At 34.7% G+C, this 115,729-nt stretch overlaps 2 protein-coding genes across 2 annotated transcripts; one reads left to right on the forward strand and one right to left on the reverse strand.

Moving 5' to 3' along the window:
* Nucleotides 1-25,970: 25,970 nt before the first annotated feature.
* Nucleotides 25,971-27,460, forward strand: LOC120352646. Its single transcript, XM_039434131.1, has 2 exons — nt 25,971-26,972; nt 27,266-27,460. The coding sequence occupies exons 1-2, from the start codon at nt 26,645-26,647 to the stop codon at nt 27,268-27,270; spliced, it is 333 nt and encodes a 110-aa protein (XP_039290065.1). The 5' UTR covers nt 25,971-26,644; the 3' UTR covers nt 27,271-27,460.
* Nucleotides 27,461-44,667: 17,207 nt separating this feature from the next.
* LOC111058711 lies at nt 44,668-114,321 on the reverse strand. The gene is made up of 11 exons (XM_039426663.1): nt 113,976-114,321; nt 112,808-112,936; nt 106,119-106,412; nt 101,808-102,106; nt 72,044-72,386; nt 71,703-71,912; nt 70,850-71,068; nt 68,221-68,380; nt 61,220-61,468; nt 58,920-59,149; nt 44,668-44,811 (listed from the first exon to the last, which is right to left on the reverse strand). Exons 1-11 carry the CDS (start codon nt 114,159-114,161, stop codon nt 44,668-44,670), a joined length of 2,463 nt encoding a protein of 820 aa, XP_039282597.1. The 5' UTR covers nt 114,162-114,321.
* Nucleotides 114,322-115,729: the final 1,408 nt, after the last annotated feature.

Consider the following 115,729-nt stretch of genomic DNA (forward strand, 5'->3'; position numbering starts at 1 on the left):
CTTGGGGCTACCATAAACAATTGTGCAACATTTCAAATTTGTAGGCTCAGTAGTTTGGGCTGTGTGTAATTTCAGTTATTCGGTACTCAGCCTTTCAAAGATATACTCATAGATTAATCATTAATGGGATGAATTGAGTGAATGGCCCTATATACCTACGGATTTGGCTCGCGGATTTGGCCTGTCTTGGCTCGGCTCGGGAGAAATCCGTGAGTGTGTCTAGCGGGATATGTGAATGTAACATTGAGATATAGAAAGCTCCTTGTGGATGAATTTAATTTCTAAGAATAGCTGTACTATAATAATACTTGTGGATTATAGAAAATAAATATGTCATTGTAAAATTATATTGTTCCCAAACCGAAAACTGTACATATAGCTCTGAATATGTATGATTGAGTTCATCGGTTTATTATTGAAGATGATTATTTATTGTTCAAATTATCATTGTATCACTTCATTTCATAAAGAATTATTTGTATGTTCGATTAATAAGTAAGAATAATCTACTTTGTATCAATGTGTAGTACATCTCTATGATAATGATTCAGGTTTCTCAAATGAACTGAAAATGATAAGATTCCAAGCATAGACGGACTAATGTGCTATGAGTGACTGATATTTAGTGCCAACTTCCCAGTTGCCTTATAAAGTTTATTGAGTGCTATCGCATGACATTGTGTAGCCCGTTCACTCTGTACTGTGAGAACTTCGACAAAAACTAGAAGATAAGGATGAGATATAGATAAAATAACGATCAACTCCGGCTGACGGCTTCGGCTATGCCTAAGAATTTTCGGATTATTATGAACTATGGTATTGATTGGTGACAAATGATATTGTATTTAATTTGATCTTATTTTGTATTGTTTTTTGAATGAAAAATAAATTCTTTATCTATCTATCTATCTATCTATCTATCTATCCGTGAGTGTGTAGGCGATTTTATTGCGAGCCGAGCCAGGCCGAGCCGAGCTAGGCCAAATCCGTCAGGGCTACTGGCGCGGCTCGGCTCGGCTCGGCTCTGGCGAAATCCGTGAGTGTGTAGGCTCTCCCGGCCGGGCACGTGTAATTATCAAAAATTGAAATCGCCTGAAAATCGAGATAGCAAAATTTTGATTTCAGATTCGGATTCAGTGCCCTCGAATTAGTTAAATAGTTTGTGGGAACTCTAAAATAGTCAAAAATAAAAACTCTGTGAGCACTTAATGTTATTAATGAAGAATTTGGTTGAACCTATAGCAAGAAAGTACTACTACTGTACAATAATAATACCAGTGTTTCCCTAAAATTTCTATTAGCTGTAGAATAAACATATTTCAATTTTTTATTCAATAAAAATGAACTTATTTTTGTCTACTTGTGTGAAATTTTATTGAGGAAGCTGAAATTGAATCACAATCTTTTTGTCTCTATTTTTAGAGGATAATATTGAGTATGACAACGTTTTTCAATCAATGAATTTTTCATAGTATTTCAATTATTATCTTACATAAGATGTAGAGTTCTATACCGTACTTATTGGGAGATGGTTGAGGCTTTGCAGTATTAAACGTTCAATTCTCTATCTACTGCTATGCTTTGTGAATTAAAAGTTGGTGTGTGTCTGTGTGAGAAACAGAGAGAGAGATTGATTGCTTGATTGATTTTATTGATAGTGTGCTAGGTCTCGACAGACCCATTGCACAAAAACAGCATTGCAAATATATCCAGATAATTAAACAAAATGAACGATAGTATCATGAACAAAATAGTACAGTATTATTAATGCAATAAAGAAAAAGAAAAATTAGTAGATAATTGGAGAATGACAGATTAATTTTTATAATTATTATAAGATATCAGAAAGCTCTGTCCTGGAGGAAGAGAGAATAGAGAAAAATAAGGGGACAGGGAGAAGAGATGAAGAAGAAAAGTAAAACATATATATATATATATATTTATTTATTTATTTATTTATTAAAAAGAAACTACAAATAAAGCACAATTACTTTAAAGTGGCGTTGAAAGATCTGATAATGAAACTGCACTTCAGCTGACCTCAAAAAGCTTACTGAATTCACATCCGTCAGAGATTGATTGATTGATTGATTGAGTACTTTATTTATGTAGATTACAATATATACTGGCTTATACACTTATATACAATAGCTCACAATACAGCAAAATTATAGATGAATTTACATGATATAGACTAAGAAAATAATTATTGAACTGTATATGATATGAAAAAGCAATTTGTAATATAATAACTATAGATAATAATTACCTATATTGTTATGCATCTGCATAAATTGGCGGAGCTTTGGACATATCAATGTCCATTCTTCGGAAAGAATATTAAAAATATCCTCCCCACTAACTCTCTACCAAAACGTCAATTTCATTATTTAAACTAAGGATTTATTTATTAATGGAAATATTGTAAAAGTTTTAATCAATATGAATATTTAAGAAAAAAAACAGAAAATTCATAAAGTAAAATAATTATATAGATAGATAAGATCAAATAATTGATTAATAAAATGAAGTAGGCTGAAAGTAGATCAGGGTAATCAACTTTCATTAATATACAACAGTATACAGTGGATAATTGAAATAACATGAGTTTATATATAATATATATATATATATATATATATATAATATATATATATATATATACAATTCGTTCTCTAACAGGTTTAAAGTTTTGTATTTGTGGGATGGGTGGGGGATGGTTGTCATGTGATCGTTCTAGGGCCGGACAGTTTCAGTCATTTGTTCCAAAAGATGTTTTTTAAAGTCAGGATGAAGCTCGCTCGGCTCTCGATGGACCTGATAGAAACTCGAAGTGCATTCCATGCATAACAGGCACTGACTAAGAAGGATTTTGTGAAAATAGTAGTTCGATGATTGGGTATCCTTAAAGTACTTTCTCCAGTTCTAGTATGTGAAGCATCTATCCTCCTACCTTCAGAGACAAATTTGAAATCATCTTTAAAATAGTTCGGATTACCATATTTCAAGATATCTCTAACAAGCTTGACTATTCGAAAAAGCCTTTGATTGGGAAGCTTTAATGTTGAACTAGCAATGTGGGCTGGGGTGATATGATCATGGCGTTGGAGAGAGTAGACGAAACGTAGACAATAATTTTGGCAACGCTGTAGTTTATCATTCAGAGTGACTTGCATATCGTTAAGAACAGAATTACAATACATCAAATGTGGAAAGATGAGAGATTGAACCAATAATAATTTAATGTTTCTAGGGAGAATATCTTGCATTTTCTTCAATGCATGCATGGCTGAGAATACCTTTTTACAAGTTTTGTTCACTTGTTCTGACCAGTCAAGAGTATTATTCATAATAATGCCTAAATTTTTAACTGAGCTACAGTAAGGAATGTCATTACCATCTACACTAATTTTGTGAATCGACTCAAGGTCAATATTGTTTATAAGACGAGAATATCCAATTATAATGGGTTGTGTTTTGATGGGATTAAGCTTAAGGCCATTTTTCTTTGTCCATTCCACTATCGAATTGATATCCTGATTCATTCCAACTGTTTCATTAATTTTTGTTATGGGACAGCTTAAATAGATTTGAAGGTCGTCTGCATAAGTATGGAAACTGGAGAATTTGATAATGGAAGAAAGGTCATTAGCATACAAAGTGAAGAGGAAAGGGCCTAAAATTGAACCTTGTGGTACTCCATGCATAACGTTTTTCCAAGTAGACTTTTTGTCACCGACAGATATACATTGTTTCATTCTCTCAGAGAGAGAGAGAGAATGAGAGAGAGAGAGATTGATTGATTAAACAAAATGAATTGAGAGAGAGAGTGAGAACGAGAGAGAATGTGTGTGTGTGTAGAGAGACAGATAACATAACAATAAGGAGGAAATGGAAGTGAGAATGGTCAGAGTTGAATTCATATTCAACTCTTTTCATATTCATAGTTGATTTTCTGATTTCATATTTGGATTCATCTTTTCAAAGTTTAAAAAAAAAGTTTTAGAAATATTCATGTTTAGACCTAATTTTTTAAGTGTTCAAACACTTCTATAAACCTTTGCCTGTCACTTTGTGAGCAAAAAAATATTATCTTATTAACCTAGTACGTTTTTACAACGATAATAGAAAGCTATATTAAAAACAGCCATAACTCCCTTTTTTTGCGTATTTTCGAAAATGAGACTTACTTATTAAAGAATTTGGGGTCGCTGAATTCAAATCTGAAATCAAAATTCCTCTATCACTATTATTGGACGATTTAGATTTTGGTGGTTTGGATAGCGTTGAAAAGTAGGGCAGGACGGGCTCGCGTTGCTTACTACTAGTGTGTAGTGATTTTGCTCCGAGTCGTTCAAGGACACGAGCCAACACAGGCCAAATCCGCGAGTCAAATCTGTAGGTGTGTAGGGTCCTTAACAGCTGTGTACACTCAGTGGGAAAATGAAGTCAATTTGAGAGACTTGGCAACGTCGTTTTCCTATCTTCCTTCACTGCTATTATAACATGGACCTCACTAAAGCAATTTTTGCATTTTCTTTATGAAATTTCCATTTTTTGCTGACAGTCTTCATTCAAGTGTTCATGCTGTTTGAAGTGCTCACAAATTTCACATTCTTCATGTCCTAATTTAACAAAGGATATATTCAGCTTATTCACCGCTCCCGTGTACCATCCATAAGAACATGACTCATTTGGATTTGTTTTTTGTAATCTTCATACATTTTTGTAATTGTCAAATCACTGGGCAGGTGCAATCTGTTGGGAGCATGTTCACAGTGATAGTGAGAAATTGATGGCTCAAATGACTTTATATGACCTATGACTGGTGTTTTGTCTATCTTGTTATAAGGCACTTTCCCTTTATTTCTCCCATCAGGTTGTGATGAGATACTATCCATTTTGCACATATCTTGGATGATTCTGTCGTTTGTTTTTTATACCCCAAAGCTGTTAGATTTTTTTTACATACTTTTTGGGTGAATCCTTCATCATTAACAAAAGAATACTCGAGAAACTCATTTCTCCTACTCTCTGTACATTTAGAAAATGGTCTCTTGACTGGGTTTTTAACTATTGCACCCAGTACAAAAGTGTTTTGTCCCTTTTTGGACATACTCTAGTACTCATTATTAATTTTCTCTCGTTGTTATTTTGAAAAATGACCTTTCAGTGTAATTTACAGTGGCATGAATCTTGTATTCTATCTAATTCTTTAATTTCTTTAAGTTTGATTTGTTTCCCTTTCCTGGGGGAATAGACAAACTCATGCCTCTTATGGAGCTCTTTGTCTAAGCTCTTGTATCCTATGTAGGTCTGCAAATTTTTCAAGTTTGATTTGTTTCCTTTTTCTGGGGGAATAGACAGATTTACGCCTTTTATGGAGCTCTTTGTATGAGCTCCTTTTATGGAGCTTTTTGTATGTGTGCTTCCATCAAGTAGCTCATTCACTCTATTAGTTCCAGTGGACTGATCTATTTCAATTCCAACTTCATTGATTTCTTCTTGAAACACTATTACCTCCAAACTATTCACATTAAGATAATCATCTAAAGAATTTTTGAGTATGCTTTCAGAATATAGATTGATCTCACTTGCCTGGTCTTTCTGAGTGATATTTTCTTCAGCCAAAAAGTTTTTCATTCCTTCTTCCTCAATATCAATGAGAGTCTTCATCAAGAAAAGTTTGCTCTTCATTATTTGACTGGATGTCCGTTACAGCAATAATACTAATAATATGAGAATCCCTTGAAAAAGTAACATTTGGGGTTGAACTATTACTGTTCTGTAATCTGTTGTCTTGATTGAGATCTTCAATAATGTGTTTAGAAGAATGACTTGAGAAATTATCATTGTGGTTGTGTCAATGTTGCTGTCCTGTATTCCAGTGACTTAGATCAGTTCTGCAATAATGAAGTCAGAAGAATGGCATGAGAAATTATCATTTGTGGTTGTGTCAATGTTGCTGTCCTGTATTCCAGTGACTTAGATCAGTTCTGCAATAATGAAGTCAGAAGAATGGCATGAGAAATTATCATTTGTGGTTGTGTCAATGTTGCTGTCCTGTATTCCAGTGACTTAGATCAGTTCTGCAATAATGAAGTCAGAAGATGGCATGAGAAATTATCATTTGTGGTTGTGTCAATGTTGCTGTCCTGTATTCCAGTGTCTTAGATCAGTTCTGCAATAATGAAGTCAGAAGAATGGCATGAGAAATTATCATTTGTGGTTGTGTCAATGTAGCTGTCCTGTATTCCAGTGTCTTAGATCAGTTCTGTAATAATGAAGTCAGAAGAATGGCATGAGAAATTATCATTTGTGGTTGTGTCAATGTAGCTGTCCTGTATTCCAGTGTCTTAGATCAGTTCTGCAATAATGAAGTCAGAAGAATGGCATGAGAAATTATCATTTGTGGTTGTATCAATGTTGCTGTCCTGTATTCCAGTGTCTAGAATCATTCCTGCAGTAATATTTTTTGCTGGTACAAGATCCTCAGCAGAATAAATAAGTGAGGCCAAAAGCGAAAAGGGACCTCTTGTCGGCATATTTTGATTTTGAGTTACATATTTATTAAAATTCTGCATTAAATTCTGAACAACTGTATGTAATTTTTATGTCAGTACGATTTTTTTCTGTTTTTATTACAAATGTTTTAATTTCGATGACTGGAAAAGGACTTTCTGTAGAAATCACATTCAAAAAGTATAAAATGAAACAGAAGCTTTATTTTTTGTATTTAAGCAATAACTTTGGTATGAATGGAAAGCTTATAGTTTCCTCTTTAAAATGAATTGTTGAACTTTCCTTAAGTAGCCTATTGATAGATTTAAGACATATGTTAGTTTTATTGGAACATGTAGGACACAAGTGCACTTTCTGAAAAGGGACCTCTTGTTGGCTCATGTTATTTTTCCATTACAAAAGAGGTAGGTTCCCTTTTCAAAGTCTCATTAATGCTATTTCAGTGCCCAGTGTGTTGTGTTGTAACTAACATACACATACAGAAGTAGAGTAAGCCTATTTTATAAAAAAAATTTAATTCAAAAACTTAGGAAGAAACTGATAATCTATTACAAAAAGAAACTACTCTTGCATTAACAAAAATTGTAGGACTATAAATTTATTCATAAAACATGGAACATAAAGAACTTTTTACATGGAAAATACAAAAACAAACTTCAACTCACAGTGTGTTGTGTTGTAACTAACATACACATACAAAAGTAGATTAGCAATGAGGATGCCGTAATGAAAAAATATGAGCAAACGCTTGCAGATTTTATAACAGAATTTATAAGAAGATTTATAAACAGCAGAGTGATCCTCCACTTAATAGTTGCATGTCCTACAAGTAGTGTGTATTCAACATTGCTATGGCTTAGCAATGATGCAGGTAGATACCTCTGTGCTGCCTCGGTGTCCTTCTGTTTCTGATTGGATTGCCAAAACATTCTGTTGTTCATTTGCATATTCCTTGTCCTTGTCTCTGATTTTTTCGTGCTTCTTTTTTATGTTCACAGTGCTCAATATAAATACTATTATCATAACAAGTATCATGTATTTGTACTTCATGAGCTATACATTTCTCACATTGATCTTCTTTGGGTTTATGAAATTTGAGTTTGTACTCACGAAATATCTGTGTATACTTCTCAAATATCTATACCTCTCATTTTTTTAATGGTATAAATGATACTTTATTCTTGTTTTGTGCAATTCACACTTCTTTGTATCAGTTGTGCATAATTGTTACATTTAATGCACTGTATAGATGTTGCTATTGAAAATTAACTCTATAGAATTTGAAGTCAATATAAATTGAGGCCGAAACTACTTGTGAAACGACAAATATCCCTTATGGTGTAATGGTTAGTGGTTCTGCTCCATATTCCAAAGGTTCCAGGTTCAAAACTTGTAGGTACCATTACACCATAATGAAGTTCTATTGTTTTTTAAAAGATTTGATAGAATTGATAGATTATTTTGCACCATGTTGATGATCTCAACTCTTCAACCTGGTCTAATGTTTGTTTAACTACGAAGTGGTCTGGGTTGTCTACCGAATAATGTATCCCAGTCTATTGGGGGTGACATTTCCTCACTATCTGGTCTCTGATTTGGTTGTTGTTTACTCCCCAGGACAGGTTTGACATGAGCTACTTGTACAATATATTTCCTCGAAAACCTGTTTTTGTTCCGATCCAACCAATACTCTGGTATCAAAAGAAGGAAAAGACGTTCATTCACAAAATTAGACCGAGTATCCTTTTTTCCATTTCTGAAAAAATGATATAATTAGTACTATGTCTATAGAATCATCTTTCTAACTACTATTATACTGTATTAGTCAATGCATACTACCACCATGAGGAATAATAATCATATGGTTCAGTTGAACATTCTAATTTTGATGTGTGAGCTAATTATTTTCTTATAAAAAGAGGATTCTATCCAAAAATTCTATCATTTCGAAACAAAGCTTTCTCAAAGAAAGTGTGAACAATGAAATTCATTGTGTTCTTATTTTTTTCATATTATATGAAACATTATCATATACATTCAAGGTTCCGTTCATTCTTTCCCATTCACCATTGCTAAGAAGGCTGTAGCTCATGGTATTATTCTAGTTTGATTCCTTTCATTTTTGCAAAGATTTTGAAAAAATGAAGAAAACTCACCACCATTATCACATCTTACTCGTTTTACAAGTATTCCATGCTGTCTCTCCAATTCAGTGATGTATTCCATTTAATTATTCTGAGCTTCATTTTTTGTTCTCAGAAGACCAATAACTACAAAATTTGAATAATCATCCATGATTACCTGAAAGTATCTCTCACCATCTTGTGTTGAGGGATTTACTGGTCTTTAATATATGAATGAATTAATTCTCCAATTTTCTTTGTTGATTTCTTCTTCTCCTTAAATGGTAGTCGAGTTGATTTTTCTTCAATACACACTTCGCACTGTTCATTTTTCAATGAACAATGTTTATGAACTGTTTAATTTTAAGTCCCAATTCACATAGACTATCATGATTAAAATGGCATAAATGATGATGCCAAATATTATCAACATTAGACAATGTGCTTATGAAACATCCATTTTCAACTGTCTTCACAATGCCTGCATGCAAAACATTAAGTCATCTCACATATTCACAGAATATTTTAAAATCTTTACTGTTTATAGATTGCTTATCAAAAATCACTCTGTAGTTCTTTTCCTACATTTTACTTAATGTCAATACAAAAAATCCGACCAGGAGCAGGGAGGGGTCCAGGAGAGGGATTTTTTTGAACATTTTCATGTAAAATCACACTACAGCTCAAACTAATTGGCCTACAGACTTAAAACTCTGCACAAATATTCTTCAAACATGCTAGACGCGCACTAAGAACAGAATTTGAGATATTTTGCCTCTAAGGGTTTCAAAGGATGAAAAAGGATCCTATTTAGTAAGGTGAATTCCATATGGAACTGAGATAATTGACACATGATATTCTAACATATGTTGTAATCATTGGAAAGCTTAAAATAATTTTATCAATCAGCTGATCAAATTTAATTTTCTTTGGATCGAAAGCGCAAGCTTGCCACGTGTTTGTTCCATTGTTACATTCCGATTAAAACAGAGCACAGAGATTTTCTTTGGTTAGGGGTGTGTTGATAATTCTTTTTTCAAATTCAAATTTTATTTCAAACAAAGATCACATTGAAAAATTCCTCAATAGACAACAAGATTACAAAATGAGATGTCAAACATAAACCTACATCTATTTGTAGCATGGCCAGAAAAAGACAAACTTGAGTATGGTACTAGCCGTGAGTTCACTCAATATAAATTACATTTTTGTGTTAATATTTTGTGAACAAAAAGTACGAGTTGATGAGAGATGTGAGTAATTTCTTATATTTGATCTAAATGTTTATTCATATTGTAGTAATCGGGGTCACTTCAATCAAAGTTTTTTATTTTGTAGCTAATAAATTTCATACGTATTGATTGTCCATAGGTGATGTATTCAGTGTCCATAATGGAAGTGATTGAACTACTCAAAATTAATGGCTTACTGGTCCTTCATAGAATTTATAGTATTCCTGGTGATTGAGCCTGTCTTTTTTCAGTGATGACTATTAATAATAAAGCTTTAATACAACTAGCTTACCTGGTGAACTTCGTACCGCCAAAAAGTCAATGTATCTCATGTCACACTTGATCTGACAATCAATATTTTCATTTAGATCTGAATACGGAATTCCTATGTGCTTAGTCATGCAGCATCCATTATTCCCAAAACATATTTTCCTTAATCAATTGATAGTAATATCTATCAGTAAAGTGTTGAATTAAAAAAAATAGATAGGTTAAATCAGTGTTTCAAAGATGAATTCAATGTTTTCATAGTTGTTGATTGTCAAAAGATGGTTCAGGAAATATGCGATGTACAATGTATCACACAGAGTTACATATTCTTTCCATCTTCCATTTTAAGATGAATATAAGCTAAGCTAAATTAAAAAAAATTGTAAATTATTCTGTCATTTATGAATGCAATATGAACAACTCTCTTCCATGAGGTGAATAATTTTTTTCCAACATTTTCCGGTTACTCATTGATAGGGGAGTGATAATTATTTGTATAGGTCTTCTAAGGAACCATTATCTACAGCTGGTATCAATCAACTATACTTCAACTCCAAACTACCGTTGTAATACCAGTAGCCTATACAATTTATCATAGGGTGACGTGTTTATTACAGCTGGTAACTTTAGATGCTAAATCATAGGCCTATTATCCCAATATGATCTTGAATCATGATCATCTTTCCGTTCTTTGGAAGCCGCTAGGCCGACAATTTCGAAAACATAGGTCTGTGGAATGGATTAATAAATAAGCATTATTAGCCACCCTATTAAAATTTCTGGTCAGAAACCATCCCCAATATCCACTCAACATATTCCCAAAGTTTCATGGCGTTATGTCAAGTATTTTTCAAGTCATAGGGAACAAACACACAAACAGACATTCATTTATATATATAGAAGATAGAAGATTTCATTCGGCTGAAACAAAAGCTTCTCTAAATGGAGGTGAAATGATAAGGTTGAAAACTTTCAGTTCTGTTGTTTTAACATTTTGTTTTCAAATCACTTTCAAAACGTTCATGTATTACCTACTATTGTGTTTGAGACACTTCTGGCGCTATCATAGTTTCACAACTATTCTGTTCCACACTCCTATCTCTTGCATTTAATGTTAACCATATCTATAATAAAATAAAGAGTTGGCTTATACACGTAAAGGATAGGAAAATTATGTTTGACCGCATCATCACGTCTGAACTATAGGACTAATTAACTTGAAATTTTGCATATAGGCTAGATTCTTAATTAACCAAGGATGGTTATAGGCCTATTTTCAATTCTTCAAGATTTCATTACATCAAGTTGTCAGATTATAAAGTTTGAAAATAGATCCTTGCGAAGCACGGGCTCCTGCTAGTGAGATTATGCTCTATGAGAATCATCTGTTAAGGGCCCTACACATCTACGGATTTGGCTCGGCTCGGCTCGGCTCGGGAGAAATCCGTGAGTGAGTAGGCGATTTAATTGCAAGCCGAGCCAGGCTGAGCCGAGCCGTGCCAAATCCGTCCAGGGCTACTGGCGCGGCTCGGCTCGGCTCGGCCCGGGCGAAATCCGTGAGTGTGTAGGCTCTCCCGGCCGGGCGCGTGTAGTTACCAAAAATCTAAATCGCCTAAAAATCGAGATAGCAAAATTTTGATTTCAGATTCGGATTCAGCGCCCTTGAATGAGTAGAATGGTTCGCGGGAACTCTAAAATAGTCGAAAATAAAAACTCTGTGAGCACTTTAATGTTATTAATGAAGACTTCTATTTCTATGAAGAATTTGGTTGAACTGATAGCAAGAAAGTACTAGTACTGTAAGATAATAATACCAGTGTTTCCCAAAAACTTTTATAAGCTGTAGAATAAACATATTTCAATTATTTATTCAATAAAACTGATAGCAAGAAAGTACTAGTACTGTAAAATAATAATACCAGTGTTTCTCAAAAACTTTTATAAGCTGTAGAATAAACATATTTCAATTATTTATTCAATAAAAATGTATTTATTTCTAAATTATTTTTGTCCACTTGTGTGAAATTTTAATGAGGAAGCTGAAATTGAATCACTATTTTTTGTCTATTTTTACAGGATAATCGAGTATGACAACCTTTTCCAATCAATGAACTGTCATAGTATTTTGAATACTATATTACACAAGATGTAAAAAGTTTTATACTGTACTTATTGGGAGCTGGTTGAGGCTTTACAGTATTAAGTATAAAGGTTCAATTCTTTATCTACTGCTACACTGTGAGAATTAAGAGTTGGTGTGTGTCTGTGAGAGATATTTGATATTTGATATTTTTGAGAGAGAGAGAGAGAGAGAGAGAGAGAGAGAGAGAGAGAGAGATTGATAGATTGATGGAATTAAATAGAGAATGCATTTATTCAAATGCATTATACTGCATTTTTGGATAGTAATTCTCATCGAATTTCCATCTAGCTGTTACCCCTGTTGTCAATGTCTGCAGTAGCAGAAGTCTTCGGGGTGATTTACAGCATTTATTTAGGATTTTCGTTAAATAATAATTATTGATTTTATTGATAGTGTGCTAGGTCTCGAACGACCCATTGAACAGAAACAACATTACAAAATATATGTCCAGATAATTAAACTAAATAAACGATAGTATCACGAACAAAATAGTATTAATGCAATTAAGAAAAAGAGAAATTAGTAGATAATTTGAGAATGACAGATTAATTGTTATAATTATAAGATCTATCCAGAAAGCTCCATCCAGGAGGAAGAGAGAATAGAGAAAAATAAGGGGACAGGAAGAAGAGATGGAGAAGAAAAGTAAAACTAAGAATAGAGCACAATTACTTCTAAGTGACGTTGAAAGATCTGATAATGAACCTGCACTTCAGCGGATCTCAAGAAGCCTACTGAATTCACATCCATAAGAGAGATTGATTGATTGATTGATTGAGAGTGTGTGTAGAGAGACAGATAACATAACAATAAGGAGGAAATGGAAGTGAAAATGGTCAGAGTTGAATTCATATTCAACTCTTTTCATATTCATAGTTGATTTCCTGATTTCCTATTTGGATTCATCTTTTCAAAGTTTAGAATTTAAAAAAAAGTTTTAAAAATGTTCATGTTTAGGCCTAAACTCTTAAGTCTTCAATCACTTCTAGGGAAACCTTTCCCTTTGTGAGCAACAAATTATTATCTAATCAACTCTTTGAAGGGCATCAAAATTCATCACTTAATGTGCTAGAGGGGCACAGTACAAAAGTATCAAATTACATTAAAAAAGTGAAATCACCTAAATTATATGGCATTCAATATCATTGAAAAAATATTAAAAAAATTAGCCTAATATTAATTTCCAAATGAGTTAATTCCTTATCAAAAGTGGTTACTGACACTAACCACCGCCCCATATACTTATACTTGAAACATGGTTACTTACACTGACCACATATTGTATCAAGTCTGATAGAGCTGAAGCCAAACATTTAGGTGGTTTTGTCAGTGGCTTGTGCTCTAAAACAGCTGATATAGACTATTAGAGTTATAATTCATGCCCAGCTGATGATTTTAAAATCGAATGAAACCATTGATGCTTTATATCAGCTGTTGTCTGTGAGAAAATCACCTTAATTTTTGGCACCAGCTCTACTGGACATTGAGTGACTGAGTGACTGAGTGAATGGGAATTTAGAATATGAAATGAAAATTCTGAATTATTAAAAAATAATAGTATAATAAAAAAATTATCACTTACATATAAAATTACTTTGAATGCCAGTCATCAAAGCATGGGTTGTCCTTTCTCTGACACAATGGCACATTGCAAGTTATACAAAACCAGATGGTGCGCACAGGTTTTTTCAATGTGCTGCATTTTGCACATCTTCTTGAAGATCCTCTTCTTGCCCGATGTTTATTTTCTTCCAAACGGATATTTGCAGGAACAAAAGGCTTATGTTGTCGACGTTCCACAACTGACAGCACTGGCTTTGGCAACGGTTTCTCAGCTCCAATTTTCTCCCTCAGTTTACTGGAGAACATGTCCATATAAATATTCCTCCTGAAATCTCTATTGGAAAGCTGCTGCATGTTTAATTCCTTGTGCATTATAAACGCATTTATAACTCAGCAATCAAGAAAATGATAGAATAATCTTGGCCACCACTTTTTACTTTTTCTGTCGATGCAATAGTCACCTTTCAACCTATCAAAATTGTCCACAAAATTCATATTTCCATTGTAGTCAGGGAGAATTTTTGGGCAAGGTACACTGATTTTTGTTCCATCCTTTTCTCTTCTTTGCACAGATAATGTATCATTTGGGTTATGGTAATTCGACATCAAGTTCACACACTTATTGTCTTTCCACTTGTACACAGAAATACCATGGTTGCTAACACTCCAATCAAATTCTCCTCTTTTCAGAAGTTTGTCATCTGTGAGCTTTGGCAAATGCTTTCTTGCTTGATTTACCGTTCCACAAGCTGAAATACTATTTTCTTTCAATATCAAAAAAGTGGATACGATGTGAAAAAGTTGTCCATCACCACAATATGGTTTTTTCCAGCAAGACTTGAACAGAATTGAGAGACAACACGCTCACCTAATCCCATTTCTACTGAGTCCTTCAGTTTTCCTGTGTAGATTTCAAATTTGAGATTATATCCTGAGCTATCGCACATCATCCATATTTTATAACCTCGTTTTATTGGTTTATCTCACATGAATTGTTTCATGAAGCATCTTCCTTTAAATTTTACCATGGATTCATCTGCAGCAACACATTCATGAGGGTTATAAGAGACTGAAAATGTCTTTGACAAGATGTCCAACATTGGCCGAATTTTGTACAATTTATCATAGTCTGATGATCCTCCTCGATTTGCCGTGTTAACGTCCTGCTTTCCTCTGCTGCTTCCTTCAACCTTTGTTCCGGTTTTTCAAAACCTTGTTCACTTGCTATCCGCATCTGTCGGACTTCTTCAATTATTTCTTCATTTGCTCGTATATTTCCTTCCCATGCATTTTTTACTACTTCCAGGATGATGTTCGCCCAATATAGTGGGATGGATGTGTGGTCTTCGGTCAGCGGTGGGGATTCTGTAGTGTGAGGTACAGACGTCTGGACCTCTGGGACGGCGGTGCATGGGCATTTCTCCTGCGCGACATCTTCCGTCCTTGAAGTCGCCGATGTGGGCTCCAGGATGCGGTGTGGTTCTTCCATAATTTATTGGATGATATAAAGATGCAAGTGCGTTGAAACGACCGTGAACATGTGATGTTATGTGAATGATTACGAATGAATGATCAAAAATTGGAATAGTGTGAAAAATTCGTTCAATGGAGAAATACAAAAGTGTGATTCAATAATATGTTCAGTGATGAAGTGAATCAAATCAGCAATATCGTTAACATAAAATGATAACAACATACAGGATACACAATGGATAATGCAGTGACAAAGGTACTCCTCTTACAATTTATTATTATTATTATTATAAATATTTTACTCTTATAATTTCTTGCCGCAATTATATATAGGGCTAGTATTCTTTGCAAAATTTTATATAAAAGCTGCAGTGTTCTACTTGAATTATTCCGCAATATATCCGTGATTTAATTTTACTTCCCTCTTTATGCTTTAAAAATTTAAAAAATATAAATGACTTCAATCCTCTTTTCCATAAATTTTTTATAAATTGTTTTGGTGTAGACCTAGTACTCTTAAATAGTATGACTTCTCTTATGGTATTTCTTATACCTATGACTTATAATATGACCAATCTTCGAATAACACAATACCGTAATAAAATTCTGAGTTCGATTTTTCCTCTAAAAATTCATCAATCGATAAATTTCTTTTCTGTTCAAAAATTGTGTATGGCACGTCTTGCTGTTTTATATAACAGTGAACAGTTAATATTAAATTTGAAGAAATTCACAACCATGAATTTTTCAAAAATTTTCCCGTTGTCAGCGCTATAGTATACTGAGCAACTAAATAATCCTCGTAGTCGATTATCCACCTCTTCAATGCCTATCACTGTTGGGCGCCAAATTGTGTAGTGCTGTATTTTACTTGCCTCACATACGTAGAGAGATTTGCCAAATCATGTAGTGTTGTATCTAAATGCCTCACGTTGGGCCGGCAAATCATGTAAAGCGTTTTTTAACGGCTTCACATATGTAGGTGAATCTTGTACTAAATCAACGGTGTTGAGGTTATAAATTTTGCAATTGCATGCGTGGACTCTGAGTGTACACCAGACTGATTGATTCACTACAAGATTCAATGCAATTGTCGGAATCGCGGGAGGCCTAAACGCTCGCTCACCCTTGATTCTTCTAATGACAGATTGTATAGTGATGAAATTTTTATAAGCAGTGTAGCGATCGCTAAACACTGAAGACGGATATCTTAAAACTATTACCTGTGAAGAATGAGCATACAAAATCATACAGGTCGAGCAAAAATCCCGATGTAGATAATTTACGGGACTGCGTCTCTAATAAGTTCCGAAGGATTAATATACGGTATTTGAACCAAATATCGTTCGGAATATACTTCGAGAACAGAGTCTTGTCGGGTTTTAAGCTCTATTGTAGGAAATTATAGGATCTCTGGCTGCATCTGCTGTACTGTTGATGTATTCGCTCCTAAGTCGAGGTTGGTAACAGACAAAAGCTGATATATGAGCAGGTAAGGACAAAGAACAAATATCTCGAACTGACCCCACTCACTACATCCACTTAGACCTGTTCCAATATTCAGCTTAATTCAATTATTTCAACGATCGTATTCGATCGGTTCTTGATGAGATAGAACGTATCAGACACAATAATTGACAGGCTTAAGAAATAATCGAACTCAGAAAACGAATTAACAAAATTGGAATATATTATAATAAAATATATGATCTCACAGTGCAGATTCAGAATATAAATTTACAGATTGAAAGTGGTTTAACATTAACAAAAATGATTAGCAATTTTCTTGTACTTGCATGATACCATGCGTGATTCGACAGAATTTTACAATTGATAAAATTTAACAGTTTTGAAAAAATAGTGAAAAATGAATTATAAAATATTTTTAAAATGCTCGGGGATCGTGGTTCTGGCAGCGGAGGATAGTCAATCAACTACAAGTTCGTATAAATTAAATATTGAACAAATTCTAGGCTCTTAATAGCTAATAAGCGCTTGTCGGTGTGGCCAATAATTTAATGAAGAAAAAATTTATGTTTTCTGCACTGTAATATTTTTCGAAGCGTAGATTGGGGCCCCTTTAAACTTATAACTCACGTGAAATTCCTTGGCGGTCGTGGTTTTCTTCTTTAGATCAAAAATTGTTTGATCGGCAGCAGATCCAGGCTTCGGTTTCAGCACGTGGGGAATTTTAATTTAATATTTCCTTCACCAAATTAATTAAGGGATGATTTAATTTTAAACTTTTAATTTATCGATTGCTGAACATAGATATACGAATAACAAATAGAATAGCCTAAAATATTGGCTCACAAATAAAATATATAAAATCGAACAAGAATTTTTTACAAATAGGTCTTGGTAACTATAAAGAGATCTGAACGGTGAGGATTTCAAAAGGGAAGTGAAGTCTTTTTCTCTAAGCTTCTTGGCTAGACCTTTCTTCTGAGAATCTCGGTGTAGTAAATTTGCATAAAAATTTGCCATTGGTAGAACGATTGTGACGTAGACGTGACGTCAGTGGCAGGCAGTAGAATATAATTCCTCTAATTATGATAATAATTCAATTTATATAATTCTTAAATCCACTTAAGCTCCTTGACATAGTTCCTCTTATACAATGCATATGTGCTAGCGTATATGATAAGGCAGGTTTGTTGTCTGATAGTAGATTAACATGTGTTGCTTTCAAACGATCACCTTTTTGGTGCTATTTCTATGCACTATGATTGGCTTAGGCTTGCCAAAGAGATTTAATTACCATGTGGTTCAGTTGAAGTAATAATTAATAAATTAATATTCTTATACAATTCTTATTATGTTTGAGACTTTTATAATTAATTTCTGCTGTTTTTATCAATAATATGCTGTTCATGATATGACCTAGTTAGTTACAATAAGACCTGACATATAATATAATTTCTTGAGTAATAAATAATTTCAACAATAATACATACATTTTTATTTTTTATTCGAAATTCTTGGTCCTTTTATTGGTAGTTTTTATAATTTTTAGAAATGATATTATACTTGGCATGAAACCGGCATGACATTTGACAATACTTTGAATCAGTCAGCTGCGTTCGAACTGCTTTAAAAACATCTGATCGATAGTAAACAAAGTGTAACCTCAAAATTCAATGAGCAATTCATAAATAATTCGTGCTTTATTTGCAGAATAATTATAATTTTATTGAATAATTTTCTAGAAAATATTCGGTATAGAACGGTACTCTTATCTAATATACAGTTACTGATAAATAAGCGTTATCGCTCGGTCGCTAACCATTCCTTTAGCAAATTCTTTCATTTTAAAAGGTAATCACAATTTTTCTCTCTTCTCATGAGGTCTATTTAAAAAATTCATCACACAAAAGCCCCCAGGATATTTTAAATAGGTAATTGGGAGACGAGTCGAAACAATGACTATTTGAAAAATCCGATATTGTGATGAATACACCATTTCATCTCCTTACTTCTACAAAAACTCCTCACTTAACACTAAAAACGATATATCGTGCACTTTTGGCTACGAGGAAAATAACTAATTGATTGTTCCTTCCATTGGATACAATCGAAATACAATAATTAATGAGGTCTCTTTGGATCCTTCATTAAAACAACTCCACAACTTCCATTCACGGGTGGCTTATGAGCAGACCCACTACTATAACAAATATACAAAATTCAACATATTATCCTCTTAGGATTCAAACAGTATTTGCAACAATATAGATTTTCATCATTTTTCATGGTTATTACAGGTTTCGACTCTTTTTTCTGGCTTTTACATAAATTGGGTGAGAGTGTGATTTAACTTCGGTGACTTGACAATTGTCTACCGTTTGATTCGAGCAATTCCTTTTTCACGCTTAGTACGTTGTGTACAAACAGGGTTACACTTGAAGTGATTTTTTGATTTTTATCACTGCTTGTTACAAATATTATGCTTTCAAGATTATATTTATCAATTTGAATTACAATTCATGATCTTTTGATGCAACAATAATAAATTTCACATTTGAAGGTAAGAATTTCATTTTCTTTTAAGCTTTTTAGAGATACATTTATATAACATAGAACATGCACATTTCGTGCAATTTAACATAAATATATATTTTTGGTTGCGTTTTTTACTTATAATTTCACATTAAATAATAGGTTACAATAATTAATAACGATATTGCTTTGATTCCATTAAAATTGACTCTATGATCTCGCACACATTGGTTGGTGTGACAAAGAAAATTATCGAACAGGCTTTGGCTCTGAATAGATTTTTCTATCGATTCTGTATTTCGAGGTTAGATTTACACATTTTTTCAAATAAACTTTGTTTATTTTCTTTTTTCCTATTCACTACTAACTTCATCTGATTTCTAATTTACAAATATTTTCTGTTGATAATACAATTTTTGTTTTTGTTTTCCAGTTGGGCGGATATAACTAGGCAATTGTTTCTGTGATGACTATGACATGAGGTGGATGGCTTGATTAGGTTGGTAAATTTTTAAAGTTGTCTCGTAGTTTTAATTTCTTCTGTTATTAAAGTTGATTTCGATTTCTTCATTTGAAGTAAATTAATAATATTTCCTTATTAGCTGAGATGCGGCGAAGTTTAGGTTATGTTGATTAGGCTGCAGTAGAAAGGTGCTAGTCTGCAAAGTGATGATTCAATGGGTAGGCTGTGATTATGAAGAAGTTCGATAATTGATGTAATTCACAACATAGCTTCCATTTGATTCAAAATTATTCCTTAAGCCCCCATCTAAATTTGATTTCTGATTTATTTCAAGTTTTCATTCCAATTTGCAACTATCTGTTTTATCAAACTTGGCTTAAAACGAATGTGCCGGTGGTGTAGATCATTTCCTACAAACTCATTTCCTCTTGGTCGGCCGGTAACATGCAGTTTGCTATTCTTAAACCTTACATGCCGGTGGTGTCTGTGTGTTTTTCCGAATAATATTTTTCTTTTCGGCATGCTGGTGTACAGTCGGCTTGATTTTAACCGGACATGACTGCGGTGATTGTAGGTCTTTCTTGATACGGTCTTCCTTTTTCCTTGCATGCTAGTAGAAAGCTTGGTGTAAGATTTGAGCCTTATATGATGGCGGTGTGGATAAACTCCATTAATGCTTCTTCTTCTCCGTGGAGCTGCTATTTTGCTTGTGTGTTGTTTTGATTTGTAGGTTTTTACTTTCAATTGTGATTTCGATTTGTTGTGGGTTTCCATTTTACTTCTATTGTTTTGTGGGTTATCTTCATGCGTACTGGGTTTATATGTTGCAGGCGCTGTCCTCGGTGGATGGGAGATACGTGCGGTCGGCGGTCCGGGCTGCTCTTCAACGTGACGGGCAACGTCCTTGGACTCCTGATGTCCGACGCGCGGGGGTACGAGCTGTCCCTCTATGCCATGAATGACGTCCTCAGCTTGGCGGGCAATGTCGTCCGGCTCCTCTTGGCGTTCTGCGCGCGGTGGTACAGGCTGTCCCTCTATGCCATGGATGATGTCCTCGGCTTGGCTGGTGATGTCGTCCGGTCCCTCTCGGCATTGTGCAGGGTGCGGTGCAACTTCAGTCTTGACATTCTCGGTAGGTTGGTCTTCCATACATGTGTCACGTTCGCTTGCTTGTTTGACTTCCTCCCCGAGTGTGTCTGCCTTCGCATGCATGGGCTCAGTCTCTGGTCCAATATTGATTTTTATTGTCTGATGATCCTCCTCGATTTGCCGTGTTAACGTCCTGCTTTCCTCTGCTGCTTCCTTCAACCTTTGTTCCGGTTTTTCAAAACCTTGTTCACTTGCTATCCGCATCTGTCGGACTTCTTCAATTATTTCTTCATTTGCTCGTATATTTCCTTCCCATGCATTTTTTACTACTTCCAGGATGATGTTCGCCCAATATAGTGGGATGGATGTGTGGTCTTCGGTCAGCGGTGGGGATTCTGTAGTGTGAGGTACAGACGTCTGGACCTCTGGACGGCGGTGCATGGGCATTTCTCCTGCGCGACATCTTCCGTCCTTGAAGTCGCCGATGTGGGCTCCAGGATGTGGTGTGGTTCTTCCATAATTTATTGGATGATATAAAGATGCAAGTGCGTTGAAACGACCGTGAACATGTGATGTTATGTGAATGATTACGAATGAATGATCAAAAATTGGAATAGTGTGAAAAATTCGTTCAATGGAGAAATACAAAAGTGTGATTCAATAATATGTTCAGTGATGAAGTGAATCAAATCAGCAATATCGTTAACATAAAATGATAACAACATACAGGATACACAATGGATAATGCAGTGACAAAGGTACTCCTCTTACAATTTATTATTATTATTATTATAAATATTTTACTCTTATAATTTCTTGCCGCAATTATATATAGGGCTAGTATTCTTTGCAAAATTTTATATAAAAGCTGCAGTGTTCTACTTGAATTATTCCGCAATATATCCGTGATTTAATTTTACTTCCCTCTTTATGCTTTAAAAATTTAAAAAATATAAATGACTTCAATCCTCTTTTCCATAAATTTTTTATAAATTGTTTTGGTGTAGACCTAGTACTCTTAAATAGTATGACTTCTCTTATGGTATTTCTTATACCTATGACTTATAATATGACCAATCTTCGAATAACACAATACCGTAATAAAATTCTGAGTTCGATTTTTCCTCTAAAAATTCATCAATCGATAAATTTCTTTTCTGTTCAAAAATTGTGTATGGCACGTCTTGCTGTTTTATATAACAGTGAACAGTTAATATTAAATTTGAAGAAATTCACAACCATGAATTTTTCAAAAATTTTCCCGTTGTCAGCGCTATAGTATACTGAGCAACTAAATAATCCTCGTAGTCGATTATCCACCTCTTCAATGCCTATCACTGTTGGGCGCCAAATTGTGTAGTGCTGTATTTTACTTGCCTCACATACGTAGAGAGATTTGCCAAATCATGTAGTGTTGTATCTAAATGCCTCACGTTGGGCCGGCAAATCATGTAAAGCGTTTTTTAACGGCTTCACATATGTAGGGTGAATCTTGTACTAAATCAACGGTGTTGAGGTTATAAATTTTGCAATTGCATGCGTGGACTCTGAGTGTACACCAGACTGATTGATTCACTACAAGATTCAATGCAATTGTCGGAATCGCGGGAGGCCTAAACGCTCGCTCACCCTTGATTCTTCTAATGACAGATTGTATAGTGATGAAATTTTTATAAGCAGTGTAGCAATCGCTAAACACTGAAGACGGATATCTTAAAACTATTACCTGTGAAGAATGAGCATACAAAATCATACAGGTCGAGCAAAAATCCCGATTTAGATAATTTACGGGACTGCGTCTCTAATAAGTTCCGAAGGATTAATATACAGTATTTGAACCAAATATCGTTCAGAATATACTTTGAGAACAGAGTCTTGTCGGGTTTTAAGCTCTATTGTAGGAAATTATAGGATCTCTGGCTGCATCTGCTGTACTGTTGATGTATTCGCTCCTAAGTCAAGGTTGGTAACAGACAAAAGCTGATATATGAGCAGGTAAGGACAAAGAACAAATATCTCGATCTGACCCCACTCACTACATCCACTTAGACCTGTTCCAATATTCAGCTTAATTCAATTATTTCAATGATCGTATTCGATCGGTTCTTGATGAGATAGAACGTATCAGACACAATAATTGACAGGCTTAAGAAATAATTGAACTCAGAAAACGAATTAACAAAATTGGAATATATTATAATAAAATATATGATCTCACAGTGCAGATTCAGAATATAATTTACAGATTGAAAGTGGTTTAACATTAACAAAAATGATTAGCAATTTTCTTGTACTTGCATGATACCATGCATGATTCGACAGAATTTTACAATTGATAAAATTTAACAGTTTTGAAAAAATAGTGAAAAATGAATTATAAAATATTTTTAAAATGCTCGGGGATCGTGGTTCTGGCAGCGGAGGATAGTCAATCAACTACAAGTTCGTATAAATTAAATATTGAACAAATTCTAGGCTCTTAATAACTAATAAGCGCTTGTCGGCGTGGCCAATAATTTAACAAAGAAAAAATTTATGTTTTCTGCACTGTAATATTTTTCGAAGCGTAGATTGGGGCCCCTTTAAACTTATAACTCACGTGAAATTCCTTGGCGGTCGTGGTTTTCTTCTTTAGATCAAAAATTGTTTGATCGGCAGCAGATCCAGGCTTCGGTTTCAGCACGTGGGGAATTTTAATTTAATATTTCCTTCACCAAATTAATTAAGGGATGATTTAATTTTAAACTTTTAATTTATCGATTGCTGAACATAGATATACGAATAACAAATAGAATAGCCTAAAATATTGGCTCACAAATAAAATATATAAAATCGAACAAGAATTTTTTACAAATAGGTCTTGGTAACTATAAAGAGATCTGAATGGTGAGGATTTCAAAAGGGAAGTGAAGTCTTTTTCTCTAAGCTTCTTGGCTAGACCTTTCTTCTAAGAATCTCGGTGTAGTAAATTTGCATAAAAATTTGCCATTGGTAGAACGATTGTGACGTAGACGTGACGTCAGTGGCAGGCAGTAGAATATAATTCCTTTAATTACGATAATAATTCAATTTATATAATTCTTAAAACCACTTAAGCTCCTCGACATAGTTCCTCTTATACAATGCATATGTGCGAGCGTATATGATAAGGCAGGTTTGTTGTCTGATAGTAGATTAACATGTGTTGCTTTCAAACGATCACCTTTTTGGTGCTATTTCTATGCACTATGATTGGCTTAGGCTTGCCAAAGAGATTTAATTACCATGTGGTTCAGTTGAAGTAATAATTAATAAATTAATATTCTTATACAATTCTTATTATGTTTGAGACTGTTATAATTAATTTCTGCTGTTTTTATCAATAATATGCTGTTCATGATATGACCTAGTTAGTTACAATAAGACCTGACATATAATATAATTTCTTGAGTAATAAATAATTTCAACAATAATACATACATTTTTATTTTTTATTCGAAATTCTTGGTCCTTTTATTGGTAGTTTTTATAATTTTTAGAAATGATATTATACTTGGCATGAAACCGGCATGACATTTGACAATACTTTGAATCAGTCAGCTGCGTTCGAACTGCTTTAAAAACATCTGATCGATAGTAAACAAAGTGTAACCTCAAAATTCAATGAGCAATTCATAAATAATTCGTGCTTTATTTGCAGAATAATTATAATTTTATTGAATAATTTTCTAGAAAATATTCGGTATAGAACGGTACTCTTATCTAATATACAGTTACTGATAAATAAGCGTTATCGCTCGGTCGCTAACCATTCCTTTAGCAAATTCTTTCATTTTAAAAGGTAATCACAATTTTTCTCTCTTCTCATGAGGTCTATTTAAAAAATTCATCACACAAAAGCCCCCAGGATATTTTAAATAGGTAATTGGGAGACGAGTCGAAACAATGACTATTTGAAAAATCCGATATTGTGATGAATACACCATTTCATCTCCTTACTTCTACAAAAACTCCTCACTTAACACTAAAAACGATATATCGTGCACTTTTGGCTACGAGGAAAATAACTAATTGATTGTTCCTTCCATTGGATACAATCGAAATACAATAATTAATGAGGTCTCTTTGGATCCTTCATTAAAACAACTCCACAACTTCCATTCACGGGTGGCTTATGAGCAGACCCACTACTATAACAAATATACAAAATTCAACATATTATCCTCTTAGGATTCAAACAGTATTTGCAACAATATAGATTTTCATCATTTTTCATGGTTATTACAGGTTTCGACTCTTTTTTCTGGCTTTTACATAAATTGGGTGAGAGTGTGATTTAACTTCGGTGACTTGACAATTGTCTACCGTTTGATTCGAGCAATTCCTTTTTCACGCTTAGTACGTTGTGTACAAACAGGGTTACACTTGAAGTGATTTTTTGATTTTTATCACTGCTTGTTACAAATATTATGCTTTCAAGATTATATTTATCAATTTGAATTACAATTCATGATCTTTTGATGCAACAATAATAAATTTCACATTTGAAGGTAAGAATTTCATTTTCTTTTAAGCTTTTTAGAGATACATTATATAACATAGAACATGCACATTTCGTGCAATTTAACATAAATATATATTTTTGGTTGCGTTTTTTACTTATAATTTCACATTAAATAATAGGTTACAATAATTAATAACGATATTGCTTTGATTCCATTAAAATTGACTCTATGATCTCGCACACATTGGTTGGTGTGACAAAGAAAATTATCGAACAGGCTTTGGCTCTGAATAGATTTTTCTATCGATTCTGTATTTCGAGGTTAGATTTACACATTTTTTCAAATAAACTTTGTTTATTTTCTTTTTTCCTATTCACTACTAACTTCATCTGATTTCTAATTTACAAATATTTTCTGTTGATAATACAATTTTTGTTTTTGTTTTCCAGTTGGGCGGATATAACTAGGCAATTGTTTCTGTGATGACTATGACATGAGGTGGATGGCTTGATTAGGTTGGTAAATTTTTAAAGTTGTCTCGTAGTTTTAATTTCTTCTGTTATTAAAGTTGATTTCGATTTCTTCATTTGAAGTAAATTAATAATATTTCCTTATTAGCTGAGATGCGGCGAAGTTTAGGTTATGTTGATTAGGCTGCAGTAGAAAGGTGCTAGTCTGCAAAGTGATGATTCAATGGGTAGGCTGTGATTATGAAGAAGTTCGATAATTGATGTAATTCACAACATAGCTTCCATTTGATTCAAAATTATTCCTTAAGCCCCCATCTAAATTTGATTTCTGATTTATTTCAAGTTTTCATTCCAATTTGCAACTATCTGTTTTATCAAACTTGGCTTAAAACGAATGTGCCGGTGGTGTAGATCATTTCCTACAAACTCATTTCCTCTTGGTCGGCCGGTAACATGCAGTTTGCTATTCTTAAACCTTACATGCCGGTGGTGTCTGTGTGTTTTTCCGAATAATATTTTTCTTTTCGGCATGCTGGTGTACAGTCGGCTTGATTTTAACCGGACATGACTGCGGTGATTGTAGGTCTTTCTTGATACGGTCTTCCTTTTTCCTTGCATGCTAGTAGAAAGCTTGGTGTAAGATTTGAGCCTTATATGATGGCGGTGTGGATAAACTCCATTAATGCTTCTTCTTCTCCGTGGAGCTGCTATTTTGCTTGTGTGTTGTTTTGATTTGTAGGTTTTTACTTTCAATTGTGATTTCGATTTGTTGTGGGTTTCCATTTTACTTCTATTGTTTTGTGGGTTATCTTCATGCGTACTGGGTTTATATGTTGCAGGCGCTGTCCTCGGTGGATGGGAGATACGTGCGGTCGGCGGTCCGGGCTGCTCTTCAACGTGACGGGCAACGTCCTTGGACTCCTGATGTCCGACGCGCGGGGGTACGAGCTGTCCCTCTATGCCATGAATGACGTCCTCAGCTTGGCGGGCAATGTCGTCCGGCTCCTCTTGGCGTTCTGCGCGCGGTGGTACAGGCTGTCCCTCTATGCCATGGATGATGTCCTCGGCTTGGCTGGTGATGTCGTCCGGTCCCTCTCGGCATTGTGCAGGGTGCGGTGCAACTTCAGTCTTGACATTCTCGGTAGGTTGGTCTTCCATACATGTGTCACGTTCGCTTGCTTGTTTGACTTCCTCCCCGAGTGTGTCTGCCTTCGCATGCATGGGCTCAGTCTCTGGTCCAATATTGATTTTTATTGTCTGATGATCCTCCTCGATTTGCCGTGTTAACGTCCTGCTTTCCTCTGCTGCTTCCTTCAACCTTTGTTCCGGTTTTTCAAAACCTTGTTCACTTGCTATCCGCATCTGTCGGACTTCTTCAATTATTTCTTCATTTGCTCGTATATTTCCTTCCCATGCATTTTTTACTACTTCCAGGATGATGTTCGCCCAATATAGTGGGATGGATGTGTGGTCTTCGGTCAGCGGTGGGGATTCTGTAGTGTGAGGTACAGACGTCTGGACCTCTGGGACGGCGGTGCATGGGCATTTCTCCTGCGCGACATCTTCCGTCCTTGAAGTCGCCGATGTGGGCTCCAGGATGCGGTGTGGTTCTTCCATAATTTATTGGATGATATAAAGATGCAAGTACTGACTTAGTCGGCCCGTTACCCCGTTCCAAGTTAGGACACCGTTACATAGTCGTGTTTCAAGATCAGTTCACTAAGTGGACGGAAGTGGCCGCCCTATCTAAGGCAGATAGCGCAGGAGTCACGAAAGCTTTCCGTGAATTGATTGTCACACGGTATGGAGCACCTAGGATGCTCATTTGTGACAATGGAACCCAATACACTAGCAAGTATTTTCGCTCGTATTGTGAGGATAATGGCGTGAATGTGTTTTTCACCCCCCCATATTCTCCTAGTTGTAATCCTACTGAAAGAGTAAACCATGTACTCAAAACTATGATACAAATCTTTGTAGGAGAGAACCACTCGGATTGGGACCGATATTTAAGAGAATTTTGTTTTGCGATGAATACAACTATTCATCAAGGCACCCAATATACTCCAGCTTATCTCAACTTCGGTAGGGAATTGAGAGCTCCAGGGGAGTCCGCATTCGAGGCTCAAGACGATCCACGTACTATACGCAGGGTTTTGAAAGTAGTCAGGCCACGCTACAGAAAAATATTAAGATATTAATTCAAACCAGGAAAATTGTAGTGGATAATTTGGATAAAGCATATAGGGATGCTAGCCGTTATTATAATCTTCGGAGGCGAGATGTTAAGCTATCCCCAGGTCAGTTGATATATAAGAGAGAACATTATTTATCTTCGGGGGTTGATCAGTTTGCCGCGAAGCTCGCTCCAAAGTTCTCAGGCCCCTGGAAGGTAGTTGAGATATTGAGTCCTACAGTAGTGAAGGTTAAAGTAGCAGAGAATAAATTAGTGACTGTTCATGTGAAAGACATTAAGTTGTTGCCCCCATGTGTAGAGGAGGCGGAGGAGGAATCTAGCTCCGAAGAACAGGCGAACGCAAATTGCGTTGGTGGAGTGAAGTGCGGGTTGCCTATGCTAGCCTTAGACGGCGCAAGGTACGGGAGAAGCACTTTATTCAACTAGTTATTACGTTTCCCGTTAGATGCCGCGACAGGGTTGATTCACTGGTTTCTCGCTCCTTCTCTCGTTGTCGCATCGCATAAGACGTTCGAACCTTTTCTTTCAGGATATTTTTGTTATCTGTTTATTGTAGGGTTGCTTTTATCGCGTTCCCGATAATGATAATCTTGTCTTTCTACACTGTCGTTACCTGAATATTTTTGTATAAGCCCATCTAGTCGTCTTTCTATTGCTTCAGTAGTGCTTCGTCTCTCTTAGCAGTATGGCGCCTCGTCTTGGTCTACTTGATCGCTTTTTATCCATCGCTGGAATGCGTTCACGTAATGTGAAAAGTAGGGCAGGCCGGGCTCGTGTTGCTTACTACTAGTGTGTAGTGATTTTGCTCGGAGTCGTTCAAGGACACAGGCCAAGACAGGCCAAATCCGCGAGCCAAATCCCTAGGTGTGTAGGGCTCTTTAGATGCACTTCATTCCAGTATTTCCTAGTGAAGAGGCGCGCTCAAGCAAGGACACCTAAAGGATCAAAATTTCAAACACTTATAACTTTTGACACAATGCTCACATTTCATCGTACTACACTTCATTCTTCTCGGCACGTCAAGGCGGTTCAAAATCATCCATCATAAGTCAAATTTGGTCGACAAATGGTAAATTTATTGTTGAGTGTAGGTACTTAAGTTATTCCAATACACAAAAAATAGCCAATTTCTATATTCTATAGCTAAAAAATGGAAAATGAGCCGAAAATACGAGGTTTTGAGCCACTCTGTATCTAGCACAAGGAGATTTTGCATGAAGAAACTGGTTCTGGACTTCTCTTATGTACCCAAATAATATATTAAAAAATCAGAACTACAACATAGCAAAAGTGTGTATCTTTATCTCATCTGTTGAAGGTGTGGAACCGCTGAGTTGACACTTGTTGCAATATTGAAAATTACACACCCTGCATTGAAGCTGCTCTAACAATGAAAGGAAAACTTGGAATAGTGAAATAATACATCATTTCAAAGAGAATTCAATTCTCTACAAACCTACGATAATCACCAGTTTTTATGATGCATTGTTGGAGGGTTATACGCCCTGAAAGAGCAAACAATTGGATAAAAACCTGTTATTTCAACAATTACACAACTTTAAGAGCGAATATCGCGGAAACTATTCGAAATATCACAAGATTCCACTGAACAAAAAGTGTAGATAATTTATCAAGCTTTATTTAGGAATTGTTAGCTATGTCAGCTCAACGCATTGTTCTCAAGATATGAGCGTGGAAGCAGAAAGCTGAAAAATTCAACTTTTATACCACCCTCATCCCCTTAGCACATGAGGGGACTTTCAATATATTCTCCTCCTAACTAGCCTCAACAAAACTGCAAAGTCAAAAATTGTGTTCAAAACATTCCCTTCAAATTCCTTTGTCAATATTGGTCTATTGTTGCAATACTGGAGATTTCACACTCAACACACACTCAACACACACACACACACACACACCACACACACACACACACAACACACACACACACACACACACACACACACTCACACTCACATTCAACACTAAAGCTGCTGCAATAATTGTAGGGAAATGCGTAAAAGTGAAATTATACATCAAATTGAAGAGAATTCAATGCTCTATAAGCTCATAATCAGCATGGATTTTTCCAATCGATTTTAAAAAAGTTATAAGAGCAAAAAAATGAAAAAAATTGGAGGCAAACGTGTTTTTTTTCACAAATGTCACACTTTGAGCGGATATCTCGAAACCTAGAGGAGATATATAGAAAGTTGAGAGATGAATCTTGTAGGAAATTATGTAAGCTTCAATTTTGTATATGATAGTTATGTCTATAAGATACATAGTTTTCGTATACCATAAAATTGTATCTTGGAACCACCCCCACCCCCTTAGCACAAGGGGTACGGGTGAGGACTTTTGATATGTTCACCTCTTTACTACCCTAAATGAAACTGCGGGGTCAAAAATTGTCTTCCAAAATTTTGCTTCTATAACTCTTCCTTGACTGGACTATATAGTGACTGGACTATTATATTCAGGAGTGTCGGCTCTACAAGTTGTCACTCTTCCAAAGAGAGTGGCAAGCACATGAATCTTAATTAATCTAATCGATAGTTTATCAGTGCGACCATATAGTTTTTTCATCATCAATCTCCCTCCACTCACCACCATATACCATCACCCCTCCACAGATTGTAAATAATGGTGTGCTGATATCCATAATTTAAAACACAAAACACAGTTTTAAACTTTTTGGCCCAAAAAAGTTTTATTCTCTTTGATTAAGTTCTTCAATGATTGACTTTCTCTGGAGATTATTGATTGTCTCATAGAGATTTTCAACTTGTAATGAGCACTCTCCAGTACATGTGAAAAAACTTGTGTTTCTCAATATATTCTTCAAGGATTTATAAGCTTCATTTAGATTATCAGTGTGGACCTGGATGTAAACAATCAAGTAAACCATGTTATGAAATTGTTGTTCATTAGATTAAAAATAAGTTTTGAAGTAGTGTATTGAAATTGAACAATTGATCCAGTCATTGAAACTTCAGTATAAAAAAACTTCGTGATCATATAACTTCACGCGAAATACTTTGCTACCACATATAATAATCTTAGAGAGCCTGTGTTCGATTAAATACTTTAATTAGTTTTGAGCTTCTAATTGATATAGTGCCTATCGTTTCAAAATGGATGATCAATATTGATTAACAAAAATAATAAGAGTATCCAAATTGAATAATTTTATCTAATCATGTTTAGAAAAACAATCATCCAAAATTCACACTATGAACAGAGATATTGTGGAATTTTCTAATAAAGCAAAAATACTACTGATCATGTGCCATATAGTCCAGGCAATGAATGCTCAAAAAAGGGTATAGAGGGAAATGTTTGGAAGACAATATTTGACCCCACAGTTCTGTTCAGGGTAGTAAGGAGGTAAACATATCAAAAGTCCCCACCCCTACCCACTGTGCTAAGGGGGTGGGGGTGGCTCAAAGGTACCTTTTTTTTGGTTTCTCGCATAAAACTCGAAAACTATGAATGCTAACGACTTGACTGTCATAATAACAAATTTAATCTTACATAATTTCCTACAATATTCATCTCACAACTTTTTTTATACCTCCTATAGTTTTTGAGATATCCGCTCTTGAAGTTGTGACATTTTTGAAAAAACACGTTTTCCACCAATTTTTTCTATTTTTGCTCTTTTAACTTTTTAAAAATATATAGGGAAAATCCATGTTGATTATAAACCCATAGAGCATTGGATTCTCTTCAATTTGATGTATAATTTCACACTTTTTTTCACATTTCCCTACACCTTTTGCAGCAGCTTCAGTGTTGATTGTGAAATCTCCATTTTTGCAACAATAGACCTATTAACAAAGGAATTTGGAGGGAATGTTCTGAATAAAATTTTTGACTTTGCAGCTTTGTTGAGACTAGTTAGGAGGAGAACATATCAAAAGTCCCCATTCCTAACTCGTGTGCTAAGGGGATAAGGGTGGTTTGAAAGTCGCATTTTTCAGCGTTTTGCTTCCACGCTCATATCTCGAGAACAATGCGTTCAACCGGCATAATTTAGCATTAGAAATGAAGCTTGATAAATTCTCTACACTTTTTGCTCAGTGGAATATTGTGATATTTCCAACAGTTCCAGAGATATTCTCTCTTTAAGATGTGTAATTGTTAAAATAACAGGTTTTTATAAAATGTTTTGTTCTTTCAGGGCTTATAACTTTTCAACAATGCATCGTAAAAACTGATGCTTATTGTAGGTTTGTAGAGCATTAAATTCTCTTTGAATATAACACCTTATATTGAAGGTGCTAGAACAATATAAGGAAAACTTGAATAGTAGAATAATACATCATTTTCAAGAGCATTCAATGCTCCACAAACCTAGGGTAAGCATTAATTTTTACGATGCAATATTAAATAGTTATAAGCTCTGAAAGATAAAAAAGTTGCGTAAAGTCCTGTTATTTTAACAATTGCATACCTTCAACAGCAAATATCTCAGGAACTGTCGTTCATATCACAATATTCCACTGAGCAAAGAGTGTAGAGAATTTATCAAGCTTCATTTTTGAATGATTAGTTATGTCGGTTGAACGCATTGTTCTCAAGATATGAGCGCGGAAGAAAAATATGAAAAACGCAACTATTAAACCAACCTTATCCCCCTTAGCACATGAGTTGGAGATCGGGACTCTTGATATGTTCTCCACCCAACTAGTCGTAGCAGAGCTGCAAAGTCAAAAATTGTGTACAAAACATTCTCTCCAAATTCCTTTGTCAATTGGTCTATTGTTGAAAAACTGGAGATTTCACTCTAAAGCTAAAGCTGCTGCAACAGTTGTAGGGAAATGCGTAAAAGTGTGAAATTGTACATCAAATTGAAGAGAATTCTATGCTTTATGAGCACATGATCAGCATGGATTTTTCCCATCAATTTTTGAAAAGTTATAGGAGCATAAATGGATTAAAATTAGAGGCAATTGTGTTTTTTTTTCAAAAATGTCACACCTTCAAGAACGGATATCTCGAAAACTGGAACAGATATAGAAAACGTTGTAAGATGAATATTGTAGGAGATTATGTAAACTTCAATTTTGCATAGAACAGTTATGTCCGTAAGTACATAAGTACATTTTGAGTTATCTGCGAGAAACCAAAGAGTGGTACCATTGAACCACCCCCACCCTCTTAGCACAAGGGGTAGGGGTGGGGACTTTTGATATGTTTACCTCCTCAATAGACTTAACAGAACTGCGGGGTCAGAAATTGTCTCCCAAACTTTTCCCTCTATAACTTTTCCTTGACTGGACTAATAAGCGCATTGAAACTATAGTTTAGCTTGACTAAATTACTAGCCCAGTCAATAAAGGTTTTTTCGATCCGAAAATCAAATGAAAGCTGAATCTCTCACCATCGATAGAACCCTCGCAGAGGGTCACTCTCCCCAAAGTCCCAGAAAATCCCCTTGGAGCTTTCCCCCCCAGCCACCCTCAAAGTTGAAAAATGCAGGTAATCACGGGAAATCAATTATCTCTTTAACCATTGATTGGAAACAGTTCTATTATACGTCATTCGAGTCGTTATGGACTACAATATTAGTTACATTCATTTTTCCAATAAAATTAATAGTTCTCTTGATAAAATAATATATATGTGAAAATTCAGGGGGTTTGCGATTTGATTTTTCTGTTTTCTTCGATTAACTTCGAAGAAAGTAATTTTAAAGAAATATGAGTCAAGTAATTAATGTAGCCACTCTCATTGCGAACCCATTGATGTATATTGTTAATTATTTGCGATTCGATTTGACGCTTTGGAAGGGGAAACAGCCGACGCGGCTGACTCCCTTCACCATAGTAAACAGAATAGTAATGCTTTTTACGAGTACATTGCTTCTCATTTACACTATGGCACTCGAAACAATTAATTTTGTCTATTGTTTTGACATGCGCTGAATCTAGATTTTCACTTTTCAATGTTCTAAAAAATTATCATGATTTTCTCGATTTAACCACGCTGATGATAAAAATCAGGATTTCGTTGTCCGCTCACAGAATTTATTATATTAATTTGAAGTGTGCCTTGTCAATACGAGTCAGTGGTATCACAATATTATTTGATAACTCTTGTTTCAGATATTCTTTTTTTTCAATGAAGTTTGATCATATATTATGTGTTCAACTCCTTCATCTCATCCTTATTTTGTGAAAAAAATTTTAAACACTTGATTATGGAATGAATATCATCAGATCATGTGAACAAAGAAAATAAAAGGGAAGATGAAAAGGTAAATAAAAGGGTAAATAGAATGTGATACTATATGATAACACTGTATTCCTGATAAGTTGAAAATTTTCAAGCTGAAAGTTGATTAATTTTTTGCTCATTCGGTTTAAATATTAACAAATATTACCAATATTATCACATACAGTGAGAACAAAGTATTCTGATGATTTCTCTCTCACTGAACATGAAGAGGCAATTCCAAGCCAGAATTGCAGTTCCGTTCAAAATTATTATTATCAGAGCATTCAAATTGCTAATTAAATTTAACTATGGGATTATCCCTATCTCACAATTTCCCTATTTATCCTTATCGTGATTTAGAATAAGTAGTTAATGTCTATAATCAAAAAAAGGAGTGTACAGTACCTATAATAAATATTACAAATAACAAAATTTCCAGTAATAAAGCAGCTTTTTCTAGGTACGAATTTCAAGGCTCTCAAATGACATTTCTCAATCAAAGGCAGAAATTCCAATGTTTATCATAATAATAATTTAATGAAAATTGTTTATATTGTACATTGTTCGACTTAAGATAAACTAAATAAATATTACAAATAACAAAATTTCCAGTAATAAAGCAGCTTTTTCTAGGTACGAATTTCAAGGCTCTCAAAATGACATTTCTCAATCAAAGGCAGAAATACCAATGATTATCATAATAATAATTCAATGAAAATTGTTTATATTGTACATTGTTCGACTTAAGATAAACTACATCCTTAAGGTGATCAAATTATTTAGGATTCTCATGTTTATGAATGAAAGCGAGACTGAGATAAGAGATTAGTCAAACTGAAATATAAAAATTATATACAATGCATATTTCTGATCTACTCAAATTAAAAAGTATCAAGCCGAAATGAATTGAGTAACTGAATTCCAAAGTGACTATATCCACTGTTCAAATTGCACTGTGATTCCCTTTTGCTTCCAAATGGATTAAATTGCTTGACTCTTCAATGTAAGAATTATTGTAAAAGACCAATGGAATGTGAACGTTATCCAGATAGCATTAAAATTTAAATTGTCAGATCATGAAATTCATAACAAACTAATTCTTGAGAGAATAGTGATGAATTGCAAACAGTGGTGCATGTAACATTGATACAAAGCGATACAATGAAAAACAACATTAATTTAATACTGGACTTATCCAATTCATATTACCGTACCTTTAAAGCTTATAAAATGTGAAAACAACATTTTCAATTTTCTCTACTGGAGCAAAACATCGATAGAAAATGAAGAAGAGCCCATTATAACCACAAAATACTTGTACTAGAATTCACCTGAACACGATCACAATGAACTAGAATGGTATAAAAACTATAAAATTGATAATCAGGTACATTTTTCAAATAAGTTCACCCAACTTAATTTGTGAATGCCAAGTCATAAGAAATAATGTTCAATACTTCAATAGATTTAATTGGAATGCTTCAACATATAAATAGAAATTGATCTATTCTTTTGGTGCCCGAATCAAAATTAATGTCAATCACCATTAATCGACATCAAGAAAAGCTTCTGCCAACCTTGTAACTCCAGTATGATTCTGCTCATGCTTTACTTTGATTTATAAATTTCTCATTAAGGCCCTTAATGCGAGTGGAGTTGAAGAATCGATGTGTTAACAAATCATAGAAGATGATGAATCATCTTTCAATCCATCTTATACGGTAGGATACTTTGTACTTGTTTCATGATTATTTACGAATTTTCCATCTCCAATGGACCGTACATCTGGTTTTCAATATTGAATATTCAATATTTTCTATCCTGCTTGATCAACTTGTGATTACGAGGGTAGAATGTAAAACACTTTCATGATTTTCCTACTTTTTATGCATGGTTACTCTTCCTTAATTTGTATGATTGCATGACTTTCATCTTTAGAATCTACTGAATTTTCATATTGGACTGTTTAGATAATGTAGATTCAACTAGTAAGAACGGAAGATGAGCTACTTTACCGAGAGAATCATAGAAAGTTCCAACTCAACAAGCCCAATGTATCATTTTTTAATGCCTCAGCCGTCATATATATATTTTCCTCAACTGTAGGTATATTATCAACTTGGATGGAGAACATTAACTGTGTAAAACAGCAAACACTGCACGCTATGATTTTTCAGGGATTTGTCACTGTTAACATTATTGTAATCTATGATTCATCTCAGTTTTTGACGTTCATAACTTATGATAAATTATAGCATAGAACTATGATCATAAACATATTGATGTAGGCAAGGCCTGCATGGACACTAATCATGTGGACCCGGTTGCCAGGGTGATTGTTTTTGGTAACCAACTGTTTATGAGAAAATAACTAGTTGAGTTTTAAGTTGGATTTTGATGAGAGATGTTCAAATATGTTCTATTTAATTTTGATCTTGCTTAATATGTAAACTTCTAATAAATAAAGTGACAATTAAAAAGCACATCTACAACATTGGTGTCGGAAGTGAGATTGAATCCTTGAAAAATTGTGCTTAAAAGTTGGTTAAAAAAAAATTTGCATGAAAACAAGAGCAAGATCGAAAATGGAGATAGAAGCATTCAACGAGATAGTAAATTCACTTAAGGAAGATATGCTAGAATTTATATCTGATATGGGACAAAACTTGAAACAGGGATTTGAAAGAGGCATAGATTTAGTAAGGAAAGATATGAATGCTGTGAACAATAAAATAGAAGACTTGAGTAATAATTCAATTCAAGAAAGGCAGCAAATTGAAAATGAATTAGAAGTTGTAAGGGGAGATATAAATCTTTTAAATAATACAATTGAGGTCTTGTCTAATAATACAAATGAACAAATTGCTAAAATGAACAATTAGATTTTGATGAATTAATGTTAGCACTAGAACAACGCTATGGGGATGGCCACTTACAGAACGTATACAGGTGTCAACTGAAAAGTCGTTCTCAAAGGAATGGTGAGAGTTTGCAAGAATTTGGAGCTGATGTAGAGCAGTTGGCTCAAATCGCTTATAGCTCTGCACCAGTCGATATTCAACAACATTTAGCCACGCAAACATTCATAGATGAGATTCGTGATAACGAAATAAAGAGGTCATTGTTGATTGGGAACCATCTTAATATTATGCTATCTGCACTCACCCAAGCTCTGACATTGGATGCTGCTGAGAAAGCAGTCCATGCTGTACTACCAACTCGCCAGAGTAGAGTACTAAATACGGATGAGGTGACACAAACTAACAAGAATTTAGAGTGTTGGCTGTGTGGAAAGAGTGAACATATAAAATATTATTATATGGTGTCCGCAACAAAAACGTGAAAATCGATGTTGGAACTGTGGAAAAGTAGGACATTCAAAGAGATACTGTAAATTTGTACCTACGAAAAATAAATCAGTAGCAAAATTACTGAACAACACTGAACAGAAGGAAAACTAAATTCAGCTGACATTGGGAGGCGAATGTCAGCTGCTACCAATGAGACCTCAGAAGCAATTGGTAGTGTTACTATGATTAAAAGGAATGGGAACAGCTTACACACGAATGGGACAATTGAAGGAAAAAGTGTTTGGTAACAATTGACACAAGAGCAACATCATCAATAATACGTCCAGATTTAATTGATTGTTCAAAAGTTAAGCAGATAGAAAGAAAATTTGTTCTTTAAACTGCTTCTGGAGAAAACGTCCCTGTACAAGGAAAAGCTGACATTGTCTTATATCTTGGTCGAAAGAGAATAAGAGCTACTGTTTTCGTTGCATCAATAATGGATGATTTCATTTTAGGCCTAGATCTTATGAGAGAGTATAAATTTGTAATTGATATCTCCAGGAATGCTATTAAATTTGATAATGAATATTTGCATTTAAATCATACCAGGAAAACAAAACAATAGAATAGAAAGTTTGTAACAAAATAAGACTGTTTACAATAGAAGAGGGACTTATACCACCTTTTTCAGAAGTACTGATCATGACAAAACCTGAAAGAATGTTGGAAAATGAGACAAACCTAATCGAGCCTAACCAGAGCATGTATAATAGAGGGTTGTTGACTGGACACTCAATTATTGGAAAAACTGAAACAATTCCAGTTCTCATTGCAAATGTTACTGAAGAACCGAAAGTGATAGAGAAAGGTAAGGCAGTGGCAAATTGTAATGATGTTGAAGTACTTTGATAAAACAATAATAACAAAAGATTTGAGAGAAGTTCCAATGAAGTTGAAAGGTGTATAAATCAATCACTGACTGATGGAGACCAATATATTATGACAGATGAAAATTGATAGTCAGCTCAACAAATGTTAAGAAAGAATATAGACATTTTTGCTTTTGAAGATGAAGATATGGGTTACACCAACCTCACATATCACAGAATTGATACTGGAGATGCTCATCCAATAAAACAACGACCTAGAGGAGTACCATTCGCAAAAAGACAAGAAGTAGGTGACATGTTGCAAAAGATGAAGGAACAGAATGTTATTGAAGAATCACACAGCCCTTGGTCATCACCAGTAGTTTTGGTTAAGGAAAAAGATGGCAGTATGAGATTCTGTGTGGACTACAGAAAATTGAATGAAGTTACAAAGAAAGATAGTTACCCACTCCCTCGAATTAATGACAGTTTAGATACACTTTCTGGTTCCAAGTGGTTTTCTTCACTTGATCTGAAAAGCGGGTATTGGCAGGTGGCATTACATCCTAATGATAAAGAGAAGACAGCATTTTCAACAGGGGATGGTTTATGGCAGTTCAATGTCATTTCAGTTGGTCTTACTAATGCACCAGCAACATTTGAGAGATTAATGGGTATGGTGCTTCGTGGTCTGTCTTGGGAAGTATGCTTAGTCTATCTTGATGATATTATTGTAATGGGGAAAACATTTGACGAACATCTGGATAACTTGGAAAAGGTATTTTCCAGACTAAAAACAGCTAACCTGAAACTATATTCAAAGAAGTGTAACCTGTTTAGAACTGAAGTGAAATATCTAGGTCATATAGTCTCAAGAAAAGGCTTAGCTACTGACCCAGAAAAATTGAGTGCTGTTCAAAATTGGCCAATTCCAACAAATAAGTCTGAACTGAGAAGTTTTCTAGCATTTTTTACATATTACAGACGTTTTGTTCCCAACTATCATGATTTATCAAACCCTCTTACAGAATTGACTGAAGAAAAACGACAGTTTAATTGGACGGATAGAGTTTCAGAGTCTTTCAATGAATTGAAGAGTAATTTATGCTCAGCTCCAATTTTATCATATCCCATACCTGGAGGTACATTTGTAGTGAACACAGATGCTAGTAACAACGATATTGGTGGAGTTTTATCACAAATTCAAAACAAGGAGGAGAAAGTGATTGCTCACTTTAGTAAAACCTTCAACAAAGCAGAAAGAAATTATTGTGTCACAAGAAAAGAATTATTGGCTGTAGTAGCAAGTTTAGAACATTTTCATAAATATCTCTATGGTCAAGGGTTTATAGTAAGAACAGATCATTCTGCTTTACAATGGTTGTTCAACTCCAAGAATTTGGAAGATTAGACAGAAAGGTGGATGCAACGATTACAAGAATATAATTTTATTATAAAACATCGAAGAGGCAAAGTACATGGTAATGCTGATGCGCTGTCAAGGAGACCAAGTCTTCAGGACTGTAAATATTGTGAGAAAATTGAAAGTAAACAATCTCTGATAGTGAATGCAATTAGAATAGAATCTGACGATTATTGGAGTGATGAAATGCTTAGGAAAGACCAGATCAACGACAGCAACATTGGAGACTTGGTTACTTTTAAAGAAGAGGGTAAGCGACCAGCTTGAGCTGAAATTTCACATAGAAGTGCTATCTACAAGAGCTATTGGGCCCAGTGGGATTCTTTGCAGGTTGTTAATGGAGTACTGTTTTGGAAATGGGAATCGGCAGATGGTCTTTCTATGGTTCTACAAAAAGTCATACCCGATAGAAGGGTACCAGAAATCTTAGAAGAGATTCATGGTGGCGCTTCTGGTGGTCATTTTGGAACTAATAAGATGCTAGAGAAGATACGGCAGCGCTTCTATTGGGTCAATTCTAGAGCAGATATAGAGTTGTGGTGTCGGCGCTGTGATACCTGTGCTGCAAGTAAAGGACCAGGGAGAAGGTTCAAAGGAAAGATGCAAAGATATGATGTGGGATCCCCTTTTGAAAGAATTGCTGTGGATATAGCCGGTCCGTTTCCAGTGACTACTAAAGGTAATAAATATCTGTTGGTGATTATTGATTACTTTACAAAGTGGCCAGAAGTATACCCCATTGCAAATCAAGAGGCCCAAACCGTTGCCAGAATGATAATAGATAATTGGATAAGTCGATTTGGAGTGCCATTAGAATATTACATAGTGATCAAGGCAGAAATTTTGAATCAAATGTTTTTCAAGAAGTTTGCAAATTGTTAGGGATAAAAAAACACATACAACCCCACTTCATTCACAATCTAATGGAATGGTAGAGCGTCATAATAAGACATCAGGAGAGTTTCTACGAAAATCACTTTCATCAGATCAGAAAAATTGGGATATGAAACTTCCTTTATTTTTACTGGCTTACCGCTCAGCCGTACACCGAGCAACTGGTTGGAGTCCAGCAGAAATGCTTTATGGGAGGGAGATTCGACTCCCTGGAGATTTAATGTTTGGTAGACCACCAGATCAAAAAAAAAAAAAAAATCGGATGGAATACATTGCTGATTTGGAAAATCATCTTTCAACAATTCATGAAATCACCAGAAAACATTTAAATTTGTACAGTACTAAACTAAAAATAAAGTATGATTTGGCAGCATCAGAAACAAAACTTGAAGAAGGGAAACTCGTTTGGCTATATAACCCAAAGCGAATTAGAGGAATTTTCTCAAAATTAGAGCATGGGAAGGCTCATACTACATTCTGAAGAGAATAAATGATGTAGTGTACAGGATTAGGAAAACTGGAGGGAGAGCCAAACCTAAGGTTGTACACATTAATCGTCTAGCACCTTATCAAGGAAATCTGGATATTGGAGACCAACATCCCTAAGGGGGGGATAGTGATGTAGGCAAGGCCTGCATGGACACTAATCATGTGGACCCGGTTGCCAGGGTGATTGTTTTTGGTAACGATCTGTTTATGAGAAAATAACTAGTTGAGTTTTAAGTTGGATTTTGATGAGAGATGTTCAAATATGTTTCATTTCATTTTGATCTTGCTTAATATGTAAACTTTTAATAAATAAAGTGACAATTAAAAAGAACATCTACAACAATATATACATTTATTATATTATGTATTAGTATGAATATTTTATCGGTTGCAACCAATATCTTTGTTTGTCATAGAATGCATGATTAAGCACATATACAACTACAACAAAATGATGAGTTGATTATCACATTTCATTCAAAACATAGACAGCAAGATGATGACCGTATTGTAATAGTGGCATTATAATTAATTCACGTAGAAAAATATTGATTTCCTGAACTGGCAATGAAAGCTGAATAAATTTGCTGTAATAAAATTGGTTTAATCTCAAACATTCTAATATTTAGAATCTAGAGAACTAAAAAGTGTAAATTTAGATTCAGCACAAGTCAAAACAATAGACAAAATTGTTTCGAGCACAAATTGTAAATAAGATGTAACTTTGAAAGCAGTACTATTTTACTGTTTACTATATGGTGAAGAGGTCAGCCGCGCTGTACCGCTTCAGTTGTTTCCCCTTCCACAGCGTCAAATCGAATCGCAAATACATAACACAATGACAATACATAACACGATACATCAATGGATTCGCAATGAAAGTGGCTACATAAATTATTTGACTCATTCTTTTAAATTACTTGCTTCGAAGTTAATCGGAGAAAACAAAAAAAAAATCAAATCGAAAAACCCCTAAATTTTTACATATATTATTGTATCAAGGAAACTATTTGTTTTATCGAGAAAATGAATACGTCTAATAAGTAATATTGTATAACATAATGTAACAAATTGAATGACGTATAATAGAACTGTTTCCGATCAATGGTTACAGAGATAATTGATTTACTGTTTGCTGTTTACTATGGAATAAGCATACAGTAGTGTTTCTTTCCTCTGTGTTATGGCTAAGCGAGTCAGCCGCGCCATACCGCGTTGACAGTTTCCCCTTCCACGGCGTCAAATCGAATCGCAAATACATAACAATATAAATCAATGGGTTTGCAATGAAAGTGGCTAAATTAATTATTCATCTCATTTTTCTTCAAAATCATTTGCTTCAAAGTTAATCGAAGAAAACAAAAAAATCAAATTGCAAACCCCATAAATTTTTACATATATATTATTTTATCAAGAAAACTGTTCATTTTAATAAAAAAATTAATAGGACTAATATTGTAGTAATGTAAGGAATTGAATGACGTATGATAGATCTGTTTCCGATCGATAGTTACAGAGATAATTGATTTCCCGTGATTACCTTCCTTTTTCATGTTTTAGGTGGCTGGGGGGGAAAGCTCCAAGGGGATTTCTTGGAACTTTTAGGAGAATGACCCTCTTGGAGGGCTCTATCGATGGTGGGAAATTCAGCTTCTATTTAATTTTCGGATCGAAACTGCTTTTTTGGACCTTCATTGACTGGGCTATAAATAATGTGGAACTGACATCTTCTCCGTTTCACCTTGAAAAAAAATCACTTATTGACCGAGCGAAGTGAGGTCTTATATTCAAGACGACGGTTTTGCATTCCTTTTTTGTTTATATGTTTTTATAATCATTTTATGTTTATATATTTATGTTATTTACCGAAACGCGGTAATAGATTTTCATGAAATTTGACAGGTATATTTTTACAGGTATATTTTATTTGACAGGTATACTTTTTGAATTGTGCGTCAACGTATATACAAGTTTTTTTGGAAATTTTGCAATTCAAGGACAATATAAAAGGAAGAGGAGCCTCCTTCATACGCCAATATTAGAGTAAAAATCAGACTACAGAATTATTCATCATAAATCAGCTGTCGAGTGGATTATAAATTGCATGCCATGTCGCATGCAATTCAATATCTCAATGTAACTTGGTAAAAAATCAGCTGCTGTGTGGACTATTAATTGCATACCTCATTGAATGCAATTTTTATGCACTATTAAAATGAACTATTGATTGCATGCAATAACGCATGCAATAGCATAGTATTGTCTCTTGACCTTTCTCTGCTCTGAACTCGTGCTGACCTGTTACAGTAGTCTTCAGTCTTGAAGGAGATTAGCTTTTGATGTTAGCATTTTTGATACACCAACCCCAACAGCCATTGGCCGTTTTCACACCTATATCTCGCCGACACGACATACAGAAAGGATTTACTCTGATGGACAGTATAAGAGGAGGCTGTGGTTTATAACTGCGCAAGGTCTACTGATCACAGAACTACCAGTTGAAATGTACAGAGTGAGTCACATGTATGGGAACCCTTCAATAAGTTGGAGACTGTTCTAGATATTATACTATAACTTTCAGGATTGATCGACCATTAAGTTATCCCGAAAGTTACAGTATAATGGGGGGGGGAAAGCTCCAAGGGGATTTCTTGGGACTTTTGGGAGAATGACCCTCTTGGAGGGCTCTATCGATGGTGAGAAATTCAGCTTTTATTTAATTTTCGGATCAAATTTAAAATTTTTGAATAATTATTAAGTTACTGTTCTATAATTTTTAATTTCAGACTCTAATAGTATCTATTTGATTCAAAATTTGCTCGTTTATATGAGTATTGAACAGCGTAAATTTATTTTGAAAAGTGAAAGTGACATAACCAACATTTTGATTTGGACAGTATACAGTAGTATAAATTGGAAATGGGACAGTTTTGGGCATGAGCCTGTTGTGCGTTTCCTAATGTTTAGTATTTGTACACAATGTAATAAATGAATGGATAAATGAATGAATGAATAATATCTACAACAATCTACAACTTATTTAGGTTCTGTATTGGATAGGGTTCCAATACATATGAATCACTCTGTATACTGTATTGAATGCTGTTTCCAGATATCATTGACACTAACAAAAACTGCTGAAGTGGAAATTAGTAAAATTTTACAGTACAGATGTTTCACTATTGAATTGAGAAAATATTCATCAGGTGACTGCATGTTATTGTCTGAATTCATTGAATGGCACGCTGCGCAGCAAATTGCATGGTTCTGTTAAAGATTTGGTTTGGCATGTGTGGCCATATCTTATGAACATGTATGAGTACATGATAAACATGCATCTTCATGCATATTTCAATGCACTCTTGATAAAAATGTTTCTCATGCATGTCCTACTGTTAGTGGCCAGCCTAAAGATATGGCACACACATGCCAAACCTTGAACAGAATTATGCAATTTGCTGCGCAGTTTGCCATGCAGCGAATAAAGTACAGTCACCTGATGAATATTTTCTTAATTCAATAGTGAAACATCTGTTCTGTAAAATTTTACTAATTTCCACTTCAGCAGTTTTTGTTACTCTCAATGATATCTGGAAACAGAATTCAATACAGTATACAGAGTGAGTCATATGTATTGGAACCCTTCAATAAGTTGTAGATTGTTGTAGATATAATACTGTAACTTTCAGGATAAGTTATTGGTCGATCAATCCTGAAAGTTATAGTAGTATAATTATTTAGTTATAGTTTGTCAGCGAGAGGTTTCTAACATAAAATGAAAAAGAAATAACAATAAATAGACCATTGGAATATGTTGGGCTAATTGAACCTCAAATGGAGCAGCGAAGAAAAAATAAACAACAAAAAATTGGAGATACAAAAACCTACCCTCAGAAAATGTTGCTTGAAGCCTTTTGCTATGAGAACAATGTATGATGACGTTCGTATTATGCATGATCATGCATGTACTACCGTTAGTGGCCAACCCTTGATATACTGTACAAGTTTATATAATAATTTTCGTTTCATCATTTTTTTTCTGTTGAGGGTGAGGGCGATGATTACATAAGTTTGTACTTGCGCGAGGGTAATGGGGGTGAAGTTGATGATAGTTATAACCACTAGTAAATATGTGCTTAGTGGAAAGTTGTCTGTATTTTTTGCTTCAAAATTTTCTGAAATAACTCAATTTATTGACCGAAGCGAAGCTGAGGTCTTAGTTTCGACTCGATCGGCCTTTGTCTGTTTGTTTGTACCACAGTTACAGTCACACTTTTTGTCCGATGTGGATGAAATTTGGTATGCAAGTTCTTTGAAACAGGGCGCAGAAACGTATGTGTAACAATTTTTGATAAGACCTCCGGTTCTTTTGTAATTCAAAAAACCGCAGACCAACCTCTCCATCCTGAAAGTTACTTTTCCGTATATAGCGCCTTATCTTTGAAGATACAATTCATGCAATTCAATTCATTCAATTCATGCTCCTACTCTTTTGCCTTTAAGTTCAATAGCCCATTTGGCGGAGAGAGCTGGAGTGTTGATTCTCGCACAGTGGGACCTGGCTTCGAATCTCGTTCTGATCACATATTTTTGCAAATGTTACTAATATTGTTTTATCTTCTTCTAATAATATATCATTATGAAATGAATCATCATGATTAGATAGAACAATTCAATTGAATCATCTTAATGTTAAATTGATTTATTAAATTAATTGTGTAAATTATTTAAAAAAAAAACTATTGGAGTCCAATACTGCAGTTGTAGAAAAAAATTTGTATGTGATTCCAGCGATTAAGTCAAGTTTTATACTCTCAATACATAAATAACTATTATTGTCTATGTTACAGATAACTCAACTATTTTAGTTGTGGACTATTTTTATCATCATAAAAATTAATCAACTAATAAATCAATATTGTAGTTTAGTTGTAGACAATATTTAACATAATAAACATTTCATTAATCTCCAACTTCTTTTATTCATAACTATCAGTCATTATTTTAGTTATTTTTTAACTGAATTTTCAGTTTATCAGGTACAATAATTATTGTATTGTAAGCATTTTTTGTGCATTTTTGTGTTGCTTTTGTTTTTCTTTTGGTATGACATTGGAAACCGATTAGTGAGCATTAACATTCTGCATAGGCATAATAACAAGCCATAACATTAAATCCACTTTTCATGAAAAACATCATTAGCAACCTCCTGTCATTGTCACCAACAAACCCATCTTATTTAGAATAATTTTCCATCTCACCATAATCTGTGAGATGATTCATCGTCTGAATTGCCTACTGCATATTCCATTTTTCCGTCAGTTGACCGATTTCTTATAATTAATTATTAGAAAAGTTGTAATATATGTTAATATTGTAAATATGGAGACGATTATAAAAGTACCTCCTTGATAAGTCCGGTGTTATTATAGCAATGTTGGTAAATATTGCTAAGATATTTTGAGAAAATATTGTCACAATATTGAGACAACATTTTTTAAAAAATATTGTCTCAATATTGTGACAAAAATTATCACAACATTGTTCAATGTGTTGTAAATGTTGGTCAATGTTGTCAGAATACTCTGACAATATCTTTATGAAACCTTCAATATTTTTCCTACGATATTTGAAAATATTGGTTGATGTTGGGAAGATATTTTCCTGAAATATTAAAATATATTAACACAATATTGATATTCAACCGAATTTTTCCACAAAAAATTGTGGAAAAATTATCCCATAATATTGTGAGAAAATTATTCCACAGTGTTGTGAGAACCTAGCACCTAGGTACCTAGTGCCAACTTACAGGTGAAAAACATTTTTTCAAATGGATGAAACACGTTATGATGTGCTCGGAGAGAATGGAACTAACTCTGCATTATTCATGGATTAGTTCTATTCTCTCTGTGCATGTCATGAGGTGTTTCTATGCATGTTACCAGATTCTGTTTTTACCTGTATGTTTTCACTACCAGCTTGAAAGCACTTATATGAGCAAACTTGCTCATAGTGTAACTGTACCCTCATTTCACAATTTAAAAAATATATTATAGCCTAAATAAATTTTTGCAATTTTGTAAATTTCAATTAATATTTTCAACAATATTGAGGTTTCAGGGATTGATTATTCAATTAAAAACCGTAATTATAATCAATTACTAATTTATTGTTTATGATGTCACTACTATCTTTTCTATGTACTATATTCTTATCTATTTGACAAGCTCATCTTCACAATCGATGTCGATTAGCTGGTCTGTTGTAGCTGGTGTTGGCTGATTCCTGGAAAAAAATGAAAATAATAAAAAAATCAGAAAGAAACTAATACAAAGCAGAAAATAGATGATCAATTTGTATTTTTTATACTGAAGGGTTATAATTGAATATGAAATCATAAACTTGTATTTTTTATTGATAGAAAGTGTAGAGAATCCGATTCTGGAGAAAACCTTAGATGGCAGTGATTGTGTTAAAGTGACTCAAATTTCAGAAATCCCGATCAAAAGAAGAAAAAAAGTCAAACCATAGCACATCTGAATCAATTTTAGTCTTTCGATTTTCTAAGAGTTTTACAAGTTTTACACAATCATGCCAATCAACTTTCCCTCCAGAATGTAGTTAGCTAGAGTACCCGATAAAATTTTGTTGGTTGGTGAAAGACAAGGTTATTAAAAACAAGATTATTCTGATTTGAGAGAACTAAACATGATGGGGATCCTGAAAAATAGTAGGCTACAGATCAGAGATCGCCCGACTACACTGGAGATCACGACTGGTGCATTGAAAATATTAATCATATTGAGCTTTTATGGCTCATAACATCCACTAGGTTGCTTTAATACAAAAAAATAATAATCAATTGAGTTTTACATTTTTACCAATGTTTTATTAATGATATCACGTTTCTGTAATGTTGAAATCAGATCTTTTTTTTTAATAACCTTGGGCGAAAGATGCTTATTCAGGAAACAGCTCAATACAGAGTGAGTAAAAGGTTTGGAAACGGCTTGATACTTTTCATAGAGGTAATTTGATGGTAGGTGACGTGGGGGATTGTGCTAAAATTTTCCACTGAATCATGACATTAAAAATTTGGTCCGCCATCTTGGATCAGTCATATTGAATCCTAGCTCAAATTTTTCGAATGGGAAGATGGTCGTGTAATACATTTTTCCAATACAGATTTTCTAGAGAAATTGATTGTGAGATGAATGCTTACATTTTGTCCAACTTTGATTGGGCTTGTGCAAGCCATGTAGCCGCTTTCAATTGGACTTGCTTCAACTCTGATTTTGGCCAGCACCGTTTTGTAGCAGCTGTAACAAAAAAAAATCATTAGAACACCAATCTCACACATTACTCATTACAATGCGAGAGAAAAGTACAAATAACAATGTATAAAGAACAAACAATGTATGAACAAAACTACTTGTTCTAAGTGGAATCGGCTAGGAAGATAAGATGAGAAGGAAAAATACCTCATGGATCATGATTTATCATGTAATAGGCAGATTGTAATGAAACATGAACAGGAAAGGGTTCAGAAAACCCGATAAAAAGTCGGGGTGAAATAATTTAAAAGGAACAAGCGAATCTAATGAACATGTTGTAAGAAAATTGTAGTATTAATGAATTTCCGATGAAAATATTCAATAATCAGTAATGAAATCATGATTGTCTTCTATTATGTAGGATTAAGAGTGTCCTAGACAATGGAGTCTCTAGTAGGCCTATTATCTTGATATCCTAGAAACTCAAAATAGAACAAAATTTATTTGGATGAAAGTAATTTATCTCTAGTTCTCCATATAGTATTTCTTTATTGGAAATTGAAAGATGGTCTTGTTGTGCATGATACCACCTAACTTCCTTCCGCCCTAACTTTGCCCTCCGAGGTTGAAATGAAGGCAACGATTCTATTCTATTCCAATATAGAATTCCAGTATGAATTGAATAGTGATTACCTCAAATCAATAGGACAAACCCTTTCAAAGCTATATGAAGTATTAATCAAAGACAAATCAATTAATATTTCCGATACGAATTAATGATCAGCCTAATAATGACCACCTCCCAAGTTGAAAAAAATCAACTTAGAGATTCAATATTCCAGATCCTGGATGGAATGATTACTTTATTCATTCAATAGGATAGGATGACTTCTTTATTTCAATGACGTGGCGAAGTTTGGACAGTAATGTCCACTCTACCACTTGACCACGATGTTTGTGGATGTAATATTTAAAGACAAATTGAATTTTTTGAGTCAGTGAAGTCGAATTTTCTATTCAAGTGGTATTTTGTCTACCTGATATTGATATTGCCAAATTAGCGTAGTTTATGAAATATAAAGCAAGCGACAGTAAACTGCAAAAGGAGAAATTAGCTGGAATCTTACCAATCATAACTTTGGCTATCAGAAGATCCTTGAATGGTTTCTTCTCTATTTTTTGATCTTTCCGTTGCACTCCCTTCCAAGAGAAGTTAACGGCTACGTCGAGCGTCACCAGCTTCCCCATTATGCTAGTAATTGTGCGCCCTTCTGAGGTTTTGTCGGCGCATGACGCAACATATGTCTCCTTTGAACAAATGAAAAACAAAATACTTAAGTTGAATAATAAAATTGAAGTACAATATTCTCAAAGGGATTACGTATGTCTGTTGAAAATTCGACTGAGTTGTCAATATTGTCAATATGTTTCATAATGAAATAAAAATACACATATGTTGTCAAATTCTACAAAGTTTTATTCGGTACAGGACCATGGTTTCGTCACCACACAGGTCACATTTTTAAGTTGACTGAAAAATGTGATCAGTGTGGTCACGAATCCATGGTCCTGTACAGAATAAAACTGTGTAGAATTCGACAAAACATATGTGTGTTTTTATTTCATTATGTCTGTTGAATTCATAATGTGAACTGTGATTTTTTTACAATTTCCAAAAACATCACAAATTGAACTGAACTTAGAAAACAGATTATGTATGCAAATAATTTTTGAGTTTGTTCTAAGTGCTAGGTTATATTTCAATTAGTGGAATTTATAGGTAGGTACACGGTTAAAAATCGTAGTGTTTCTGGCCTGAAAAGCTTCTTATAAAATTAAATTATCACTCTCAATTTGTTTCCTTTTGAGACTCTTTATAAAAACTTCTATCACTCCAGAAATCTCGGTCAAAAATAAAATTTCAGACTCTGAAGCCTATTATTGTAAGATATTCTTTTATTTGCAATCTGACTACCTATGAGCAATATCATTTTTTCTGATAGTTTTTATTTTTGAGTTATGCTGTGTAGATTGAAAATTCTCATTCAAATTTTCAGTTAAGATCTCGAAACAATGCAGGATCTGAGGACATCAAAGTCAAATTTGTGAATTGTTCATTAAATTTTTTCAATTGAATTAAATTAATTTATGATAGGAAAACAATTTTAATTCTTACTCACCTGATCAGACGTCGTAACACACGCTAACAGGAACAAACACTGCAACAGGAAAAACAGCAACAGCAAACGCTAACAAACCACTTCTTGAAGGAATGTCTTGAACTTGAACGAAAGACCAGTCATAGAGACGAATGCTGAGCAGAAGTGGTTGCCTGTTGCCTTATTCGAAAAGAAATATCCACCCCTCCCTACTTCAACCTGATAGTTGTGGAAGTGGTGGTTGGATACAAAGCCATGTATATACCGTTATAGTATTGAATAGAAAGTTTAGGGGTGTGTGTGTGAGAGAGAGAGTGTGTGTTTAACCCTTAGTATGTGTGTGAGAAAGAGGACTGTGTGAGGGAGTAGCTTACGTGTGTGTGAGAGAGAAGATGCCCTACTAGAAAATGAAATGCTATCTTCTCCTTGAGCAGAAAGCTGTTCTGTAATACCGTACCTCATAGATTGCTGGTTCAAAAAAGGGTCTACCAAAAATAGGGAAATGATTTTTATTCATTGGAAAAGTTGACATTTACTTGAGGTAGATGAGTTTTGCATATTTTGTATTTGAAGAATTCGAAGTATTCTTTTGAGCTTAGTATTGATTGACCTTAGATGAGAAATGAATGCATAATATGTGTATTTGGAATATTTCGAAAGTACGTTTCTAGTCTGACAATTTTAATGTTTTTGGTTCTCAGGTAGATTTTTAGTTCTGTTACTATTTTTCAATACACGATTCCTTCATTTGAGTAGAATCTTTATATAAAATCGAAATGGCACTGACTGTTTCATCAGCAGAACTAAAAATCTACTGAGAATAGTAGAAACTATCCACTAAAAAATCTAGTAATTAGACTACTTAGTCAAAATGGGAATCACAAAATTAATCATATTTATGCTACCTATTCAATCAGAGGCTATATTTTTGTGTTACTGGAACATGAACATTGATTTCCTCCATAGTTCATCCTTACTTACGTGTTTTCAAAATGCAGAGTACAAAAAACTTCACACGAGCCTGCACATCATATCGCGCAGTTCAAAGAAGGGATATATAATATTCTTGTTAAATCGCATGAATGCTGTAATTTGAAACTGAATTAGGAAATTGAAGACGTTTTGGGCAATAGCCTGTTCTTTCTTCTCCAATCATTGTATTGTTTATGATAACCTAATAAATGAATAAATAAATGCATTAAAGACAAAAAAATGAGAAAAATTAAAGAAGATTCTAGAGAAACTTGGATTCTATTGCGTTTTTGGTAGATTAGATATTATGAAGAAGCCGCTCAGTATTGGATGAAGTACAGAGTTTATCAAAGACAAGATTATTCACTTGTATAAAATTAAATAGTAGATGCATGAACTGTACCACATAAAATGGGCTACATATCTATACAGATTGTACTTGTATTAAATAAAAATCACATTATCTTTTCAACTATTTTCATTGGAAAACAACATGTTCTGCTATTTAGATGCATTTTTAAGTCATTGACCGAGCAAAGTGAGGTCTAAGATTCAAGTCGACGGTTTTGCATTTCTGTTCAAGTTTAAAAATACTTCACTTGAATGGGCTACTCTTTTACAAATTAATAAAGAGAAAATGAAAACTTGTAGTACCCTTTATTATTTAATATATCACGACTAGTTTCGACCATAACTTGGGTCATTTTCAAGTTGAAAATTTATTTTAAATAATAAAGGGTACTATAAGTTTTCAACATACCTGTTAAATTTCATGGAAATCTATTGCCGCGTTTCTCCGTGAATGCGGAACATAAAAACATAATAAACATGAAGAGAATATAAAAACTTATAGTACCCTTTATCATTTAAAATATTACAACGACTAGTTTCGATCATAACTTAGGTCATTTTCAAGTTGAAAATCTATTTAAAAATATTCTCTTTATGTTTATATGTTTATGTTTCAATGTTTCGCATTTACGGCGAAACGCGGAAATAGATTTCCATGAAATTTAACAGGTATGCTCCTCTTCAAATTGCGCGTCGACGTATATACAAGGTTCTTTGAAATTTAGCATTTTAAGGATACGGTAATACAAAAGGAAAATGAGTCTCTTTCGAACGCCAATATTACCATAAAAATCAGACTATAGAATTATTCATCATACATCAGCTGTCGAGTGGATTATTAATTATTGCATTCAATTAATATCCCAATGTAATTTGATGAAAAATGAGCTGTCGTGTGGACTATTCATTGCAAGCGATGAGGCATGCAATACTGATAACTTACAGTAGCTTATTATTTTCTCCGTCTTTTCTCTGCTTTCAACTCGGTAAGCTTTTAATGGTAGTTGTGTTTACAACAAATTATTAGCATTCTAATGATGATAATAATAATTAATACTAGTAGCTCTGTGAACAGCAGACCTCACGCAGTTACCACTGTTCAACAGAGTGAATTATGTAGGCGAGATATCGGTGTCTACTGCGCGTGGTCTACTGTTCACAGAATTAATAGTATTATTAAATTAATGATGGTGGAACATTATGTTGAGTTTGAATGAATTGTTAAAAGAGTATAATCAATGGTAGCCCTGAACATCAAAATCAATACCTGTAAAGAATATAGTCAACTTACAAAATATAAGATGATTCCGTGATCCCGAACGATGAAATTGAATTATTATTTTAATCAGTGCAGTATAAGTAGTTTTCAAAAATCAAATGGAAATTAAAACTCCTGACATTACGCTTGGTGGGAAGTTAACGGTATAATCCTTATTGCTTATTGACATTAGATCCGAGTAATACAAAATAACCTTGTTAGTGTAGGCTATTTGGGTAGATTGACTTGAAAATTTTGAAGAGAAATTCAAATCTCCCGGGCTTGCTGGGACTACGACAAACTATGTGATTGGATCACACTCCCCACTGAGGGACTCACAGGAAAGTAAGCAGCCGGCGACAGATGAATAAGTGAGGTATAATATTGTTACCAAATCAGTTTGTTACAAACTGTTCATTAGCAAGTTCTGACATCTTCCACATTTTCCATTTCAAACATTTCCCACAAAAGAGGAAAATGGTGGAAAGGGTTTAGAGGGAACTCTAGGACGATTTTCTTTCAACATGACATCCTTTAGGGTGTCGTCCAATGTATGTATCGAAAACATTTAGGCTATTTTGGGTGTGCTAGTGCTCTGTAGTCTCTGATAGATTCCCTAAAATTATAATTAGTGGGTAGCCCGTGTTCCGCAAGCGTCTAATTAAAAACTTAACAAACTGAAAACTTGACCCACTGAAACGTTGAAGGAATTTGAATAGGCCTATAACCATCCTCGGTAAATCAAGAAACAATTTATGCAAAATTTCAAGTTAATCAGTACAGTAATTCTGCTGTGACGATGCGTCATTCGTGAATTTCCTATCCCGTACGTGTATTAGCCAATTCATTCCTTTATTATGCTATGTTATAGATAACATCTTAAAATTTACACAGGCAAATTATTACCGTGATTCACATGATACGGAAGATAACAACCTTACATGATACATGTACATTATTTTGCTGTAAACTTACTATAATCTTGATAGATACTATAAATCAGGATAGGAAGAGACTTGTGAGAGTTTAAGCAGCAAATCTTCCTATTTCATAGGTTAATTCATTCTTCAGAAGTTCATACTTCTCAGCATTTATTAGCTATTTTTCTAGAAGATGATTAGGCTATAGGTACTACTTTTACTCATCCGATACAGATAATTACTGATCAGTAATAAGTGAACAGTTCACTCACAACTCAGATTACGTAGTGACAGTGAACGCTATGTATCGTTCATGTACTATAGCCTACTTCAAATTATGGAACAGTAGACTACTGCGATGTATCAAGAAAAACTTGATAGTAGTAGCAGTACTAGGCTAAAGTTTAGGATTCAGTTTTCAGTACCTGCCAGCAAAGACAAGAATATTCTTCACCAAAAATCCTGTTAGTGGCGTTGTCACACTCTTTTGAATTCTGAGCTATTGAAGAATTGGAATCATTGTCTACTTTTCAACTTTTTCCATCGAGCAAGGTCCCTGCTTTGTAAATACTGTAGCTATAGTTGAATACATATAGTTATAGTGATAGTGGGCAGTTCGATGAGAACTTCTTACAAGAGGACAAGAAAAATCTCTCTCACTTTCTCTATCATTCCTCTCTATCTCCTCCCCTCATACTGTTTCTTACTCTTCCGCTCTCTCTCCCACCTACTCTCTCTCTCTCTCACACACTCTCTGTAATGTAATTACAGTCGAACTTATCTATAACATACCTCCACTTAACGAAATCCTCTAAACAACGAATTTTTACCTGGTCCCATGACATTTTAGAGTTTTACACACATACAGACTAATATCCAAAAATAACTTTTTTGTACTCAGGGGACCTTGAAACGTATAGAAATTTATAAATTCAGCTACCTTTTTCTTGGAAAGCAATACTTTCCTCACCTATTGTAATAGGGCAAGGAAGGTAATAGTTAGAAAACTTTATATAGAACAACTGTTACGAGAATATGAAATTTGATTTTGATGTTTTTTTTCTTTTCTTAATGCCCGGTTGCAGAGTCGTTACATAAAATCAAACATAGCTATGTGAGACATAGTTTAAAATCACTGACATAAATGGTTGGTCGTTGCACAGTCGTTTGTCGAAGCCCATTTAGCTATATCTCGAAATAGCATCACACAAGTCACACTGCAGCTCTATTCAGTTTTTTCCGTACATGCTTCTATCCAACCGATGTCTTAGCATCGGGGAAAGTTTCAATCGACATTACTGTGAACAGACCTAAAATACCTCACATAAAATTGATAAACTATTTGGCGAATCTTGGCTTTTGGCGAGATTTCTCACCATATTTTTAGCGATAAACATCTTTCAAAAAAAGCTATCACAACCTCTAAAATGCATTTGGTGAGTGTAGATATTGGATTTAACAGCACGACTTCGAGCCCATAACTAAAATGACCTTTTTTACTTTCCTTGCCCTATATCATATTACCATAGGTGAGGAAAGTATTGCTGAAATTTAACTTTTATGATAAAATTGGAAACATCGCGAAGATTTGTTTTTCTTTTAATATCACTTCTCTCAGAATGATGGGGCATTATAATGCGTTATAATTTTATATCAAATTAACGGGGAGAATGTCTCCTTTCTATTGGTGTCTGCGGATAATGTTTATCCGATCAAAAGTTATTTTTCAATTAATGTTTATGTTCGTCAATGTCGAGACATAGCGAGCAGAAAACATGAAATTTTCGACATGCTGGAAACTTTTTTGTTTCGAAAGATAAGTGGGTAGTGAAAGCAAAAATCGTTTCTAGCATGTCGAAAATTTCATATTTTCTGCACGGAATGTCTCGTCATTGACAAACATAATCATTAATTAAAAAATAACTATTGGTCGGATAAACATCATCCGCAGACACTAATAGAAAGGAGACATTCTCCCCGTTAATTTGATATAAAATTATAACGCATTATAATGCCCCATCATTCTGAGAGAAGTGATATTTAAAAGAAAAGCAAATCTTCGCGATGTTTCCAATTTTATCATAAAAGTTAAATTTCCTTTTAATCCTTCAACCCTGAAACTTTTTTAGCACTACTAGGATATCGGGGATGATATTCTACATCCAATTATGACGTTTAATTGGAAATTTGAGAAAGTTGCAATTTTACGCGATTTGGCAACCCTTGTAATTTCTTCGATGGAGGGCCAAGTCTCAACTCATTTTACACAGACTATAGACGGTTGGCGAATGACTATTATTGATCCTGAGCTCTCTCAGGAGAGTACATCGAAACTATATTGACACAGCAATATACCAATTTAAATGGCAAGGAAAGATGTGTGAGTGTACCACACACCAGATTTATTTTCCAAGGATGTCATTGAAATATAATTGTATTACTGAGAAATATTTGACAAATCGTCATATTTTTTCATTATGGAGAAAAACCACAATATCTCTTCAAAAACAATTTGACAAATTATTATATTCTGACAGATTATAAGAACTATATATATACAACTTTACGGAACTTTTCCATGGATATGGAAAATTAACACTAAATATTGAGCCATAATTACAACATTATTGCTGGATCAATATTCACATTACATTTTGATAAAGTAAATAGATATTACTTAAATATTGCTGAAAAAATTACATGATATAACATTCAATATTGAGACAAAGCTATATTGATACTATGTCAATATTGCTAAACAATATTAACATGATGAATCATCCAATATTGTTTAATAATATCTGCATAGTATATCATTTAATATTGCGACAATGCTGTATCGATATTTTCTCAATATTGTTAAACGATACTTTCATGATATTTAATTTAATATTGTGACAATGCTGTATTGATATTATCTCAATATTGTCAAACAATATTTACATGATAAATCATTCAATATTGCGACAATTTTGTACAGATATTATCTCAATATTGTCAAACAATATTTAAATGATAAATCATTCAATATTGCGACAATGTTGTATAGATATTATTAAGTATTGCTGAACAATATTCAAATAATATATAATTTAGTATCGTGACAATGTTGTTTTGATATTATCGCAATATTGCCAAACATTATTTACATTATATATTATTAAATATTGCGACAATGTTGTATAGATATTATTAAGTATTGCTGAACAATATTTAAATAATATATAGTTTAATATCGTGACAATGTTGTACTGATATTATCTCAATATTGCCGAACATTGTTTACATTATATATTATTAAATATTGCGACAATATTGTATAGATATTATTAAGTATTGCTGAACAATATTTATGTAAAATATAATTTGATATTGCTACAATATTATGACTATATTGCTAAAATATCATAGTAAAAATATCTTCAACAATGTTGCTGAATGTTGTGGCAATAATGAGACAATATTTTTTTGCTACTTGGGTTATTGTACTGGCCCTTCTCATTAGGTTGAAAGTTGTATTCATGAGCTAGGTCTACTGTTCACAGAACTACTAGTTCAATATGCGGTGATATTAAGTGCAATATTTGACTATAATTTGGTGATTTAATCATTCTTTATTCAAAATTTTCAGTTAATTATATTATTGGACAGAAATTCAACTTCAACTTCCACAGTAAGAACATAACCTATTTCTATGAAAATGTTATTATATAATCAAAATTTGGGAACAGAATAGTTTTGGGCTGCTATGCCCTATGCCTGTTGTTCTTTCCTGATCATATTCATATGATTTGTAATTGTACAAAGTGCACCAGAGAAACTTACTTATTTGAAAAAAATCCCATGCATTGAATTGGTTGTGTAGAGGGGCGAGAGGGGTCGCATATGGAGGGGGAAGTTCCCAAATTTATCCTCCCTCAAGTGAATAGCCATCATGCTCCGGTCTAGAGAGCAGTGGGTCTTTGCAGTTGAGAGCTTCTTTTCTAATGGTTGATCACCTTCCACGCTTGATTTAAAATTCCTCCCCACAGACTGATTCCTGGCTATAATTCGATTATGTCATGGATTAACTCATTTCAGGTGTGTGGAAGTGTTGCTAAACTCAGAAATGGACTTCAACGAACCATCAGAACTCCAGAAAATATCGAAAGAGTGAGGCAGTCAGTTGTGTGTTCTCCCCGGCGTTTGGCTTCAAACACACAGCTGTTATGGCAATTTCTGACTTTACTGCTCGATGAATTTTCCATGGAGACCTTCAGCTTCATCCCTATTAATTGGCTGTTGTTCAAGAATTGGCAACAAGATTTTGTTGCCTGTTAAAATGCATGTGATATGCTGATTGACAACCTGCCTGAAGACGCAGTCATTTGACAAGGCTCATTTCCACATGCATTTCCTCAATGCAATTTTTTATGGGGTTATTTGGAATCTGTGTTTCATGTCGATCGAACACGGACCATAGCACACCTCCAGAACAACATTCGCAATACCATTGCCAGCATACCGATTGATATACTGCAACGAAATTTCAATCAGTGTATGGGTAATGGGGTCGCCATTGGTCTGATGTCATTTTCAAGACTAAATGGGAAAAATTGAGATATTTTATTCTCATATAAAGAAGTTTGAAACAATATCTAAAGTACTTTTGTTTTTATCGACCTTTCAAATAAGTAAGTTCCTCTGGTGCACTTTGTATTAACAAATAAATAAATTATAATATATAATAAAGATGATTTACAGCTATGATTTTCGACTCACCGTTTCAATAGATCTATCACAGCTTTCGATTTCATCATACAGCTCTCTGTTCAGTTCAACTCGTCTCTGTATGAAACTGATTACAGACTGTTCCTTTTCTATCTCTATTTGACCAGACATAGATAATGAACTGCTCTCTATTTCTGTGGAGAGTTCAGTAACAGACAGTGTTTGATTCAATGTGCTGGAGGAATCTTGTCCCTGATCTTCTTTCTCATCAGTGAAATTTCCTATTTTAAATGTTGGGATATTATTTTTATCTTATTCACTCATTAATAGCCTATAAAGCTGTCAACCATTGTGAAATTAGAATTGACAGTTAGAGCTATTGAAACTACTATGGTGATAGAAAATAAAAATGTTTGTTACATTTACTGTAGAAGCTTGTTTTTCAATTTCCACCCCGCTCCTGATGCAACAACAATTTTCGCTGTTTACTATGAATTCATTTGCGTGCTCTATAAATGTTTCAATTTTGTAATGTTTAGAAGCATTATTCTTAAGATAGGCTAATATCCATTTTTCTATTCGACTGTTTTTACAATATAATGAGAATGAATCACTGTGGGAGAGTAGGGAAAATATATTTTTGTCATAGTCATTCAATTTCAGTTGTTTTACATGCATGAAATCAAGCTGGTAAATAGCTGATTGTGGAACGAATAAATAAATCATTCTCATTACAGCACACTGCACTGTAATAAAATCATATGTTTTCTTCACAGTCGAGTATGTTTCCTAGTTCCGAAATAGGAACAGCAAAACTGGTACAAAACCCGCCTTTTAGAGCTCCAGGCTGAAGTTTTGTCAACTAAAATCAAGAAATTCCTGATTCGGAATTTGTTAAGTAGGTTATGTTCATAGAATGCATGTAGTAACTTCAGCACAAGCAGGCAATGTTTTCTATTTCCCAATCATTCTTATTTATATTATGATAAAAAATAGTGTACGTTACTTGGACGTGAATATCTTTTGCAGGGCTCGAATGAAATTCTAGTCTCGGGTAACGCCTCTACTAAAAACATCATTCTTGCCCTACAAAAGGGCCCTTCCACAGCCCACTATAGACAGAAGGCCGGAACATGTTCAATATGGCAACGTGTGGTTCAGGCCGACCATGCTTCATTTGATATGCATAGATTCATTTCACCATTAGAAAAATTGTATTTTGTAGAATCATTTGTATCATTGTATATTGTGAAATCATTTTGTATTAATTTGTTAGTAGGGATAGTAAGTATTTGATTTATGTCAATAATGTGACTATAAACCCACAAAGATAATTATGTCAAGATAGATTAAACTATTGCTATTGGATATCAATTCTTCTGTGAAATTTGTTGTATACTATTTTTCCTAGATATAATTAAGTTGATGAACAAAGTTGAATGAATTATCATTATTCCAGCAATTTATTCTTCCAATAACCTATTAATTCATCATTTTAATATGAATTATCACTTCTCTTCATAAGGCAACTTTGAAATTATTAAAACATGATATTAATCTTCAAGTACCGTACTCTTTTTATTTTTTTCTTCCAAAACACGACTACTAGTTCCAACTCATCTAAAGCCATTTTTCCTAAATAAAAAAAGATGAGTTGAAACAAGTCTTGTTTTGAAAGAGAAAAGAATAATAAAGGGTAAGTTACTTGATGATGTGTTAAATATAAATTGATGGATATAATTACAAACAAAAACTAAATGGTAGTAGAATATATTTCCTTTGATAGATTGAACTGTCGATTATCATTACGGTTTATAGTTAGTTATATATGCACAAAAAGCGAATGCATTAAATTCAGAAGTTTCTTAAAAAGAAGACAATATTCGACTTTCATATTTTTATTTTACATTTAGAAGGTACTATTCAATACTTTCATCTATCAATGAAATACATTCGATCATTAAAATTGCTCATAGGAAATACAGACACAGAAAGTAAGTACAGTCAAATATATTGCCAAGCTAGGCATTATACTTGAAACTCCTCGAACTAAAGTTAAAATTAGTCTATCAGTTAATATTAGGCTATATATTTTTTTACTATCATTGTATTGAATTTCTTAGTATTGACATTTGATAAAGGTCATAAAGCTGGTACAGTACCTAGTTAATCGAGAGTCTACCCGAGTGAATTCAATTTGCTCGGCCTGAAGCTGAGCTTGACTGCGACGTTGCCAAGTTGTGCGTTCCAGCCTTTATCTAAAGTAAGCCATGGCCCTTCCCGTCCTTGTGACTTAAACCACTATTATAAGCTTTAGAAAATTAGATTAAAGTACAACTAGCTGTAATTACCACTAGGCCAACGCTGCATCAAGAGATTGTAGCTCAATGAAAGAATACTTGTTTGGGTAATTCCTTTTTCTTGCTTCAAATTTTTGCATTGAGCCTCAATACGAAGGTTTGCAAGATCCACATTGATGGTTTTGCAAAGTATCGTATGGATATCGATACCTAGTGCTTGCAGACAGAATGCCATTGTCAAATCACATATTGTGATTACCATTCTACCTGATTCTACTCCGTTGTTGTATTCAATTTTACCTGTGAGAAAATTATGGCAAATGAGAGTAAGATAGCCTAACTAGTGACCTCCTGGGTTGGACAACTCGCTCAAGAACTGTCGTTGTATTGTAATCTTTGAAATCTGCAACTTTAAATAAATTATACAGTGTTGGTGAAAATGGAAACAGCAAAATATTTATTTTACAAGAATAATTTGACAGTAGGTTACATTGAGGATCCTATTTGAAATGAAAAATTGCTCTCCAAACACTTCTCTGTTGCTTCAACATCTTTGTCCCTCATTTGGATCCAAAATAATTTTTACTTTCCTTGCCCTACTAGCATAGGTAAGGAAAGTATTGCTTTCCAAAAAAATTAAGGTACCCCAATTTCAAGTTTTCTATACTTTCAAGGTCCCCTGAGTCCAAAAACGTGATTTTTGGGTGTTGGTCTGTGTGTGTGTGTATGTGTGTATGTGTGTATGAGTGTGTGTGTGTATGAGTGTGAGTGTGTGTATGTGTGTATGTCTGTGAACACGATAACTCCATTCCTAATCAACCGATTGACTTGACATTTTAAACTTAAGGTCCTTATGCCATGAAGACCCGACAATAAGAAATTCAATAAAATTCAATTCAAGATGGCGGAAAAAATGGCGGATAATTACTAAAAAATCATGTTTTTCACGATTTTCTCAAAAACGGCTTCAACGATTTTCTTCAAATTTATACCATGGACCATCATGTACCATCATATACCATGGCTCTATCAACTGACATGAGTCTCATTTCTGGGAAAATTGCAGGAGCTCCGTAATATTGAGGAAAATGGCGGATAATCACTAAAAAACCATGTTATTCACGGTTTTCTCGAAAACGGCTCTAACGATTTTCTTCAAATGTATACCATGGATAGCTATTAAATTTATAACCCCTTTCAACTGACATGAGTCTCATTTCTGGGAAAATTGCAGGAGATCTATAATATTCTTGAGAAAAATGGCGGATAATTACTAAAAAACCGTGTTTTTCACAGTTTTCTCGAAAACGGCTCTAACGATTCTCTTCAAATTTATACCATGGATAGCTATTTATAAGCCCTATCAACTGACATGAGTCTCATTTCTGAGAAAATTGCAGGAGCTCCGTAATATTCTTGAGAAAAATGGCGGATAGTTACTAAAAACCATGTTTTTCACAATTTTCTCAAAAATGACTTGACCGATTTATTTCAAATTCATACCCTCTATACTTATTTATCAGCTCTATCAACTAGCATGAGTCTTTTTCCTGGGAAACTAATGGGGTTCACCCCATCCTTGAGAAATGGACTTTGTAAACTCCTTCTCGTCCATGAGGTAGGTAGGTAGAGCAGTTTATAAAAAGAACACATAGTTGAGATATTTCATCTGTAGAACAGCTGTTTTGACGGCTTTTTAAAAAACATCGAATTTCACATTTTACACGAAGGAAAAATTACTCTGAAAAAATTACTCTCTATATATACATATATAGTCTGATCGTAGTTTCAAATATGTTGCCGCCAATCGTCATTATGTTATTTCCCTAAATTATTCTCGTTCAAGAATGAGGCTTACAGTTCAATGAGCAAGGAAAGTTGTGTGAGTGTACCACACCAGATTTTTTCAATGGAGAAGGTGGTCCTGTGATACATGATTTCGATACAGAGTTCAAGAGAAAATGGATGGCAAAACCCGCACATTAATAACTCAACCCGTATCAGTTTGAATTAAAAAGACTAAGAAATTGTCAAAAACCACTGATTTATTGATAATTAGAAAGACCGGTTTCGGTTATTACACCATTGTCAATCTCTGATAAACTCTAGTAAATTTCTCAAATTGAAACTGTTCAATAAACATATTTTATAATGTTTATAATGCTTACATATGTAGGTATCCTAAGTGTAATGTATGCTGGCAACTGCTTGATTCAGTTATTTCCTTAAATCCAAATTCTAAAATCTCCAGCTCTTAAACTAACCAGTTTAAAAAACTCATGCTTGAGAAGAGATGAGTATGGTATATTCAATGACCCACAAATACACTATAATAGAATAACCTCAATAATTTACAGTTATGTTTATAATTCTATCATTCATTAAAGGCTTGATAACTACTGAATTTTAATTTCTGAAAATTAGAAACACTTGAGGCTGGGACACAGATAACCGCACCGAGCCCGCGCCGACGTACGGCTGAGCTAAGCCCGCGACATGGTGATGGTGGTAGAACACACATCCGTGCGACAGCCGAGCGGTAGCAGTGTCTCATTTCTGTAGTGCTGAGGTCTGATTTCAGAATGTGTTAAACTATTGTTATAGTCCAGTCAACGAAAGATTATAGAGGGAAAAGTTTGGAACACAATTTTTGACCCCGCAGCTCTTTTAAGTATAGTAAGGGGGTAAACATATCAAAAGTCCTCACTCCTACCCCCTGTTCTAAGTGGGTGGGGGTGGTTTGAAAGTACCGTATTTTGGTTTTTTCACATATCTCGAACAACATGCGTCATTCGGAAATTCTCGTCAAATACAGAATTGAAGCTCACAAATTAGCCTACAAGTTTCATCTGTAACATTTCTCCATCATCTGTTTCAGTTTTCTAGGTATGAGCTCTCGAAGGTGTCACATTTTTAAGAAAACCCCTTTCGGCTTCGATTTTTTCATCTTTTTGGCCTTATAACTTTTTATCCATTGATTAAAAAAATTCCATTCTGATCATGAGCTCATAAAGCATCATATTCTCTTCAATATCTTGTATTATTCCATTATTTCACGCATCTCCCTATGATATATTCGGCTATTGCAGCCGTTATAGTGTTCAGTGTAAAATCTTCAGTTTAACAACAATAGATCAATTGACAGGGAAATTTGGAGGGAAACTTTGAAACACAATGTTTTACTTCAAAACTTAGTTTTGTCTAGTTAGAAGGTGAACATATCAAAAGTCCTTACCCCTATCCCTTGTGCTTAAGGGATGAGGGTGGTTAAAAAGTTTCATTTTTCTATTTCTGGCTTATTTGCATGTATTGTGGAAAAATGCATTTCAGTGTCAAGATGAACTAAACAAAAATGAAGCCAAATAAATTTCCTTTAAGTTTTGTCTTGTAGAGTTTTGTGATATCTCATTTAGTCTTCTAGATATCCACTTATAAAAGTGAAAAATCTTTGAAAATACAGTTTTTCCAAATTTTTGCATTTTCAGGGTCTATTACTCAACATCAATGCATCTCAAAAATAAGTACTAAACGTTGGTTTGTAGAGGATTTAATTCTCTTCAATTTGATGCATTATTCCATCATTTTATGATTTCAATCAATTGTTATAGCAGCTTTAGTGTTGTATGTGAAATTCTTAATACAGCAACACTTATTGATCATTCGACAATGTGAATTGGACAAAATTTCTGGAACACATTTTTTGACTCTACAGCTTCATTAGGACTAGTTAGGAGGTTAGGAGCTGAACATATTGGAAATCCTCATCCTCAAGCCCTGTGCTGAAGGTGGAATACACTTGTTGCTGTATTAAGAATTTCACACTCAAAACTAAAGCTGCAATAACAATTGATTGAAAGGGGTGTATTTCGATTAGCCCAGGTGTTCGATTATCCCAGGTGCTAGATTAGTCCAGGTGTTCAATTACCCCAGGTCGGACTTTCCCGATTTGACCAGACCTGATATAATCGAACCACTGGGTTAATCGAAGCATTCTGTCTCGATTAACCCAGTAGTTCGATAATACCAGGTCATCTAAACGATACCTGGTCTAATCGAGACACAGGACCTGGTATGATCGAGACGTGGGCTAAACGAGTAACTAATGTTATATCACATTATCCTTACTACCTAGAATGAAAATAAATGTGGCATATTTCATTTAAAAAAGATTCAATTCGTTTCTGTCTGATAATCATAACGATATCCATTAATTTTTGCATCTATTTATTAAGTGATACAAATAAATTGCAGAACATGCCGGCAATATTCAAATAAAATGCTGTTAAATGTTGGACTGCTATTGAATTCGCCCCAAAAAAGCTAGTAAATGATTATTTATAGCACTTTGTTCAAAATAATCCGACACATATTATTTAAAATGTTTGTTCAAAGAGCTGAATAATATAGCTCTTCAATTGGGTTCAACAAATTTTCGTTTCTGATACACGGATTTCAGTAGGCTACATATACAGTACCGTACCTAACCTTCATGAATGATGTTCCATGAATCAAATTTAAACATTAATTCTGAAAAATCTAGAAAGAAAATTGAAATTTGGGCTTCGAGGTGCACGATTTTGATATTTTTAGAATCTATGTTCAAAATTTGGAGATCTAAATCATTCCCGTTTTCGGTATGCAATCCACAAGTTGACATGTTTGATGCGAACAAACGAACAAATGAACACACGAACAAACACAACCCTACTCTCTCTTATTATACCTTTGGATTAACTTATTTGGCTCTACTTTCACTTTTGGTTTAACTTATTATTTCGTCCTACCATATTTCCCATCACTTTGATCGTACAAAAATGGAAAATTCCGTATCTCTTCAAAAGTTTTTCACTCTCTATGTTAAACTACGCCGCACCATCACTGTCAAAAAGTAAACTGATTTATAGTCTGTGTAAAATAAGTTGAGACTTGGCCCTCCATCCGAAGAAATTACAAGGTTGCCAATTCGTGTAAAATTGCAAATTTCTCTGTGTGTATATGAGTGTATGTGTGTCTGTGTACACGATATCTAATATCCCAATCAACGGAATGACTTGAAATTTGGAACTTAAGGTCCTTTAAATATAAGGATCCGACACGAACAATTTCGATCAAATGCAATTCAAGATGGCGGCTAAAATGGCAAAAATGTTGTCAAAAACAGAGTTTTTTGCGATTTTCTCACAAATGGCTCCAACGATTTTGATCAAATTTATACATAAAATAGCCATTGATAAGCTCTATCAACTGCCTCTATCAACAGTCCCATATCTGTAGAAATGTCAGGAGCTCCGCCTCATCTAGGCAAAGTTGGATTTCAGATTTCCAATTATCAGGCTTTAAATACAAATTTAAACAAAAAAAATTTAAGTGGAAAAGATTGAGCATGAAAATCTCTACAAATAATGTTCAGTAACATTTTCACCTGAAATTGAAATTCGAGAAAATGTGATTATTCAATTGCAAACTGTTTGCAAATGTTGATTCTATTAAATCATTCACTATGAAGAGATAGCAGGCCTCGTGTGTCTCCAGCATTATTGTCCTGTCACCAGCTGCCTCAGATCTTTGAATGATAGAATTGAGTTGCGCGTGAACACTAGCGTCAGTTGATCAATTTTCATAATGGCAAGGAAAGATGTGTGAGTGCGCCACACCAGATTTTTAAAGTTAGGAGAGCGGCTGCATGGAGAGCAGCTATATGCATTTTGTACCAAACTGTATGCTATAGACGCTGGCAATTTACAAAATATTATTGACTGAATTATTCCAAACGCAAGCAGCTGATTGCCTCCATAGAAAGCCTGTAATGAAACACTGCCTGGATTATTCCAGGTGATTGCCTCTATAGAAAGGCTGTAATGAAACACTGCTTGGATTATTCCAGGTGATTGCGTCTATAGAAAGGCTGTAATGAAACACTGCTTGGATTATTCCAGGTGATTGCCTCTATAGAAAGCCTGTAATGAAACACTGTTTGGATTATTCCAGGTGATTGCCTCTATAGAAAGCCTGTAATGAAACACTGTTTGGATTATTCCAGGTGATTGCCTCTATAGAAAGCCTGTAATGAAACACTGCTTGAATTATTCCAGGTGATTGCCTCTATAGAAAGGCTGTAATAAAACACTGCTTGGATTATTCCAGGCGAAGTTGTCATATAATCATGTGGTTTGTAGTTGCTGAATTTTTCAATCGTTCTGTATTTTGTTTTTGTTGATCCCAGCTATTGATAGCATATGGTGGCTCACCATTCAGCCGCTATCCTTGACTTTGAAATTCCTGAGAGGCCAAAATATGTTCTACCGAGTACGTTTGACAATTGGAAGAATAATTTCAATTATTTCTGTGAAACTTTCTCACTTTCTTTTGAAACAAAAAAGTTTCTAGCATGTCGAAAATTTCATGTTTTCTGCTCGAAAATGTTTTCTGCTTTTGTATTGACATTGACGAACATAATCATTAATTTAAAAGAAACCTATAGGTTGGATAAAAATGATCCCGACACCAATAGAAAGGAGACATTCTCCTCGTTAATTTGATATAAAACTATTACGCATTATGATGCCCCTTGATTCTGAGAGAAGTGATATTAAGAAAAACAAATCTCACCATGTTACAATTTCATCATAAAAGTTAAATTTCCTTTTAATCCTTCAACCCTGAAACTTTTTTAGCACTGCTAGGATATCGGAGATGATATTCTACATCCAATTCTGACGTTAAATTGGAAATTTGAGAAAGTTGCAATTTTACACGATTTGGCAACCCTGTAATTTCTTCGGATGGAGGGCCAAGTATAAACACATTATTATACACAGACTATAGTCGGTGACGGCGCGGGCACGGCGTGGTAGTATGTGTGTGCCTACACGTTTGAAAGCCTTTGTTTTCTCACTCGCCTTAGTACGTCCGGGTCCGACACTCGGCCGCAAGTCGGCGCGGGCTCGGTGCGGTTTGGTGTGTCCAGACCATTATTCGTCAAGCAAACATGTGTCAAGTTTCGTGTAGAACACTGGTAGTAGGCCTATGTTTATCAATACATATTTGCTTACTCAGGCCAAATTCAACGCCAAGAAAACTTGAAGTTGCCAAAAATTGTCCACTGAGTATCATGCTATTGAATTGGCTTCTTGGAATGAGTTTATCATGTTGAAATACTTCAAGGTTGATCATTTCCTCCGGTATACAGATATGATTTTTTGCATAGTATAACTTGAAAGTGAAATATATTTTTATTAGTTTCAAGAGTTTTATTTTTTATAAATAAAGTCGACAAGAAAATTCAATTCAAATCTAAAACTATTCAACTCCTCAAATTACAAAATCAACTGATTGCCTCAAGGTTTCAATATGAAGCTATTCAGTGTAATAATTGAAAGATATGAGGAGTTATTATTTTGATAATACTGATTTCCTGATAATGTACGCGAATAGCATTTCCATAACAGATATCTTTGGTAAACGTATTAAAAGTCTTTGATTTTTATCTTTTTTTTTAAATTATGAAGTATATTTTTATCTTCTTTATCACTTAAAGTGAATATCACGCATGAACTGATCGATAAAATCAGATTCTATTACTTAACTTTCACAACTTTGAAATCATCTTACAAATAAAAAACAAATCTCTACTATTTTTCCCGAATTGAATGTCGATCTGGATCATTGTTTTTATGAATTATATACTTTATGAGTTGACATAATTCATAATCATAACTGATTTGCATTTGTTCTATTTCTGTTGGTGTATTAATAGAAGTTATATTCAGGAGCGTTACATTGTTAGCTCATTACTGATAATCCATGACTCCAGGATTCAAATATTTGTTGTTGAATTAGAATTTCATTCCAGATTCTTTGGTACAAAATAGACACTTTAATATAATAATTGTACAATATACAGAGGGGTCAATAAAATGTATATACTAATTGACAGTGAATGTGAACAGAGCAATATAATGTTCAGCTATGAACTTGTTATTGTAGTTGAAAGTTTTTTAAAAAAATAGTGTGGAATGAGTAGCCCTAATGGAAACTGTAAGCTCGTTCCAGAACTCCAATTTAGGCCGCTTCAGAATTTAGGTAGCTCAAGTAACGTCATTGGGAGATCATCCCACTTATCCCAGCAATTAATGAGCAAGCTAATTACAGTTCAAACAAAATATTATTTTTTCATTATATTTGTTTATGATATTCCATCATTATCATTTATTCTATCATAGTTTGATCTTTGGTCGAGTGTCATTGAGCTGAGTGCTGATACGCTGCCTGGAGTGACGGCTATATGTGGCGGTCTGAAACGGCCTGTCATTGCGCACCCAACTGTCAAAGAATGTAGGCCTGAACATTTTTGGACCCCTCTGTTGTACCTACATAAAACATAAGGCCGCAGTGTCTATGGCTTGTTCATTACAGTTGTGTGGCCTGATGTTATGAGTGGGAACTGGTGATTTGTTGAGCGTCTATCGGCGCTCTAGAGCTAGTTTATTAATGAGTTTACTTCAACTGTACTGTGTTGTCGATTGTTTAATTATAACTGTATTGACACTAGGAGAATGAAGGTATCAATTTTTCATCTTATCTAACAACTTTCTAATTTGTTGATGATATTTATAAAAATGTATCTTCATGAATTACCCTGTTTTCATCGTATTAATTCAAACGGTAATTGATGTATAATTAATGTATTATTTGGTAGTTCATTGGTATTCATTCGTCTATAATTATATGCAATTTATTTTATTTTCGTTGTTGGTTATATTTTGTTTTGTATGTAATATATGGTATTGTCGTACCATATGGTACGGTATATATTCAATGTGTATGGTATATATTCAATTTTTTTGGGGCTAGTTTTAGAAAATGACACTTAGAAATATTCATTTCTATTAGCTTATAGCTTCATTCCATTAGTTACTTCCGAAAAAGTACCATAATATTTACTGGTAGTTCAACTGCTGTGATTTATAATTTATAAACAGAAACGACAGTTTTACACATTTTAGTTACAAGCAATATGTTCATTGAAAGATCAAAATAACCAAAAAATGTATTATTTTCAGAGAAATATTGTTATTGTGGATGTTTTTGTCTTTATTCTTTAATAAATATAAATATTGAAAGTAAATAATTTATCTTAATTTCTTTATCACACCACGCTATTCATTACTATTGGATGAAAAATGATTGAATATCTTTGGAAATCTAGTCAGGTTCTGAAATCACCTATTTTGATTTTGATAGGTACTTTGTATAGATAGATCTATTTTGTATTTGCAGCAGCCCAGTTACCCATCCTGTGTCAAAAATTTCAATTATAAGTTACTGTAGAACTTAACTAAAAACGTCGAAATACATTCTCTCACTACAAAATCATTTAAGTTAATAATAGGATTGATTATTAATGTGACCTAGCTGGATCAGGTCAGGTGTCAGAGTTTTCAGGTCGCACCTGATCAACTCCAGGGCTTCTGAAATTACCCAACGATTGCCATTTAATTGGGATGGTGATAAAGGTGAAAGAGCTATTAGAAGCTCCTCATTTTCCAATATTATTATGAACCTTATCACTAAAAGAACAATAATTATTACACTTCATGATAGGTCTATTAGAAAAATGAAAAAGATCTATTTAGAAGAGTCTAAAAGAAGGTCTATTTAGATTTTTCAGAGAAGACTCACTTTTTGATCGTGATTGCTTATCAGTTTTTCAATTAGCTCTCTTCGACAACTTCCATAGGGTCCAACCATGACTATCAGAGGAAGACATGTATCCTTCATAGGCACTATTCCAGGTATGGTACATTCTACGTTTGCCAGTTGTTCATAGAAAAGCTTTCTTGCTAAAAGCTCATATTTATTTTCTGCAGAATCATTGTTTTTCAACTTATAAACAATTTCCTGGAAAAAATATAGCAAACAGCAAATTTTACTAATATCCATGGCTCACCGTAGGCTAATGAGAGGTGACAGCTTTGTGATCACAAATGAAGAAAATGTTGAAATGTTGGGAATCTATAAATAATATAATCACACAAAAGTTGATCAATTTCTAACATGATTGTCATGTTATTATTCAATAGTTATTATTTAATTTGTTGTTATACAGTATGACAACAATTGTAGATTCATTCATCCTTGAAAGGGTAGAATGAAAGTCAGCTCGATATCTTGATTTAAGTGGACCCGGTGGAGGGGGGAGCAAGCAGTGTAAAGATGGGGAATCTCCAGTTCCAGGCTATGTACTATACAGCATAAATATACTAACACCCTACAAAACTTTAGCTTTCCCGCAATTTGTTGCGTATCAAGTCTCTATTGACTGGGCTAAACTGGACCTTGAACATTTTGCAATGTGTACAATCGTAATCAGTTGTGCGAATTTGATATGTGATACCTACTCAAAAATGATATGTCGTCAAAATTCTGTATCTATCTATAGGTATTTGTAATACATTTTACAGTATCTCATAACCACATGTGAAATGAAAACTTGTCCAAGTTGATAAATATTACAGCTTGTATAACTACTCACTCTTTCTTCCATTGCTACTCTTATTCCATCAATAGAGTCAATAGTTGGTACATAGTGTAATAGAAGTATTCTGTATGAGTTTATGTTAGAAACCTGATTGCCTTTCAATGTCAAATGCTTTAGCGACTTCTTATTCTTCAGGTAATCTAATTCAACAAATTCACTTATTTCATTGTTTCCCAAATTCAATTCTTCAAGAAGTACAAGATCCTGAAAACGATACTATTATGAAACAATTTAGAAACTAATCATGAACAAGGAAATTAATACAAGTGATTTCTGTGATATTAGCAGTTACCAATTTAAAACCCTATTACATATCTAATCTTTTTATACCCTACCTCGAATGGCTTCATTGATTGGAGAAGATTATTGTTCAAATTAATCACTCTGATGTCCGAATTTAAGACAATTCCCTCTTTATATATGGCAGTTGCTTCGCTTTCATCACACTCAAACACATTATCCTCTGTATGTTCTTCCTTATTTGTCCTCTTACTTTCACCTTCCTCCCAATATGATATTTCAGCGCTCTCTGAATTTCTGTCCTTCGAATAATCTTTTATAGTCTCCTTCCATTCTGAAATTTCGTTGCTCTCCAAATTCAAGTAAATGAGAGGTAAATAACCAATATTTTCCAAGATCTTGATCTTATTGTAGGATAGATCCAGCCACCTCAAATACCTGTGAAGTTTTTGAAATTGATAACTTGATATACAAATTAAAATTAAATCAACCTTTTAATTTTAGAGCACTAAAATGTCTACTACAAATTGAATGGAAAACGTCTGATTGCCACAAGCACCTTTATTTAAATTACTAAGAACTAGTTCGGTTGAACTACGCTATTATCAATCTCTATAAACTTTTCACTGCTGGAAATAGGACATACTGTACTTCAGTCTACAGAAAATTCTTAAATCGAGGCTATCAATCTGGAGCAGTAAAATTAACATTTATAGGACACTGCTGCGACCAGTGGTGATGTATGCTTGTGGAACATATGGGTGTTGACAAGTTGTGTTAAGATGCTGTTGAATCTAAGGGAGAGGAAGATCCTAAGAAGAATTTATGGGCCAGTGCTAGAGGCTGATAGGTGACGACTAAGGAAAAACTCTATAATCTGTATATGCAACCGAACATTGTTACAGAAATTAGAAGGGCTAGAATTGGTTGGTTGGGCCATGAGTAACTGATGCCAGAAACCCGTTATCACATAATGTCAGCAACCAGGGGACAGAGAAAGCAAGGCCGACCATGCAACAGATGATTGGAGGACGCAGAGGCAGATCGCCAATCCTTGGGCGTAAGAAGGTGGAGACTGCGAGCACAGAACAGAGATGCATGGAAAAGGCTTGTGGATGAGGCCAAGGCTCTTCAAGGACCGAAGAGTCAATGAGTAGTAGTACTGTATTAGTAAACAATTCACTGACATTATTTAAATGAACTACCGGTAGTCTATATAGTTTGTATAAAAATGAGTTGAGACTTGGCCTTCCATTTGAAAAAAATAATAGCATTCCCAATTTGTGTAAAATTGCAACTTCCTCAAAGTTCTAATTTAACCATAGAATTGTACGTAGAATATCATCCCCGATATTCTAGTAGTGCTAGAAAAGTTTCAGAGTGGAAAGGTTTGAAGGAAATGTAGGGTTAATATGAAATATAATTTTTCAGGTACACCTGACAACAATGCTCCTTGTATTGTGAAAAACACCTAATTTTCAGCTTCAACAATCATCACCAACTACATAGTCTTCACATTGATATTTCGCACAATGACATAAGTTTATAAGATTATTAAGTTCTATGAGAATCACCCGTTAGATGCACTTCATTTCAGTATTTCCTAGTGGAGAGGCACGCTTAAGGACACCTGAAGGATCAACATTTCAAACACTTATAACTTCTGACACAATGCTCAGATTTCATCGTACTACACTTCATTCTTCTCGGCTCGTCAAGGCGTACCAAAATCATGCGTCAAATTTGGTCGAAAAGTGAAAAATTTATTGTTTAGTGTACTTAAGCCCATATTCCAATACACAAAAAATGGCCAATTTCTATATTCAAAGCTGCATGTATTTTGAAATACTTCTGATAAAATTTCTAAATCTAGTGAGGATGTGAAAATTGTCCTCCTCTACCCACTCCAATAAATAATACTTTCAATTCCAATACCATTCGAAAGTTACAGAAGATTTCAAAAATGGCGATGGTTTGGCCAGAGAATTCGAACTGTAGCGCCAAAATGCCAGACTGGTTCTGCGAATAGCAGGCTTGTGTTTGCACACGTGCAAACCGTCCTGCTTGCTTGGCATTCTGGATGTTTTTTGTGAGTCGTCCTAGTTCAGTCGTTTTTGTCTTGTCACGTCCCCGTTGTTGTGAAGACCGAGTTTGTATTTTTGTCATGTAATTTCGATCGGAAATTTCTTGTAGATAATTGTTTGAGTGTAGTGTGTGTGAATTATGAGTATAACAGCGTAAATAGTGTTAAATTGAATTAATTTGAATCGGATTTGAATTTATAAAAAATCAGTTTGAGCTTTGTTCAAAACACAGTACAGAGCCTGCAAGTTGAATGTGAAAAGGCTGCCCGGAAGCAAACCTGTCTTTTCCCAGATTTCATCCCACCCTGAATCTGACCAAAACACCTAATAAAGGCTTCGAAGGGCAAGTAGACAAAATTGGATTGAATCTGGTGAGTTTTTGCTCTTTTTTATTGTTCATTAATGCAGAGTTTAACTGTACAAATAACCTGGCTCAAATTGAAGATTAAATTTTACCCCTTGTTTATATTTGATCATTTGAATAGTAAATTACAGTCCTCTGGTAGCTCTAGCCTGAGCTTTGTTCAGAACATTTCTGGTCCTCCGAGCCGGATGAATTTAAATTTGTAATTTATTGATTAATTCACACACATTGGATTTAAGCAGTTTCGTATTTGTCCAATGTTGGCATGTTGAGAATGGTCTGATCTATGCTCAACTTGAGTTTGTTGTAGCCTTGTTCTAGAGCAAGGTTTCTTGTCAATTTGTATTTGTCTGAAATTAAATTTATTTCAGTTAAAATTGTAATTTTCCTGAAACTAGGCTCATTGTGCTCTTTTTCGGGAATTTGTTTGTTTGTTGGATTTTGTATTGTCCATTTTGTTATACATGTTAGTGAAGGTTAATCACCAGCATGAATTTGTTTGTTCAATTCAACAAGTTATCGTTTGTTTGTGAGTTGTTGGAAGAACATTATCTAATCATATAGTTTTGTCTTCAGCAGTAACTTATCTTGTGAATTGATAATCAAAGTTTAACTTTGATAACTTACTAGTCGTGATTCTTCCTTCCATTTAGTTTTGAACTCATTCTTGTTTTATTGTCTGTTGTTTTGTATTGTCGGGGCTGAATTGTTTTGTGTATGAGTTCAAGATGGAGGAAAAATTACAGAAACAAATCAGGGTGCATCGCGCTAAACTGGAACAATTGTATGCCAGATTGCAAAGAATTTATGACCTGTCTAAAAATGTCTCTGATCCAAAGGTTGCTGAGCAATTTTTAGTCTTGTATCCTCGGGTGTCTCAGCTCAGACCATTTCGGATTATGAAAAGACAGAATTAGTGGTTAATGAGTTGGAACTTGAGTTGAATAAAGATCATGTTGTAGCATTCAACGACTCACACCTAGATCTGTTTCAGTACATTGAAGTAGCGGCTAACACTCTCAAACAGAAAGAGGCGACTGATGCTATTGCTCAATCTTCGACAGCTACAGCAGCTAGTTCACAGCCGGTCGTGTCCGAGTCGGTACTGCCTAAAATCGACCTTCCGAAATTTGATGGGAACCAGACTCAATGGTCGGTGTTTTATGAACTATTTAAGGCATTGGTACATGACAACAAGAGTTTGAACGATCAGCAGAAGGTCCAATATCTTGTAAGTAGACTTACTGGACAAGCAGCAAATATTTGTCGTCATTTGCCACCATTGGCTAACAATTATCAAATAATTTGGCAGGCATTATTGACCCGCTATAACGATCCACGGGCGCAAGTCGATGCCTATTTCAAACAAATTTTTGAATTTTTTCCAATAAAATCAGAATCAAAGGCAGGTTGTATTGCGATTTTGGATGGGTTTTGCAGTTCAATCAATGCAGTGAAGAGATTGCGACTCACTGATTTGTCAGACTCGATATTCCTCTATCATGGCTTGAGATTGCTGGATCCAAGTTCTAGTAGAAATTTTGAATCAGCCGTCCGTGACAAGGCTATGCCAACTTATACCGATTATGTCAAATTCATTGAAAAGCAAATTAAGACTCTTCCTTCTGATGAGAAACAGACTGAATCGTTTAATATGAGGCACAAAAAGGATAATAAATCAAAGGTGTTTGTGGTTCAATCTAATGATTCATCTAACGATGCATCTAGTAAAAATCCCAATTGTCTGAAGTGCTCAAAACCGGGTCATCGGTTAGTAGATTGTGCAAGTTTCTTGAAAATGACTCCTTGGGATCGTTATTGTTTGATTAAAGGAAAGTTTTGTTGTTTTCGTTGTCTTGATGTGGATCATTTGAGTAGAGATTGTCGTAGTAAAACTCAGTGTGCTCAATGTCGAGAATCTCATCATTCTTTATTGCACTTTTCCAGATCAAGTTCCAATGAAGGTGTTGCGTCCTCGTCGAACTCCAAGGCAGGTGGCACATCACCTATTAGTTGTTGTTCTACATCCAACGATGTAGAAAATTCGACCGTTGTGTTGTCGACCGTCACTGCACATGTTCGAGATTGTAATGATCAGCTTTGTGATGTTCGTTTCTTGATTGACACCGGGAGTCAGTGTCATTTTGTTACAGCCAAATTGTGTCGGCGTTTGAGACTACCATTCCAGCCCATGAAAACCGTTGTTCGTGGATTCGGTGGTGGTACTAGTGAAGTTCGAGGTCGTACTTGTGTGTCGATTCAGTCGAAGTTGGATCCTACCGTCAAGTTTTCGATGGATGCCACAGTGGTAGATAAAATCATCGACAAGTTGCCTTCTTGTGAAATCGACAGATCCAAACTTCATCATCTTGAAAATCTCACACTGGCTGACGACAAATTCTACCTTCCTAGTAGAATAGATGGCATCATTGGTGCGGAGTTAGTTCCTCACTTGCTACGTGGGAGTCCTAGTATAGGTGAATCGCACGAATTGATGACTGTTAATAGTGTCTTTGGTCACATTCTGATGGGGAGAGCGCCGATTCTCACTTCAACAACAATGTGTCGAATTGTTTTACAGCCATCTGTAGTCCATTCGTTAGTAGTCCATCGTTGGATAGTTTTGTGGAACGTTTTTGGGAGTTGGAATCGTGCCCTGCACCAAGCTGTCAACTGAAACCGGAAGAGTTGGAGTGTGAGGTAAATTTTCGGAAGTCTGTACATCGTGTGAATTCTGGTCGTTTTGTTGTTGCCTTGTCATTTGCGGAGCCGCCCAGCAGCTTGGGAGATTCGTATGCTGTCACCGAACGCAGACTGCTGACTTTGGAGAGACGATTAGAGCTTGACAGCAATACTCGTATTTCATATCATGAAATATTGATCGATTACCTACGTCAGGGTCACATGTCCTTTGTGATCAGACCAGATCAGACAGACCTAGGTGGTTACTACATACCGCATCACACCATCGTGAAAGCAAGCAGCACTACCACACTCATCCGAATTGTATTTGATGCTGGTTCCAGAACATCATCGGGTTTGTCATTGAACCAGATTCTTCATGCTGGTCCCAAATTGCAGACTGACATTTTTGTTTTGTTAGTTAATTTTCGTTTGTTCCCAATCGCACTAACTGCCGACATTAAACAAATGTATCGACAGATATTAGTGGAGGATTCCTGCCGTCGTTATCAGCGTGTATTGTGGAGATTTTCGCCGGAGGATCCGATCGAAATTTATCAGCTCAATTGTGTTGTTTTTGGTGTTTCAAGCTCTCCATATTTGGCGCTTCGCACCATCCACCAGCTTGTAGAGGAGGATGGAAATCGTTTTCCGGCAGCCAAGGCGAGAATACCAAGAGACATGTTCATGGACGACTTAGTCACATCTGTCGCCACAGAGTCAGAGGCCGCGGAGCTGTATCGTCAGTCCAAGCAGCTGTTTGAGGGAGGAGGTTTCTCGCTCACAAAGTGGACTTCAAATTCACCATCAATGTTGGAGAAATTCTCGGAGGAAGAGAAATCGTTTTCGTACAAGGATTTCGAAGCAGACAACTCCTTGGCTATCTTGGGATTGAATTGGCAACCTAGTACTGATCTGTTTCAGTTTTCAGTCAAGAGTGGTGAGGTCGTCGCTACTAAGCGTTCTATTCTGTCAGTGATGGCTCGTATCTATGATCCACTTGGTCTCTTGTCACCGTTTACATTATTTCTAAAATGTCTTGTCCAGAAACTGTGGAAATTAGGAGTGGATTGGGACGAGAAGCCGCCTGAGTCTATCTGCACTCTTTGGGAGAATTGTCAAAAAGAGTTGCCTCTATTGTTGAAATTTGCTGTTCCACGTCACGTTGGTTTGTTTCAGGATTCTCACATCAGTTTGATTGGTTTTTGTGACACATCATTGTCTGGTTATGGTGCAGTTATCTATGTGAAGTCGCAGAAGGAGAGCGAGGAGCCAAGAGTTGTATTATTGTGTTCAAAGTCCAAGGTAGCACCATCTAAAGTTGTTTCAATACCTCGTTTGGAGTTGTGTGCGGCACTCTTGTTGGCAGAACTCATGAATTCAGTAGTCACTATTATTAGTGAACGTTGTCATGTGTCTCGTATTGTCACACTCTCTGATTTGACAGTCACCTTGTGTTGGATTAATGCTCCATCCGCAAAATGGCAAACTTTTGTTGGTAATCACGTCACAAAAATACAGGATTCTTGTATACAGGAGTGGATGCATGTTGCTGGAATTGAAAATCCCGCTGACTGTTTGTCTAGAGGTTTATCACCAGTTGAGCTTGTGAACTTTCCATTGTAGCTCTCAGGTCCATCATGGATAGCAGAGGACGAATGCGATTGGCCCGTCCGAACTCAAATGGAAGAGATCATGGATCCACCAGAGGCGAAAAAACCGTCAGTGTTGACAGTCACAAAATCTCCTGATTGTAACAGCAATGCAGTATATTCATTGATTGGTCGTTGTTCGGATTATGGTCTCAAACTTTTACGAATCTTACCCCAATCAGGAGAATCAGATTTCGATGTTGCTGAGAGGTATCTATGTAAAGTGGTACAGAAGATACATTTTTCATCTGAATTTGTGCAATTGGAGAAGGGAGAAGATTGTTCTATGCGCCTACGTCGCCTGTCTCCATTCATTGATAAAGGTGTGATTTGCGTCGGTGGTCGTTTGTCTCATGCTGGACTTGAATTTGAGACTTGTCATAAGATGATCTTACCAAAATCCGACGCTTTTGTATCGATGTTGATTGATTATCATTACAAGAAGAACTGTCATGCTGGACCTTCATTATTGTTGTCCTTGATCAGACAGAAATTCTGGATACTGTCTGCTCGCTCTATTATTTGTATTTGTGTCTTTAAGTGTAATCGTTGTTTCCGTATTTGACCTAGTAACAAAATTGTATCCACTCCCAACTCAATAGTTGTTGTGCTTGTTGCATTTTTTCTTTGTGTTGTTTTTTGGTGTTGGTGTTTTTGTTCTTTTTGGCATGACTGGATTTTTTCCTTTCAGTGTTTTTTTTCAGTTCTTGTAACTTGGCTGAAAAATAGTTTTTCAGAGGCGGGGGTATGGTTTGGCCAGAGAATTCGAACTGTAGCGCCAAAATGCCAGACTGGTTCTACGAATAGCAGGCTTGTGTTTGCGCATGCGCAAACCGTCCTGCTTGCTTGGCATTCTGGATGTTTTTTGTGAGTCATCCTAGTCCAGTCGTTTTTGTCTTGTCTCGTCCCCGTTGTTGTGAAGACCGAGTTTGTATTTTTGTCATGTAATTTCGATCAGAAATTTCTTGTAGATAATTGTTTGAGTGTAGTGTGTGTGAATTATAAGTATAACAGCATAAATAGTGTTAAATTGAATTAATTTGAATCGGATTTGAATTTATAAAAAATCAGTTTGAGCTTTGTTCAAAACACAGTACAGAGCCTGCAAGTTGAATGTGAAAAGGCTGCCCGGAAGCAAACCTGTCTTTTTCCCAGATTTCATCCCACCCTGAATCTGACAAAAACACCTAATAAAGGCTTCGAAGGGCAAGTAGACAAAATTGGATTAAATCTGGTGAGTTTTTGCTCTTTTTTATTGTTCATTAATGCAGAGTTTAACTGTACAAATAACCTGGCTCAAATTGAAGATTAAATTTTACCCCTTGTTTATATTTGATCATTTGAATAGTAAATTACAGTCCTCTGGTAGCTCTAGCCTGAGCTTTGTTCAGAACAGGCGATTTCAGTTTTTACATTCTCTCCATGATTTTACTGTTGATCAAGAATTTCTAAAACGAGTCTGATACATCAAGCTCGCGATTTATTTCAAATTGTAGATAAATTCATTGTCTACTAGCTCAGTTGTCTAAAATACATCTTGAATAAATTTTCTCTATCATAGTACTGCCAAAACCGTTGGTATGATAAAAATATCTACAATTTCCGGATTTTTTTCAACAATCAAATCTCACTCTACGAAATTTTTCTTTCATAAATCGTTCACAGCAGGTGGAAGAGGAAATTATGTTGTACATTTCAAGATCAAGTAATGATTTTTATAATAAGGGGTTACCGAGATACATAGCTTTGAATATAGACATTGGCCATTTTTTGTGTATTGGAATATGGGCTTTAGTACACTGAACAATAAATTTTCCACTTTTCGACCGAATTTGACTCATGATGCATGATTTTGGACCGCCTTGACGAGCCGAGAAGAATGGAGTGTAGTACGATGAAATCTGAGCATTGTGTCTGAAGTTATAAGTGTTTGAAATTTTGATCCTTCAGGTGTCCATAAGCGCGCCTCTCCACTAGGAAATACTGATGTGTAATAGTGTGATATTGAGAGGATAGAATTGTAGTTGTTTTTTTGTGTGTCTTATTTGTACTTTCAGATTTTAGTGTGAGAATATTTGACCATGTTTATTGAATTTGTTAACTTGTTGCTTAGTTGTCGAAATTAAAGCAATTTTCGTGCATTTTTCAAGTACAGTTTCAATATCTTGTCGAAAAAGCTACTGTATTTGGGAATTGTTCGACCATTGACCTTTTTGCAGCTTTGGTTTTTCCACTGGAAGTTATGCTCAACCCTCGTGGAGGGGGAATAATTTTCAGTGAAAGGGCCACAGTTCGAATTGAGACGCAACTGGGAAAACATGTAATGGTGTGCGAGCCTTGGTCCTCTGAATGGGCCCATTTCCCATTCAGAGGGACAAATTGTTAAGTTTTCAGTTATAAGTTATTTTTATCTAGTTGAATAGGGAACCAAATTTTATAGTTAGTAGGAGTAGAATCAGGAAATTATTTGTGCATGTGAGTTCAAGTATAGTGAGTTTTATTAAAGCGTATGTGAGTGTTTCTGAAGAGTCCAAGTTTGAATATTGTTAAAATGGTGAGTGCCGAAAATTTGTTGTTTTTCTTATCAAGCTCAAAATTTAGTTCATAGAATGACCGAGGCCCGAATTTAGTTGCAGCAAGTTAGCAGGTTCCCAAAATGTATAGATTAAAAATGGAGTATGTCTTCTTGACCTGAATCGATTGCTGAATAACTTTATTCTGTTTGGAAATTTGACATGTTACCTGACTTTTATTAATTCATTCTACCTATTTAGAGTTCAATAAACCAGAAGTTGAATTTTATAAGTATTTTTCATTGAAGTTCCTGGCTCGTAGTTGCTAGTTGCTAAAATAGGTGACAATTAGATAATGATGATAATCTGTGCATTTGAATGAACGAATCCACTAAAAGCTACCAGCCAATCGAGGATTCAAATACCGGTAGATGAATTGATAGCAGTAAGCTTTAGCAAATATTATAGAAGAGAAGAAACAACCCCCTCCGTTTACACTGAAATGAAGTGTATCTAACTGGTGATTCTCATAGAACATAATCTTATTAACCTATGTCATTGTGCGAAATATCAATGTGAAGACTATGTAGTTGGTGATGATAGTAGTATGAAAAGGGTGACTCTGGGACACAAGTGTCCCAGAGTCCCCCTTCACCTCAAGGTCACCCAAGTGGACCAAACCTAACCTCAAGGTCACCCAAGTTGACCAAACCTAACCTCAAGGTCACCCAAGTCAAAAAAAATTTTTTTTTAAATAAAAAAATAAATAAAATAAAAATTAAAAAGAAAAATTTAAAAAAAATTAAAAAAAAATTAAAAAAAAATTAAAAAAATGAAAAAAAATTATAAAAAAAAAAAAAACATAAAATCGAGAATAAATGTAAAATAATTGGGAATAAATGAAAAAAAAATCATTGGGGATTTTTTTTCTTCAACTGGGGGCTATAAAAGGAGTTGATCTGCAAGGAGTGGGACATTGTGCAGTCTTGCTGAATTCTACCATATTTGATATGCTTTTGAAATCTTGAAATCGTTGATCAAACTGTTGTCTCAAGTCTGAATTGTAACGTATTCTTGGTTATTGCTGAGGTGCTGTAGAGAATTTTTCTCGTCATTGATTTTCTTCAGACTGGAAAAGTGTTTATATTCAAACTGGACGACATTCTTTTCCCATATCTCAAGCTACTTGGAAAACGATTTTACAGTTCAAATCATTTCACTGATGTCCTTATCTTTACCTTGAAGCTGCAAATTTGAATCATTCAACTTCTCAGTTATAGCTGTGAGAAATGCAAAATTTTGTTGCCATGTTTCTCAACCCAAGCATTTCTGTGAGCTACCAAAAACTACCCCACAAGCTACCGGTAGCTCGCGATTGACTGTTTGGCAACCACTGCTTTAGAGGTTATGTTCTGTTTGGTGATAGCCAACAAGTACTTTTGGATACTATCTACAGTCTCAAGTATAGTGAAGTAGCTGTTGTAAATTTGGATAAAGTCTATAAATGGCGAAATGAGGATGTCAAGATTGAATTAATCTTTGATGATTGTTCATCCCGAAAGTATTGGTGTGAATTTGAATGCAGTGACAAGAGTCTAACTCTTATCAGCAACAACAGGAAGGTGACCTTTGCAGGATTCTCATACTGCAGAGATGATGGACGTGTGAAGAGATTCAGAGTTACAGAGGGCTGTTCAGGAGACCCTGCTCTACTAATATCTATCTACAGTGCTGCTTTTCGGGATACTGTACAAACTGATGGAGTATGCAGCATTTCAGAACAAGAGGAAAGGTCAGCCAGCAGAGGTCTATCAGGAGACCACAGAATATAGAAGAGGATTTTCAATGACTAATATATATATTCTGTTTTATAATGGAAAATAAAAATAAATGTATATGGGAAGAATAAAAATATGGTTTTCTTTTCTCTACCCACTACATACAAAAAAATATATCCTCTGGTTCTGTTGATACTAACCTTTAATACTTACCTTTACCACCTTGGATTCAAACCTGGAACCTCCAACTTGGGAAGTTGACATGCTAACCACTACACCATAGAGGATTTATGTTAAAAGACTTGAATTATATAGAATATGATACTTCTTCCTACTAATGATAACAAAGAATTGAGAAGTGAGTCATGATGGGGTGACATCGTCATAGACCTGTTGAAACAGGAAAAGTTATCCCCACCACCACCACTTTTCTCTGTTTGGTATAAGATGGCTTGTCAGCACTGAGAGGTATTCCATCTACTGCAACGTGTTTTCAAACAGTGAGCTATGTCTGCGGGATGCAGTGATTGAGCTTGAGGGGGAGGAACTACATAATCATGGTATTATCTCGTTGACAGACTTTTTCAACGATGCAGGACATTTGAGTTCAGAGTTTAGAGTCCAGAGTCCAGAAGTCAAGAGTTCAGAGTCCAGGGTCCAGAGTAGTTCTGAGTCCAGAGTCCAGGGTCCAGAGTAGTTCTGAGTCCAGAGTCCAGGGTCCAGAGTCCAGAAGTCTAGAGTCCACAGTCCAGAAGTCCAGAGTTCAGAGCCCCGAGTTCAGAGCCCCGAGTTCAGAGTTCAGAGTGTTCAGAGTTAAGAGTTCAGAGTTTACAGTTTAGAGAATCCCGAGTCCAAAGTTCAGAGTCCAGAGTCTGTCACACAGAATCATGTCCAGATCATGAGTCTTACATTTGTGCTTGCTCCAGACTTCCTTATCACTTGGCTATTATATGATGTCATACAGACCAGTTGAAACATGAAAACTTTCCTGTTGAGTCATATTTCAACAAAAGATATCCATCATGGTGTAAAGGTTTACAAACAATTACACCTACACTCTACCTACCTACATTCCTTAACCAAACATCTTACATCCCCATATATACAATGAAGATTCGAACCCGGGACCTTATGAATAATTCAAACCTGAGTCCTCTAGAATAGAAAGCAGAAGTGCTAACCACTACACCGCAGTTGATATCTATTTACTTGTTGTTTATTATGTATACTTTAACAACTATATCCAAGCTCATTGCAGCTTCTAGTGAGCTGTAAGTGAACAGTGACTAAACAGTGACTGAACAGTGACTGAACAGTGACTGAATACTATTGGATGCTGTTCTGGGAAATATAACTGGGAAAATATATCCCTTGTGATACAATGATTTGATCACACTCTAGAATTCATGTCTGAGACTCTTGAAAGCATACAATATGCTACCCAGAGGATATCTCATTACTGTTTGGATATTCAAGCTCCTTGTATATTCTATAGAATGATCACTTTTTCCTACATTACTAAATGTGGGTGGAGAGGATTTGAGGAATAAAAATCAGAAATTCATTGCCACTTTTATTGAACATACAAAAATCACATACACACACGTACTGACAGCATGACTGCACAAGACACAATGTCCCACTCCTTGCAGATTAACTCCTTTTATAGCCCCCAGTTAAAGATCCCCAGTGATTTATTCCTGATTATTTTACATTAATTATACTCATTTTATATATATATTTTTTTTATTTTTTTTTTCATTATTTTTTTTTTTTTTATTTTTTTTTTATATATATTTTTTTTTTCAATTTTTTTTATTTTTTTTTTTTTTGACTTGGGTGACCTTGAGGTTGGGTTTGGTCAACTTGGGTGACCTTGAGGTGAAGGAGGACTCTGGGACACTTGTGTCCCAGAGTCCCCCTTTTGATACTACTGATGATGGTTGAAGCTGAAGGTTCACAATACAAGAAGCATTGTTGTCAGGTGTACCTGGAAATCTATATGAGATAGAGCACTCTACCTGATCTCAGATTGTAGAGCACAAAAATACGCCAAGAGGGATTTTGAATTATACATCAAAATGGTAATAATCGGAAGAAATTGTTGATCAAAATCTAAAATTCATCAAAAATTGATTTTCTCTTCAAATTTCACTCATTTTTGAAAAATCATAACTCAGTACTCATTGGAGATAGATAGTTCCAAATGATCTCATTTTATTCAGAATTTCATATTCTAGAAAAAAAGTGGGACCAAATTTTCCTGTCCGATTACGAGATTTGGCAGAAATAGCTGAAAACTGGAAAATGAGCCGAAATTGCAAGGTTTTTGGGCCACTCTGTATCTAGCACAAGGAAATTTTCCATGAAGAAATTGGTTCTGGACTTCTCTTATGTACTCAAATAATATATTAAAAAATCAGAACTACAATATAAATTGCAAGCACACCCCCTTTTTTACTTTCCTTGCCCTATTACCATAGGTAAGGAAAGTATTGCTTTCCGAAAAAAATTAAGGTACCCCAATTTCTAAATTTCTATACATTTCAAGGTCTCCTGAGTCCGAAAAAGTGGTTTTTGGGTATTGGTCTGTATGTGTGTGTGTGTGTGTGTGTGTGTGTGTGTGTGTGTGTGTGTGTGTGTGTGTGTGTGTGTGTGTATGAATGTATGTGCGTCTGTGTACACGATATCTCATCTCCCAGTTAACGGAATGACTTGAAAATTGGAATGTAAGGTCCTTACACTATAAGGATCCGACACGACCAATTTCGATCAAATGCAATCCAAGATGGCGGCTAAAATGGCGAAAATGTTGTCAAAAACAGGGGTTTTCGCGATTTTCTCGAAAACAGCTCCAATGATTTTGATCAAATTTAAACCTGGAATAGTCATTGATAAGCTCTATCAACTGCAACAAGTCTCATATCTGTAAAAATTTCAGGAGCTTTGCCCCATCTATGGAAAATTTGATTTTAGATTCTCATTTATCAGCCTTCATATACAATTTAAACAAAAAATTTCAAGTGGAAAAGATTGAGCATAAAAATCTCTGCAATTAATGTCCAGTAACATTTGCACCTAGAATTGAAAATAAGCTTGAAATCCGAGAAAATGTGATTATTAAATTGCAAACTGTTGGCAACTGTTGGTTCTATTAAATGATTCACTATGAAGAGATAGCAGATATAGTGTGTTTCCAGCATTATTGACCTATCACCAGCTGTCTCATATCTTTGAATAGTAGACTTGAGATGCGTGAGTACACTATCGTCATGTGATCAATTTTCTTAACGGCAAGGAAAGTTGTGTGAGTATGCCACACCAGATTTTTATGTCTATATTGACTGGACTAGATGTCATTTTCACTGTTTGTAATCAAGGGGCTTGCAGTCGCTGAATTTTTCTAGTTTTGTTCTGTCTTGAAGTTTTATTGGTCCTAGCTATTCATAGCTTAGCCAGTAGGTATAATAAGGGTATTCTGGGACCACCGGCAATAAGCAGCCTAATTTAACCTAACCTAACCTAACTTAACCTCCCCCAAACCTAGTCTCAGTAATTTTGTCTCTCACCATGACTCCTTCCCCAACCAATAGGAGAGCAGGAAGCCTCCCACCATGATTTTCTCCCCAAAACAGGTGATGACAGGTGTGCTAAGAACAGGTGCAGCTGCTCTAACCAAAACCATAAAAAAAATTTCCTATTTAAAATTCCCCTATCAAAAATTTTTTAATATATAAGATAGCATATCAATATGCAAGCAGTGCTTCAGTCATTTTGATGATCAGTATGGAGTGTTAAAAGAAGAAAAGCTGAGGGAGCATTTGAAAATGTGTGTTGCTAATAATCCTATAAGAGTTGTGCTACCAGGTGGTAAACCATTTGCGAAGTTTGAGCATGTTGAGAGAGGTCTACGAGTACCTTTTGTTGTTGTTTACTGTGATTTTGAAAGTATTTTAAAGTCCGTACAAGGCTGTACACCAGATATCGCTGCATCATACATAGTACAAGTACATAAACATGAGGCTATGAGCATCTGTGTCCATTTGAAACAAACAATACAGTATGATAATTTACCCTCAAAGCCATTCATATACAGGGGTAGGGATGCTGCTAAGGTGTTACTTGAATATTTGAAGGAATTGGCTGAAGAAATAACAGAAATATATAGCTAAAACTAACAATCCAATGAATGAAATGAGTCCTGAAGAACTTGCTGCATACTTGTTATATGTGTGATAAACATTTCAGTGTAGATGATGTGAAAGTCAGAGATCACTGTCATATGACAGGAAATTACCGAGGGGCAGCACATAGTAGCTGTAATTTGAAGTATCAAGTCCCCCACTTCCTCCCTGTATTATTTCACAACCTTAGTGGATATGATAGTCACTTTATTGTGAGGGAGTAGGGTTATGATGAGAAGCAGATTGATATAATTCTCAACTCAGAAGAAAAATATATATCATTTTCAAAGACAATCAATAAATTCATGAAATTACGGTTTCTAGATTCATTTCATTTCATGCCAAGTAGCTTGGATAGTCTGGCTAGGAATCTCCCCAAACTTGAAGAGATCCCAAAGTTTATCCAACCTCAACATATTCCTCTACTAACAAGGAAAGGTGTATTTCCATATGAGTATATGACAAGTCGGGATAAATTAAATGAAACATCTCTCCCACCAAAAGCTGCATTTTATTCAAATCTTAATAAGACAGCAATTACTGATGAAGATTATTTACATGCAATAAATGTATGGAATACCTTTGGGTTCAAAAATCTTGGTGAATATAGTGACCATTATGCAAAAACTGATGTATTATTGTTGGCTGATATTTTTGAGAATTTTAGGGATATTACCATGAAAAAACAAAAGTTGGATCCATGTCATTATTATACATTACCTGGTCTATCTTGGGATACCATGTTAAGATTCACAGGTATTGAACTTGAACTTCTTACAGACTATGAGAAATTCATGATGATTGAGAAGGGGATAAGGGGAGGATTGTGTCAAGTTTCACATCGACATATCAAGGCCAACAATAAATTTATGAAAAACATTTGACTCCACAGCTGAGTGTTTTCATTGCTTTTGTAGATTGTAATAACCTATATGGTCTTGCCATGTCAAAACCCCTTCCATTTGGGGATTTTCAGTGGATTCATTTGAGTATGAATGATCTACTTGAAGCAAAAGAAGGAGATGAATATGGCTATATTCTTGAGGTTGATGTATCATATCCAAGTTCACTACATGTAGATCATTGTGATCTCTAATTTCTCCCTGAGCATACATCTATTGAAATTGATCAAAAAAAGTTATGTGCTCATGTGAATAGCAGGAAGCAATATATAGTTCACTATATTGCTTTGAAACAGGCAGTTGAACATGGCCTTATTGTTGAGAAAATTCACCATGCATTGAGATTCAAACAGTCATGCTGGCTGCAGCCATACATTGAACATAACACAAGACTTCGTACTTGCTCTAAAAATGCTTTTGAGAAGGATATATACAAATTATATAATTATTCAGTCTATGGTAAGACAATGGAGAATGTTCGTGAGAGATTTAATATGCAATTAGTGTGCAGTGATAGAAAGATGGAAAAAATGATTAGAAAGCCTGAGTTCATTGATAGAACAATTTTTAGTGAGAATTTGGTAGCTATTCATCTAAAGAAGAAAAAAATAATGTTAGACAAACCAATATACATAGGTCAAGCCATATTGGATATTCCAAAAACAGTGATTTATAACTTCCATTACAATGTAATGATACCAAGATATGGCAATGAGAACATTAAACTAGCATATACTGATACAGATAGTTTACTATATAAAATAGTTACTGATGATTTATATGATGATATATATAACATGATTGAGCACTTTGACACATCTGATTATCCCATTGACCATCCTTGCTATTCACCAGTGAATAAAAAAGTATTGGGAAAGTTCAAGGATGAGGCAAATAGTAAGATAATCTTGGAATTTGTGGGTCTTCGTGCGAAAATGTATTCCATAAGAATGTATGACCATGAAATAAAAAGAGCAAAAAGTGTTCAGTCAGCTGCATTAAATAAATATATTATATTTGATGATTATTTGAATTGTCTCAGCTTGAATAATGACCATAGACTGATAAATACCTGCATCAGATCTAAAGAGCATCATGTCTATACAGTGGATATAAATAAAAAAGCTCTTTGTTCCAAAGATGATAAGAGAATAGTATTAGAGGATGGAATATCCACATTACCAATCAGATACAAGAATAAAAGTTAAAAAAAAAAAATATTCCAAGAATCTCAATAAAACTTAAAGTACCCTCATTAAGAATATCAAATACCAGAATTTAGTATGGGGAATAAAAAAATTTAATAGAGGAATTTTAAATAGGAAATTTTTTTTATGGTTTTGGTTAGAGCAGCTGCACCTGTTCTTAGCACACCTGTCATCACCTGTTTTGGGGAGAAAATCATGGTGGGAGGCTTCCTGCTCTCCTATTGGTTGGGGAAGGAGTCATGGTGAGAGACAAAATGACTGAGACTAGGTTTGGGGGAGGTTAAGTTAGGTTAGGTTAAATTAGGCTGATCATTGCCGGTGGTCCCAGAATCCCCTTATTATACCTACTATAGCCTATATGTATTTTCTACTGATTTTGACAGTTGGAAAAATAATTTGTATTATTAAAATAATGAAAAAGACTGAAAAATTGAAAAAAACCACAGATTTATTGATACGGTACTTAGAAAGACCGGTTTCGGTTATTACACCGCATTGTCAATCTCTGATAAACTAAAACTGAATACAAGAGCAGCAGAATTTATACTAGTATGCAAGTACTGCTATTGGTCAAGGGCATGAATGCCTGCCATTGGCTCAGCTAGACAGTATCCTCCCACTCAATGGTGTCACAAAGTGGCGGCTTAAGCAATAGACTCGTCATGAGTGTGGTTTTGTGACACCATTGAGTGGGGGGAGACTCTCTAGCTGGGCAAATGGCAGGCGTTCATGCCCTTGATCAATAGCAGTACTTGCCTACTAGTATAAATTTTGCTGCTCTTGTATTTAGTTTTAGTTTATCAGAGATTGTCAATGTGGTGTAATAACCAAAACCAGTCTGTCTAAGTATCCATAAATCTGTGGTTTTTTGACAATTTCTTAGTCTTTTTCATTTAATATGAATAATTACCACAATATCAACTTCTCAACTACACAAAAAGTGATTTGTATTATTGTATTGTAGTCTTTTTCATTTAATATGAATAATTACCACAATATCAACTTCTCAACTACACAAAAAGTGATTTGTATTATTTCATTTCTTGTTATAACTGTGTAGATTTGCTGTACCTAGTATATTAAAAATGAATGCATCTCACCAGGCCCGAAACTAGGTGTTTTTTGAGGGGGGCAAAGATTCGTCTGCCCCCCCCCCATTTTATTATTAGCAATCCAATATAGAACATATTAGGAGGTAAAATCGTGACATTTGAATTCATGAAAAACTTACATTTGTTCAAACTACAACTCTTTGCATTACACATTAGATTACAACATATTAATACAAATAGTTATAAATATTACTTATTGTAACATTCTTTAAAATTTTCTGTCTAATTTTATACTTGACAATTTTTACATTTTTATATATTTTTTAATTCAAAGTACACAAACAATAAAGTTATTGTGTATTCCACAAAAATACTACAATGCAAATAATAGTTAGACTGTTTCAAGACAAACTATTCTATATAAGCCACACTTCAATGATATCAGTTCTTGAGTTGAATTTTGCGAGATTTTCTTGATGCAGGAATATTTATTATGTCATCATAATTGATCAAAGCAGCTCTCTTATGTTCTATTGATATAATTCTAAGGTTGTTAGCCTCTCCTACCGCATTGTACTTCTTAGGTAGTTTTTTATCAGTCTTAATTTGCTGAAACTTCTTTCTCCAGAGGCAACAGAAACTGAAATGGTTAGGAACAGTGTCAGTGCTGTGGTTATGTTTGGATAAGCTTCTTGAAGTTTATGTTTATAAATCAGATTCAACATCAACAAGGGTGTAGCATCCTTTAAATATGGCTCTACTACAAGTGTGTGATACTTGAAACTTTCAATTTCAAACATGAATTCTTCCTTATTTAAATCCTTATTGTAAATGCTGGCCAAAGCTTCTGCCTTACTCTTTAAATTACCTACTTACTTCCATTTCAAAAATGTTAACACCAGTTAAAAATCCAAATTTGTCATTTATACTCTCCAAAGTCACAAACCTTGTACTTAATTCCATGTTTAACCTGTCAATAACTTCTAAAAGACTCATTCTAAACAAGTCTTCAGCATATGACTCAGAGACTTAATCTCCACACACCTCACCAGGCATTTTTCTTCTTCCTTTTTCTATTATCTGAAAACTCCATCAGCACGTCGTTCTTCTCAGCTATCAATTTGGCTTCAGCAATTGCATCAGATGAAGAATAGTCCCTTGACGATGTAATAAAGTCCAGAAGGCCCTTGATGTTTCAGGTAGCCTTGCCTACAGTGAGGTCTTCTTTTTGAAGTACTTGATTGACATGATCTTTTTCAAAAGAGCATACCAAAAATAAGAAAAAGCGATGAATTCAAGTTTGTTCAAATTCTTTAGGAGAGCAGTAGCCTCACTTTTTGTTTCTGAAGTTGAGAGGTGATGTGACGTTAGTTCATCTAATGCCTGTATGATTTTATCATAATGTTTGTAAACAACCTCTACTGCCTCAAACTTTGCTGACCATCTTGTCTTGCAATGAGCCTTCAGAGTGAATGGTACGTGTTTCTTCAGAATTTCCCACCTCGAAGTTGAAGCAACGAAGAACGCATAAACACAGTGAAGTGTACCAAAATAGTTCCTGGCGTCAGTGTTAGCATTGGCTGCATGCACTCCTATCAAATTCAGCGAGTGTGCAGCACAAGGTACAAAATAAGCTAAATTGTTTTCTTGAAGCAGTCTGGACTGTACTCATTTGTATTTTCCTGCCATGTTTGCTCCATTGTCATAAGATTGGCCTCTACAGTTTTGGATATTTAGACAATCTTTTTCAATTGTCTGAAGAATGTGACTGAGACCTTCACCTGTTTTATCACTTACAACAAGAAAATCGACGTAACTTTCTGTTACTTCTGCAGAGTTAGCTTTTACATAGTGAACAATTTCAGTCATTTGCTCGTTTTTGCTAATGTCTGGTGTGCAGTCAAACATAAAAGAAAAATATTTGGCATCCAAAACTTCCTCAATGATTGTTTGTCGAATTTTGTTGGCAATTATCTCGAGAAACTCGTCTTGAATTATGTGAGAAAAATAAGTTACTTGACCTTTTTTATGTCAGTCAATGTGTTGTTCAAGTGGAACACTTTAATGAGATAGGAGGTCAATGGTATTCAAAAAGTGGCCACTGTCTCGGTCACTAGAATCACAGACTTCTTTAGAACCTCTGAAGGAATTTCCTTGTTTTGCCAGTAAGAGTACTGCATCAACAATGCAGCATAAAACTGCCCTCCAATGTGCTTCTTCTTGTACAATCTGATCCTGAAGATATATATCAATGCCAACATGTTCAAGAGATGACTCTAAAGATTTTCATGAACAGAAACACAACTTATGGTATGATGAATTCTCATGTTTGGATAATTTAACATTCAACTTTTTCCATTTCACAAATCTCTTTTCTTTTCACAAATCCCTCTTCTTTGGCTAAAGAAGATACTTCCGACTGAGACTCAGGTATGAGATATGAAAACTACCTGCAGGGTACACAGTACAATGCATTTTTACTTTCACTGTAACCCAGCCAAGACCTTTCAATTTTTGTTCCATTTTTAAGGGTTTTAAAAAACCAGTCCTTTGTCAGACTACGACCTTCTCTGTTACTTTTGGTGATATCAGGATCATATTGATGTTTTAGTTTCATCTTTGTGATGTAACATCTGTCAGCGTCAGAAAAGCTTGTTGGCCAAGAACCAGGGCCATTTAAATTAAAAGCTAACTCACAGGTGTTACTCCCAGGTTCTTGACTCAAATCAGGTGATGTTCCTAGAAGATCTTGTTCTTGATCACCTTTACCCTCATTCATTTTGTCCTCAACTCCAACCAAAGCTTCCATTTTCTCGTCTCATCTGTCTTGCAAGTCTTGCTGGCTGACTTCGGTGTCACCTAAAAGCAAAATATTTAAAAACGTTAGCAAAGTGTTAAAATGGCATTCTAGTTCAATAATTACTATAAGTTATTATATTTTGTATTTTTCTCTGGTATTTTTTACAGTACTCAAGCTTACAAAAATTCAGAAATCTGTAACATTTAGTTTATAATTTTGTTCATTTACATATTATTTGGGGAGAAAATTGAGAGTCAGAATCCATTACAAGCCCATAACTGTACAACATTTTTCTATTGGCATTGAAACTAACAAAGTTTTTTGTCAGTGTTAATGTTAACCAAGTATATTGGTGGCATTTTAAGCTATTATTCTGGACAGTATTGTTGTCGCTCTTATCTATCTCGGACAGTCAGACATGCACATAACAGTTCGCCGATGACAACACATCCCTGTGCCTGCGCACCGCACGCCCAGTGAGACAGTGGGTGTTCCATTAAAATAAAATGAATTGTTGCCTTGAAATGTTTACTTTACGGTTTCCTAGAAGTAGATCAGCTAATGATAACATTTTTCTCATGATTAGCTATGTCACATTATTGTTTCAAAAGTGGCGTTCTCGTTTTTGGACTAATAAGTACATTTAAATCTCATAAAATAAATGAGTTGCAACAATTTTTAACAAATGGGTTATGTCATATTATTTTTTACTATCAGGTAACCCGTGCTTTGCAAGGGTCTATTTTAAAACTTGATGTGATGAAATATAGAAGAATTAATGAAAATAGGCCTATAAAAATCTTCAGTTGATTAAGAACTTATAAGTAGCATTTCAAGTAAATCAAATCAAATATTTTTTATTGCCATTAACAAATACATGTATCGACAATGTCAATGTAACATAGAGCTAAGATAAAACATTACACATTAAAATTTGTGCACATGACAATATAAAACAATAAATTGGAAAAGCAGTACAGGCATTCTTACTCAGTTTGCTGTAACACAATTTCTCAGACGTCCTATAAGATACACCACTCTTGAAAGCCTCGTTTTCAGATAATTGATATGTTTCCCCCATGTCAGCTGATGATCAACATGAATACCCAAGAACTTCACATTATTAACTACACCGTATTCAATGAGTTCTTTATCATAAGGTCTCAAACTAAAGATAACATTTTCAGTTTTCCTTTCATTTAAAAGATAACCATTAGCCCTGAACCACACTTTTGCATCCGCCAATGAAATGTTTACAAGATTTGAGAGTTCTGCAAAATTATCTGAGGTATTCAAGAACGTTGTGTCGTCAGCATATAAAACTGTTTTACTCAATACATTGTGAGGCAAGTCATTTATACTTATCAGAAACAGCAGAGGGCCAAGAACAGAACCCTGAGGTACCCCATATTTTTAATTTACAAGTTCAGACCACTCACCCTTAATACAGACTGCCTGCTTTCTATCTTTCAAATATTAACCAAATAGTGAAAGTGATTCACCTCTGAATCCATAATAATCAAGTTTTTCCAACAAGTCAGAATGGTCAACACAATCAAATGCTTTACTCAGGTCACAAAATGTGACCTGGGTATAGCACCTGTTCTCAAAGGCCTGAATAACATCAGAGACTAGACTCTCCACTGCATCCACTGTTGCCTTACCCTTTCTAAAGCCACACTGGTCTCCAGATAATACCTTCTTTCATTCTAAAAATTCATTTACTTGCTCGCAAATCAGAATCTCTATGATCTTGGATATAACTGGTACTAAGGAAACTGGTCGGTAGCTCTCTGGTTTACCTTTATCTCCTTCTTTGAATATAGGGCACACCTTAGATATTTTAAGAATATCTGGAAAAATACCCTCTAGCAGTATTCTATTAATACACAGAGTGAGAGGAGTCACAATGAAAGGTATTATTGATTTTAAAAAACTGTTAGACATGTTGTAATAATCGTCACTATATGAATTACTTAAATGCTTTGCAGCTCTCAAGACATCTTCTTCAACAATAGTTTTCCACTTGAAAGATTCATTTGACCTATTATTTGCTTTATGAAGACAGTTCTTTGCTGACTTATTTGGCTCTACAATGTCACTTTTTACTTTGTCTACAGATTCGACACAGTACATATTAAAAGAATTTGGTGATATCATAGGCTTTATTCCACCCGACAGGTTACAACTACTTTTAATTAGATCTCAAGCAGCCTTACATTTATTTTTGCTACTATTTATTAATGTACTGTTATAGGAAGCTTTGGCATTAGACATTTCTCTTGTATACTCTTTCTTCAGTGCTATCAGCTGGGCTTCAACTATATCACTACCAGTGCTCTTATAAAGAAAATCGAGAGACAGAATTTTATCTTCAGTCTTAGCAAGGTTTGGGGTGTACCACTTTCCTTTTGTTTTAACTACTCTATTTCTAGTATTGCACTGTTTTGAAACCAAGTAACAATTAAGAATGCTGGTCAAGGAATTAAAAAAAATATTAAACATTGTCGACGCATCCAATGAATCATTGAGAGCCAGCAGGCTCCAGTCAGTGTTTCTCAGAGTTTCAATGAGAAGAGGAACGTTTTTAGAAGGTAACATGAGTTTGGTAGTACCACTTGAATTATCGGAAGCGTCAGAATCTACTATACATGATATTTTGGGTGTTATCAGACTCACCAACAATCCATCATGGTCAGAAAACGGAAAATCCTTAACCACAGAACACTTAACTTGACAGCGTTGACAATTTACAAAAACATTGTCTAGGCAGCTATCACCTCTGGTCGGCTGCGAATTGATACAAAAACAGTTATTCTGTCGAAGGATGTTGAGGAACTCCAACGCGGTAGGCTTTGTTGTTGTAACATCAAAGTCCACATTGAAATCACCTCCAGCTACAATGATATAACCCTCCCATTTAGATAGGTGAGTTAGAAGACTCTCAAGAGCGCTTAGAAATACAAATGGATCATAACCTGGCGAATGATAGATACAGATTATTATAATCTTAAATCTATCAACTATGATAGCTGATGCTTCTAGGTTGAATTCAGAAATAAAGCTATCTATATTCAAAGCTCTTGCTTCAATGCCATTTGCTACAAAAATAGCGGTGCCTCCTCTAATGTGGTTGGTTCTACAAAAATAAGAAGAGCAATAGTATCCCTCAGGGTGTGAGTATTCTATTTCATTGTTACACAACCAATGTTCTGTCAGACATAGAAACAGAATAGGAGCCCCTGAACCACTTTTTAAATCTGAAACAAGACTTTCCAAAATAACTGATTTTTTATTCAGCCCTTGTACATTCAAGAAAAAAAATCCAATACCTGCCTTCTCAAAGTCGGTGTTATTCAAGCTATATACATCTATATTTACAGGTTCCACCTCACTACAAATCAGACCTTGATGAGGAGATGATATATTCACAAAATAACCATCATCTTCTTGACTACAACTATCCACCAGCCTTAGGGTGTCTGGCCTAAAAATGAATTTGTAAAAGCCCCTAATGGAATGGATTTCTGCTCATCAGCTACCCTATTTACTACTTCCATTATTTTACTACAGACATATTTCTTTCCTCAAGTGTTCAAATGTAAACCATGTGAGGTGTGAAGTCTTCTACCAATGTCACTAATATTAATAAATGAAACATTTCTGAAGTGTTTACATAGATTGAAATTTTCCTCATTAGCTTTCTTAATTTCTTGATTGATAGCAGACCACTTTGGAAGGTCATGCCTGTGAGGCACTGAGAACACAATCACATTTTTTGCCCGTCGATTTTGCAGATCGTGTAGCTTGCTGCGAAGTGCTGAGTGAAGCTCCTTCCTCTCATTGCAGGTGATATCGTTTCCACCAGCCAAGAAGACGCTCACATCGTTGTCGCTCAGCTCACCCGACTCCTTTGCCACATCCCTGAATTTAGCTCCCGGCTTCACCACGGCAGAGAACTGATGTTTTCTAGCATTGAAGTGCTTATATACGTCCCTACCCTGGCTGCTCGCAAACAATCGTACATTTAAAGACCTTGAGCTAGTAGGCCTAGTCCTGGAATCAGTTCTCTTAGCCGGCAGCAAGGGCTGTGATTCTTTCTCCTCCAATAAAGAGAATCTATTTTCAGTCTGTGTAAATGAACTGAAAGCACTAGTTCTAGGTCTTGATGTATGCTTGGGCATGACAAACTCAGATCTCGAATTTGGAGACTTGCAATCTTCTAATTTTTTAATAGAATTTAGTTCTGACTGCAATTTTTCAATTTTTTCTGTAGCAAGTTGAGAGTCGCATTGCAAAATATTAATAATAGCATCTCTCGAGCTAATATCCTCCTTCATCTGTTCTGAATTCTCCTTCGATAATTTTAATTTGTATTTGAGGTCATCAATCTCAGCATTCGCCCTCTCTTCATTGTATATAGAGTCATCGAGATTATTTTTCCTACTATTCTTTTCTTGAAAGAGTTTTAAATGAAGTGACTTGTTTTCTGCTGCCGAGTCAGCCAATATTCTCTTCAAATCGTCATTCACTTTAATCGAAGCATCATATTTGTTAAGAAGGGAGGTAATTTCCGGTATTAAATCAATTACTGCATCCTCTGAGTACGTTTTTGAGATGTATTCAAGAACAGTATGAATTTTCACAGCAACATCCATGACTTGTTCATCAATCAACCCTTCTTTAAGACTGCAAAGATCTTTTTCCATCTGCGTTTTCAGTTTATTTCGCCCTGTTCGTGTCATCATCATATAGCTTGTGTCTTGAAACTTCTCAATATAACCCCTTCAAGAAAAAAAATGACAATAAAGGGGCAAAGGATTAAACATAGAACAATCTTGTTGACAGCTGTTATCTACCAGGGAGCGATGATAATAATAATTGGAAAACTATGCTGAGATGAGTGAGCTAATCGGTATGAAAACACTGTAAAGATGATAAATGTTATCAGCGTCACGCTGCTATCTGTATTGATAAGGCAGTCCTACTCGGGGATGGGCTGCCGACCTAATATGGTAGAATTAGGCTAGAGATGCCAGCACCCAATTACGCCGCTCTCTCCTGAGAGTCGAGCAGTTACAACCCAAGCTTGGATAGCCGTCGTCAAGGAAACGCGTAAACAACGCTGATAACAGTAGCTGGTGTCGAAGTAGTATCAAGGTCACAACGGCTGACGAAAGATCAAGACACAGGACTGTGCCGGTAGACAATATGGAGTTGAAAAGTGTGGTTAGATTATTGGATAGTTCAGTTTAAAGCATTAAATGTGGTTTAAATTATGATTACTGCAATTTGAAAGTTCTTCACAAGTAACTCATCTCTTATATAAACACTAAATCACTTACTTGAAAGAAAAAACGACACTGGAAATTAGTTATTAAGTAAACTTCTGGAGCTTTGAATTCACCGTGTTTCTGTGTATCCTCGCGCATGCGCCTCCGAAATCAGTCCAGTAGTTCAGATGTGATGATGTGTCAAACATAATTTTCCTATCCTTTACACATGTATACGTGTTCGAGCCAGTTCTTTCCTTATGATAAAGGAAATGGATGAGAATAAATTTTGAAAGGTTTGAGATATCAATGTGCGGTTTTCACCATACCTTTTCTCTGTAAATCCTGTATCGGAATCATGTATCATATGACCACCTTCCAATTGAAAAAAAAAGTTGGATTCAAAATGGCGGAAAAAATTTAGGTGCAACAGAAAACCTGATTTATCATTCAAAAAGGATCCCCAATCTAATACCTATCTTCTAATTCCCCTTTTGAAAGAAATGTTCTGCTGCTTCCTTACAACAACTGAAAGCATGACAAATAATTGAAAGCTTGACAAACTGAAAACTTGATTTAATCAAATCTTGAAGAATTTAAAATAGGTTTATAACCATCCTTGGTTAAACAAGAATCTATATGCAAAATTTCAAGCTATCAGTCCAGTACTTCAGACTTTATGATGCCTCCAACATAATTTTCCTATACTTTATACCTGTATACGTGTATTTTAGTATAGAAGATAATAGATGGATAGATGATCATTGTTATTTTACCAAAAGATAGAATAAGTTGAATAGTTTCTCTTTCAGAGGGAATTTTGACAACCCACAAAACTCATTTTTCATTTGAAGATATAAAGAAAAGGTGCATATGACCTCTTTTTTTTTTTTGCTCAGCTTGCCAAAATACCCCACATTCAAATATTAAAATTTTCGACTGACTGTATAGTGAGTCAGCCATTCTATCAGGGCTCTAATAATTTTGAAATTTCAATTAAATAAAAATGGAAGAGAATAATTTATTTATGTAAATATCAACACCTTTATTCAAAGACATATTAACTGCATGCGTTTTCATATTGCCGATACAGCATCGATGAAACTGTAGACGTTTATTAAGCACTTTGTCTCAAAAAACTGTTCTAGCTCAAAAATTAATAATCCATGCCACGTGTAGGCCTAAAGGTGCGTACAGATATATGCGCCGCGAACATGAGTAATTCACTTTCAATCAGCTGATTATATCTGTTTTTTTCACAGAAACAGTAAGATATAGATATAAAAAGCTTGGCATCAGCTGATTAAAAGTGAATTACTCATGTTCGCAGCATGTAAATCTCTACGCACTTTAAACATTGCATCAGGAAAACAAAGTTTCAAAACTATGTTTTTTCTAAACAGATGTTTTTGAGATAATTTCTTTGATGCAGCTGTTTCACATTCACCATATTATTATACAGAGTTTGTGAAAATGAACATATTCATTAATTATCAAAACAATACTATTATTATATTTATAATAAAAATATTATCATTATTATTGAAAATATTTATGAATTATCAAGACAATATTATTGAGGTTAAGTGGTATCAGGTGGAAAGCAATAATAGAAATTGATGTTCTTTTTTTAATTTCGACCATATGATCTGGTGATTTTTTTATGAAATTGTATGTACCATTGATGAAATTTTAACATTAATTCAGAAAAATCTAGAAGGAAAATTGAAATTTGGGCTTCCAGGTGCACAAGATTTATATTTTTAGAATCTATGTTCAAAATTTGGAGATCTAAATCATTCCTGTTTTTCCGGTATGCAATCCACAAGTTGACATGTTTTGATGTGAACAAACGAACACATGAACAAACGAACACACAAACAAACACAACCCTACTCTCTCTTACTATATAGTTTATTTTCTTATTCACCTAAGTTTAATTCTTACCTGATTTGGAGCTGGAGCTGGGGTGTTTATAAAAACTTCTCTAGTTTAGGAGTTTGAGATAGCGCCTCGTTTTCTTTTATCTTTTTTTGTTTTGCAAGTTTCCGATAAGCTGCTCCACTCATTCGCTTTCGACCATCCATTGTTGTTAAACGTGAAAACTTAACAGGAATAACAATAGTTTTCAAAGTTTTTTAAGGAAATAATTTCGTAAATATGATCAAACATAACAGGAGTCGGCCTACATTAAGCTAACATGGCAGACGGGAAAGCAAACTTTCGTACTGTGAAACAGCGAAGCTGACTGATCATTATATAAGGGAGGACTGGCAATTCATTCACATGCTAAGGGAGAAATGGCGCTTGCGTCTGCGCGTTTGGGGTCCGTCATGTCTATATTTAGAAGTGTGCGAAGTGGCTGTTACCTGTCACCAGTCTCTCTCTGTCTCGCTAGGCGCATTCGCAGACTATCAGTTGTGCGCGGAAGAGTGAGGAAGTATGAGTTCAATAATACTTATTAATATTTACCCACAACAATGCTCCAAACATTTTTCCAATACCGTTTTTACATTTTACTTATTGTCTTTTATTTATTCATTTTACTTTTTACCGCTCCCCAAATTCTGCCGCCCGGGGCAGCTGTCCCCTTTGACCCCCCCCCTAGTTCCGGGCCTGCATCTCACAATTATACTACACATATACTTAATCAACATACACAGTCTATCATAGCATAGACAAAATAAATAGGCTTATACTCTGAAAAAATAACTTTTGACTTGGAGGGATATGCGGCAAAGAGAAATGGATGGAGATCAGCCAATTACTGCGGTGATGGACAGTCATAGGTAGAAGCGCAGTTTCGATTACAGTCAGTCCACTAAAGGCTTCCAGTGAGGAAACTCCGAAAGTTTAACATGAGCACTTAGAAACTCACTTTATTTATTCTTATGGCTTTTATCGGCAGAGAGATCCTTTTGGATGTTCTGCCTTGCCGTATTACTCAATGTCATTTCCTATCAACACTCAAGTTTATAGATTATGTATTGGGTTCTTCATGTTTACTCACTAAAAATTTGCACTTCCACTTCCTGAGTTTCTGTTTCATAAAGTTTAAAATCAATAAAACTATTTTTAGTTTAAAGATATTATATTTAAAGATACTCTCTAGAAATATAGAGAATGCTGGCCTGTTCAGAACGGCGACATCACCGCCATTGTATGTCTTCTCTGCTGCCCATGTCCCTCCCAAGCCACAAGTTATTTTGTACAGAGTATAAATCCGTGACAATAGGTAATTATTGATGTGAGCAGAAACGTATTATTATTCGTATTAATAGACTTTATATCAAACATAACTGGCTATGTATATAGGTACTTACTTCAAGCTCTTGAATCCTTGAATGTTATGTGTATAGGTACTTACTTCAAGCTCTTGAATCCTTGAATGCAATCAATTTTATTGTGTGAAAAGTTCACATGCTGCAAAGACCAGAACTTTGAAAGATCTGCAATCGCTGAGATGTCATTGTAAGATAGATTTATATAAGTGAGGTACCATGGAGCTTCCATGCAAATGGCCATCTGCAGATAATTGTGAGATGCGTCCAAATACATAAGGTAAACCATTTCGTTGAGAGCTTCCAAGCCTGTTAGTCGGTTCCATGAGAGGTCAATGTACTGGAAGCAGCGATATGTCGATAGCAAACTGATATCTTCCAATTCCTGAAAGATCACTCTGTTTATTGAATTTGCTTCAATTCTGAATAATAAAGTGATACATCAATCATTCGTCACCTTCCGGACTGCGACTAGCATGAATGAAGCTGGTTTCCCACACATCAGTATCAGTAAAGAGACCGACACAGTGAAAATGTAATTCCTGTGCGTTCTAATTTGACCATTCACACTCAGTCCGGCCGAGCGAGTATGACTAGTCCCATTAGAACTAATGGGAATGATATTCTCACTGTACCGGATACGTTTCCTGTCACTGATATTTGGAAACCCAGCTCAATTATAAAATGCTATCAGAGGTCAAAGTTAGTAGACAGGAGGTTGGTCACTCATCTATAGTATTTTAGTTGAAATGCAATTGGAGTGGGGAAACTGTAGTCGTGACGTAGGCTGTAGTACAGAGTGGGCAAAATATCGCATTCTTGAAAATCATATGGTGACGTATAGTCAAATTACACTAGTAGTTCTGTGAACAGTAGACCTCGCGCAGTTACAAACCGCAGCCTCCTCTTTTACTGTCCATCAGAGTAGGTCCTGTCTGTATGTCGTGTCGGCGAGATATCGGTGTGAAAACGGCTACTTGGGGCTGGTGTATCAGAAATGCTAACATCAAAAGCTAATCTCCTTCAAGACATACTGGCAACAGGACAGCACAAGTTCAAAGCAGACAGAGTTCGAGAGACAATACTATATTATTTTAGTTATTAATTGCATGCATTATTGCACACAATCAATAGTTCATTTATTTATCCACAATGGAGACAACGGGTTTCCCCAAATATGTCTCCTTAACAATAAAAATTGACAGATTCAATTTTTTAAAAAATAATGATAAAAACAATACGAACTTATGCAATAATGAATAATACAAACAACAAAAATACCACCTAATTCGAAAATGACAAATACAAACATTTAAAATACTTATGAAAAAAGTAAAAATGAAACAACTGTGAAAATGAAAATGAATTCAAGATTCCAAAACTTATAAAAATTAAAGACTATAATAACAAATAATGAACAAAAATGTTATCAATAGAATAAATAACATTTATAACTGAACAACATCCCAAACCATATAAAAATTTAAACATTCAAATATTTAAACATTTAAACATTTAAACATTAAACATTTAAACATTTAACATTTAAACATTAAACATTTAAACATTTACATTTAAACATTTAAACATTTAAACATTTAAACATTTAAACATTTAAACATTTAACATTTAAACATTTAAACATTTAAACATTTAAACATTTAAACATTAAACATTTAACATTTAAACATTTAAACATTTAAACATTTAAACATTTAACATTTAAACATTTAAACATTTAAACATTTAAACATTTAAACATTTAAAATTTAAACATTTAAACATTTAAACATTTAAACATTTAAACATTTAAACATTTAAACATTTAAACATTTAAACATTTAAACATTTAAACATTTAAACATTTAAACATTTGAACATTTAATCATTTAAACATTTAATCATTTAAACATTTGAACATTTAATCATTTAAACATTTAATCATTTAAACATTTGAACATGAAAATCTCTACAATTAATGTTCAGTAACATTTTCACCTAAAAATGGAAATAAGCTCGAAATTCGAGAAAATGTGAATATTCAATTGCAAACTTTTGGCAACTGTTGATTCTATTAAAATTATTCACTATGAAGAGATAGCAGACCTCGTGTGTCTCCAGCGTTATAGTACTGTCACCAGTTGGCTCAGATTTTAAAATAGTAGACTTGAGATGCGCGTGAACACTAGCTTCAAGTGATCAATTTTCATAACGGCAAGGAAAGTTGTGTGAGTGTGCCACACCAGATTTTGTAGTTTTGCTATACATCAGCCTGTGAATTTCGGGGATGAGATATTTTGATTCTCGTAGAACATGATGTGCTCGATAACAGCATATTGTGTTCACTGTTCAGTGCATTTATGATATATTATGAATGCAATTTACCGGATTTATCGGGATCGGTTTATCGGTTTAGATTTTTATGTAAATTTTTTTATGGCTAAATCTTAAATTGTAATACAGTAGTATGACGTTGTCCACTAACGCTTTTCCAGCTTATTAACTTTTTCGTGTCACGTTTTTAGATTCTTGAAAAACTTTTAACTTCATTTTATTCATACAAGTTGAATGAACTTGGAATATTGATTATGGAAGATTGAATAAGTTGATTCGAGCGTAAAACTTTTTGATTGCTTTCACAAAATTATCGCGCTCTACTACGTGTTGCACGATACCGTAACTGTTTTGCTCAAGCAATAAAGTCGCGGTTTACGCTCCTAACTACCTATTACAGATACTAGCCGTCATGCTCGCTTCGCTCGCCATATCCGTCTAGCCAGGGGGCTCCGCCCCCTGGACCCCCGACTGGATCGTCCAAAAATGAGATCAGCAGGCTCGCTTCGCTCGCCTGCATTTTTCATTTGAGTATTTTTATCATATTTTAGGACAATCCAGTCGGGGGTCCAAACTAAACGTCTGGCTAAACGGATATGGCGAGCGAAGCGAGCCTGACGGCTAGTAACATAATATTCCCAGGATTGAAGTAGCAGTGCCCAGTCAATTTTTCCGCGATAAATGCATTTAAATCGTCAACTTGGTGCAAACCTAACAAAGTCAACTCAACTTAATGCCAACCTGACAAAATTATTAATTTAGTTGCCAGTTAACAACTGTTTCGAAGAAGTACTCTATCTAGATTATAGTTCTATAGTAACATATGATATGGAAATTTCAATTATAATTAAGAGATTGGGAGAAGAAGAATATACATGCTAAAAGACGAACTTCAAACCCTTAAAAACAACCCTTAGAGTTAAAATATTGCCAAAAGATTTCTTAGTGCGCCTCTAAAGGGCCAACTGAACATATCTACCAAATTTGAACGCTTTTGGTCCGGTAGATTTTTAGTTATGCGAGTGAGTGAGTGAGTCAGTCAGTCAGTCAGTTAGTGAGTGAGTGCCATTTCGCTTTTATATAGATCATCATGTGGTTCTCAAGTTGAAAAATGTCTATCAAATTGATTACAGTACGCTCAATGACGGTAGAATATTTAGTTATCTGAATAATCTATTAAAAATATGTTTGTAAAGGATATAGACATGTATAATTACGAGATTTTACAGTATTCACTGTTTGAAGAATATTGAGTCTTTCTAAGATTTTTGAATCTCGTTCTAAGATTTTTGAACACTCAGTATCTATATAAATAAAAATTGAGCCTCAAATTTTAACATCCAATAACTTTTTTATGTGTGCACCGAAATTGATGATTTTTTTTAGTTGTGTTCGTTATGTTCAGGACCAGGTTTATGACCTATCAAATAATCCGACTACAGGACTCTTTCCTAAGGTCCTTCAAAGTTTACATGTAATCCTTATGGGAGAATAAAAATCAGCTGTCATAATCATTGCATGATACAACAGCCGTCGGTAGATAGCAGACGAGAGTGTGTGCTGCTCCATAACCACCCATGTATTTTATCCTAAACGCCCCGAATTAAAAAAAAATCTGGTGTGGCGAAATCACACAACTTTCCTTGCCGTTATGAAAATTGATCAACTGACGCTAGTGTTCACGCGCATCTCAAGTCTACTATTCAAAGATCTAAGCCAGCTGGTAGCAGGACAATAACGCTGAAGACACACGAAGTCTGCTATCTCTTCATAGTAAATGATTTAATAGAATCAACAGTTACCAACAGTTTCCAATTGTTAAATCACATTTTCTCGAACTTCGAGCTTATTTTCAATTTAAGGTGAAAATGTTATTGATCATTAATTGTAGAGATTTTTATGCTCAATCTTTTCCACTTGAATTTTTTTGCTCAATTTGTATCTGAAGCCTGATAATTGGGAATCTAAAATCTTATTTGGGCATCATCCGCAATAAAAAAGTAGGTGGTGGAAAAAAGCATTATGCCTATATGATCATTTATGGAAAAAACATTTAGGCCTACCTTATTGTTAAGTTGAAGCTTAGTGAGAGCAAAGCATTTCTTATCCGGTGACTGTCTCAAATTTTTTGCATTTGCTATAATTTGTTCAGGTTTTAAATTATGTTCGAAATTTTTATCTGTCGATGAGATCCTTGGTAGACAATGCAGTTGACAATCTTGCCAAGGGTCTTTGATCACGCCAAACCTCAGCCAAGGACTGATATTCACATCCCGTTTCATTATTTCTTCCAAGTTGATATCTGAATGTCTTGCTCGCACACTAATTGATTTTTGATTTCCACTTTTTAAATTCTCCTAGGAAATGCAGTTGTTAAGTTCTAATGTTTTTACAGGATAGATAAGTTTTTACAGGATTTTAATTTTCATGTTACTTTCTCTCCAGATCAGAGGCCTGTCGAAAAGACCCTGTGCCAGTCCGTACAGGTATTTACTTGAAAATGATAGCATTCCTTATAAATAAAAGCATATTATACAAAACATCAATGTTTCCGGGTAAAAGAAAGGAGACGGGGCCGCCGAAAGCAATGGATGAACAGGTAGAAGTTCTAGTGACCCTTCATTGGTCGCCTATAGGCGATGTAAGTGATGACGTAAGCCGTTGCTACGATGCCATTTTGGTTTCTAAACAAACCGTTACTATGGAGAGAGAGCATGTTATTCAAATGGGACTAAAACATCACCTTACATTTACGAGTATATCAATGGAATAATAGATTTCTAAGAGTTGAGAATATTTTTTTCAAGTTCTACACACTCAAATCATCAACTCTCAGTATTTATTCAGATCAAATAAATTTTTTTGGGACAGCCAAAGCAGAAAGTCTCACCAAGTAGAGCTTAGTACCATGTCTGTAGTCTGCTATGGAAAACCTACCTGTAGAGAAAGTTTAAGTGCAATTTGAATTATTACCTAGAATTTCATTAGATTGTTATAAAGTTGTAATTTAAAAATTCATATGAATATATTCTGTTTACCTATTGTTTATTAGTGTAACTGTTAGAGTAGACTAAAGCTTAAATATATAGGTTGGGTGTTTTGGTTTAGCCTAGGTACTTATAAGTTTGGTGTTGAGGTTCTCTGGAGTACCTATATAATTGTTTTCAATTTACGTGAAATAGTAAGATATTGAATAAACTCAACACAGTAAAAAGATGTAGATGTAGTGACCACTTATATCATGTTGTATACTTCCTACATTCTAACTAAACGGTGATGTTTACAAGAATTTAAAAGGGGTAAGTGAACATGATTGTAAAGTAAAGCAAATAATTACGTATTTTATGTGCTACATTCACTGTAAACATGATTGTATTTGAATTATTGTATTAATAATTTCACTAATGTAGTTATTCTAGATAAATTTGATTTTTATTAACAATAACATAACCTAAAAATATACTACAGAACTTATAGAGGCGAGCTAGACCTTGGGATTTTCAGGAAATCTAAAAAAATGGTATGTAGCCTGCCTTAAGCACTGTAATGTTTACAGTCAGGAACATAGAAAATGTTTGTTTGCTTCAAACCATTTTCATTTGAGATCGAAATCAGACTGTATACATTTTCAAATAAACATTTCTAATGTGAAACAGCAGACTGTAAAACTTCCAGCATATGCTGTGAAAGTAAACTTATATTGAAAACAAAATAATAATAAAAAAATTCAGGTAAGAATTCATGTGGCACTTTAACTTTCTATTCAACTAGGCTTACCATAGCAGCCTATACATACATAGTACTATGCACTACTTCATGAGACTTTCTGCTTTGGCTGTCCCAAAAAAATTTATTCGATCTGAATAAATACCGGAAATTGATGATTTGAGTGTGTAGAACTTGAAAAAAATATTCTCAACTCTTAGAAATCTATTATTTTATTGATATACTCGTAAATGTAAGGTGATGATTTAGACCCATAAGAATAACATGCTCTCTCTCCATAGCAATTAGCAACGGTTTGTTTAGAGACTAAAATGGCGTCGTGGCAACGGCTTACGTCACACTTACATCACCCATTGTTAATGAGTTTCGACATTTTCGTGGTCTATTGTTAAGGATTCCACTCCGAGGAATAAATTGGTGGCCCAGTCTGATTACTTAAGATTCTACTGTACACCTCTGAAATTTCGTATTTTAGTTCCGCCACTTCCCACTATGACAGATTCAGCGCTGGAGAGATTTCGTTTGGAGGAGTAAAGACATATTGGAAGTCTAGAAGTGTCTCCCCCACCAATTGACCATTGCTACAAGTGAGCAACAAAAAGGAGGGAGAAAGAAATGACAAAAACCTCTGTCTCCATTCATGATTTCTGGTTCTGGAACAATGAGTCACGTTCCAACCAAGACACGACAAAGTATATTTGGCTACTACGTTATTGAATGCTAGAAAAGGGACAAAGCTATTCTCATGAGTGCTGCTCGTATCTTGAAATGCAACATTCCAACCTATTTCACACCAATTTGAACAAAATCATTGCTAGATTCTCTATTATATCAGTAGGCCTATAACTGTTATACAGTATGTATAAATCTGTTATACAAAATAATTATTTATATTGATGACTCTTGGCCTTGTAAATGAGCGAGTACTGTAACGAAAAATCTTTCATAACAGGCATTTGTGAATTTAAAAATAAGCTAAGTTCTTGTCAGGTTCTGAATTGAAAAAAAAACAAATTCAAATTCAAATAAAATTTATTTCCGTAAAATAATACATTGAAAAAATTATTAGTTTTGTAATCTACAATCAATTGTACAATTCAAGTCAAATCTAAATCGAATTTTTAGCATTATAGCAATATACATAGGCTACAGTTTACAATAAATCAAACTTGCATTAACAATAAATCAATAATAAATAAATATACAAATAAAATGAAATACACTATACTGTTACTGGAACTACTATTACACTAGAACTGAAGCTACTATTATACCCTACAACTTCAATTTATCAATATCAGAAGAAAACTTTTCTCCGTGAGTGTTCTCAAACACAAAATGTGTGCAAGAAGTACAAACTCATTACTTGTTTTAAAATGGAAAAATTATTCTAAAAAAGTATTATTAATAATAAAAAAATAATATAAAAGAAGTAATTGAAAATATATTTCTATATATACATTGATAAACTACAATAAGTCAGAAGATAATTGAATTATATCCTAAAGGTAGTCAGCCCAGGAATTCAATATCACATAAATATACACTATACTGTTACTAGAACTACTATTACACTAGAAACTGAAGCTACTATTATACCCTACAACTTCAAATTTATCAATATCAGAAGAAAACTTTTCTTTGTGAGTTTTCTCAAACACAAAATGTGTGTGAGAAGTACAAACTCATTACTTGTTTTAAAATGGAAGAATTAATCTAAAAAAGTATTATTAATAATAAAAAAATAATATAAAAGAAGTAATTGAAAATATATTTCTATGTATTTTAAATATATATTTCAGCGGAAGTTGAGACAGATAAGACGATAAAATATTTTGATGGTCTTCAAACAATATTACGTGAATTTTGAGAAATAATAAGCCTTACTTCTTCTTGTTCTCCTTCTTCACCTTCTCCTCTTTCTTCTCCTATTCCTCCTTCTCCACCTTCTCCTCCTTCTTTTTAATCTTTTTCTCATTCCTCCTTCACCTTCTCCTCCTTCTTTTCCCCTTATTCTTCTTCTCCCTCTTTTCCATCCACTTCTCCTCACTCTTTCCGTTCTAAATCTTCTCATTTTCCTCCTCGCTCTCACTCGTTTATTTCTCTTTTTCTCTCTGCACAAATGCCCTTACCGGTGCAATGAACAATGAAAAATGACTTTGTTAAAAATGAAAATATTGAAATTTTGCAAAATTGAAGACACAAATATAGAATTGAACACAAACCATAACTACTACTATAAAAGGAGAAAAGGAAGAATAGTTATGTTTGTATAATTGATTGTGTTTGAGGAGATGTTGTGGTATTTCTCCATAATGGAAAATAAAAACAAATATTGTCACATACCACTTATTTATTATTAAAACTTACATTAAAGTAATGTAAGCCTAGGCCATTATGAAACCTATGTACATTACTTTAATGTAAGTTTACTTTAATAAAGTATTACTTTAATAATACTTTAATGTAAGTTTTAATAATAAATAAGTGGTATATGACAATATTTGTTTTTATTTTCCAGTTATGTTTGTCTCATCATTATTTCTTCTTACGTGCTTCTTGCGCCTCAATAATCCAATCTGGATTTCGAATTGGCATTGAACGCGTGTGTCGAGGATCAACAAGTTCCGGCAATACACAGTCCATATAAAATTTTTTCACTTGTTCAAGAATCTTCGAACTCCAGAACTGCTCATCTTTGTATACAGTAACAACTTCTGTCCCCTTTGGCGACCATATACAAAATAAGCAGTACTGACGTTTCGTAATGTGGAGTTGTCCCTGTTTTTGATAGTAGTAGTTATGGTTTGTGTTCAATTCGATATTTGTATCTTCAATTTTGCAAAATTTCAATATTTTCAACTTTGCTGCTTCCCTTGGGAGTAGGTCCTTTATTGTCTGAGGGCATTTGACCTCCACAATACCATGCCCATCTTCTAATAATCCATCCGGCAATGCTGCCAGAAATGGAAAATCGGCATCAATGAATAGCCCACATTTCAAAATTTTTTGTCCAGCTATCTCACTAACTTTTTTTAGAGCAGCCTCCTCGTTCATCCTCACATACTCCATTGCTGAACAATTTTTACCGCCCCCATACAATAGTTCGCGAACTACATTTTCACATCCGGTATTTGGCCTTCTCTTGCTTATTCGTCCAAAATTTGATGCAGTAATCCTTTTCCGTCTCTCTTCAAGCCATTCAGCGGAGTGATGCTGCAGGACAGTCCTCCTTTCCAACTGGTGACGGCTCTCTTCTGATAACACCAGTGAGGCTAAAAACCTATTTTTCTCAATGACAAGTTCTTTTTCACTGATGTCAGGGCGTTGAGCATTCGGTCCGTAATCATGGTCAACTGTTGTTTTTTGGATGGCTGTAGAGAAAAGTGATTTTCTTGATGATATATTTCTCCTTCTTCTGTCCTGTTCTATCTTTTTTCTACGTTTAACCTGGACTGACTTATAGAATCTTCCAGGACTTGAAGAATTGCACATAGTTTTATGCAAGTTGTACAGGGCCATTCCCGTATTGTGCTGAACAACAGCTCCCTCACACCTTGCCTGGTAGCTTCCGCGAGATGTGAAATTTATTCTCTTTCCACCGACAAATTTAGCAACTGCGTGGTTGTAGTGCTCCACGTAGTTGCTGTCGACATCTTCGAGTAACTAGAGGCATGTAGACTCAAAAAACGAGCAGCATTTTTGACTCGCTGAAAAAGCCCAACTGCTTCTAGACTAGGCACTAAATTTGGTAAGTTGCGTAGGTCTGTACCACTGCAAAAATAATTTTTGCAGTTTCCATGGTCCCCAAAAACGTGATTCGGTCCATTCAAAATGTCCTCTTTCAACATTTCGATCCTTTCAATTTTGTTAGGATTTTTCTGATGGTATATCACTGCTCTTGTAACTCCGTATCTTAGTGTTAGTAGCTGTCACCTATCTTCTTGCGTAACGTAATAGGGCTATGTCCTTTATCGCTTGTCAGAGCAATCTCTCTGATTTTATTGCAGTAGTTTCGTAAAAGATGGTTTCTACACTCAATTTTTAAGTATAGTAGTATTCTTATAGGGCCTCCGATCAAGCAACGTTTTATAGACACTACTATCACCGTCAGCAATAAGCCGATTGTATCGTACCCCATACATTTCTTCACTCAATGAAAATCCCTCAGCAATAAGTGCAGCCTCCATACTTGTAGAACTTTGATGTGTTCCCCAATTCTTGAAACATACATGCTCTTTTGCCTGCGGTTTAAGCGGTTTCGCGCTAAGTTTCAATCTGCGTCCACTTTTGTGTCTAAAGCATCGGCGACTTTGATGAGGCTTCGGCGTTTTGTCCATTTTTTATGATAAATAATTTGGTCGCATGCACTTCAACATTTTTATAACATTTCACGTAATTCGAAGTCAATAGGAATAGAATAGAAAAAGTATTATTCACTAACAAGGATTGTCTAGAATAAACAAGGCAAAACGTTTCTATAAATGAAAACCCATAGTAACTTATCACAAATGACTGGATGAACTGTCACTGTCACGTTTCAACGAACTAATAAGTCACACATGGCATGGATATGGCAAAAGCTAGCTGGAATTGAGAGACAGAGAGAGTGTAACAGACTTCTCATCTATTCCCCTCCCATTCCCACTCTTTCTTGTGGTCATTCATTCAATTCATTCATTGATACACTGCTGGGCAGTCTTAGTATGTAAGTAGTAGGTGGTGGGGGTTACGTTTCAACAGTAGAGCTCTCTGGAGAATAACCCTCGAACTAGGTTGGCAATGTAACGGTTCATTTTTGGTTCAAATTTGCAATTTAACGACTCAGTTTATTGCAAAACTATTAGGAATTTGAACAAAATTCAAACTAAGAATGTATTATTTTTTTATTTTACGTCCTTTTATACTTATCCTTATGTCCTATTATATTCAGTGTACATGATGAGACTAAATACATTACAGTACACAAACACACTACACACACATATCAAAGTACAAATTGGTGGTATTAAAAAACGTTTCATACCAGTATTTGATATGTGTTCTCGAAACTCAGTGAGACTTCGAGTATACTCCATGTAGGACGGGTAAACTGTAAGACACTGATCGAGGCAGTAGTTACAACATCTGTCAACTTGCTTGGACGAGCTGCAAACTGCAAGTGATTGTTACTGAAATGTACGGGAATGACATCCCCCGAGAAGGGGGAAGTTGAGGGTAAGAAAGTTGATTGGGAAAATCCATTGTCAAGAAATGTATTTTTGGACATCGGGTCCAATTTCAAACTTCTGGGGCAACATAGATCATGAATAGTTCTTAGTTGATTGAATGGATACAAATCGCTTAATATAATAGGATTGAATAACAAGTACTTTATCACTGATCTAGATTCAATAATAAAGTGAGAATACAAGTAACAGGTAAGATGGAAAGTAATAGATGAGTCCCTACCAGCCTACCAGCTAAAACTGCCTTCAAGAAAGCAGACGGAGCCACTCCGGCCTCTAATGAGGGTAATGAAGCGGATTCAGAGGACAATAGAGTGTGGTAGTCGAGAGTTAGAGGATGAACCTTTCTGGAACAATAGCCCAGTGTACAGGTAGCGAGGCCCCGTCTCCTTTCTTTAACCCATGTTTTCCACTGAATAGATACTGACATTTTGAAAGAACACTTTAATTACGTACTATGCTAACCATTAATAATTTGATCTCTAAAGCCAACGGCTATGCCAGTTTTTGTTAATGACATATAGGCTAGTGGATATGCTATTTCTTTTATTAAGTAGCCTTTTTGGAAATTGTTTAATTTCTTTGAATATTGGCCTCAATAATTCAGAGAAAATTGTAATATGAATCGAATCGGGTCATAAAATGTTACCTATTCTAAAAAATAGTTGACCTCTTATAGTAGCCTATATTTCACGAATCATCCAGTAATAATCATAAAAATAGTTTTATTTGCAAAATTATTAAAACGATATTTTCTCTATTTATTCTCTAAATCACGTTTTAGCTTTAACCACGTGTTTTACCTAATCATAAAAATTTTTTCATCCATTTTGAAATTAATGTGATAAGTAGATTAAAATTTTGTAGAGAAGTATTGCAGGTTATTTCTATAAAGTGAAAATAATTGCCTCAATTATTGTAAAATATTATAGATGTAATCAAACACTTTTTGCACTTCAAACTCACCTCTGAAATTTCATTCATTCTCATACTGAATGACTTGAATGAACTTGAAAAATCACGATACTCTATTTCATTCATAAAAAAACTGGAGAAATCCATAGTGCTTGTACTTGAAGACGTACAACCAAATAATTTTCCAGATTTACTCTCAATTGTAGTTATACTTGTGACATCTTGCGTCTGATACATTATTATATTTGTATGATAATTATTATTTCAATAGTATCCTCCATAAAGTGACAACCGGTTGAAGAGACTTAACATTATGTGAGTATAACTTGGGATTAGTCTTCAAATTAGAACTATTTTTGGAATATTATTTATTTGAGCAAACTATAAAAGTTGATACTATAACATATGATTGATGCCATACTATCAGATTCTCAGATTCAATAAAAATCTGGTGTGCTGCACTTACACAACTTTCCTTGCCGTTATGGAAATTGATCACCTGACGCTAGTGTTCTCGCGCATCTCAAGTCTACTATTCAAAGATCTGAGCCAGCTGGTGACAGGACAAGAACGCTGGAGACACACGGGGTCTGCTATCTTTTCATAGTGAATGATTTAATAGGATTAACAGTTTGCAATTAAAGAATAACATTTTCTAGAATTTCAAGCCTATTTTCAATTTCAGGTGAAAATGTTACAAAACATTAATTGTAGAGATTTTCATTCTCAATCTTTTCCACTTAAACTTTTTTGTTTAAATTGTATCTGAAGCCTGATAATTGGAAATTTAAAATCAAAATTTTGCATAGATGAGGCTGAGCTCATGAAATTTTCACAGATATGGGATTTGTGGCAGTTGATAGAGCTTATCAATGACTATTTTAGGTATAAATTTGATCAAAATCATTGGAGCCGTTTTTCAGAAAATCGCAAAAACCCCCATTTTTGACAACATTTTCGCCATTCTAGCCGCTATCTTGAATTGCATTTGATCGAAATTGAGGATCTTAAGTTCCAAATTTCAAGTCATTCCGTTGAATTGGAGATGAGATATCGTGTACTCAGACGCACATACACACACACACACACACACACACACACACACACTCACAGACACACACACTCTCACTCACACACACACACACACACACACTCTCACTCACACACACACACACACACACACAACACACACACACACCACACACACACACACACACACACACACAATTGTGTGTGTGTGTGTGTGTGTGTGTGTGTGTATGTGCGTCTGTGTACACGATATCTCATCTCCCAGTTAACCGAATGACTTGAAATTTGTAACTTAATGTCCTTACACTATAAGTATGCGACACGAACAATTTCGATCCAAAGCAATTCAAGATGGCGGCTAAAATGGCGAAAATGTTGTCAAAAACAAGGTTTTTCGAGATTTTCTCAAAAACGGCTCCAACGATTTTGATCAAATTTATACCTGAAATAGGGTCATTGATAAGCTCTATCAACTGCCACGAGTCTCATATCTGTAAAAATTTCAGGAGCTCCGACCCATCTATGCAAAGTTCGATTTTAGATAGGCTTCAGATGAAATTTAAACAAAAAAATAGAGTGGAAAAGATTAAGCATAAAAATCTCTGCAATTAATGTTCAGTAACATTTTCACCTAAAATTGAAAATAAGCACGAAATTCGAGAAAATGTTATTATTTAAATTGCAAACTGTTGGCAACTGTTGATTCTATTAAATCATTCTCTATGAAGAGATAGCAGACCTCGTATGTCTCCAGCGTTATTGTCCTGTCACCAGCT

This window comes from Nilaparvata lugens, chromosome 1, assembly GCF_014356525.2.
Source record: "Nilaparvata lugens isolate BPH chromosome 1, ASM1435652v1, whole genome shotgun sequence".
In the NCBI taxonomy this organism is placed as follows: Eukaryota; Metazoa; Arthropoda; class Insecta; order Hemiptera; family Delphacidae; genus Nilaparvata; species Nilaparvata lugens.

What these genes read in the sequence shown, in the direction of transcription:
- LOC111058711 (XM_039426663.1), bottom strand. Translation starts at nt 114,161, where the DNA reads ATGTATCAGACGCAAGATGTCACAAGTATAACTACAATTGAGAGTAAA. An exon ending in CAAGGATTCAAGAGCTTGAA is followed by an intron (nt 72,387 to 101,807) that starts GTAAGTACCTAT and finishes AAAACTTCACAG; the next exon opens with GTATTTGAGGTGGCTGGATC. An exon ending in TAAGCAATCACGATCAAAAA is followed by an intron (nt 68,381 to 70,849) that starts GTGAGTCTTCTC and finishes TTCACTTTCAAG; the next exon opens with TTATACTATGCAAAAAATCA.
- LOC120352646 (XM_039434131.1), top strand. Translation starts at nt 26,645, where the DNA reads ATGCGTACTGGGTTTATATGTTGCAGGCGCTGTCCTCGGTGGATGGGA.